Source organism: Cyprinodon tularosa, unplaced genomic scaffold (genome assembly GCF_016077235.1).
Source record: "Cyprinodon tularosa strain WSP-4 unplaced genomic scaffold, ASM1607723v1 ctg123, whole genome shotgun sequence".
Classification (NCBI taxonomy): Eukaryota; Metazoa; Chordata; class Actinopteri; order Cyprinodontiformes; family Cyprinodontidae; genus Cyprinodon; species Cyprinodon tularosa.
In genome coordinates this window covers 1190552-1334730 of record NW_024038037.1, presented here as the reverse complement: position 1 = coordinate 1334730, position 144179 = coordinate 1190552, and the positions used below count along the sequence as shown (strand labels likewise).

The 144179-nt window shown below is 40.4% G+C and overlaps 4 protein-coding genes and 2 long non-coding RNA genes across 7 annotated transcripts; 5 read left to right on the top strand and 1 right to left on the bottom strand.

Moving 5' to 3' along the window:
* The first annotated feature begins 10417 nt into the window (after positions 1-10417).
* LOC119777379 lies at positions 10418-11831 on the top strand. Its single transcript, XR_005279908.1, has 4 exons — positions 10418-10455; positions 11392-11436; positions 11603-11638; positions 11784-11831. It is a non-coding gene; the product is annotated as an uncharacterized LOC119777379 (long non-coding RNA).
* Positions 11832-16180: 4349 nt separating this feature from the next.
* Positions 16181-23951, top strand: LOC119777386 (paramyosin-like). Its single transcript, XM_038276241.1, has 15 exons — positions 16181-16426; positions 16508-16555; positions 16719-16754; positions 16937-16984; positions 17054-17101; positions 17351-17395; positions 17548-17595; positions 18503-18550; positions 20148-20195; positions 20372-20419; positions 21356-21403; positions 21577-21624; positions 23378-23425; positions 23562-23609; positions 23894-23951. The coding sequence occupies exons 1-15, from the start codon at positions 16242-16244 to the stop codon at positions 23949-23951; spliced, it is 852 nt and encodes a 283-aa protein (XP_038132169.1). The 5' UTR covers positions 16181-16241.
* A 5331-nt stretch (positions 23952-29282) lies between these two features.
* Positions 29283-50579, top strand: LOC119777378. Its single transcript, XM_038276236.1, has 10 exons — positions 29283-29324; positions 29491-29538; positions 29630-29677; positions 49061-49129; positions 49244-49291; positions 49467-49514; positions 49590-49770; positions 49860-49961; positions 50036-50113; positions 50188-50579. Exons 5-10 carry the CDS (start codon positions 49254-49256, stop codon positions 50383-50385), a joined length of 645 nt encoding a protein of 214 aa, XP_038132164.1. The 5' UTR covers positions 29283-29324; positions 29491-29538; positions 29630-29677; positions 49061-49129; positions 49244-49253; the 3' UTR covers positions 50386-50579.
* Positions 34726-36053, top strand: LOC119777380. The gene is made up of 3 exons (XR_005279909.1): positions 34726-34751; positions 35216-35297; positions 35883-36053. It is a non-coding gene; the product is annotated as an uncharacterized LOC119777380 (long non-coding RNA).
* A 21005-nt stretch (positions 50580-71584) lies between the features above and the next one.
* LOC119777385 (heat shock 70 kDa protein 12A-like) lies at positions 71585-83889 on the bottom strand. Its single transcript, XM_038276240.1, has 8 exons — positions 83537-83889; positions 81460-81564; positions 78133-78459; positions 77243-77612; positions 75175-75445; positions 74931-75102; positions 73249-73362; positions 71585-73046 (listed from the first exon to the last, which is right to left on the bottom strand). The coding sequence occupies exons 1-8, from the start codon at positions 83673-83675 to the stop codon at positions 72415-72417; spliced, it is 2130 nt and encodes a 709-aa protein (XP_038132168.1). The 5' UTR covers positions 83676-83889; the 3' UTR covers positions 71585-72414.
* Positions 83890-108404: 24515 nt separating this feature from the next.
* mylkb (myosin light chain kinase b) lies at positions 108405-139365 on the top strand. Of its 2 annotated transcripts, XM_038276231.1 has the most exons (19): positions 108408-109493; positions 115043-115159; positions 116866-116925; positions 125221-125268; positions 125429-125556; positions 125623-125779; positions 127565-127755; positions 127825-127936; positions 129602-129640; positions 129724-129808; positions 129884-130087; positions 131607-131824; positions 131904-132027; positions 132104-132256; positions 132369-132492; positions 132568-132658; positions 133695-133823; positions 134104-134216; positions 138355-139365. In XM_038276231.1, the coding sequence occupies exons 1-19, from the start codon at positions 109046-109048 to the stop codon at positions 138478-138480; spliced, it is 2667 nt and encodes an 888-aa protein (XP_038132159.1). In that variant the 5' UTR covers positions 108408-109045; the 3' UTR covers positions 138481-139365. The 2 variants fall into 2 exon arrangements, with proteins under 2 accessions (XP_038132160.1, XP_038132159.1); XM_038276232.1 differs by lacking the exon at positions 129602-129640 and having other exon boundaries at positions 108405-109493.
* Positions 139366-144179: the final 4814 nt, after the last annotated feature.

Here is a 144179-nt window from a genome sequence, read left to right as displayed (position 1 = left end):
AAATGATCTAATATGTGCATTCGGCAAGCAGGATTTTCATCTTTATCATCCGATCCACGGCGCCGCTTACCGGGCGCAGCCATCTTGGTTTACATTCCGACCTCATCACTACCGTCATGGCGTAGTAATCGCGATGCGCTGATTGGGCAGAACGTATCTGGGATGCTAACAGTCACATCATTTGCATATGGCGGCTGGAAAATTAGTTCACACTTCACGCTCGAATTGTTTAAATACTGCAGGATTTCTGTGTGTGGAAACTTAATGTAAGCTTGCTGGTGTGATATATTTTCAGACTATATAAACAGATTTTATTACCCAGAATACTGGAACGGGATGGCATGATAGAAAAGCTAGCTATGGCCTATTTGGGCTCTGATGCGGTTTCTCTGATTGGATTATTAGCCAGAGCTAGTAGCTGATCCTTGGAGTAAACAATAAGCTCATGTTTGTCTCTGAAACACAAAGATATTGACAGGAGCTGCCAGTTTATGCTGTGATTAAAAAAACAACTAAAATAAAAATCTGTGACTAATGAACTAATGAATAAAATGATGAAATACATCAAATAATATCAGGAAATAGCTCTTTCTAACATAATGCAGAAAGAAACTTAACAGTTTTTCAATTAATTTAAAACTTAGAAGTTTTCAACTTCTGCATTTGTTTTGTTATTCTGTTATTTCTGTGGTGCATTGATGCTCAGTTGATGTCTGTTTCTAATGTACTGATAGATCATGACAGGCTGATTTCAAAGGTCTCATCCTAACATGGAGCCATGCATTAATTCAGTGAACAGCTGATCCATCATCATCACTAATGATTGTAGAAGCAGCCAGCATGTCTACAAGCTGGATTTATTCACCTGTGGTCTTTGAGGATTGAAACACATGATTCAATATTTGGAAAACCTGACTAAAAATATCAGGAAATATAGTTTTATTAAAGTCTTATTGGACTTCTATTAATTATTATCTATTAATTATTGAGAGCAACAACTAAGTTTCACAGATAAGAGTGAAGAAGTTTCTATGTATAATGATAACATAGAAACAATAAATGGGGTCATAAGACTCAATACTTCTACCAATATAGTGTGTGTACATATACTCCAAAGTAACTGACCTCTGACATCCAGCTGGACCTCAGTCAGTGTTTCTTCTGTCTCATCAATCATGCTGCAGATGTAGACGCCGCTGTCAGAAGGTTGAGCTTCTTTCAGAGTCAGGCTGAAGTCCTGAGTGTGCAGAGCATCAGGTCTCATTGATGTTCGTCCTCTGAACTGCTGATTTTGTTCCCACAGGTCGTCTCCTTCCCTCCGTTTATGGACCGTAGTGGGATTGAGATCAGAGCGGCTCCATTTCACAGTGACAACATCTAGTAATTGTTTTTCATAGTAACAGGGCAGCAGAACAGATGGAGCTCCTTCCCAAACCTCCACATATTCAGACAGAGAATCCTGAGAGGCTGGAAGGACAAATAAACAAAATACTTTTTAAATCTACTTATTAAAATCAATTCATTGAAATCAAAGATATGTAATATTAATCACTAAATAATCCAACAACCTCACAGTTCTCTGGTTTCTGTTAATCTTTTAATGTGACCTTTGAACTCTACCTGTTAGCTAACTCTAACAGATCGTTTTCCTTCCATCTCAGCAAACTGCAGGTATAGCTGTAGAGTTAATATCTTAACTATTAGATGTTGTTTGGAGGATTTCTTCAGTCAATCTAAATCTCTTCCTTCTGGATAAAGTTTATAGTTGAGTATCTCAGATCATCCTGAACTGTTTCTATAGTTTAGCTTCTTCAGGCCTGGTTGCTACAGGGCATCCTAACCATGTTTTCTCTCTGGTAATAACCTGACAAACAGGCACCTTTAATGCAACTTTACTCTGATTGGACTAGAATCCCTTTCTAGGGGCCTCAGGTTAGGCTGAACTAATAATCCTCTATTTAACTAAATGCTGGTTAACACACCAAGGTTTGTCCTTCTGTCTGTCTGTCTGTCTGTCTGTCTAACCAATCAACAGCTGATCTCACTTGAAGCTGATGTAATGTAGAACAACAAGGGTGGGAGGGGGAGAGAAGGGAGGGGAAGTTTGTTTTAGCCTTGAGGAAAAATGATGGATGATTCAACATCTACATCCCCTCTGGCATCAAACCAACTGGTTAATTGGTGCTTTATAGACTGTATCTACCTTCAGCTCCTGGTATCAGATGAACGTCTTATAATGTAAAATAAATGATGCAGTTCTTGGAAAATACATTTATTCTGGTTCTTTAAGAGTGAGAATTACTTTAGTGTCTTAAATCTCTAATGAATAAATGGATTAGGGTTACTGAGTGTAATCTGCTTTTCTTTTTCAACACATTACTTTGATTTATCGTCTGACTACCATCATCCAGCAACACCCCCCATAGTTCACCCATAGAAACCATAGATGGATAAAGATGCATTTAAAGTTTTCTAAAGACAAAGACCAGCGGTACGTCTGCTGATGTTGGATGAAAGTTTTCTGCCTCCACTGTAAATAAACGCCTCTTATCTCATTGGGAAACAGTCTGAACAGCTTCTCAGGTCAATTAATGATATTATTGGTCACAGTTTGCTGAGGTCTGGATTTTACTTTGACTCCAAAGGTTTTGAAGCTTCTGTAAGGAAGTCATGTCTGTAAATATGCAGCTAATACCAAGATACTCTTTAATTTCCACTCTTCTTTCACGATAAAATGAAGGAAGAATTTTCTGATTAAAAATAAGGTTCTGTGTTTTATAGCACTGCTGAACAGATAAATGAATCCAGTTATGATGTTACTGAGAAAAAGAGAAAAAAGAACATCATCAGATTGAACCTAAGCTTGGAGAGAGGAAGATGATCTTACCGTAAAGGAGGAAGAAAAACGCAGCAAACAGCTTCATCTTCTTCTGTCTATAAACACCAAATCCTAACAGAAAGATTTCTCTACTAAAACTGTTTCTCCAGACAAACTGAAAGTAACTAAAGTTTCCCTCTGCTGTTGATCTGAGGTTCCTGGTTAAACCAGTTTTTATTGTTCCTGGTTGGATCAGAGCTGCTGGTGGAATGTAGAACAAACCAAGTCTGAACAAGTTATGATGGATAAAATGATGAGATCTACTAATGAAAATCTATGTTCATCACAGACTTTTAGCTCTATAGATGAAATGATTTGAGCTGAATTAAACTGACTTCCTGCTTCAGCTGCATTAAGCTTCCAGCTCCTGATATCCAGATATATTTAACTTTCTATGATGATGAAGGATTCAGACATTAATACTTAATTACATCAGTCTGACCCTAGTTTGAGAACAAGGGGGGCTAATATCTCTGCTGGGTTTACTGGTCCCATCATGGTCCACTGTGGGATCTCATGGAGCACAATCAGCATGAGGAGAATCCACCAATAAACTGATTCAACTGATAATTGTTTGATAAGGATCCATCTGACATCTGCAGCAATTAGTTTATCTGCTGTATCACCACTGGATCAGTTTATTTCAACCTGAAATCTATTATAGATTTTCTAACAAAACTGGATGAATGTGTTAGAAAGAAAGAAATCAGAACAGGATCAGGCAAGAAAAGCTGTAACAGAATAATTATTCGACATTAAAGGCCTTAAAATGAGTGAAGATAAAAACAAGATGGCTGCAGAGTTTGGGGTCTGTAGGTGTTTCCTGCTGTTATACAGGCTGATTGTTTTTCTACAGGGAAAACTTAAAGTTCAGGAGAAAATGATCAGTTTGATGATTCTCCTTCATCACTGTTCAGTTAAACTTATTTTCCCCTCAGGTTAGTTTCTGGGTTGTTTCACTCTGAGTTCTCTGGAAACAGAAAGAATAATAAGAAAGTGGATCAGCAGGTCCAACCCGCCCACATCCTCCCATGTTTCTCAGCTTTGCCAAACTATGACCTTAAATCACCTCTTAGATGTCATCAAATAGAAAGGCAAGTTTCTAGAATAAGATTTTATTCAAATCTGTGAAATAAGAGACAAACTGCTGCTGCTAACAGGATGAGATTCTTTCTACACTGAAAGCTGCTGTAGAAAGTTCAGGCTCTGCACATCAACTCAGAGGAGTTCAGGTTATTGTTGATCAGTTTGAGGCTTTTTCACAGAGACTTTCTGCTCTAAAACTGATTCAGTTCTGATTAATAAGCAGTTAGTTGGTGGATGCTACGTTCACACCAAAAGCAGCAGAGGCAGCAGGAGCAGCTAGTTTACATGCAAAGTCAATGGTTGATGCGCGTCAAGATGCAGCAAAACTTCCCACAGCCCGTTTGAGCAGCTGAAGCAGCCAGTGTTGCCAACTCAGTGACTTTGTCGCTATATGTAGCGACTTTTCAGACCCCTGCAGCGACTCTTTTTCTAAAAAGCGACTAGCGACAAACTTAGCGACTTTCCTGGTGTCTGCTGTGGTGCACCTCCCCGTCCGAACCCCGTTCTCCCGCTTCCGCAGCACTCCCTCTGAGCGCTGGAGTCAGAGCCACAGCATGTTTACCCTCAGCTTCCAGACCGCAAATGAACCGTGCGCATGTGCAGGGATTGACGGCGCAGGTTGATCATGCTGAAGTCAGCTCCCTCAGTTGCTGAACCTGCCATAGAGAGCCTTGACCAACACGACGAGGACCCACTCTTTCTGTGAGCAGGCAAGCACAGCCTGTGTGTGTGGAGGGAAATCTTATTAGTTTGAAAAAACAAAACAATAATTACTATTATTTGCTCACATTGTCATTGATTCTTTGTAGCCTTTTTTTGTTCCATTTAGATTGTTAATTGTTGTTGTTCAAAATGTTGATGTTTTACCATGATTTTTAAGCTCCTTAGTGGACCACAAGGGGAAAAGAAAAAGTAAAGAAAAAGTGGAAAAAATATATATATTATGCAAATTAGGCAATGATGTCATTCAGCGACTTCTAGCGACTTACAGCACAGCCAATAGCTACTTTCCTCACAGAGGAGTTGGCAACATTGGAAGCAGCTCGTCGCGCCACATCAACCAATCAGAGAAGCTGATCTGGGAGCTGGCAGGGAGTCAGACACAGCACTGCTGATGCAGAGCGCTATGATCACTCCTCTGAAACAGTTTATTAACGCCTAAATTAACTTCAAATGTAGAAACCTGCCGGCAGAATATGTTGGCTTTTATTATCCTGCTGCCTGCAGTTTGTAGCACAGACCTGAAAAACGCTAACATCTACTTCCAGCCGCCACCAACAGGAGGGGAAAACCCCCAAGAGGCGAGCGGGCCTGAGGCAGCTGCTGCTGGGGATTCCCAGTGACAGCGCAGCGCCGGTATGTGGGGGTCTGAGCGGCTCCCACAGAGAAATAATCTTTGAAGGCAGGATGGTAATCTGGATGAACTGACTGCACAGACCATGTTTTCAGGAGGACTTTCTCACTTCAACATAGATTCTAACTACTTTCTACCCGCTGATCACAGCTAATATAGCTGCCATTGTTCCAGGCAGAGAAAGGATTGGGTAGCCCCGCCCACCGCGCACCAGACCCACTTTACCACCGTGCAGCTGGAGCAGCAGAGATGCTTCAGCCGCGCGTCAGAACTAAACTGGTACAGCATAAAAAATGAAGCAGCACGCACGTTTTAGTTGTGAACGTAGCAAAACAGTGGCTAGCTTCCAGCCATGGCGTCCTGCATGAGCATTGGGGGGTCGATGCGTTCGTGTGTCAGGGTACGCACACTGGGGAGGGACAAGCAGACGACCATGATTGACATGTCAGGAACCAATAGTGGACAACAGACCGTGTTTTGTGATTGGAGGACGTTTTTCATATATTTCTCACTGTAGCGGGGACCATTTATTTTAGTTCACTTCCAGACCTTCTATTTCACTGCTTGCTAAGGGACTGTGGGGAGATCTTAAAGCCACAAGGTAAAATGCACCAGGAAAGATCTCCTACTGCACCTTTAATGAACTCTAAACGTATCCATTTCTCTTACCTTATAAAAGTGATTTCTGAGGGATTTCAGTGGCCTCTTCTCTGTGGCTGTCAATCTTCTTCTTCTTTATGGAATTTTTTGACGGTTGGCACGCAGCGAAATGGTGCATTACTGCCACCAACTGGTATGGAGTGTGGATCAGAATGGCTACTAATTTATACTAAACAAACAAGTCACAATCAAATTAACAAAACAAGATCAACAAAACCAAAATAAGATTCAGATCCTCTCAATTACATTTATTAATCTGAGACAATGAAAAACAATTACATAACACTTATCTCTTGAGTTTTTTCTAAGCATTTCTATTAAATCAAATTGTATTCTCTCCATTTTTAGATTTTGAACCATTTTCCTTTCTCTTTCATACTTCATACAGTGTACCATAACGTGTTCAACTCTCTCTTGTTGCCCACAGTATTCACATCCATTGTTATCTTTACCTATTTTGAATAAAGTACTATTTAATCCTGTGTGCCCAAATCTAAGTCTTGATATAATCGTTTCTTCTCTTCTGTTCCTTCCTGCACATCTCATTTCTCCCGCTCTCCTCTGAATCATGTAAAACCATCGTCCTTTCCTCACTTCCTCTCATTGCTTTTGCCACCTTTCCTTCATCTTCTCTTTAATAACTGACACATCCATATCTTTTCTTGTAGCTTCCTTTGCAGCCTTATCTGCCATTTCATTTCCTTTAACTCCCATATGTGCTGGTACCCATAAAAATATGACTGTAAAGCCCATTATTTGAATTCTAAATAATGTTTGCTGGATTTCTATCAAAATATCTGCTCTGCTATCTGAGTGACTTCTCTGTAAACTAATTATTGAAGAAGATGAATGTGAACAAATAATCCCTCTATTTCCTCTACCCATTGCACTGCAAACAGAATTGCTAGCATTTCTCCTGTGTATACTGAGATATTATCACTGGTCCTCTTTCCTACTGTTATATGCAACTCTGGAACAATAAAAGATACTCCTATCTTATTAACTAAACTTTTTGCATCTGTATAGATCTGAATGAAACTATAGTAACTATTAATATATTCCTGTATTGTATTTGAATTCAAAATAAACCCCCTGACCTTGTTTTTCTTTTCTAATAGTGTCAGATCTACTTTAGCTTCAGGTAGAATCCCAGGTGATATTGCTGGCAGTGGTTCTGTTGGACTGAACTTTAAATCAGTTCATTCTAACTCCATTGCTTTCTGTTTAACTGTCCACTCAAAGCTTTTTTTCTCCCTCTTCTCCATTTCCCAACAAGATGTTAAAGTGCTTTGTGCAGAATGATCTTCACTATGACGCTGTAAATTAGCCCAATAGGTCAGAGATAACTGAATTCTTCTCCACTCAAATGGCAGTTCTCCCATTTCTACCTGTAATGCTGCCGTTGGAGTTGTGGCTGTCGGTCCAACTGCAGCGAGTCTTTTAGTTGAGTGGAGCAGCTGCAGCTGATTGGCTGTCAGACATCAAACATGAAGCTCATAGAACAGGTCCAACTCCACCAGGAAATAATCCTTGGCTGGAGGCCCAGTTACCTTCGGCCCTGCAGGAAATATCTGCTGAGATCATTAGATTTAGAGATTTATTTAGAATAAGATGAATACACGAAATAAACTACAGGCTTATATCTTATTTTATAAAATAATATAATAGTCGAGTTTTAAAGGAGCTAAAATTTCAAACCAAAAATGACTCTTAGCAGGTTTAAAGAGGACAGAAGGAGGGTTGGACCCCCAGGGGCCGTGTCCCCCACACTGAGAGAGCGGCTCCAGGAACCAGAACTAACTTTTCTGTTCCAGCCAAGAAACCTTCTAAGAACATCGATCCAGAACCTTCCAGGCCTCCAGAGGAACCGAGCTAGCATCGTGAATAATTTAGTGTCAGAAAGAGTTTAGATTCTGAATGTTTAGAGGAAAAGATGAATGATCCAGATCTGGGGTCAGTTTGGTCGCCATCATTATCCAGTTTCAAAGCTACATGATCATTACAGCTGATAATATTCAGTGATTCTCCACCAGAGCAGCTGCTGGAATCCTGAGAACGTAGAAAACAGCAGAGTAGAAGTCCAGCTGCTTTCTTCTGATCTCAGGATTTTAACGTCCTGATGACTGAGAATCCACAGCAGCATTTAGCAACAAGGAGCTGTGGCTCCATCTGGAAGATGAACTTCAAGGTTTTTGTTCTTTAGTGCAGAATAATGTTGAAATGAACAATAATAAATGATTCCTAAATGCTGCTACTCTCAGTGATCAGACTTCCTCTCTGCTTGATGCATCAGCTAATCAGGAAATAGATCAGCTGATATAGAGGAGGAGTGATGTTGATGGTTCCATCTTTAACTGAAAATGATCTCAGCTGGGGGTGGGGGGGCATTAAGGTTGTTGGTTTGGATCCCAACCAGGCCTTTCTGCTTGTATCAATGATCAGTTTCTCACTGAATACAAAATGGCCTCCGATGAGTAATAAACTGTAGATTTGATGACTTGTTTAAATGAAGAAAGAGGGACATCTTGTGATCGTTGGAAAAATGACAAATGGCCGATGCAAACAACTCCCTCTGCCAATTAGAGCTGAACAGATGATGCATAGCAACAAATATTCATCTCATGTAGAAGATCTCTTTCATTCATTGCTTTATAACCTTCATATGTTTTAGAACTTTTTTGTAACACTGAGAAGTTTGAGTTTTATTAATGACTGGATGATTTCAAGCTCTGATCTATAGCTGGATCTGTTGCCTTGTTTCAGATCTCTCTGGTTCTCGTCTTCCTGGTACGGTGCCAAAGCCTGCCTCTGCCATGAATCAGTCACACATTCCTGAAACTAGTCAGGTTAGTCCTGGTGGCAAAAAGTGAAGAGATAGTGAACAGTAATCAGAGTACGCTGTGTTTCCTACATGCCGATGCAGCCGGATGGTTCCAACCAGAAATATCACTATGGGGGCCTGGTAAGGGACACCATCGTCCACTAGATTATTAGTTTTAATTAATGGATGAAAGTTTTAGTGATTTATAGCTGTTGGATAGAAGTTTAACAGTTTAACAAATCTAAATCAGTCCTGTGTGATTCTCAGTGTGAGAATCACCACGGCGTCCTCTGAGTGTGGGACTCTATAACACGCCAGTGTCAGGTTAAGGGTTCAAATGTTCACTGTAAATCAATGCAGCACCATTTGAACAAATGATTTCAGTAAAATCATGTTTTGTTCAGTTGGTTTACAAACTCAGAGGGAGGACTCTGTCTTTTTTATTTTTCTCCATGTTCATAAATGTTTAAAGAGTTTTAGATAAATCTGGATTTTAGAATGAGACATTAAAACCTGATCAGCAGAACATCAGAACTACAAGGTTGATCCATTTGAACAACAGCGACCTCTGCTGGTCACATGGAGCTAAAGTTAAACATGGATTTGAACGCTGAGGCTCCATTTCTCTGAAACTGGTCAAACTGGTTCAGACAAACGGAGAACTGGAGTCTGTCCCTGCAGCACTGGGAGGGCATCAGATCTTTAATCATGGTCTGCAGCTGCACCAATATGGTGGACATACTAACCATGTGATACTATGCATCAGAATATGGTAGCTTGGTAAACTTCCTGCCACACGTCACAGTTATGGAAGAAAAGCAAAAAGGTGCAGATGTTTGACTGATTTGAAGCCATTCTGGATTAAAAAGCATTCCATCTATCCTGAGATTCAAAGCTTAATCCCACTTCATTGCTCCCTCAGCCACCAGCTCTGTGTGCTGATAGTGTGTCTGGATCTGCTAGTCGGCTAAGATTGTCTGTCTTTAGGCGTCAGTGGCTGCAGACAGTCCACAGCTCCATTATTCTTCCAGCAGCAGCAGACGGTTGCTTGTTGTTGAATTTGCAGCAATTTCTCCTACTGAGCCTGAATGTAGCGACAGAGAGGATCCATTAAACTTTAGTGCAGATAAAGGACAAACTCCACATTAAACATGGTGCCCCAGAGCTTTAATTAATCAGTAAAATAGATTATAATCCTATGATTGGAGAGGAAACAGAGGACTGTGGATGAAATATGTCATTTTCTTCTCAGATTATATTTGAGTTCTTAGAAATGGTCTCATGGTCTTCATCTTTTCCACTACAGCTGTTCAGGAGGAGAACCAGAGGAGGATCCATCAGTCCATCAAAGGTGCTGTACCTAAAAATGAAAAACATTGAAACATTTGTGATTTTATTGTCATAAATATCTGAAAACACAAAGTCCCAGATTAATGAGGAATTATCCTTTCTGTGACTTTGCCTCCTGGTGGAACGTGGAGCAGCTTTTATCTGTTTGAATAAGAAACCAAACCTGAAGGGATGATAAAAGTTCAACAACTGAAACATTTTCTAACTTTACTGAATAAAATGTTTTATTTCTGATTTTCTTTTTTAATGCTGCTTTATTTTCTGAATCAGCCTCAATGAACGAGCGGATGAACTTCGTCAGACCAGGTCAGTGTTTGACTGGATCCATCTTTCTATGACCTGCTAAACCTGCTGATCAATAAATAACCTCATTAGAGAAATAAAATAGAAAAGTTAGACATGAAACCAAACTTTGAAAACTTCAGATTTACAGTTTAAAATTTTTTATGATAATTTGATCCAGTTAGATTATTTTTCTCAGATTCTCCAGAAATGATCTAGAACAGAAAAAATAATTTAGAATCAGTTGGTTGAGTTAATGTTTATAAAACAAGCTGATATTTAACATATAGAAAGGCAAGAATATTTTATAGCATATTTCAATAGAAGAAAACTGATAAAGTGCTGAACAGATAAAAACATCACAGGAAAACAAAGGAAATTAAAGTTGCATAGAGGTAATGAAATATTTATGATAATAAATAATTCAAGAGAAAACAAATGAATAATAAAATGAAATAGAGTTGAACTTAAACTATGTTTAGCTAGCACAGTCAAAGGCTAAACTAATTAGTTTTTAATCTGGGTTTAAAGCTCTACAGGGTTTCATGTTTTTACAGTTTTCCTCCAGTTTATGATCAGTGGAGCTGAAGAACTAAAAGCTGCTGCTCCATGTTTGGTTCTGGTTCTGATCCGGTTGACCTGAGTGACGTTCTTTAGATGATAGAAGGTCGTCTTTGTTCCTGTTTCTCTGAGCCTCTGGAGGTTCAGGTCTGAGTCCATCGCTGCACCCAGATTTAGAGCCTGATTGGTCAATTAGCTGAGCTGTCCAATAAGTTTTACTTCAGTGTTTTCTTTAGACATTCAGTCATTTCACTGCAGACTCTGTTAAGGGTATTGAACTGGGTTTTTTTTCAATCTCATTCTATGTATAATTTTCAAAAATATAAACATTATTTTCTCAAATTTAAACTCCAAGCTTTACTGAGAAACAACTAAGGATGTTTTTTCTTTATTCTGCAGGGCGGTAGTAGAGCAGAAAGAGGAGCTGATCTCTGTCACTAAACGGTACTGTTCACACAACCAGCTGACAGACCACATGTCAGGTCAAAGAATGTCTTATTTTATCCTAAAGCTCATATATTGGTCACATAGAGACTATGAAAGACATTTAAGGTATTTATGGCACAATCTGTGTTGTGAAGGATTTCAATCAGATCTGTTTTTATTCCAGCCTAAATGAAACCCAAGATGAACTCAACAAGGCCCGGTCAGTGTTTCTCTGGAACTGATTCTTTATATGAAATCATCTAAAAATGTCATTAAACTATAAAATGTTATACAGGAATAGATGCAAACCTTTTTAATGTGAGGATCCAACAGTTTCTGAGTTTCAACTCCTGTTCTGTTTCCAGATCATCTCTACAGCAGAAGGACAAAGAACTGACCTCAGTCACTAAACGGTACCGTTCACTCAACAAGCTGACAGACTAATTATGCTTCAAAGCTTTTTGTTTTAAAGATGAATAACAGATTTCTGGTTCTGTTGACACAGAAACTATTAAAGGTAATTTGCTTTAAAGTGTTTTTAATCTGTTGTCTTTTTAAACCAGCCTGACGGAGACACAGGATGAACTCCACCAGGCCAGGTTGGTGTTTAAACAGACCTGTTTCTTTTTTATTTCTCATTGTGTCCTGTCTGTTAGCGTAGCACTCAGAGATGTTTATGTGGGGGCAGAAACCCCCATACCAGAGAAATGGCTTCAACAGATACCTGGACAAACATCAGAGACCTCAGTCCAGAAATGAGCAGCTCTATGAACAGCTATGATACTCAGAGGAACCCTCAAACTCCCAGGGCTCTGCTAGAGGACCTGAGCTCAGTTTTTTTGTTCGTACACCATATCACCAAAAGTATCTGCTCACCGATCCAAATGACTGGAATCAGGTGTTCCATCGCTTCATGGCCACAGGTGTATAAAATCATTAGTGAGAGAATGCATCACACTCAGGAATTCAGTGGATTCCAGCATGGAGCTTTGATAGGAGGCCACAAGTGCAACAAATCCAGACGGGAAATTTCCTCAGTGCTAAATATTCCACAGTCAGCTGTAACATCAGAAAATGGAAACTGTTTGGAAACGGAAGCAACTCAGCCATGAAGAAACTGGCCAGGTTGGTGTTTAAACAGAAACTTCCAATTTTCACCACTGTTCGGCGGGAGGTAACCTTTCCTCTGATCGTGGCTTGCTTGGTCTCGCAATGAATCCTGGGTAAACCAAGGATACCGAGGATACATCGGACCCATCCTTCAAATCGGGCAAAAAGAAGGACGCATTTTAAGGCCGCATAACGAGGACTCTTGGAATCCGACCAGGCCTCGGCGCCGCATTATGACGTAATCGTCCTTCGAATCTGGCCTTCTAAGGACGCGTCCTAGGATTTTGAACGGAGCAACTGAGAAATTTTATGTACAAAATCATTTAGCCCCCTTGAGTCAATACTTTGTAGCGCCACCTTTTACGGTGATTACAGCTGCAGGTCACTTGGGGTTTGTCTCTATCAATTTAGAACATTGAGACACTTAAACTTTATTATTTATGGATCTCTTTTAGAAACGGCTTTCTTCCATAAAGGCCAGATGTGTGCAGTATATGACTGATTGCTGCTGTATGGACAGATTCTCCCACCTCAGCTGTAGATCTCTGCAGTTCATCCAGAGGATCGTGAGCCTCTTGGCTGCATCTCTGATCAGTCTTCTCCTTGTTAGAGGGACGGCCGGGTCTTAGTAGATCTGCAGTGGTCTGATTAGGGCTGCAACTAACGATTATTTCAAAAATCGATGAATCGGCCCATTATTTTTTTTAGATTAATCAATGAATCGGACAAAAAATATTTTTTATATTAACCTCTTTATTCCAAAATAAACATTTTAGACAGAACAAACAAGCACACAGGTACAGGTTGCTCATTAACTGTACTGGTGCTATATGAAAAATAAATGTTTGTGTTAAAACTACGCAAACTTACATGAGAAATGTAGCTGTACATCCACAAAATATAGGCTACTTTGTTTCATAAAGCGCAAAAAAAAAAAACATTTTTGTTTTTAAAAGCCCCTAAGGGGTTCAAACAATAGGCCCCCCCATTTCAACAAATGAGGTTTTTTAGACTAGAAGAGTTCTGCCTTTTAAGACAGGAAAGTATAGCAGTTAAAGTTGCTACTTGAGAAAATACTGAACCATAGAGATAAAAATAGCCTGTGATTCAAATTATAAATTGTATTTGGAATAAAAATGAGAGAACTAGGGGTGCTAAAAAACACATCCTCCAAAGACAGATATTTACATGGGAATGTGGCAGATAATTAATTGACATATTACTGATCTTGCTGGATTTTATTCTGCTTTACTTCCATAAATTGCAGGATCTTCTTTACTTTATCTTTGCCAGAAGATTTAAACTTTAAAAGCCTTGCCCTCATAATTTACAAGTTTATTTATAAAGAAAATATAAACGCTGCTTAAGCTAATTCAAATGAAATTAAAAGTAAAATAAGTAGCCAACCTTATCCCTGTCTGTAACCTACTAACACGGTAAGGAAAGCATCAGATGAGCGACCTGAGAAACTAACGTTACGTTTCCCCACTTTAAAACCAAACAAACATGGCCGCTCACCCTGCTGATCAGCTCTCTTCACTGCCATCGAAGGCTCCAGCGTGTTTTCTTTTCAGGTGCTGCGTCATAACAGTGGTGCTTCCGCGCCATGTTCATTTGTTTTTACAAAAGTTGCATGTTACGACTTTTTTTCACTTTACAAAGCGCAGGCTATTTTAATTACTGTGATCAATTTGCGCCTCAGTTGCAGTCTGGACGGGGTTGGGATGGGGGAGGCGCCCCACGGCAGCAGCTGCCGCTGGAGGAACGATACATGCTTTCACGTAAGAGTCTCCAAAAGCCGACAGTGACACCGTAAAAAGTCGCCAGATTTGTCGCTAGTCGCTTTTTTGAAAAATAGTCGCTGGAGGGGTCTGAAAAGTCGCTAAATATAGCGACAAAGTCGCTGAGTTGGCAACACTGCACCTGCAGCGCTGCCGTATGTTTTTTTTCTTCCCCCGTTTCAGTCAAGTGGATGTGATGACGACGGCGGCGGATGACGCATTAATCGCGCGACACAACTAATCGATGATGAAATTCGTTGCCAACGCTTTTAAAAGTCGATTTTTATCGATTTTATCGATTCGTTGTTGCAGCCCTAGGTCTGATACTCCTTCCATTTCAGTATCATGGTTTGCACAGCGCTCCTTGGGATGTTTAAAGACATTTTGGACAATTCCAAGCTCCCAACTTTAAGGAAACAGTTTGGATCTGGACTCTTCCTCTTCCAGCATGACTGTGAACCAGAACACAAAGCTAGGTCCATAAAGACATGGATGTCTGGTGAGGATGAACCTGACTAGCTTAGAGTCCTGACCTCAACCCCCGACCTTTGGGAAATGCATTTCTAGAAGAATGGTCAAACATTCCCATAAACACTCCTAAACATGTGGACAGCCTTCCTAGAAGAGCTGAAGCTGTTTTAGCTACAAAGGGGGGCCTGACTTCAATTAACTGATCAGACAATGTTTTAATGAGGAGGAGAATAAAAGTCTAAAGTTTGTCTGGAATAATTTTAAACCATTTTTAATGTGAGGATCCAACAGTTTCTGAGTTTCAACTCCTGTTCTGTTTCCAGATCATTTCTACAGCAGAAGGACAAAGAACTGACCTCAGTCACTAAACGGTGCCGTTCACTCAACAAGCTGACAGACTAATTATGTTTCCAAAAAAGTCTTAATGATGAATAACAGATTTCTGGTTCTGTTTTTGCAAGTTTTTTTTTTCTCCAGAATATTCCCTTTAAAGGCTTTTTAATCCGTTTTCTTTCTAATCCAGCCTGACTGAGACCCAGGATAAACTCCATCAGGCCAGGTTGGTGTTTAAACCGATCCGTCTTTTAATGTCAGTCAATCTGATCACATTTGGACTGTTCTGAAAATTAAGGCTTTAGCTTTTCACTTTTTAACCAAATGTAGACGTTGTTTGGACATAAATCATGTCGTCTTTTCAACCAATTTACTTTACTAATGTCTTTCATTCCTTCTTTCATTTGTGAATGAGACTCATTTCAATTTGCCTTAGGATGTATTTTAATGTTCTTTTTTAAACCTGTCTCCTTTGATCTGCTATATGTATCTCTGTGTGAACCCTGGTTCATTTTAAAGTGCTTTACAGATAAAGATGCTATGGTAAAATAACTTTAAGATTTTCTATTCAGCTCTTTCTAGAAAGAAGAAATAAGCTGATGGTTTTATTCCCAGCAGCCAGAATTTAGCCTGATTTAAGATTAAATCTATTCTGATCTGAGTTTTCTATCCAGGTTTTCCTGCTGATGTGGAGAATAAGAGACGATATCAGTGATCTGACAGCAAAGTGTTTAGTTTGCTCAATTTTATAACAAACTGTTTAAAGGTCTGTATTCTAAAATACATTTTCTGTAGTTTGTCCTTAAATAGAAAAATAACTTTAGAAAGATTCCAGCAGTTCTGCTCATTTTCATGAAAAACTTCAAATTTGTCTTTCAGAAAAAAAACATAGATATTTTGGTACAAACAGATGGAGAACCGACAAAGGACATTTTTATTTATTTCTCAACGCTTTATAATGAACCAGGTTTTAAAGGTGATTAATGTCGGTAAAATCAGGAAGGCGTTATGGGAACGCATCATGTAGCTTTTTAAGGCACCACTGAAACAAACACTGACAGGAGAAATAGAAGCGACTCTTTCCTCCACAGTTAAAGTCTAGTTTTAAAGATTAGTTCCATCAGATTCATGATGGGTTCAGAACTCGAACGTATTAAATCTGTAGAGTGGAGACCTTTTAATCCACCCAGAGAACCTGGGTTAAACGTACGCAGATGTTTGAGTCGGATCCAAATGGTTCTAATTCAAAGTATTTTGATTCACAGAAAGGCTGAACCCAAGATTTCATACGGAAATGAATTCTATCAGATGAGGTATGTATGGGAAATGGATCCAACTCTTATTTTTAAATCAAAGAAAATACATAAAACAACATTTCCTTTGTTGTGCTGCAGATGTGATTTAATAAAAAAAGAGGAAGAAGTGAACATCCTTAAAGAAAGGTGAAGTTTAAACAAGTTTCTCATCAGATCAATGCTCTGAGCTCAGCAGCAGCTAGCAGGTCCTGTTGGTTGTATTATAAAAGGAAAATGATCAGAAAGTGTTTTTATTCCTGATGTGTTGATGTTCGAAATGTTAAAGGTTTTATAATTTTATTTTTAATAGATTGAAGTCTCATGAAAAGGATCTTAAGCAGGCAGTGTAAGTATGTTCATTAATGAAGCACAAGAATTGAACTTTAATTATCAGACTGTACAGATACAAGCAGTGCAGTTTATCCAATGTGAACTACTGCTGATTAAAATTTACTTAAAGGTAAAAAACATGGTTTTATAAGATAAAGGTCCCATTTTTCTGTCTCTTCCTTTATTCCAACCCTCCAGTTCAGTGATAACAGAGAAGGACATAGAGCTGACCTCACTCAGACAAAGGTATCCTTCACATTCCACCATAAAACCCAGAAGATTTTAGTTTCTTACTGCATAATCTGCTTTTAACAGAGCGGATGCTGCCAATGTTTTCCACGCCAATGAAATTCATCATGTAAGGTGAGTATTTTTCAGTCTGATTTTCATGGAGCATCAGTCTGAAGATCATTTTAATGGTTACAGGTTGTGGAAGATAAAGACTCTGGTTTATAATCAATGAGAATAAGAAAATGAAACAAACTGGCTCTATCTGATATTAAAGCTTTATAATGAAACCAAATGGATTCACCTAAAAGTGAGAAACAGTTATTTCTCACTTTCAATCTCAATACTTAGAGATTTATGATTAGTTTTCATTTTCCTCTTCAGATCTACTCTCAGAGAGAAAGACGACCTGGAATCAGCCAATCAGAGGTATGAAAGAAATCACTTCATTAGAATGGTGTTAATAGGGATAAAACCATTGATCATGAATAAAATGACTATAAATGAATCTCTAATCTGAGAAAATACTTTCCTGGTTAGATTAATATGGAATGTTAATATAGAATGTTGTTATTTAACAGGCTAACTGCATCAAAAGCAGCTCTGGAAGAAGATCTGAATAAACTGAAGTAATTAGTGAATCCTCTGTTTGAAGAAGACATCAGTTTGATTCTGTCAGGTTTCTGTTTCTGTCATGTTTTTCCTAACCCTAACCCTAGTTTTTATGGTTTAATTCTTTGTTTATTGTGTTCTTTGTTGTTTTTTCTCAGTTACTGTCCTAGTCTTGGTTCTTTTATATTTTCTTTTTAGTGTTCAGTTTTACTTTACTCCTTGTTTTCTAGTTTTAGTGGTTTTATGTTTATCTTGCTGTGTTCTCTGCTTTATTCTTAGTTACTGTTTCAGTCTTGGTTCTGTTATGTTTTTCTTTTCAGTTTTACTTTGCTCCATGTTTTATATTGTTAGTGGTTTGATTCTTATTTTGTTGTGTTTTCTGGTTATCTTCAGCTTTCTAGGTATTTTATTTGTTCCTCTCTGCTGCCCTCTTGTGTTCTCCTTTTTCCCTAGCTCTTTTCCTCTCCTGCTCTGTGCTCACCTGATCCCAATCTGCTCATTAGTCTTCTCTTTGTCTCAGTCTCCTTTAAATGCTCTCCCTCTTCAGTTCTTGTTTGCTGGGTCCTTGTCTAACTTTGTCTCTCTTGCTCCAACTTTGTCTCTCTGAGCCTTCCTCCTTGAGTTTTGATTCCCCTGATGTCTCCATAGTTTTCTGGTTTGTTTTCTGCTTATTTTTTCATGTTTTTAATTTTGAATTTTTGGACTCTTGGTTTTTTGTTTGTTTTAGACTTTTAGACTGTTTTCTCAACTCCTCATTAAATCAACTATAAATTCACCTCTTCCTGCCTGCCTCTGCTTTTGGGTCCTCAATCCACAAACAAATCCTGACAGATTCGGATATTGAGTCAAGATCAATGACCTCATGATTAATCTGGATTATGCTGACCTTGATATTTTATTCTGTGCTTAATATCTTCTCTTAAGATCTGCTCTCAGGGAAAAAGACAAGGAAGTGAAATCCCTTCATCAGAGGTATTGCTTACACCACAGCAGCACATTATAGCTAACATTATAATTCCGGGTGTCCAGATTAAATACTTTATGGTAACAATCCTCAGTGGAAAATCATGAATTATCTGTAAGGCTATCAACCATAATTTAGGATTATTTGATCCTATATTTTTTTTCAAACTGATGGAGCTAAAACAAAGTTTAAGACGCAACTAAACTGCAATAAGCTACCGAGGCACCGTCATTTGTTCAGGAAGCTTTTGGATGCCATCAGAGTGAACTACTGGAATAGAAATTCTTTCAGTCAATCTACGTCATGAGCTCCAGTTAAATATCACTATTCTGAGTCTCTTTTTATTTATGAGTTCTGGAATTTTACTCCTAAATCTGTAGGATAGTTTTTATTCTGGTATTTTTAAGAAACAGAGAAATCACATGAAAATGAGCTTCATTATATCAGTTAAGTTTATGTGTTTGTTTACATACATGTCATAAACTCAGCTGACAGGAACACAGAGAAAACAGTGCTGGGAACATTACTTTGAAAAACCAATAAACTAGTTATTTCCCCAACAAAGTATTGTTTGCATTAGAAATGCTTCTAACCGACAGCAAAGTTTTTATTGATAATGAGTAAAGCACAGGAAGGTTTAGCCTTTGACTCCAGAGCGTTTTCTTCAGTAATGCAGAATCAGTGGCTCTGCTTTCAGTCTGTTTAAGGCTGAACATCTGCAAACGCTGAGGCTCCTCAGCCAGTCGGCCTCACCTGCAGCTATCTCACCCTGCAGGAATCATTCTCCCTGCTGCACACAGTAGGAGTTTCTTTGACTGAAGGAGTTGAAGTAACACCTTGTGTCAGATTGCAAGAAATGTAACATCATTACTAACATGTTAAAAAATAATTTATTCAATGACTCTTTTAATGAAAAACTAACACAGTTACTTAGGCCCTTATTATGTAACTTTCTTTTTTCCAGTCTTTTATTGTAATTCCACTGTCAGAAGTACAGAGCAACAAAATTAACTCTGCATTTAACCCATCCCCTTGGGGAGCAGTGGGCTGCCATTGTGGGGCGCCTGGGGAGCAGTGTGGAGATAAGGGTCTTGCTCAGGGACCCAGAGTGGCAGTCCGTGGGGTGGGGCTTTAACTCAGAACCACTAGGCTGCCACTAAAGACAATATAACGCCACTACTCCCAACACTGCTAGAGAGTCAGCCAGTCAGGTATAACATAAAGCATTGATGGCTTTCGCAGAAGAAGAGAGTCACACAAAGTCATCAGGCTTCATAGTGAGAATCGACCTGTTGATGTTAGAACAGAGCCTTTCTAAGAACATGAGTGACTTGAATTTAAAGCTAAGAGGAGCAAGGAAATCTGAATGGATAAAGGAGTAGGTGTCCTCTGCTAGGCTAATTAATAGACCACTGCAGCCGTTTTACTGAACTTAATCTCAATGTTCCGTTTATTATTAAAATTGGTTAGAAAATGTCCTATAATGAAACCTTAAAAAACTGCACTAAGGGAATTAACTTTACAGCAATATGTTATACGGATCACATCAGGTTATGCTAAAGCTGCAATCTGAAGGTAACTTTTTATCTGTTTTATTTCAATCAGACTGGATGAGATAAAGACTTCGTATGAAAATGAGCTCCAGCAGATGAGGTAATTTTCTCTGTTTACTTGAGACAATAACTGAAACATCTGGTCCCAGACTGGAGAAACTTCCATGATGTTTACATCAGGATGATAAAACGTTTCACTAAGTTGCAGAACCTTTGCATTTATCACACTCCCTCTGAAAATAGAGTTTAGTTTATTCTGCTTCATTTTCCCCCCAGATTTGATCTCAGAAACAAAGAAGAAGAACTGAAGTCAGTCAATCAAAGGTGTTGATCCCACAGCCTGAAAGAACAGATTACAGTTTAAATTTGGTTGTTAATCTGGGATTATAATCTAAATCTGTTATAATTATATATATATATATAAAATTCTGGTATCTTTACAACAGGCTGAATGAAACAGAGAAATCACATAAAAATGAGCTCCATCAAAAGAGGTCAGTATTTTACAGCTGATTATTTTATCACTCAGTCAGAATAATTACTGAAATGTTGCTTTGATTGGTGCCTGACTGCTGCAAACACACAGCAAATGATCAAATGAACACAAAAAAACAAGCAAGCTGTATAAATATAAATGACAAAATAAACTAAACACATAAAAATAGATTGAACAGAAAAAAGTTTCAAGAGAAAATGTTACGAAAATCCCAAGAGAAAGTGAAGAAGAGCTGCAAAGTTCATCCACAGTGAGGAACAGAGAGCTGAGTCTGATGGAGCCAGATCCTCAGTGAGACGTTAACAGGATGCTAAGAATATAGTTGGTGGGAACAAAACAGCTTCATTTTTCTTTATGTTTTTAAACCCTTGGTCATTATGTTTTACAGCAACATCATAGATAAATATGCTGACTCTCCCTTTTGGTCTGTTGCTCTTCAGTTTGCAGCCTTTTTCAGTTTGCTGCTAATTTTTGTAGTTTTTCTTTTGCTTCTATTTTCTGTTTTTGCAGCATTTAGTTTTTATTTGTTGTTGCTTTAGTTTATTTTGTGTTTTAATATTTGCATCATTAAGGCGTTTGTAGTGCATTTCACCATTTGGATCTCATTAGCATCTGTTAGCTAATGTGGCTTGGCTAACCTTCATCCAATTTGCACAAATCAGTAAGAAATCTTGAACCAAAGTAGAAGTTGGTCAGCGTCACCATGATGAGCTTGGAGGACCTCAATGATCCAGGGTTCATTTCTTTTCTTCTTTCCGCTGCAGATCTGCCTTTAAACAAAAGGAAGAACATCTAGAATCAGTTAATAAAAGGTATTGTTCACACAGCAAGCTAACAGAACGTGTCTCAGCTCTTGATGTTATGAATCAACAACAAACAGTTTTCCTAGTTAGTTGTTATATAAAAGGTTCAATCCATTGAAGGTCCTCTGATGTTCCTGCAGAATCTGTTGTAAAGGAAATAATCTGTTCTATCTTTAACTCAGACTGACTGAAGCAAAGACTTCTCTAGAAAATGAGCTCCATCAAATCAGGTCAGTATTTTTTACAGTCAGTTTTCCAATGATCCAGTCACTAAATAATTACTGACATGTGGAGGATCTTTGTTTGGTAGACAAAAGGTTCAAAGTCTCAGAAAAATAGACCACAAGCAGCAAAGAGCTTCAAACATCCATCCATCTTTTTCCACTGATCCATCAGGGTCACTGTGGGGCTGCTGCCTTTCTCCTGTAGTCTGTGGGTCAAAGATGGGGTCAAACTTGGACTGGTCACCAGTCTATTGGAGGGCAGAGATATACAACATTCACACCTAAGGGCAATTTAGAGACAACAATTAACCTAACAGTCGTTATTAGACTGTGGGGGGAAGCCAGAGTACCCAGAGAGAACCCATTGATGCACAGGGAGAACATGCTAACTCCATGCTGAAAGACCCTGAGCCGGGAATCAAACTCAGGACTTTTTCTCTGCATGGCTACAAAGTGCTCTGCTGTGCAGCTTACTGCAAACACATGAATGATGAAAACTCCAGAACACATAAAGAAGAAAAATAAATGCAACCGAAAAATGCTGCAAAGAGAAAAAAATTAGAGCAGCAGAAAATAGCTGTGGTGAAAAATACTTGGTAGCCTTTAAAATCCCATAACTGATGCAACTCTGCCTGTGAAACCAATCACTGACACACAGCTCAACAACTCATCTAGCAAACAAACAAAGAATAAACCCTCCTGCAGCCCTTCCTGGATCTCTCTGTGCTCCAGGCCACAAGCTTAAAACACAGAAAATCTTCTATCTTCTGACAACGAAAGGTTTGGGATCAAGCTTGGAAAGTTCAGTTTAGGCAACTGGAGGTGAAGTTTTCTAGATGACGTTTCTTCTCTCATCCAAGCTTACTAGAAAACGTCACCTCTAGTTGCCTAACCTGAACTTTCCAAGCTTGACCAGGACCTGGATGACTGAGAATCTTCACAGATATGTTTGGGATCGATCTTTATTCTAAAGGCTCTTCTCCTCAACTGCAAGAGAAAGAGGCAGGAACATCTGCCAACTTCATTGAAAACTTTTATATTTCAATGACAAAAGATCTTTTAAAGAAATATGGTTTCTGTCTTAATAAGTCTACACTGTAACAACCCAGTATTCAAGGCAAGACAGACAGTGGGATAATTCATAAGCATTCAAAAACAGATCTGTTGTTGCAGGCGCTAGGGCTTCTATCACCCTGAGAGGAAACACAGGTTAGCGAACGCGATAATCTGACAGAGGGTGATAATCCCTGTGAGTCACTAACCTTCTTCTCTGGACAGAGAAGCAGGCAGGATCCAGCCGTAGGGCTGCCAACAAGATGCGCCGGGCGCTGCCCAGAGTGTCCCAGGTGCTGCACCCCTGGACAACATGCAGGAGTCAGAAGCCAGGTCAGGCAAACAGATCAGATGGTAACAGGCAGGCTGAGTGGTTGAGAGGTCGAACCGGTCGGGATCTGGTAATCAGAAACAATAAGGCAGGCTAAAAACACTCTCACCACTGGCTGGAGAGAACAAGATGATCTGTCCTGATAACTGGATGCAGGCGCCTTAAATAGAGGCAGGAGCAGGTGGATCAGATGAGCAGAAATGAGAAACCAGGCAGAGTTGGACAGGTGAATAAAATTAATAATTAAGCCAGTCATCAGTGCCAAGATCATGACATAAACACCAGCAGCATTTCTGTAATCAAAGCAAACTGCACATTTACCACATTCCCTTTGAAAACAGTTTGATTAATTTATCTTAATTTTCCCCTCTATAGATCTGATCTCAGAAACAAAGAAGAAGAATTGAAATCAGTCAATCAAAGGTATTGATCCCATAATCTAAAAGAGCAGATTACAGTTTAAATATTGTTATTCTGAGTGTTTCTGTTCAGTTATCAATTCTGGGATTTTATTCCTAAATCTGTTATAAATAGTTTAATTCTGGTATTTTTACCACAGACTGAGAGAAACAGAGAAATCACATGAAAATGAGCTTCATGGCATCACGTAAGTTTATCTCTTTGTTTTTTTTCTACATGTTTTCTATTCAAGATGTAGCTGATGGGTACATTGTTGAACCTTGAGGGTAAAATCTAACCTAGAAATAATCTAGTGGGACGAGAAGTAATGTATACTAAGTTTAAACATTTATTAATGAGGAAGATGTGAATAGATGGAGCTCAGGTTGTGCAAAGGGATCAATCTGAAGGCTACTGGAGACTGGAAGGTGGATTAATGTTTGGTTTGAACATAACTGGTTATTTTAATTCAATTCCTTTCTATCTTTACAGATCTGATCTCAAACAAAAAGAAAAAGAAATGAAATCATCTGCTAAAAGGTATTTCTGATAGAACTCATTACTGTTCTATATGATGTATTTCTAAGGTAACAAGTTCACACAATGGTGCAGGAGGCTGACTGAGGTTCATAATATAAGAGATGTTGTTATTTTTACTGCAGGACACATGTTCTGATCACATTTCACAGATCAGGCTTTAAACAGACTGATTGAAACAAATACTGAATGTTTGGTTGAACTTTAAGTGACCAATCAGAAACACATCAGTTCTTCTACTTTGCTCTGAAAGTCATTCAGAAACTGGTTAAAATCTGAGTCTAATATTGTTTCAGTAAAGATTGACTAACATATTAGACGTCATATTTGTTTTATTTCTGTTTTCAGAGTTTGGTGGCTTTATTAACGTGAAGGAAGAAGTTAAATATTTTACATATTTATTGATTTTACTCTAGAATCTAACAATAAAATCTATGTATTACATTTGAACCCAGACTGGCTGAAACAAGAACTTCTTATGAAAATGAGCTGCAGAAGATGAGGTTTGTGTTCTTTGGTTTTTAAACTCAATCAGACTCAATCAAACATTTACTTCTCAAACTGCACATTTACCACATTCCCTTTGAAAACAGACTGTTTTAGTTGTTTAGAAATAAACAAAATGTTGAAATAAGTTCATATGCATTATTTCTGTTAAGGCTGTTAAGGCTGTTATGGCGCTGCTGGTCCAAAACAGGGTGACTATTGCTTAAACTATTGCTTAGACTATTGCTTAGACTATTGCTTAGACTATTGCGAACTCTCTAAGACGAAAATAAATTGAGAAGCTGTTTCGAACTATATTTGTTTGTTTGTTTTGTTGTTTCTTACGTAAAATATGGAAAGAAACCACATTAAAATAAAAAAAAGGCCAAATATAAAGTCTTAGTTATGAGATAGAAAGTTTGAAAGTTGAATATCTCATATAATTATGACTTTGAAACTCATAATTTTGACTTTCTATTTGGCATTTTTTATTTTCATGTGGCAGAAACGGGCTTCCATATTCCCTTAAATTATCCACTTGGACACAACAGTGTTTCTGTTTATCTGTCAGTTCTGGGATTTTACTCCTAAATCTGTCATGAATGATTTTATTCTGGTATTTTTACCACAGACTGAGAGAAACAGAGAAATCTCATGAAAATGAGCTTCATCACATGAGGTCAGTATTTCACTGTTTATTTTCTTCTGTCTCATTTCTGTTCTTCCATGATGTAGATTTTGCTGCATTTTTGTTACAACTGTTTATTTTTTCTGTATTTTTGTGTCTCTGTATTTTCATCATTAAATTTTTTGCAGTTATTTAGCAGTTTGAGACACATTAGCAGCTGTTAGCTGACATAGCTAACAGTCCTTTAATGATCCAGGCCTGGTTTCACAGGATCATCTTAGTGTTGGACTTTTTCCAGAGAGATCTTGTCTGTTTTGTGCTCATAGAGTCACTCTGACATGATTTAGATGATCTGGGTTGAGGTCATCATGCAATCAACCAAAGCACTCTGTAACTTTAGAGTCACATTAATAATTCATCATATTTATTACTTCTCTAAAGTCAAAGTTTACATTTTATACATTTTCTTCTTCACTCTGCAGATCTGAGCTGAAACAACAGAAGGATGAACTGGAATCAGTTAATAAAAGGTATTTTTCACACAACAAGCTAACAGAACATGTTTGAGCTCCAAATGTTATAAAGCTCAGTGTAAAAGTTCACCAAACAGTTTGCTTAGTTCATCTGACTTTGATTTTATCTAAATGTTAATAAAATTCCATAGATTATTTAATTTATTCTTGGTTAATTTCTGTAAATGAACCTAAAGACTAAAAGAGTCTCTATGTTTCTATGTTAACGGTAAGTTTTTAGGATAAAATAACAGATTATTAGTAAGATTCAAACATCAAAGAGACTTAATGATCAAAGGCGAGTTAGATTTCACTGAATGCTTTGATCAGCTTTTTATTGGGATTATTAATCTATTCTAATATTTAATCCCTGTTTGTCTTTCTACCAGTTTTACAGACATGAAGAAGAAGCTGATAGAGACGCAGTACGTATTATTCTGTTTACCTTTTAAGGATTAAAATACTGAAACAATATTAAAACAGTTTAACAGAACAAAGCTGCAGCCTGAGAGTCACTAATCATGTCCTGTAGGGGGCGCTCTACTGGAAAATGACTTAGTGCTGCTTTAAGATTAGTGAATATTTTAGCCCAAATAATATGAAGCATTTTCCCTCAACAGAACCGCTCTGAGCAGAAAGCAACAAGAACTGACTTCCTTCAAAGACAGGTGCTGAAGAATAGAAACATTTATCATTGAATTAAAATTCATTAAATCCTTTTTTAGTTGGTGAAAACCTGAAGGTGACTGGTCTGATTCTGATCACAGAATGGCCCAACAGCTGGTTGTTCCCAGAGACACAGAAACTGAGAACCTACTGAAGCAGAAACTGGAAGAAGCAAAGTAAGATTTCCTGATTTATGGAACCGATGGAGAAATTCTGATGGATTTCCATATTTTTACATCATTTCACTCATTTGCTTCCTTTAAGGACTTATTTTCACTGGGATGTAGGAAAAAAACACTGAACATAAATGTTACAGATTAGACCAGAATAAAATGTAGGTCTCAGTAACTGCTGGTTGTTTGGGTTTAAAGTCATCTTTTTAATTAACCAGCATGTTTCCTGTAACCAGAAATATTCCCAACCTCTTAAAGTGGTCCATCCAGGGTCTCAACAATAATCTGATAGAGATCCAATTTAATCTGAGGATTACATGTCTGCTGAAACTGCTGCAGCTTGTTAGATGTGGTTTGATGAAGAGACGCTGTGATGATGTTTGATGCTCAGAGAGCTTTTGTTGGGAAGGTCTGAGCAGGAAATCAGGGATGCAGTCGTCATTAAAATGTTTCAGATGTTTGAAATAATCTCTCAGAGGCTGAGATTATGGATTTGAAATAACATCTGAGACTTTGACACACAGATCTGCTCTGAGGTGGAAAGATGAAGAACTGAAGTCAGTCAGTCAAAGGTACTGATCACACTAAATGGTTTATTTCTATTGATTTAATGAAGCTAGGAATGAATTTGATAGGATTTGGATTTAAAGGAATGTTTTAGTTTGGTTTATTGGGAAGTGATACAGAACTATAATTGGAAAATGATTCTGTGAATAAATCTGATCAAATGATTTCCAGGCTGATCACAACAAAGACGTCTCTGGAAGAAGAACTTCATCAAGTCAGGTCAGTGAGCTTCTCCTGATTGTTCTGATCAGAGTGTGACGGCTGAGAAATAATCTGAGTTTAAAGTCAGATTACCTTCTAATCTCAACAGATCTGCTTTAAGACAAAAAGAGGAAGAACTGAAATCCGTCACTCAGAGGTATTTGTTTGAAATAAGTTATAGTTTCTCTGCGTCACTGAGGCTCCATGCTGATGGTTAGATTGACAAACATGCAGCGGTGGACGAAGTACTCGGTAGTAGTACTTTAGTAAAAGTATTAATACTCAGAAAAAAATCTGACTCAACTAAAAGATGAAAAGTAAAAAAGTTACTCGGTCAAACATCAAGTTAAAGTTTTTAAGTATTGACTTTGAGGATATTTAAAAGTTCAAAAATGAATGGGGTAGAACTTGAATCCACAGGGAGAATCTGCCATCTCCATGCAGAAAAACCCTGGAAATGAACCCAGGACCTTTTAGCTGCAGGGCAGCGGTGCTACAAACTGCTCCACTCTGCTGCCCGTTGCAAACACAATAATGATCACAATGCAAAACACATAAACGCAAAAAACAAGAACAGAAAAAAGCTGCCAAAAAAAAAAACAGAGAAGTAGAAAATAGCACTGATGGAAAAATACTTGGTAGCCTCTAAAAAAGCAATAAAGGACAAAGTTACTCTGATAGGTTGGTGCTGATAACGGGGACAGTCTGTACTCTGATTGGTTGAGATGCTTCATGCATTATTTAGATTTTCCTGGACTCCCTGCTAATAATCCAGGACAGATAGTGTCCTAGAAGAGACACATTTTCCCACAGACTGACTTGTGAGGCAGCGTGCAGCCCTTCTAGCTGTGTGCTCAGGTTTAAAATCTAATGGATTTATAGTTCAGGTCTCTTTTATATTTTGTCCCCAAAAACAATTAATGATCTGTACCAGTAATGTGGTTCTGATATCCCAGAAAGTATCCTGAGGTCGGCCACTGACAGAAGAGCGGCCGACCTCTGACAGCCTCATCATGCTTTAGATGGACGACATCAGAAGCATTGAAGGAGATTTTCATCCCAACATTTTGTACCTTTTTACTGTGGAGATAAATTTGATACTTCTGATGATTAATAAATGATTGAAAGTAAGGCTGCAACTAACGATTATTTTACAAATCTGTTGATTATTTTTTTACTGATTCGATTAATAATGGGATAGCCAAAGGTTCCTTGAAAAAGACTTTTTAAATGAAATTAAACCAGGTGAAACAAAAAATGTCCATTTAAGGAGTTCTGGATAGAGCATATTGACAGATGAAAAAGTTATTTTACATTAAACACTAAACATTTAGTTTTTTATAATGTTGGTTAGTTAATGATTATTTCAATAAACAATTTATAACGATTAATTGTTTCATCCCACGTTGAAACAAGCATGTGATGCAGCATCTGCCAACATCAATGACAACTTTTATATTTTGAGGAAAGAGATCCTTTAAATAAAGATGGTTTCTGTCTTAATAAATAACAGCAAACAGTTCTGCTTTTCACCAGCATTATTATTCTTAACAGACGTATCAAGTAACAAAGTACAAATACCTTGTTACCTTACTAAAGTAGATTTATTTCTATCTATACTTTACTAGAGTAATTAACTTTTAGGAAACTTTTTACTTCTACTCCTTACATTTTCAAAATAGACTTTTATCATCCAGAATTGTAGAAAAATGTTCCTTTAATAGTTTAGTGCAGTAAAGCTTCCGTCCTTAACATTCTTTCCTGCATTACTTTTATACTTTAATTAGTTTAAAGACAATTATATACAATTCATCCTCTAACCTCTACAAAAGTGTTTTTAAACAGTAGGATTTATACTTCTACTTGAGTAATAAACATTAATACTTTTAATACATCTTATTCTTAATCTGAACACATCCAGAAGGAAACCAAATATTAATCCTGATTCACTAAAGATGAGGATATGAAAGAGAGAGCTTTTGGTGGGAAGGTCTGAGCAGGAAATCAGGGATGCAGTCGTCATTAAAATGTTTCCGATGTTTGAAATAATCTCTCAGAGGCTGAGATTATTGATCTGAAATAACATCTGAGACTTTGACACACAGATCTGCTCTGAGGTGGAAAGATGAAGAACTGAAGTCAGTCAGTCAAAGGTACTGATCACACTAAATGGTTTATTTCTATTGATTTAATGAAGCTAGGAATGAATTTGATAGGATTTGGATTTAAAGGAATGTTTTAGTTTGGTTTATTGGGAAGTGATACAGAACTATAATTGGAAAATGATTCTGTGAATAAATCTGATCAAATGATTTCCAGGCTGATCACAACAAAGACGTCTCTGGAAGAAGAACTTCATCAAGTCAGGTCAGTGAGCTTCTCCTGATTGTTCTGATCAGAGTCTGAGGGCTGAGAAATAATCTGAGTTTAAAGTCAGATTACCTTCTAATCTCAACAGATCTGCTTTAAGACAAAAAGAGGAAGAACTGAAATCCGTCACTCAGAGGTATTTGTTTGAAATAAGTTATAGTTTCTCTGCGTCACTGAGGCTCCATGCTGATGGTTAGATTGACAAACATGCAGCGGTGGACGAAGTACTCGGTAGTAGTACTTTAGTAAAAGTATTAATACTCAGAAAAAAATCTGACTCAACTAAAAGATGAAAAGTAAAAAAGTTACTCGGTCAAACATCAAGTTAAAGTATTGAAGTATTGACTTTGAGGATATTTAAAAGTTCAAAAATTAAAATTACATTTTCTAATATTAGAACATTTCTGTAAAAAAAACTGAAAAGTAAAAAAGTTACTCAGTCAAACATCAAGTTAAAGTATTGTTGTACTCTCTTTTGAAAATATTTAAGTATTCAAGAATAAAAGTTACATTTTCTAATTTCCGAACATTTCTGTATAATTTTTAGGGTAATTTTAAAGAACCTGTAACTTTTAGAAACCACCTGATGAATTGATGCGTAGAACCACCTGATATAGATCCTAGAACACCTGGAAAGAACTTCAACATAAAAATGCCATAAAAAAATGTAAAAGTTATTTTGATTATTATTTCTTATTTGAAAACAAACCAAATAAAAAACAGTAGAGTATTGATTCTCCTCTTTCTTTCACTAGAGAATAAAGGTTTAAGGTTGAATCTATTAGAAACTTTAACTCTGCTTTGAGACTCATCCTACTGAACAACTTGGCCTCATGGCAACAACTAACGCCTTAATAAAATGATAAACTACTAATAAAATCTGCTCTGAGTTTCTCATATTTATGGAACGTCATTAAATCTGTAAATCAGTGGCGTCCAGATTCGGTTCTAAAGGCTGCTATCCGCCATGATGGAATTACATGTCAATAAAGAAAAACAGCAACAGAGGATTAAAAAGCTGAGCTGAGTAACTAGCAGCTTCCTCCAAATGTAGTGGAGTTAAAGTTATAAATATGCCCTCAAAAAATTACTCAAGTAAAGATACTTAAAAAGTACTTAAGTAAATGTACTTAGTTACTTTTCACCACAGCAGAAACATCAGCAGCAGGTTATGATTTAATCCTCAATCTTATTTTAATGCTTTGATCTGTTTTACCTCAGATTTATTAAAACAAAGACTTCTGATGAATATTTATTTATTTACTGAATTTTCATTAAAGGAATAGTACACCCAAAACATGATTAGCCTTCATTTTCTACTCACCCCCATGCTGAACAACACTCTGGAGTACTTTTTTGATATCTCAAATGCATCTGGAGATCTGGGAGGCTTCTTGCTGTCTGCTGACATTCAAATAATGGAGGTCTATGGCGCCCGAGACAGAGAGGTCCATAAAAGTCCACAAAAACGTGTCAATATTCCTCCATAATGCTCGTCCAATGTAATCCAAGTGTCCTGAGTGGGTAGCGTCCAGAATTTACTCGAAACTAAGTCATTTAGAACGTTTTAGAGCCTAAACAGTAGTGTATAGGATTTCCTAATAGCGCCCCCATGCGCGCTCACGATTCTACGGAAACCGCGGCAGACCAAACCGGAAGAAAGTGCGCATTCAGCGTCTGCTCTGACGATAATGCAAGCGTAGAAGAAGAAGTTCCGCTTTTTGGACATTGACAGCCGCATCAGAGGGGCGTCCTGACAGGAGCGGCTGGAGGAGAAAAACCGGTGGAAGGCCGGAAAGATTGCATGTGGATGGTCGTTTGGTGCATGGCGCGTGTTTTGAAGCTGCTTATGGAGAAATGTCTTGGGCCGTGAGTAGTGAGGAAACAGGAAGCGATTCTTGTGGGATGGAAGAGGGAAATAGTGACAATGAAGGTTGGAAGATAGCAACATCAAAAAATGAGAAAAAGCGGAAAAAACAGAGATCAGTTCAAGGGGAATCTAGTTCAGAACAATCCAGTGATGATCATTCCATACATTCCACAGCACAACAAAATGAATTCAAAGTCATATTCAAAGTCGTTAATCAGGCAGACTCTTTTACAAATTGGAATCCGGTTCACTTAACAAAAACCATCAATAAACTTGTCGGAGAAGTCAGAGGTGCCAGAATTCTGTACAGTGGAGACCTGCTAATTATCTGCAGAGACAGCGCCCAGCAAGGCAAAGCAATACGGATCAACAAAATTGACGGGATAAGAGTTCAGTGCAGCTTAATGGAGAACAAAAAGTTCAGCAGGGGAGTCATTGGAGGAGTTCCTCTAAAAATTTCTGAAAAAGAGATTCTGGAAAACATAAGAGGTGCAAAAGTAAAAGAAGTAAAACGGTTAAAAACAACAAGAAACGGAGAAAGATCTGACAGTTTATCTGTGCTAATTAAATTCGAAGAAGAGCAATTACCAAGCAAAGTATTCATCGGTTACATAAGCTATAATGTCAAAATCTACAATCCTCCACCATTGAGATGTTTCAAATGCCAAAAATTCGGTCACATTGCAGCAGTTTGTAAAGGGAAACAGAGGTGTGGAAGGTGTGCAGGAGAACATGAGTACGGAAAATGTGGAAAAGAAGCTAAAATAAAATGCTGTAATTGTGGTGGAGAACATACTGCTGCCTATCGCGGCTGTGAAGCAAGCAAAAGGTCTGAGGAAATTAAAAAAATGAAATTTGAGCTCGGAATAACCTACGCTGAAGCTGCAAAAAGGATCCCATCTCAGTCAGAAAAACCCAAACCTACAGTTCAACACACAGCAAATTCCAAACCTCTAGAGAAATCTCTAAAAATTGATGAAGACTCACTTATTGTTAAAAAGACAAATTTTGTTCTTTTCATGGTAGAAGTTATTAATTGTACTGCACAGACAACAAAAAAAACGGAAAAAATCAAAATAATAGTGAAGGCTGCAGAAAAATATCTGGACATTAAAGATTTGAACTGGGAGATGGTTGGAAGTATGATGGGAGGACCGATGGGACCATCAGAAACTGGCAGAGTTAAGATGACCTAGAGTAAATTAAAATTATATGGGCAAATGTGATTTAGTATTATGTTGGTTTAAGTTACACAGGTTTTTTTTTTTTTTTTTTTTTTTTTTTTTTTTTTTTTTTTTTTTTTTTTTTTTTTTTTTTTTTGGGGGGGTGAATCGTTTCCTGTTTTCTTGCTTTACTCCATATCAGTTGGTGGCGGTAATGCACAATTCACAAGTCTGCCAACCGCCATAAAATCCCATAAGAAGAAGAAGAAGAAGTTCCGGTCACACCCCTTTGGCATGTGGATGGTCGTTTGGTGCATGGCGCGTGTTTTGAAGCTGCTTATGGAGAAATGTCTTGGGCCGTGAGTAGTGAGGAAACAGGAAGCGATTCTTGTGGGATGGAAGAGGGAAATAGTGACAATGAAGGTTGGAAGATAGCAACATCAAAAAATGAGAAAAAGCGGAAAAAACAGAGATCAGTTCAAGGGGAATCTAGTTCAGAACAATCCAGTGATGATCATTCCATACATTCCACAGCACAACAAAATGAATTCAAAGTCATATTCAAAGTCGTTAATCAGGCAGACTCTTTTACAAATTGGAATCCGGTTCACTTAACAAAAACCATCAATAAACTTGTCGGAGAAGTCAGAGGTGCCAGAATTCTGTACAGTGGAGACCTGCTAATTAACTGCAGAGACAGCGCCCAGCAAGGCAAAGCAATACGGATCAACAAAATTGACGGGATAAGAGTTCAGTGCAGCCTAATGGAGAACAAAAAGATCAGCAGGGGAGTCATTGGAGGAGTTCCTCTAAAAATTTCTGAAAAAGAGATTCTGGAAAACATAAGCGGTGCAAAAGTAAAAGAAGTAAAACGGTTAAAAACAACAAGAAACGGAGAAAGATCTGACAGTTTATCAGTGCTAATTAAATTTGAGGAAGAGCAATTACCAAGCAAAGTATTCATCGGTTACATAAGCTATAATGTCAAAATCTACAATCCTCCACCATTGAGATGTTTCAAATGCCAAAAATTCGGTCACATTGCAGCAGTTTGTAAAGGGAAACAGAGGTGTGGAAGGTGTGCAGGAGAACATGAGTACGGAAAATGTGGAAAAGAAGCTAAAATAAAATGCTGTAATTGTGGTGGAGAACATACTGCTGCCTATCGCGGCTGTGAAGCAAGCAAAAGGTCTGAGGAAATTAAAAAAATGAAATTTGAGCTCGGAATAACCTACGCTGAAGCTGCAAAAAGGATCCCATCTCAGTCAGAAAAACCCAAACCTACAGTTCAACACACGGCAAATTCCAAACCTCTAGAGAATCAAAAAATTGATGAAGACTCACTTATTGTTAAAAAGACAAATTTTGTTCTTTTCATGGTAGAAGTAATTAATTGTACTGCACAGACAACAAAAAAAACGGAAAAAATCAAAATAATAGTGAAGGCTGCAGAAAAATATCTGGACATTAAAGATTTGAACTGGGAGATGGTTGGAAGTATGATGGGAGGACCGATGGGACCATCAGAAACTGGCAGAGTTAAGATGACCTAGAGTAAATTAAAAATTATATGGGCAAATGTGATTTAGTATTATGTTGGTTTAAGTTACACAGGTTTTTTTTTTTTTTTTTTTTTTTTTTTTTTTTTTTTTTTTTTTTTTTTGGGGGGGGGGGGGGGGGTGAATCGTTTTCTGTTTTCTTGCTTTACTCCATATCAGTTGGTGGCGGTAATGCACAATTCACAAGTCTGCCAACCGCCATAAAACCCCATAAGAAGAAGAAGAAGAAGAAGTTCCGCTTTTCACCTGTTTATTTTCTGCCCTGAGCCAGGTGAGCACGAGGTCAGTCTCTCTCAGAGTTTGAAAAAGTTGTTGATTAGTGATTTTAGTCGTGAAATTAAGAAGATGGTTCGAGTGTGTTCCTATCCTGGATGCTTCAATCAGATGAAGCGGCAGTGTGGAATAACCCATTCCGTAACTTTCCACAAATTACCTCTTCGGGACCCTGAAAGGCTAAAACTGTGGCTAATAGCTCTACGAAAAGATCTAAGGACAGCTAACGTGGATTCTCTCCGTGTCTGTAGTGAACACTTTTCAGCGGATGATTTCCGAACCTGTAAAGGAAGAGCTTTATTAAAGAGTACAGCTGTGTCGATGGTGTCACAACTAAGGACAGAGGTATGTACTTTATAAACCATTTATGTAACTTACACGTTTGTATATGATCTGTATTTTTACCGGTACTTTTTTAAAAAACGTTAAAATGTTAAAACACGCTAATATTACTTGAGTAAAAATGTTAACTTCCACATCAATTTGGACAATCATGGAATTTTTTACAAGTCATGTTATTTTAGTTGCTTTGTTATCATACGGATTTTTTTTACACTGTATGTATGTACAACCCACCTATTGACAAACACCCGCTCCACAGCTCAGTGTGACATTATATTAATTTTGTGATCAATCAATGTGATCATTGATGGCCTGCAAGTTGTTAGTGTTTAGGAGTTAATAAAAAATAAAAATCTGGATGATAATAACTCAACTTTTAGCACCCAGAGAAATACTAATGTGATCCATGATTTAAAATACATAAATAAATAAATAAATAAATAATATTTATCTTTTTGTCTTTACAGCCCAGGCTTCTCCGCAAAATACAACACCTACAGCTTCATGGAGGACACAACAAATGAAATAATCCTTTTTCAGTTAGTGCAGGTAAGGGAAATTATTATTTCATATTTCATATTACAACATAATATGAGAACAATTGTCAATTGTGTGTTTACAAATTGACTGCACAAAGATACATATGCATATATTTTGTAGTTTTATTTGGATTTTGGTCATTCTAATTGGCAAATAATAATTGTGAAGCGGAAGACTGTGATCTATGTATATGTTTTTTTTTTTAGAGGGTGGGATTGAATTTGGTTTTGTACTTAATCCCACTCGTTTTCGTTCTTCAATTTGATAAATGTAGCCTACATTATTTTTTAAATTTCTATATTTATCTATTTTCAGTTTTCTTTTTTTATTGTATCTTTTTTTTTATATTATTATTATCTATTGTATTTATTATCAATTTTGGTGCATTTATTATATTGTTTTTCTTCCTTTTTTTTGGGGTAATGTTTCTCATTTTCATCATGTGCGGAATGAAATTAAAGAAGTAAATAAATGTATGTGTAATATGTGGAACATATTACAAAATTAATGTTGCTATCGGATTATGACAAGCACTGTCCCATCAAAGATGTATGAAAATGATTTTAAACATTAAATTTTTGTTTTGTGGTACAGGTGACAGAGGCATCCAGCTCTGCTGCCATGGAGCCAGTGGGGTTCAGGAGAGGACTTGATTATCTCCTTGAGTAAGGTCTTGAAGTGGAGGTGGTAACCACTGACCGATCACCATCTATACGAAAAATTATGCGCGAAGAGTATCCGGAAATCCACCATGAGTTTGACATCTGGCATTGTTGCGGCTACTCTTGCATCAAAAAAGTTTCCAAAAAAATCAAAAATTGCCAGAGTAGTCTTAGGAGGAGGTTTTTCGACTCACAAAACAAAAAGCACTCGTGGAGAATTTTCTTGTTTCAAAATAAGGGTGTTTTCTTTACTAATAAAAAATAACAGAAATATTCTCAGAGTTGACTAACAAAAATTCAAATATAAAGTTAAGTGATGTGTGTGAAAAAAACTGTTGCACTCCTCACTCCTTCAAACAAACAATCAGCTCCACCTCATCAGCTGCTTCTACTTGTTAATCTCAGCAGGAGGCGGACTGACAAGGAGGAGGGTCAAAGCAAAACAAATACATAAACAAATAAACAATAACTCTACCATTCACATAACCTTAGCTCTTTAACATTAATAATTTTGCAAAAGATAAATGAATCTAATTCTTAATAGGCTCCAACATCCCGGCCCCTAATTGTTAGCCTTAGCAAAATAACAATTACAAAAATAATATTCACAGGAGCCTAACATCTAGCAAAAACATTACATAAACTTAATTCTTTTGTCCATAAATGTTACCTAGAGCTTCTCAACATTTCTAATGCTTAAAGCAGTCCATAGAAAGTCTTATTTCATCCAGCTGCCTCCATTAAAAGACAGAGCTTATCTATTGGTCGCTGGATGACTTTGGCTTTGGTTTTAACCAAAACGCTTCTAACAAAACCTTTGGCATCTGGAAAAATCCTTATCACACGACCCATTGTCCATGCGCTCCTTGGTGCTGAGTTATCCACAATAACAACCAGATCTCCAGGGCTGAAGTTCCTCCTTTTGCTGTTCCACTTGCTTCGTTCTTGCATAAGTGGAAGATACTCCCTTGTCCAACGTCTCCAGAAAAGATCTGCAAGATACTGTGATTGTCTCCATCTTCTTCTTGAATATTGATCTGTTTTCTCAAAGACTCCTGGTGGTAAGGTTGCTTTTCCTTTCAGCTGGAGTAAATGGTTTGGTGTTAGTGGTTCTAAATCATTAGGGTCATTCGACACTGAAGTTATTGGCCTGTCATTTAGGATGGCTTCCACTTCACATAGTGCTGTTGACAGGGTTTCATCATCCAGTGTTTGTTCCTTAAGGACAGATGTGAGGGTCTTCTTGATTAGACGTATTAGTCTTTCCCAGACTCCACCATGGTGAGCCCCAAAAGGTGGGTTAAAAATCCATTTTATTCCCTCTACTAAAAGGGTCTTTTGGATTTTCTGATGATTTAGCTCTTTTAATGCTTCTTGTAATTCCTTTTGTGCTCCCACAAAGTTTGTCCCACAGTCTGTTCTGATGCTCATCACTGATCCTCTTCTGCAGATGAATCTGCGTATAGCATTTATGCATGAATCTGTTGTTAAGAAGTTTGCCATCTCTAGGTGGACAGCTCGACTCACCAGACAGGTGAATATGACGCCCCATCGTTTCACCTGAGCTCGTCCCCTTTTTACTTCAATAGGACCAAAGTAGTCAATGCCAACATGACTGAAAGGAGGTAGGTCTGGAAATAAACGGTCCTCAGGAAGGTCTGACATCTTCTGTTCACCAGGTTTTGCCTGCATGCGTCTACAGAATACACAGCTCTTGATGATTTTTCTGGCTAAGGAGTTTGCATGAGGGAGCCAGAATTTCTGCCTTAGCTTGGAGAGCATGTGGCTCCTTCCTGAATGTCCAACTTGGTGATGAATTTGTTGTAGGATGAGGTTAGATAAATGTGAACCTTTAGGTAGAATGATCGGGTTTTTCTGGTGGAATGGCATTGCGCTTTTGTTTATCCTACCACCAACTCTCAAGATGCCACCATCGAGCATCGGATCCAGTTTGAGGATGGTACTTCTTGAACTGAGAGGTTTGCCTTGTTCCAAGCAAGTAAATTCACAGTGAAAGTGGCGTTTTTGTTCAAAACAAATGATTGCTTTCTCTGCATTCTGCATGTCCTCCACTGATAAGTATTGCGTCTCGTGTTGATTTTCCAACTTTTTCATCACTTCTGAAGACAGGTGAGTTTGACTTTTTCTTTGCTGGCTTAGCAGTAGAAGATGTCTTTTAACCTTTAATACCCAGGCTACAGACTTCTGAAGTCGGTTCCATGATGAATGATACTTTATCATCTTGCATATTGGATGTTGATCCTCCATTATCACACTGTTAACTGTGATCTCCTTTCTCACTTCTGGATCGTTCGCTGGTATTTCTTTCAGACCTTCTGTGTGTTTCGGCCATGTTCCTTTTTCTCTGCTGAGATATTCAGGACCAGTCAGCCATTTTGATCTTAAGAAAGATTCTACATATAGCCCTCTTGATGCGTCGTCGGCTGGGTTGACTTTTGAACTTATGTATCTCCACTGGCTGGTGTGGGAGAGGTCATGGATTACAGCAATCCTGTTGGATACAAAAGTGTGAAATCTTTTAGTTTGATTGTGAATATATTTCAAGACAGAGGTACTATCTGTCCAGAAAGTTGAATCAGAAAGTGGTAAATGCAGCTCCTTCTTTAGCATTCGATCCACCTTAACAGCCAATGTTGCTGCTGTTAGTTCCAGTCTGGGTATGGTCATCTGCTTTAGAGGTGCCACTCTAGCTTTTCCAAATATAAAGCAGATATGGATTTGACCTTGGTGATTTGTTAATCTGAGGTAGCTTACTGTACCATAGCCTGACTCACTTGCATCACAAAAGTGATGCAGTTCAGCAGTTTCCACGGGATCAAAGTTTTCAGGCTTCATGCATCTTGCAACTTGAAAGTCATGTAGCAGATTTAACTCCTTGAGCCATCTTTGCCAAGGCTTTGCAAATTCCTGGGGAATGACATTATCCCATCCATACTTGGATTTGCAGAGTTCCTGAAGTAACTGTTTGGCTTTCAAGATGAAAGGAGAAAGGAATCCTAATGGGTCGTATACTGAACTCACTGTGGAGAGTATACCTCTTCTGGTAGCAGGTCGACTCCTGATGGTGACTTTAAAGCTGAAGGTATCACTGAGAGTATCCCAGTGGAGTCCAAGTGCAGACTCAACTGTTATTTGTTCTTTCAGCTTTTCTTTATCCAGATCTAGTTCCTTGAATGCTCCAGCTCTGTGATGTTCAGGGATGCTTGCCAGCACTTCATTGCTGTTGCTGACCCATTTTGTTAATGTAAAACCTCCCTCACTGCAAATTTTGGTGAGATCTGTGACAAGCTTCATTGCCTGGTTCACTGTTGCCACTGATCGGAGGCAATCATCTACATAAAAGTTACTTTTAATGGTTTTGATAATTTCATCAGAATAATGTTTCTGGTTGTCAGCAGCAGTTTGACGCAGAGCAAAATTAGCAACGCTTGGGGATGATACAGAGCCAAAGAGGTGAACTTTCATCCTGTAAACCTCAAGAGGTTTGTTAATGTTACCTTCTGGCCACCACAGAAACCTCAGCAAATCTCTGTCATTTTCATCAACAAAGACTTGATAAAACATTGCTTCAATGTCTGCCATTACTGCAATGGGTTCTTGGCGAAACCTTAACAATACCCCAATAAGGGTGTTTGTTAAATCAGGGCCTTGGAGGAGCTCCTTGTTCAGAGAGGTTCCTTGAAATGAGGATGTACAGTCAAACACCACCCTCAGTTTGTGCTTTCGCTTATGGTAAACACCATGATGTGGAATGTACCAGACATGTCCATCCTTCCTGCAAAGTTGCTCAAATGGAACCTTTTCTGCATAGCCCTTTTTCAAAATGTCCTCCATGAAGGATGTGTATTCTTCTGTGTACAACTTATCCTTCTTAAATTTTTTCATAAGGTGCAGTGTGCGTTCCTTAACCATTTTATAGTTATCAGGCATAACTTTATCTTTGTTTCTAAAAGGAAGTGGTAGGTGGTAGTGTCCATCTTTCATATACAATGAGCCAGAAGCAATCTCCATAAAACGCTTATCCTCAACAGACATCTCATTTTTCTCTTCATACAGGTTCTCAGAGAAATCCTGGTTATATTGTCTGATGAGCGTATCCTTCAATTCAGTAACAGAAATTCTGTTACTGGACACTGCAATAGGCCCATCATATTCTGTGGTACTATCAACACCAAGTGGTCCAGTTACCACCCATCCAAGTACCGTTTCCACTGCATACGGTCCATTATCATGACTGTTTATTATTTTCCATGGCTCTAATGCTCGAGGAACATCAGTTCCAATGAGGAGTTCAATGTCTGCCTCGATTTTCTTTAAAGGGACACTCCTGAGATGAGGCCACATCTCCAGGTCAGCTTGTGTGATGATGTTTTCTTTTGAGACAGGTATTTTATCCTGTGTGTAAACTTTCGGCAGGTCCAAGTATGTGCAGCCATCAATACCTCCCACCTCTAGTCCTCTAACCTCGTAGGTTCCTGCAGGCTTTTCCTGTCCCATTGTTCGCAGAAGTATCTCTGTTTTGCGTCCTTTCAAATTTAGCCGGTTCATCAATCTTTCAGTACAAAACGTTGCCGTGCTGCCTGGGTCAAGGAAAGCATAGGTTTGAATATATTTGTCCCCTTTTGCCACCTTAACACGGACAGGCACAATGGCTAGTGCACAATCTTTCCCGGCCCGGTTTACATCACCTGCTGAAACAAGAGCACTACTTATGGGAGTTTCTTCAATCTCCGTTTGACTGTCCTGCTTTGAAACGTTTACACTTTTAATATGGAGTACTGTTGGATGTTTCATTCGACAAACTTGGCATGTTAGTCTCCTCTTACAATTTTTGCTTAAATGACCTTTAAGTAGGCAACCAAAGCAATATCCGTGACTTCTCAAAAATTCAACTTTACAATCATGCCACTCTGCTTTAAAACGCAGACAGTCAGCTAAGTTGTGTTTTCCCGGGCAGAATCCACAGTGAGAGATATTGGCAATGGGTGTGGATTCTGGAGGTGGTGGAGACAAAACGGATTGCTTTATAGCGCATCCTGTTTTCTCTGTAACTATTGATGTTGCAAAGCTACTGTTCTTACCTCTCATTGATTTTAGTTCACCTTTGCCTCTTGGGAATGTTTTTTTGGTTGTTGTTTGGTCTTGAAGGTCTCCAAACAAAGGATCCAAAAGCATGTTAGCATGGTTTTCCACAAACTTGACAAGATCTTTAAATCTGACTCTCCTGCCAGTTTTCTGTTGTATTTCATAAGCTGTGGTTCGCCATCTTTCTCGCAGTTTGTAAGGTAGTTTGGATGCTAACAGCCTTAAGTTTGATGGGATTTCAAGTTCCTCTAAGTACTGTAAATCTTGCATTGCATTACAACATCCTCTCAAATACATTGCATATGCATACAGCATCTTTCCATCCTCAGCTTTAATTGCTGGCCAGTTCAAGGCTTTATCCAAATAAGCTCCAGAAACTTTCATCTCATTTCCAAAATGTTCCTTTAATAGTTGTTTAGCTTCCCTGTAGCCTTTACTTCCTTCCATATGTAAGCAACTGCGAACTAAATCTCTTGGCAAACCAGATGTAAATTGTTCTAGATAATACAGTCTGTCTTTATTATTTTTAGTCTTGTCTTCGATTAATTGTTCAAATGCATGAATAAAAGACTGGTATTCTAATGGGTTACCATCAAACACAGAAATATTTCTTGGAGGTAACAAAGACAGATTTTGCTGGCTGACAATGAGTTCTGCTATGTCATTTTGTCTTTGAATAACAACATTCAAATTTTCATTATCAGCAGTAACAGCCACCTCTGGGTAATCTTGTGCAGTTTCAGATGCGTTATGATCATAAATTGCAGCTTCAGTTTCACTTTCAGTGGGATTCCTATTTTGGGGTTTATTCTCTGCTGTCCTTAATCTACTGGGAGACGATTTACATCTCTCCAAAATGGTCCGTTGAAGTGGAGTCTTTGGTATAGCACCTAAATGCATAAATTCCACATTGCCCTCTATCGAATGTGGTTCTTGATGAGAGCTATAATATTCATTCATGCCGTCACCTAAAGACGGTTCCTGGTCCACCTCAACACTTTGCAAGGTCTTTATTTTAGCATTTGATGCTGCAAGATCAGCTTCTAGCTCAATTTGCTCCATCTTTAACTTTAATTTTGCTTCCTCCATTTGTAAAGCATGTTTTTCTTTCAAGGCAGCAACTCGTGCCAGTGCAGCAGCCTGTTCTGCTTTGGCCTTTTTTAACTCTGAAGAGACTGAGGAAGATCTGGATGTGGAAGAAGATGACTTTGATTTCTTTGATACATTAGATATGCTGTCTGATGGTTTGATTGTTGATTGTACAATGTCTTTTTTCCATGTTTCGACATCTTTCAAAAAATAGTTTAAGTTAGTTATTCGAGGCTCAAACCAGTCATTATAATCATTTTCCTTTTCGTCCTCTGATAAGAGCTCTTGAACCAACCTATGAGCATTTTTAAACTCATCCACGGCTTCCTTAAATGCTTGTACTAAATCATTGACTTCATGAATATTTCCTGCATCCGTCATCAAAGCCTTTATTTCATTAATCTTTCTAGTGCAGGCTCCCAATCTGCCTCTGCGCGAAAGGACGCGCTCTTTTAACATGTTCTCAGACGCAGGCGTGGATTTAGGGTCCAACATTGTTAATGACCACACCGATCTTTTCACTTTCAAGTAAGTTCATCAATAAGCATCCTTCTTTGAAATCAACAGCTTTGCTTTCTGTAGTTATCGATCATTCTTTGTAGCGCAGCGGCGCCTTCATTCATAAACTCAGTCAGCTGATTGTACTCACGGCCCGCTGGCTGCTTTCTTTGCGCATCAGAGCGTGATCGGCTGGCAGCTCCCGACTTTAGGCTCTTCTTCAAGTCATCAGTGAAGTTTTTTCACTTGTTGCGGCTACTCTTGCATCAAAAAAGTTTCCAAAAAAATCAAAAATTGCCAGAGTAGTCTTAGGAGGAGGTTTTTCGACTCACAAAACAAAAAGCACTCGTGGAGAATTTTCTTGTTTCAAAATAAGGGTGTTTTCTTTACTAATAAAAAATAACAGAAATATTCTCAGAGTTGACTAACAAAAATTCAAATATAAAGTTAAGTGATGTGTGTGAAAAAAACTGTTGCACTCCTCACTCCTTCAAACAAACAATCAGCTCCACCTCATCAGCTGCTTCTACTTGTTAATCTCAGCAGGAGGCGGACTGACAAGGAGGAGGGTCAAAGCAAAACAAATACATAAACAAATAAACAATAACTCTACCATTCACATAACCTTAGCTCTTTAACATTAATAATTTTGCAAAAGATAAATGAATCTAATTCTTAATAGGCTCCAACAGGCATGTTGTCAAGGGTAAGCTGACAAATTGTAATTTGTAAATGTACAATGGTAAAGGAATTACTATAATGAGGAAAATGTTTTTACAATATACTTTGGATAGCCCTTGTACAGCCACATAAACTTTTACATAATTTACCCCTCCCTTGCCAAAGCGCTGGCACCTGCCTAGGTTATACACAGCCCCATTGTGATCCCACACTCCTCTATTACCTGCTCCCACCTTGTACTTCATACCCACCAAGACTATGTTGACGTCACCCATGTGCAGAAGTGCAGTCTGTTGGGACTGTACATCTCCAATCACCTACACTCTCTGAGCCCTGAGCTCCCCATTGTCGTTAAAATTAAATTAAATGAAAAATACTTTATTTATCCCAGAAGGTAAATTAAATATTTTAAAAAGCTAACACTCCTTTCTTTTTTTCGAAACAACAAAGCAATATTGTCTCTAACACCTGGTTCCCTTGATCCTTCCCAAACTCTTTGATCCACCTGTATGAACAACATGTCCTGTCTAACGTTTAGTGCCACCTCAGTGACGTTGCCACCATACACCTGGTGGATACATTTCTTGTACTCCCCAACCAGACTATTTTATAAAGGAATAAGTTTCTTGGATGAGAGACAAAACATCTTCTACTCACACGTTTACTCCAGTTGCCATATTTTATGCTTGCTTGAGACTCATTGACGATTGTTCTGTTTTTGGTAGGGCTCATGAAAAAATTGCTGTCAGCATCCAACAAAAAGGACAACCTGCAACCATGGATAAAATCCATCTGCAATCACTTGTGGTACGCCTGTTCCACTTGTGGAGGTGACCCTGATGTGAGTAACATCACATTCTTCACATTTAGGCAACATAAAGTTATGATAATAATAACTGATCATGCATCATGTCATGCTTCTTTTTGTTTTCTTTTTCTTTTGTTTTCTTTTGTTTTTACTATGGACCTCTTTTGTGTCTGAAATAAAGATTGATTGATTGATTGATATTATGTTTTCTCAGGGAAGCTTGAAGTATTCCATGCATCTATGCTGAAATACACAGAGAAGAGACTGCACTTCCACTACTCAACAATGAAAGCTCGCACCCAGCTTGCCGTTATGGACCACAATGAAAATGTTCAGCGTGAACAGGCCTACACCAACACAGGTAACAAGAAAGTATCTTCAAAACAAAAAAACCTAACCTTGTGCGCTGTGCTCAGTGTCATATACTCATTTATGTCCTCAAAATGAGCTGTATTGAAAAAACAGCAAACATTACATTTAACCTTCAATGGGAACCGCACCTGTTTAGTGAGCTGCTGCACTAAGATCTGCATAACAAATATGGTACTTTATGGTCCTAATTCTCACCACCACAAAATTACAAGTACCAGATTCCTAATTATTTGGATACAATTTCTTGGTTCCTTTTTTGAAACCTAAAACCGAAACTTTTTGAATGCTTTATAATAGCTATGTTATTTCATTAATGTTTCCTCTGTCTTACATTTTCTTCTTTGTTTTTTAGGACAAGCACGGTTCAATGTGGTTTACCCAAAACAAACAAAAGAATGGGTCGCCAAAAAGATCTATGTTCCAACAACACAAACATTCCGGCAAAATCTGGTGGTGCAAGTTGTGCGGAGACGCCTGGAGCCCAACATCAAGATCAAAGACCCCCAGTCATATGTTTCTATCCCTCCCATACCAGAAAACATTGCTCAGAAACCAAAACCTGCCAAAGAGGAAGCCATACAAAAACGTACTTCCCGATACAGCAGTTAGTCTGAGTGGTGCAGTATTTTTACTCTTGCCTTTTTATATTTGTACTTATGCAAATAAAAAGTCTAGCTGGTGGCATGTAATTTTATCTTTTTTTTTTTTCAAAATTCTGGGATACAGAGTCTGATAAGGGGTTTACTTAATATAGTTATGACATGACATTTTTAAATAAAATGGCATGTGTCTGTGGTTGGTTTGTCTGCATTTCACACTTAGGTCTAGAATAAATATTTAATCAAAGGAACAGAGTTACATCTTTCTTACCATCCAAAGTCATTTTGTTTATTTCCAAAACAACACAATAGTACAGGAAAGGTTACAGTTATCGGCTACATAAATTCTGAAATGTTATCTATAATGAGGCAGTATAGGTTTGTGATTTGGGAAAAAATATGAAATATAATGAAGTAGTACAAATTAATATGGAAGAGTCTCTTAGGATTTGTTTATAGTCTTTACAACTGTTCAAAAGCTGCCTCTGCCTCCTTGAAACCAGTATACACTCCATCTGGTGAAGGGTAGCTGGGATGGATGCTTGTAACAATACAGGCTGGTAAAACTCTTCTGCTGTCCTTGCCAAGTCTCTCGCCTTTCAGAATCCACTCGAGTACCACACGGTAGGCCACCAACCTGTACTGACTGGGGGAGGGGGGGGGGGGGGGGGGGGGGTAAAATGGAGCCATTATTTTAGCAATACAAGTGAAAAAGAAAGCATCTCATCCAGGACACAAGCTGGGTAAGATGCTGAGTAAACAGACTTTAGTACTAGCATCACATACAAAAAACTGCACAGTGAGTACCATTAACATTATGTATCTATATATATATGATATATATATATATATATATATATATATATATATCATATATATATATATATATCATATATATATATATGATATATATATCTATATATATATCATATATATATATATATATATGATATATATATATATATATCATATATATATATATATATGATATATATATATATATATCATATATATATATGATATATATATATATATATCATATATATATATGATATATATATATATATATGATATATATATATATATATCATATATATATATATATGATATATATATATATATCATATATATATATATATCATATATATATATATATCATATATATATCATATATATATATGATATATATAATAATATTATTAGCAAGGCATAGGCCTGTTGCACAAAACTTACTCTGCAGAGAGCGTGTTGTTTGGTCCTGCGGGTCTTGGCCTCTTTTTCCAATTGATTTTGGGCACATGGAAAAACATCTCCAGAACGCCACGGGTCAGTAATGGTGGATAATCCGTGTTTTGGGTGACACAAAGTCTTTGGCTAGTGCTCTCGGTCTCATCAGTGGAGATATTTAGATCCTCCAGTGGTGGCATCAATAAGTCCCAGTCCACACAGCAAATGCTCTCCTCTTCTGTTGGCATTGCTTGACAATTTCCACATTTACACCACGTTTCTGACGCTCTACGTCTGTAGCACAACGGTGTTTGCGGCTCAGCTTGAGCTGCGGCTGCCTCATCCATGTCTCTAAGTTCGTCATCTGTGTATTCTGGTTCATAGAGAAAAGGCTCGGCAAAGAACTCCTGCTTTTCCTCAACACTGAAGTCCTCAGACATTTTTCTTTCGTTGTTTCTTTCTTTGCACAGGTAAACAGCACATTTCTTCTTCTACGCTTGCATTATCGGCAGAGCAGACGCTGAATGCGCTCTTTCTTCCGGTTTGGTCTGCCGGCTTCCGTAGAATCGTGAGCGCGCATGGGGGCGCTATTAGGAAATCCTATACACTACTGTTTAGGCTCTAAAACGTTCTAAATGACTTCGTTTCGAGTAAATTCTGGATGCTACCCACTCAGGACACTTGGATTACATTGGACGAGCAGTATGGAGGAATATTGACACGTTTTTGTGGACTTTTATGGACCTTTCTGTCTCGGGCGCCATAGACCTCCATTATTTGAATTTCAGCAGACAGCAAGAAGCCTCTCAGATCTCCAGATGCATTTGAGATATCAAAAAAGTACTCCAGAGTGTTGTTCAGCATGGGGGGTGAGTAGAAAATGAAGGCTAATTATGTTTTGGGTGTACTATTCCTTTAAAGGATGAAGGTTTTCTCATATTGAGAAAATTATTTAGTTCAGAGTAAATTCTGCCTCCTGGTCCAGGAGATCATTTCCTCCATGTTTTAATGAAGCGCGTCTTCAGCTGCTTCAGAACTGAGCTGCTGTTTGCTAACAGGAAGCAGACGGCGTGAAAACATCTCACTGATTTCATTTCCTTCAACCACTTCCTGTTTGCTTTAGGATTGTTTTTCTTTTAGTTTTTAAATGTCTAAATGTTCTGGCATCTCTTTGTCTCCAAAAGCTTCTATAGACACATTTCCCATAATGCATCTCAGAGATGCATTATGAGAGAATTTTTATTTATATGTTAAACATTTGCAGAACATCGATGTAAGAACTTCAGCAGGTTTGTAGTTTAATTTCATGTAATTTCTATAATAGAACAGCAGCAGAATTCAGTGTCTGTAGAGAAGCAGGAAGAGAGAAACAGAAACTTCCTGCTGCTGCAGAGACTGAGGCTCTTTACCCACAGAAACTAGAACAAGCAGAGTAAGTCACTTTATTCATTCTAGAAAACATAAACCAGATCAGGTTTATCAGCTTCCCTGAGAAACATCTGGAATAACTGAACTGAGAGTTGATCGATATTAATCCAAAAATAATAAGAAGTATTTCTTTAATTTCTGTGTTATTTTTCTCTCCTTCAGATCGGCTCTTAAACAAAGAGAGGAGGAAATAAAATCCCTCAATCTGAGGTACTCAGGATTTCACTCAGATATAAACCCAAACTTTAGCTTTTATACTCAGTCTGATCAGATGTTAACTTTATGTCAGTAACTAACAGCTGCCTGGAAGATTCATTCACTTTAGTCATATAGAGCCAATATACAACACGTCATCTCAAAGGACTTTATAGAGTCAATTCAACCAGATCATGCAGTCAGATCAGTAATAAAGGTTTCTGTCTATGGAAAACCTGCTAATTGCATTTACTCATTGACTTTGCACTGGTTACCACTAGTAAACCTGTAGACTGAGAGTGAAGTACTCTGTTAGGAACATAAGGAACAATCAGATCTCTGATATCAGATGGAGCTTGGTTATTTAAGGCTTTATATGTGAGAAGGAGGATTTTAAATTCATCAGCATAATGTTAGGAAACTAGAGAGAAAATGACGCTCTACATGCCTACAGGAATCCTGCCTAGTCTGGAAAATAGTTTACTGCTGTATAAGACGACCCTTTGTAAAGCAGAGCAGCATATTTCCCCTCATTAATAGAGGAGAATAAGAATAATCCCAGATATCTTTTTAATCCAGTTGCCAAACTCACCCAGAGCCATAGCTCTGTTGAACCGTCCATTCCACCTGCTCTTAGCAGCAATGATTTTATGGGATTCTTTATGAATAAGATTGATGTTATTAAAATAAGATAATTAGCACTCCTCTATCTATGATTGGTTTATCTCTGGAAGGTGAGGCAGCATCTGAGGTAGAATCTGAACTGGTTTAAACTGCTTTGATCAGTTGAACTTTCAGAGTTAGTAAAACTATTATAAGAGGAAGATCTTAGCAGATATTTAAATCATTAATCTGTGAATCAGTCTGGATTTAGTTTGGCTGTTAATGAGTTCATCCAGCTGATAGAATCCTGTTAGAGAAGCTGGGAATGAGGCTCAGAGAATAATAGTCTCTGTTATTAGATGCGTATAAACTGGATGCTTTAAGGCCCTTCAGATAACATCTGTTGTAAACTGGCCCCATAGAAATAAACTGAGTAGATTAATTCTACTTCTAGTTCTCTAGTTCTACCTTCATATCAGTGATGACTTGTTTTCTGAATTCAAGGCTTCAGGAAGCTTCAGATTTAAGGTCCAGCTCCCAGCGATGTAAACAAGGATGTGAACACAAAGAAAGGTCTGTTTTATGGATCTATCATAGAAATACCAACAATGACCAGAAAATTATAATTTTTATTACTTTGATTTTTGGTGATGAGTCACTATTTAGAGAATCATTATTTTTATACAGTTTGACTGAGATGGAGACGTTTTACAAGAAGAAGCTCAGTGAGGCCCGGTGAGTCATTTTCTAATGTTATTTACTGGCTGTAACCAGTTAACAGCTTCATTAAACCGACTGGTTTCTATCTGCAGGTCTGCATCTGACTGCTAATATCAGCCCACTGTGTTATCATCACATCTAAACAGGAACTGTAAGGTTTTCATCAAAGCTTCCTTTTTTTCCTCCTCAGATCTGCTGCAGCTAAAAAAGAGAAAGAACTAAAATCGGTCAAAGACAGGTACCGACCCGAGAGCTGAGGCATCAGGTTTACTGAGCCGCTGCAGAATTAACCAAACCTTCAACCCTTTGACAGACTGGCAGAACAGGTGGCCATCTCTCTGAAAACAGGAAACACTGAGAGCATGAACAACCCGGTCAGTAAAACCAGACTGACTGAGATGTATGACAACCTGAAGCTGCTGCAGTGGCCTAAAACCAAAGATCAGCTGAAGTCCAGGAACGTGGGCCCAAAGGAGGCCAAGGATCTGATCCAGGTGGAGTAAAGCTGCTCTCTGGAGGTTTACCTTCTGTGCTTCATGTCACCCAGGCTCTGCTTTGACTGATGATAGACTGATCTCTGTAGAAAACCTTTGGAGCAGCGTCAGAGGAAATGAAGAGAAAGAAGCAGCAGATAGAGGAGATGTTCCAGCAGATGGAGTCCAGCAGTGGAAGGACTCCTCAGAAGGTTCTGGACTCTTCAACCAATGTCTCTGCTACATCATTAAGTATGATCTAAGCTTCATGGTTCCTGTGTTCCAGGTTAAAGAGTTCAGACAGCTGACGGTTCAGAACCTGCAGATGGCGCTGTTCCACAGCAGCAAAGAAGATCTTCTGAAGGTTTGATTGATAGATGTTTGATTTGTAGCCCTGATGGAAGAATCCATGTGTAACTTTGGACATTTCCTCCTCAGGCTGGTTTCCCTGGACATGGAGGTCCAAACTCAGAGGAGGTGGAGGCGGATCTGAGATCTCTGACCTCTGAGTGCTTCTGGTTGGGATGTTTGATGGCTCTGAACAATCCTCCTCTTCAGCCTGACTGGAAGAACCACGTTCCTGGGTTCGACTCCTGGGATGTTTTTCCTCGAGACATTAAGCCTTCAGTGGAGTAGAGGAAGCAGAGTAAAACAGATTCTGATGTCACTTCCTGTTTATTTATCAACCATGTGAATCTATGGCCCAGTTCTGGTTGGTTTCCTTTAGTTTTCTTTGTATCTCATGAATGATGAGAGAAAATAAAATGTTGATGATGTCACAGAAGCCTGGAGTTCCTGCAGGGAAACATGGCTGCTGCTGTTTGTCCACATTTCCTGTTTTTCTTTCTTCTCTCTGAGATAAAGTCCAACATAGACCTTCAGAAAAAATCAGTCATTCTGACCTTCAGGTGGTTCTTCTGCAGGAAGGTTTAGTTCCATTTCCTTTAATGAAAGCAAACCAGATGATGTTGATTAAGATCATTTTCCCTCATAAACCGACTGAGGCTGTTTTCCTCCAGTTTATCACTGCACTGGAAAAATGATCTAGAAATAAAATAAGATAATCCTTTATTTGTCCCACAGTGGGGAAATTGCAGCGTTGCATCACAGTACAGTAGGAAAAAAGAAGAATACAAAGTATAAAAAATATTTAAAGATATATAAAAAAATATATACATTAAGTACACTATATTGCCAAAAGTATTTGCTCACCTGCCTTGACTCACATATGAGCTTAAGTGACATCCCGTTCCTAATCCATAGGGTTCAATATGACGTCGGTCCACCCTTTGCAGCTAGAACAGCTTCAACTCTTCTGGGAAGGCTGTCCACAAGGTTTAGGAGTGTGTTTATGGGAATTTTTGACCATTCTTCCAGAAGCGCATTTGTGAGGTCGCACACTGATGTTGGACGAGAAGGCCTGGCTCTCAGTCTCCGCTCTAATTCATCCCAAAGGTGTTCTATCGGGTTGAGGTCAGGACTCTGTGCAGGCCAGTCAAGTTCATCCACACCAGACTCTGTCATCCATGTCTTTATGGACCTTGCTTTGTGCACTGGTGCACAGTCATGTTGGAAGAGGAAGGGGCCAGCTCCAAACTGTTCCCACAAAGTTGGGAGCATGGAATTGTCCAAAATGTCTTGGTATGCTGAAGCATTCAGAGTTCCTTTCACTGGAACTAAGGGGCCAAGCCCAGCTCCTGAAAAACAACCCCACACCATAATCCCCCCTCCACCAAACTTTACACTTGGCACAATGCAGTCAGACAAGTACCGTTCTCCTGGCAACCGCCAAACCCAGACCCGTCCATCAGATTGCCAGATGGAGAAGCGCGATTCGTCACTCCAGAGAACGCGTCTCCACTGCTCTAGAGTCCAGTGGCGGCGTGCTTTACACCACCGCATCCGACGCTTTGCATTGCACTTGGTGATGTATGGCTTGGATGCAGCTGCTCGACCATGGAAACCCATTCCATGAAGCTCTCTGCGCACTGTTCTTGAGCTAATCTGAAGGCCACATGAAGTTTGGAGGTCTGTAGTGATTGACTCTGCAGAAAGTTGGCGACCTCTTCGCACTATGCGCGTCAGCATCCGCTGACCCCGCTCCGTCAGTTTACGTGGCCTACCACTTCGTGGCTGAGTTGCTGTCGTTCCCAAACACTTCCATTTTCTTATAATACAGCTGACAGTTGACTGTGGAATATTTAGGAGCGAGGAAATTTCACGACTGGATTTGTTGCACAGGTGGCATCCTATCACAGTTCCACGCTGGAATTCACTGAGCTCCTGAGAGCGACCCATTCTTTCACAAATGTTTGTAAAAACAGTCTGCATGCCTAGGTGCTTGAATTTATACACCTGTGGCCATGGAAGTGATTGGAACACCTGATTCCAATAATTTGGATGGGTGAGCAAATACTTTTGGCAATATAGTGTATATACAGACAGACAAGGCAACACTGGTATAAAGTGACAACAGTAAAGTTCTGTGCAAATGATTGATTGTATTAAATTATTGCAGATTTAAATAGGTATGAGTGAAGTATACAATAGATATGCAATAATAACAGGTAAAGTGACGGTGGACATATGGTTGATACGGAGCTAGCATTGTTGGTTGTACAGTCTGACAGCAGCAGGAAGAAAGGATCTGCGGAATATCTCCTTTATACAGCGAGGGTTTATCAGTCTTTCACTGAAGCTGCTCTCCAGAGCAGAGAGAGTGTCCTTCAGGGGGTGGTCCTCATGGTCCATCATAGACATGAGTTTGGACAGGGCCCTCCTGTCCCCCACCTGCTGTACAGAGGACAGCCCAGGACTGAGCTGGACCTCTTGATGATCTTGTCTAGTTTTTTCCTGTCCCTCTCCGTGATGCTGTCGCCCCACGAGGCCACACTGTACAGGATGGCTGATGCCACCACAGAGTCGTAGAAGGTCTTCAGGAGTGGCCCTCTCACCCCAAAAGACCTGAGCTTCCTCAAGAGGTAGAGCCGGCTCTGGCCCTTCCTGTACAGAGCCTCCGTGTTGTGAGTCCAGTCCAGTTTGTATTTGAGATGAACACCCAGGTACTTGTAAGTGTCCACCCTCTCAATGTCCTTTCCCTGGATGTTCACTGGGGGAGGGACGGTGGGACGGCGTCTGAAGTCCACCACCATCTCCTTGGTCTTTCCCGCATTTATGAGGAGGTGGTTCAGCTGACACCAGTCCACAAAGTCCTGAATAAGTCCTCTGTACTCCGCGTCGTCATCATCTGTGATGAGGCCAATGAGGGCGGAGTCATCGGAGAACTTCTGCAGGACGCAGCTGTCCGTGTTGTGTCTGAAGTCTGCAGTGTAGAGGGTGAAAAGGAAGGGCGCTAAGACCGTTCCCTGGGGGGCCCCCACACTACAGGTCCTGATGTCAGACACACAGTCTCTCGTCCTCACAAACTGGGGCCTGTTTGTGAGATAGTCCAGGATCCAGTCGGCCAGGTCACAGTCCACTCCTGCAGTCTCCAGCTTGTTTCTCAGGAGTCTCGGCTGGATGGTGTTGAAGGCGCTGGAGAAGTCAAAGAAGAGAATCCTCACAGCGCTGCTGGCCCTCTCCAGGTGGGACAGAGAGCGATGCAGGATGGAGATGATGGCGTCCTCCACACCAATGCCAGGTCGGTAAGCAAACTGCATGGGGTCCATAGCAGAGCTTACTGTGGTGCGGAGGTGACTGAGGACGAGCCGCTCCATGGTCTTCATCAGATGAGACGTGAGGGCCACTGGTCTGAAGCTGTTGAGGTCACTGGCGTGCAGTGTTTTTGGCACAGGAACCACACATGAGGTCTTCCACAGTGCAGGGACGACACTTTGCTCCAGACTCAGGTTGAAGACTCGATGTATGACTCCACACAGCTTATCTGCACAGGACTTGAGGAGGCGCGGGCTGATGTTGTCTGGTCCTGCTGCCTTCATCTGTCTAAGGCGCCTGAGTTGCTCTCTAACCTGGTCTTTTGTGAGAGAGATGGAGGATGATTCCCCGGACGAGGTGTGGGGAGGAGGTAGGTGAGAGGTGGGGGTGGTGGGCTCAGGCACAGGCTGCTGAGCAGGGGGAGTGTTGGGGGGATGTGGTGGTGTCGCCTCAAATCTCAGGAAGTGTGAGTTGAGGTCATTGGCTCTCTGTATATTGCCCTCTGACTGTGTCCTGGGGGGGTTGAAGCCAGACACAGTCTTCATTGCATTCCACACCTTTGGAGCTGTTGTTCTATCTGCTTCTTGTAGGCAGCTTGGGCCCTCCTGATATTTCTCCTCAGCTTCCTCTGTGCCTCCTTCAGAGCCTGTTTGCTCCCTGACCTAAAGGCTCTCTTCTTCTCCTTCAGCAGAACCTTTATGTCCCGGTTGATCCACGGCTTGTTGTTAGGAAAACACTGTACCGTTTGAGTGGGTACAATGTTTTCGTAGCAGAAGTTGATGTAGTCCGTGATACACTCTGTCATGGAGTTGATGTCCTGTCCGTGGGGGTCACAGAGTTCACTCCACACAGTAGTGCTAAAGCAGTCTCTGAGGGCCTCCTCGCTTTCTGCAGTCCACCTCCTCAACACACGGGGCTCCATAGGCTGCCTGTGCACCAGCGGGACATAGACTGGCCTTAGGTGTATGATGTTATGGTCTGATCTGCCCAAAGGTGGAAGAGCAGATGCAGTGTAGGCATAGGTGGATTAATGACCGGGCCTACCGGGCCCAGGCCCAGGGGGCCAGAGGCCCCAAGGGGCCAGGCCAACTTGGCCCCGCGGCCGCGACCCAAGCAAAACTACTTTTGCAAAAATAATAATCTTAGGCCCCAAGGGGCCAGGCCAACTTGGTCCCGCGGCCACGATCCAAAGAGGGTAAGAGGCCCCAAGGGGCCATGATCCATAGAGGGTAAGAGGCCCCAAGGGGCCAGGTCAACTTGGCCCCGCGGCCACGACCCACAGAGGGCCTGAGGTCCTAAGGGGTCAGGCCAACTTGGCCCCGCGGCCATGATCCATAGAGGGTAAGAGGCCCCAAGGGGTCAGGCCAACATGGCCCTGCGGCCATGATCCATAGAGGGTAAGAGGCCCCAAGGGGTCAGGCCAACATGGCCCCGCGGCCACGATCCATAGACGGTCAGAGGCCCCAAGGGGCCAGGCCAACTTGGCCCCGCGGCCACGATCCATAGAGGGTCAGAGGCCCCAGGGGGCCAGGTCAACTTGGCCCGGCGGCCACGATCCATAGACGGTCAGAGGCCCCAAGGGGCCAGGCCAACTTGGCCCCGCGGCCACGACCCACAGAAGGCCAGAGGCCCCAAAGGGCCAGGCCAACTTGGCCCCATGGCCGCAAGCCACAGAAGGCCAGAGGCCCCAAGGGGCCAGGTCAACTTGGCCCCGCGGCCACGACCCACAGAGGGCCTGAGGTCCTAAGGGGTCAGGCCAACTTGGCCCCACGGCCATGATCCATAGAGGGCCAGAGGCCCCGAGGGGTCAGGCCAACTTGGCCCCGATCCATAGAGGGTCAGAGGCCCCAAGGGGCCAGGCCAACTTGGCCCCGCGGCCACGACCCACAGAGGCCCCAAGGGGCCAGGCAAAATTGGCCCCGCGGCCATGATCCACAGAGGGCCAGAGGCTCTCAATCATTATTATCAAAGCTAATTCTCAAATTGGATGGATCACACAACCTCACTCACATATTCTTTATCAATTATTAAAGGTTGTTTCTGAATTTTGATCACAGAACTTAATGCAAATATTCTTGATTGATTGACAAAGCTCATTCTCAAATTTTGATTACACAACCTTACTCTGACAAATTATCATTATCAAAAAGCTCTATCTCGAATTTGGATCACAGAATCTCACTCAAGTATTCTTAGCTGTGCCCCTCCCCCATCGAGTCTTTCATAAACCGGTCTGTTCTTTTAGAATCTCCTCATTTGGTATTTTGAACTCGTGAGAGACTGCTCAAAATTTGGTTTCCTTTCCCTCAGTTCAGACTCAGAGATAATTTGAAATCATTCAACAAGAAGTTTAACGCGCGCACACACACACACACACACTTGAGTTGAGCATTACTTGGAAATTCTTATATTTTCCATTTTGCTGTTACTATCAGCATCTTCCCATTTTGTCCTTTTCTTTCGAAAAAGTTTACAGTCTGACATTTGTCACTGCTGTCAGTTAATAACTTTTTGGTCTTTGACCCATTTTGTCATTTTCTCGATTCGATCGTCACTGACCACTCTCTCCTGTCTGGCAGACATCGTTGCTGCCATCATAGCTAGCAAGCTGCCTGCAGATAGCAACATTTTGGTGTCCTTTGTGAAAATATTTAGATAGAAGAAAAAAGTGCACAAAGTTGTACAATTATTATCTTTTCTAAATATTTGTTTCACTGTCAGTGTGATTGACCGACTTTGCCGCTAGATTTCGTGTCTTTTGGCCATACCTGGCTAGCGACTAAAAACATCATTTAGCGACTTTTTGGTTGTGAAGATAAGTGGTAAAAGCAGATCTGCCTGTTGGTCTTCCCACATTTTGCCATTTGGTACTTTGCACTCTTGTTGGTCACTCCAAGGCATTTGTCCCTGCCTTCAGCTAGTCACTTGGCTCTTTTGGAATATATTTCACTGTAATTGGCTCTCTCTCTCTTTCTCCTCAGTACAAATCAGTCTGTTCCCTTGCCATTTAGACATTTTCTTGATTCGATCATCACTGACCACTCTGCTCTCCTGCTGTCTATCAGACGAATCAGTTGATTCTCTGCTCTCAATTGTCTATGCTAGTAAGCTGTTATTCTCTGCTTTGGAGTGTTGATGCTGGGTTGCTAGTTTTCTAAATCACCTCACACACTTGAAGGAAGCAGCACCGATCATAAACACACAAACAAACTCACACACACACACACACACACACACACATAGTTGGTTTATCTGTTGTGATAGGCAAAGAGCCAATGTGCAAAGAAAGAAGGGAAATATGGATCATAAACGTTTAAGTGGAGGAGCTAGAAAAAAAATTCAGCAAGAAAAGAAAAAAAAGGAATCAGTTTTACTTGAGAGTGTTCCAAATATCTCCAGCTTCTTCAGTACAAAGACATCTGCTGAAAGAAATTCTATAAATGCTACTGCAAATTCAGCTAAGGTTAGCAATGCACCTGAGCTAGCATGTAGCTCCCAAGATCCTGAGACCACTACAAGTGTAGACACTGAACCAAATGCTTCTGATGCTTATGATTCAACCAATTCAGCAGTAGCCAGTTGCTCGGATGAATGTGAGGTCACTGCACCTCTGGACAGCATAGAAAATGAGCTGAATCTTTCTTCAACACCATCTACAGTGACAACTCTACCTAGTGATCCTGCTAAATGGGCTGAGACCCTCACTGAGTCAATGAAGGAAGTTCTTATTCAAAGAGGTGCAAAATCATTTCACAACCGCCACAGCCATTATCCAGCTTCTGTGAGGAACAGTGGGCTAGGAGGCAAAACCCGATGCCTAAACAATGAACATTTTACTTCACACTTGCCCAATGGACGACGAGTACAAAGAGAGTGGCTGATGTACTCTCCCTCTACTGGTAATGTTTACTGCTTTGAATGCAAACTGTTTTCCCCAAAAACGCATTCTTTTGTGACAGGCTATTGTGATTGGAAACACTCAGAAAGATTTGGTGAACATGAGCGAAGTGCTGAGCACATAACCTGCATGCAAGCAGTCTTGAACCGCGCCAAAGGTGCCACAGTTGATGCAGACCTGTTCAAACTGTTTCAGGCAGAGAGCAGCTATTGGAGGCAGGTGTTACAAAGAGTTGTTGCAGTCATTAAATTCCTTGCAGAAAGGGGCCTTGCATTTAGGGGTAAAAATGAATCATTAGGGTCTCCTCTCAATGGGAACTACCTTGGTATTCTGGAGGTCCTGGCTGAATTTGATCCCTTTCTAAAGGATCACATCAGAAAGTTTGGGCAGATGGGTCGAGGTAATACCTCATATCTGTCCTCCACCATTTGTGAGGAATTCATTGAATTGATGGGTGCAAAAACCAAACAGGCTATAGCAGATGAACTGCAAGCAAGCAAATACTACTCTATCATTGTGGATTCAACCCCAGATTTATCTCATGTGGACCAATTGATTATTGATTATTTGATTATTATTGATTATTCATATTCCGTTTTGTTAGCAAAGAGGGCAGTGTTGTTGAACGCTTTGTGGGTTTTGAGCCCATTACTAGCCATACAGGTGAAAGTTTGGCTAACTGTGTCATGTCTGTGTTGGAAAATCTAGGGTTAGAGCTGTCAAATTGCAGGGGGCAGGCTTATGATAATGCCAGCAACATGTCAGGGAGGTATAATGGGTTGCAGGCTCACTTAAAGAAAAGCAACCCATTAATACACTATATTCCATGTGCAGCTCACTCTTTGAATTTGGTGGGAGTCAACAGCATTGACAGATGTGGAAATGAAGTCTCTAAGTATTTTGACTTGATTCAGTCTATTTACAACTTCACAACTGCATCCACACACCGATGGGACAGGGTATTTGGCAATTCCAACATAGATCTCACACTTAAAGCTTTATCCAACACGCGTTGGAGTTGCCGTGCAGAATCTACCAAAGCACTGTGGCAGAACTACAGTAAAATAAAAGCAGCACTACAGGTTATTTCCACTGATGACACAGAGAAACGAGACACACGAACTGAAGCTGACAGTCTAGTGCGGAAGCTGGATTCACTTGAGATGGCCTTCATGGCAGGCTTTTGGGACACTGTTCTGTCCAGATTTCAGGCCACAAGCCTGCAACTTCAAAAAGCAGACATGGACCTTGGTACAGCAGTTAGATTGCTGGAATCTCTGCGCACCTTTGTTCTCTCCCAAAGAGATCTATTTGATCATTTTGAGCAGAAAGCCTTAAACATGTTGGGTGGCACCCCATCTTACAGGGCTAAACGGACGAGGAAACGTAAAAAGTTTGCTGATGAATCAGCATCCCCAGATGTTGTGCTTGAGGGAAGGCAACTGTTTCAAACAGAGACATTTATTGCCTCTATTGATCAACTGAGTTCAAGCCTTAATCACCGTCTGGAGGCCTACAAACATCTGAACAATTTGTTCAGTGTCCTTTTCTCTTTGGATACAGAGTCCAATGCTTCAGTCCTTCACAAGGCCAAGATTCTCACTGAATCATACCCATCTGACCTCAATGAAAGTCTTGGACAGGAGCTTATACAGTTCAAATCTTTTATACAGCTCAACAACACTGATGAGGAGAGGACCCCTTCAGGACTGCTCAAAACAATAATACATTTTGGACTACAGCCTACGTTTCCTAATACATACATTGCGCTACAGATTTTTCTCACTCTACCGGTCAGTAACTGTGAGGGAGAACGCTCATTCTCTCTTTTGTCAAGAGTAAAAAATGAGCTGCGCACAAGAATGACTCAGAAAAGATTAAATGCGTTATCTCTAATGGCAATTGAGAGTGAGCTGACAAGAGAGTTGGACTTCAATGATGTGGTGGATGATTTTGCAAAATTGAAAGCACGAAAGAAACCCCTTGCTTAAAGGTGCACTGTGTAAGATTTTTAGGTTATTTCCAGAATTCACCCATTCACTAATGTTAGGCTACCTGTTTTCATGAATACTTACCACCACCATAAAATTCTAAGTATCCATTATGACTTGGAGAATTGCACTCTCGCCATTTCTGGGAAGTGTCACCTCGATTGTGAAGATAGGATTGACTTTAGGCAGAAGCTTGGTGCTTTCTCTGGCAAACTGAACCTCAAGCTTCATTCTCTGCAGCTTTGCATTCTTGTGTAGACTTTCATCCACAAGGAACTTTTCAACTTCCCCACTATCGTGAAGGGGCCATAAAAAGATTTCAGTGTGTCCAGCATCTCTAGTCTCTTACTCTCCTTTCTTTGAGCCATCTCTTGTTTCTCATCTGCCCTACTCTCGAATTTTGCCTTCATGAATTTACTCCAGTTGAGTTCAACCTCCCTTTTTGCTTGTGCTGCTGCCTTGAAACCTCTGAAGCTCCTGGCACTTCTGTAAAATTATTGACCTATTGACTGCGTTCAGTGTGCCCAACTTCTTCAGTTTGTAGTCCACCTTGCCACATTGTCTCTTCATCCCAATGTTGTGCACAGGGGTGCCATCAATGTTACTAGCCTGTTCACTGACAGGGTCCATTGGGAAGGTCTCCTCATCCATCTTCTGCCTGGCCAGGACAGTCTTCAGATGGGGCAGCATGAGATCTGTCAGCTGCTTCACTTCATCCAAGTATTCGGCAGCCACGTCTGACACTGAGTTCAGGACATGTCCAGTGCCTGTCCAGCCACTATAGCATTCTTGGAAATGGGCTATCTTGACCTGCATGCAGCCCTTGTACCATGAACTGGCCTACACCTTTCTTTGTGGTGCTCTCCGATGCATGTTATCATTTTACCTTTCTCCTTCTCCTCAAGCTTAACCACAAATAGATACAGACTTTGAGCCTCAATTTGCTGCACAGCTGCTGTTATGCCAAAGTGTTTTCCTAAGATATTATTTTATTTTTAATGATAGAAGGGAGGAAAAGGGGGCAAAAATCATGTCCGATTTAGTTTTTTGGGTGGGGTGGGGGGTTTATTTCATGATAGCTACCAACTTCCAATACATAATATCTCTCAAATGACCCAATGCACCATCACTGAAGTGGGCATAATCATTTTCCAAAATGTTTATTTTTAGGCCATTTATCCCCTCCCCCTGTGTCTGTGTGAAACCTGTGCTTGTCAGTGTGGTATACCTAATATTGTGTGTGCAGTATGTGCACTCTTCTGTACAGGACAGTGTGCATGTCTGTTCACAGTATACAGTATTTCTTGCATAGTGCGTGCGTGTGTGTGCGCCCGCACGCGCGGGGGGTTGAGGGGCCAAGACCATGTCAGGCCCAGGGGGCCAAAATTTCTTAATCCGCCCCTGCTGATAAGAAGAGAGAAACGTAAAATATATTTTTAGAAATTAACTCATAAATGTCAGTTTTACTCTCTAGAGTGTGTACCTATAAGCAAAACAAATTATATAAACTACATTTCCCTATCTACTGTCATTCATTTGTGGATTTCCACAGACAGACTCCTACCGTCTCTGTTCTGGGGGCACTGATCAGACAGCCCCACATTTGCATAGAATCTGTCAATCATGTACTATTGCTAGGTGAATTTAATGGCCAATCAGCGTCTCAGAACTTTATGGTCTTGGGGCTCTGAAAATACTGCGCTTTAACAGGCTTCTGAACCCAAGCGCAGGTGCAGAAAATTAGAGGGACGATGGCGAACGTAACGAGCGAGATGCAGCTTCCACCAAATTCGGTGAGATCCTTATTTATCTACCCGTTTGCCAGAAGAACATCCCTGTTGTAGGGTATGAAAATTTCCTGTCATGGTTATTGTGATTGCGGCGAATCCACCTCGTCGCTTAAAACTTTGCGTGCCACACACACATTCCTGTTATACTGTGCTTGTGAGGACCAATTCACTCGCGCTGAGCCCAGTAGCTCCATTAACTTAAAACACACAAGCTGTTCCTGGTTACCTGCTGGCGTATTGAGGGTGCACACTTAATATTTCAGTGGGGTTAGCCGTGTGTGTGTGGGGGGGGGTGTGTGTGTGGGTGCTACGGGGACTTGTCATCTTCAGTCTGGCGGCGTCTTTGCTGGGTTCAAACCCAGTTTGGTGTAATTGAATAAGTCAATGAATCTGTGTAAAAGAATTAGGTTGGAAAAATTATTTGTTTTTGTACATCAATTGTTTGTGGAGGTAATATATGGACAAAACTGATTTATGAGAAGAAATCAGAAATAAGAGCCTGAGGGGAGGGGCTTAAACTATTTAATGAGGGCTGTGGGAAGAAGAGCGGCCATTTCTGTTTTCTGTTTCTTTGTTACATTGCTGGTAACTGGAGGGAGGCTGAGCCCCAGAGGATCTTGTACATGTTTAGTTTCTTTTGCACCCTGTTTGGAGTTTTTGAGCACAATAAATCACCAACACCGGTAACCTGACTGAGCCTGGATTCTTGGAGGCCAAAGAACCCCGTCACAGTGACCCAAATCATCACTGTTACTGTTATTATATAGTAAATTAAATCATTACTGTTAAATTTTATGTATTGTGCAATTGTTTATTTGAATTCTTATTCCGGATTAGTTGGAGACATACACTAGGCTATATCAGCCCCACCAAAAATATTTTTCACCAGCCGCCACTGGTTGAAAGTATTGGAAAGAAAAGAGTGGAAAGTAAAAGAGTGTTGGGAGAAAAGAAAGGATCCCGAGGAGTTATTTACGGAATTCCGGTTGGTGAAGATTTGGAGAGATTAAAGCATAACATCCATAATGTTGAAGTCAGTGATATAAAGAGATTGAAGAAAACAGTTAACAATGAGAGAGTTGACAGCTTATCTGTGCTTCTGGGATTTTCTACTCCAGAAGTCCCGGAGAGAGTTAAAGTGGGTTTCTTGTGTTATCCAGTCAGGCCTTATGTTCCACCTCCACTTCGGTGTTACAAGTGTCAGAGATATGGTCACATTGCTGCAGTGTGCAGGGGCAAACAGAGATGTTTAAAATGTGGAGGGGAGCACAAAATACAAGAATGTGGTGAAAATACTCAGGATAAATGCTGTAATTGTGGTGGAGAGCACAGGGCAACATATGGAGGGTGTGAATTTAGGAAGAAAGCGATTGAGGTTCAAAAAGTGAAAACAACAAACAACCCAAGTTATGCTGAGGCATTAAAGAAGGTTCAGGAAAAGCAAAAGAAAACTGTGGGTAACATACAAGTATTAAGACGAGAACCAGAGCAGCATGCCAGGGTGTATAACCCTGTTGAGTTTGACAAACTAGTTTTGTTTATGGCTTTTGTTATTAACTGCACGGACCAGGACAAACATAAAACTGAAAAAATCTAAATCATTGTTAAAGGAGCTGAGAAATTCTTAGGGATGAGGAATATTTCGTGGGAACAAGTTAAACAAAAACTTGAGGCAGATGGCAATAAGCCAAAGTAAGAGTGATATAAGAATCGATATGAGTAAAACAGAAGTTAAAAGCATTATTAAAAGAAAGATCCGAGAAGATTGAATGAAACAATAGAACACGTAATATATCAGAATAGAGGAAAAGATAATAACTAGACTACGGTTGGGACATACAGGACTTAATTCAACGTTACGATTAATGGGAAAACATGAAACAGGAAGATGTGATGAATGTGGGGAAAATGAAACAATAGAACACGTAATGTATACCTGTAGGAGGTTTCAAAGATAAAGAACGCAATTGATAAGGAGTATGACAAAGGAAAAAGAAAAGTATTGTCTAACAAATATTTTAAGGAAAAGTATTTATGATTCAAGTTATAGAATTATGTTTCGTTATTTATTGGCTACAGGTTTAGTGAAAAGAATTTAGGTTTTTTTTGAGCATGTCTGTCCTGATCCACACTCCTTACTGGTTGGTGTCAGTAATGCACCACTTAGTTGTTTGCCAACCGCCATTAAAAACAAAAAGAAGAAGAAGAAGAAGACCTGGCTGCTAGCTGCTCCTCCATCCTGGGCCTGCACTACCTGGCTGCTAGCCGCTCCTTCATCCTGGGCCTGCACTACCTGGCTGCTAGCTGCTCCTCCATCCTGGGCCTGCACTATCTGGCTGCTAGCCGCTCCTCCATCCTGGGCCTGCACTATCTGGCTGCTAGCCGCTCCTCCATCCTGGGCCTGCACTACCTGGCTGCTAGCTGCTCCTCCATCCTGGGCCTGCACTACCTGGCTGCTAGCTGCTCCTCCATCCTGGGCCTGCACTGCCTGGCTGCTAGCTGCTCCTCCATTCTGGGCCTGCACTGCCTGCACTACCTGGCTGCTAGCTGCTCCTCCATTCTGGGCCTGCACTGCCTGCACTACCTGGCTGCTAGCTGCTCCTTCATATTGGGCCTGCACTACCTGGCTGCTAGCCGCTCCTCCATCCTGGGCCTGCACTGCTTGGCCACTAGCTGCTCCTCCATTCTGGGCCTGCACTGCCTGCACTACCTGGCTGCTAGCTGCTCCTCCATTCTGGGCCTGCACTGCCTGCACTACCTGGCTGCTAGCTGCTCCTCCATTCTGGGCCTGCACTGCCTGCACTACCTGGCTGCTAGCTGCTCCTCCATTCTGGGCCTGCACTGCCTGCACTACCTGGCTGCTAGCTGCTCCTCCATTCTGGGCCTGCACTGCCTGCACTACCTGGCTGCTAGCTGCTCCTCCATTCTGGGCCTGCACTGCCTGCACTACCTGGCTGCTAGCTGCTCCTCCATTCTGGGCCTGCACTGCCTGCACTACCTGGCCACTAGCTGCTCCTCCATTCTGGGCCTGCACTGCCTGCACTACCTGGCTGCTAGCTGCTCCTCCATTCTGGGCCTGCACTGCCTGCACTACCTGGCCACTAGCTGCTCCTCCATTCTGGGCCTGCACTGCCTGCACTACCTGGCTGCTAGCTGCTCCTCCATTCTGGGCCTGCACTGCCTGCACTACCTGGCTGCTAGCTGCTCCTCCATCCTGGGCCTGCACTACCTGGCTGCTAGCTGCTCCTCCATTCTGGACCTGCACTGCTTGGCCACTAGCTGCTCCTCCATCCTGGGCCTGCACTGCTACACTACCTGGCTGCTAGCCGCTCGTTCATCCTGGGCCTGCACTACCTGGCTGCTAGCTGCTCCTTCATCCTGGGCCTGCACCACCTGGCTGCTAGCTGCTCCTTCATACTGGGCCTGCACTACCTGGCTGCTAGCCGCTCCTCCATCCTGGGCCTGCACTGCCTGCACTACCTGGCTGCTAGCTGCTCCTCCATTCTGGACCTGCACTGCTGGCCACTAGCTGCTCCTTCATCCTGGGCCTGCACTACCTGGCTGCTAGCCGCTCCTCCATCCTGGGCCTTCACTGCCTGCACTACCTGGCTGCTAGCTGCTCCTCCATTCTGGACCTGCACTGCTTGGCTACTAGCTGCTCCTCCATCCTGGGCCTGCACTGCCTGCACTACCTGGCTGCTAGCCGCTCCTCCATCCTGGGCCTTCACTGCCTGCACTACCTGGCTGCTAGCCGCTCCTCCATCCTGGGCCTGCACTGCCTGCACTACCTGGCTGCTAGCTGCTCCTCCATCCTGGGCCTTCACTGCCTGCACTACCTGGCTGCTAGCCGCTCCTCCATCCTGGGCCTGCACTGCCTGCACTACCTGGCTGCTAGCTGCTCCTCCATTCTGGACCTGCACTGCTTGGCTACTAGCTGCTCCTCCATCCTGGGCCTGCACTGCCTGCACTACCTGGCTGATAGCTGCTCCTCCATTCTGGGCCTGCACTGCCTGCACTACCTGGCTGCTAGCTGCTCCTCCATTCTGGACCTGCACTGCTTGGCCACTAGCTGCTCCTCCATCCTGGGCCTGCACTGCTACACTACCTGGCTGCTAGCCGCTCCTTCATCCTGGGCCTGCACTACCTGGCTGCTAGCCGCTCCTTCATCCTGGGCCTGCACTACCTGGCTGCTAGCCGCTCCTTCATTCTGGACCTGCACTACCTGGCTGCTAGCCGTTCCTTCATCCTGGGCCTGCACTACCTGGCTGCTAGCTGCTCCTCCATCCTGGGCCTGCATTGCTTGGCTACTAGCTGCTCCTCCAATCCTGCACTTGATCTGCTAGCAAACTGCATTTTTCACCATACTAAACACGCTGCTTCTAACTGGTATGACATATCATTTAAACATGCATTTTTCAGGTGTATCATTGTGCTTTTTGCTCATTTGCTGTTTTCACAATAATCACAAAAATGTTGGACAGAAACTGAATGCTCATATTTCTGAACAAATCCAGGTTGATGTGACATATGTTCATAACAAATCAACTGCTCCAATGTTCAGAATACCAGTTTCAAAATGTAAAGATATGTTTGTCTCAAAACGTTTGGTCATTAATCAACTTCTTAGCCTATCAATCTTGCATGATTATTTTTCACTGAATGAAACCTCTATTATGTTACTTTCGATTGAAGCCTCGTCCAAAAATGTTAAATCTTATACTTTAGGAAAACAAAGGCGATTAATTCTTATGCTGCTTTTAATGTCTGGAAACATACAGCCAAACCCTGGCCCAGAGGCTCAGACTCCATCTGACTTTAAGTCCTTATCTGGCCTCAAAATTATTAATCTCAATGTCCGAAGTCTATTGCCTAAAATTGATCAAGCACAGATTTGGGTAAAATCAACAAAAGCTGATATAGTGGTTATCTCAGAAACCTGGCTAACAAAATCTATATCTGACAATGATGTTTGCATAAATGGCTTTCAAATGTATCGTGTTGACAGAGCATCTAAAGGTGGTGGGGTTGCCATCTATATAAACTCATCCTTCAATGTAAAATTACTTCAGGCTGAATCTCTCTGTAAACAATTTGAACTGTTAGCACTTAACATTGAAATCTCTAAAGGTTTGCATGTAAATGTTGTAGGATGCTATAGGCCACCTTCAGCCACCCAAAATGCACTTCAATCACTAAAGGATTTCCTGCTTAAGCTTGACTCAATTGAGACTATGCTAATTGGAGATCTGAACTGGGACTGGCTTAGTCCAAATTCAGAAGATTTTAAATCCCTGTGTGATAATTTCAACCTAACACAATTAATAGAGTCCCCCACTCGCCCAAACAACAAGAATCCCTCAAAGTCCACACTGATAGATTTGATATTAACAAATGCTCCACAAAAATATTCCTCCACTGGGGTTTTTTGCAATGATCTCAGTGACCACTGTCTTGTAGCCACTGTTAGAAACACCAAAATGGACAAGAAGAAACCACGTATTATAATAAAAAGAGATTTAAAACATTTCAATGAACAAGCCTTCTACCATGACCTTTGTAAGTGCCAATGGGAGAGAATTGACCTAATTCCTGATGTTGAAACAGCTTGGTCATTTTTCTATGAGTGTTTTATGGCTGTTGTTAATAAAAATCAGAATTAAAGGAAGAGATAACCATTGGTTCACACCAGAATTGGCTAATGCTTTACACGAGAGAAACTTGGCATGGACAAAGGCAAGGAAAACCCATCTTAAACGCGACTGGGATATTTTCAGAAAATTGAGAAATAAAAGTACCTCTCAAACAAAAAAATCAAAGTCCGAATTCTACTTATCAACCACAACTGAAAGTCTCAATGACCCTAAAAAGTTTTGGAAAACAATTAAAACTTTGACTGTTGAAAATAACTCACAGACTTTGCCAAATTTAAATGTTCATAACTCAACAAATATCTATGATAAAGTCGAAATGTTAAATTGTTTTAATCAACACTTTATATCCTCCAAACCCTCTAACATGTCAACCACGCCTATAACAACACCTGCACCAGTTTCTGATGTGTCAAAATTCAGTTTTCAGCCTTTTACGTTGTGTCAAGTCTATAATGCATTGAAATCATTAGATGCTCGAAAATCTCAAGGACCTGACCTAATTGATTCCTACTTTTTAAAAATATCAGCAGATTACATAGCTCAACCCTTGACTTACATTTTTAACTTAAGTCTAAGCACTATGCAAATTCCCAAAATTTGGAAGTCTGCTTTTGTCACTACTATTCAAAGGTGGCGATTCAGCAATCTTAAATAGCTATCGGCCTATATCAAAGCTCTGCATCCTATCAAAGGTTTTAGAATCTTTAATCAATGAACAGTTGAAAGAATATCTGTACTCTGAACGATATCTTGGCATCTCTTGAAAATAAACAGCATTGTGCTGCACTCTTCATTGATTATCAAAAGCGTTTGACACTGTCAACCACAATTTACTTGAAGAGAGATTGACCAATATTGGACTCTCTAAACAAGCTGTTGGATGGTTCAATAATTATCTGACTGATCGATCCCAATGTGTCAAATCACATAAAATTTGTTCTGGTACATTGTCACTAACTAAAGGAGTGCCCCAAGGCTCCATTTTTGGGCCTCTACTATTTACTATCTATGTGAACAATGTTGGCCAGGATCTTATAGACACTAACTACCATTTTTATGCTGATGACATGTTTTTTTACAGTTTTGGAAAAAACCCTAGTGCGTGTCTCTTTACTTTACAAATTGCTTTTAATTTGGTTCAGCACAGGCTTTTAAAACTAGATCTTTCTTTAAATTCAAATAAAACTAAAATGATGTTATTTTCAAAAACAAAGACAAAATAGCAAAATAGCGATCCTCTTATCACCTTGGATGGGTCAGAGATAGAAAGGGTTCAATCTTTTAAATATTTAGAAATTTTAATTGATAGTCTAAATTTTAAACCTCATGTCGAACAATTGATCAAGAAACTCAGACTGAAAATTGGCTTCTTCTTTAGGAATAGGCTTTGTTTCTCTTTTAATTCGAAGAAGAGACTGGTAGCTGGAACGTTTTTACCCATTCTGGACTATGGTGACCCAATCTATATCAATGCCCAGATCAAGTTCTAAAATGTTAGACTCAGTTTACCATGCCTCCGTACGCTTTATCACAAATTGTAAGCCTCGCACACACCACTGTGAACTTTACATACGTGCGGGCTGGCCAGCATTAGAGACTCGTAGACTCACTCACTGGTATATGATCATTTATAAGGGTATTCTGCGTCTTCTCCCCTCATACCTCTGTGAGTACATTCAACCAAGAGTGGCTGGACTGTATTCTCTACGTTCTCAAGAGTCTTTGCTTCTGTCTGTACCTAGTGTCCGCACTGAAGCTGGAAAGACAGCTTTTCAATGCTCTGCTCCCACAGCATGGAACAATCCTCAGAAAGACTGGAAGTTGAAGGATTTGATTCCAATCGGACATTTTAAACAATTGCTCAAAGGTTTGGAAATGAGATCTATGGTTTGTAACTGTTTTATGAATTTCTAATTATAGATAGATGTAATTCTAAACAGTAATATAATTTGTAATGTATTCTTTTGCCGCTGTCTTGGCCAGGACTCCCTTGAAAAAGAGATTCTTAATCTCAATGGGACTTTTCCTGGTTAAATAAAGGAATAAAAAAAAAATAAATAAATAAATAAAAAATAATAATAAGGTGATTGAAGCACCGCTAGCTGCATTAGCTAACCTGCTAAGGTTTAATTCTTGCTAACCAAACCCCACTGCTGCATCACAGCAACATAGAATAGATCAGCAACCATTGCTGCCATGCTGATCATAAACCACAACCTTGCTGCAGAAAATGGCTGCATGATCTAAACAGAGAATAAAATGTGGAGTCAACTGCATCCCTGCAAGACCCTGAAAAGAAGCTGGAGTGAAGGGGGTCAGAGGAGGTTCAGGAGCAACAAGTTACTCTGAATGAAGAACAGAAAACAGACAAAGATGTTTTTTCTTCATGGCTTCAGCAGGAGGAGATCCTGAGTTTCTTCATTTCAACTGTTCTGGTGAAAAGATCAACATTAAAACCAGAGTTTGAGTTTTATTTGGTTTTTGCCTCATTTCCATCTCCACCAAGGAGCCGATCAGAGACCAACCAAGGATCTGACAAGTTCAACAGACTTTAGAGATAAACTCTGATGGTTCAGACAGAACTGGAGCTCTGATCCTCAAAGAAGAGCAACAAGATTCAAAGATCAAGCTCAGGTTCATGTGGAGATTTTCTGTCCTGAAAACTTCCCATCATGCAGCAGGTTTTAATCAGAGCAGATTCCTTCCTGTCAGTCAACCGTTTCACAAATATCCTTCACAGCTCCTCGTTCCAACATCCAGCCTGAGAGATTCACTCAGAAACCAAACGTTTGCGTCACAGAGAGCAGCTTCAGAGTCAGAGATCAGGTGGAAACCTTTAGATGATGAAGCTGCTGGTTGAAACACGAGGTCTGACTTTAAACAGCTTCAGGAAGCTGATCTCACTCCACTTTGATCCGGTTCTGGATCATCAGCTCGGCTCTGATGACGTTCAGGTAAAAATAGCTCCTGGATGATCTGAGCTCAGTCTGGGAAAAACCTCTGATGTTTTCTAGAAGCTGCAGGAAGTCAGGAATGAACCTTTAAAGGTTGAACAGCTGCTTCACTGAGGTTCTGCAGCAGAAATCAAGAAGTTCACTGATAATTCTCCATCATGTGAGACTGAAGCTGATCTCAGCTCTGAACTCTGCAGGAGTTTCATCTGACTGATGATGCTTCATCTGAATTTCTCTGCTGCTGCCAGAAGAAAACAGGAAAACTGAAACAAACATTTAGTTTCATCATCAAACATCAGGAGAACATGCAGCAGAAAGTCCATCAGACCTGAGATCATCTGCAGCTTGTTTTCACACATGAAGATGCTGAAGATGAAGCAGCTCTGGCTCCGCCCCCCTCAGAGCTTGGAATGAAAAGTAGTTAAAGATCCAGTAGTGATGTGATGAGCCGAGGCTTGGAGGCGTGTTTCTGCAAAGCGCCTATGGAGGCTTGCTTCATTTAGGACGTCCGAAGCCTCACTACCCCCCCATACCATGTGACCGCTTCAGGAAGTGGTTACGCTCGCCTGGAACTTCAACAGGCATTTAAATAGTATCAAGTCAAGATGATGGAGTTTGGAGGAGAGCTGCGGTCAGTTGGATAGAGTTTGGATAGATTCTAAGAATAGATTGGTTGGAAAAACAACCAATCTAGTTGGTTAAAACTAGTTTGAAACTGAGCAATTCTCTGGTTACAGTTGTATTATTAGTATTTAGTACTATTGCTTTCTAAGAAATATTTACTATTGCATGTGAGGTCAGCTTTAAGACTTCAGTCCACTAGCTGTTGGTTGAAGACCTGGTTTCAGCTTTTCAAAGTTCCTGTACTTCCTAACCAGGATTTTGGCCAAAGTGATTGTTTTGGTTTGCCCTTTAACCCATATAGATTGGTTAAAAACAAATTAGATTGGTTGGTTTAACCAAAACATTGGTTGGACACATAACTTCCAACCAGATGAAAACCAGAAACCCTGGAAAAAAGATAATGTTTGAATAAAATGACTAACGCTTTTCATTTTGCTCATCATTGCCTGATTTTATCGTCTACTTGAGCTTTTTTCACTAAAACTACAGAAAAACTGTCTACTTTAAAAGATTAAGACATTTTACGCACACAAAAAAACGAACAAAACATTTTATTATACAAAACAATCATGAACAATTTCAAAGGAACTTAAATCGTTGAAGCAATTTGGTCAAATGGTTCAATGCGGCTTCATCTCACCATCACTAGTTTGTGATGAAGCATCAGAGGAACCTGATAAACCTGCAGCAGGAGGAGAACTTCAGTCCTCTGAGCAGCTCCTGTTCTTCACTCCTCCTCCTCCTCCTCCTCCTCCTCCTCCTCCTCCTCAGAGGATGATGAAGGTCTCTGTTCAGGATGAACTGTTCTCTTGTTGAAGGGCGCCCTCTAGTGGTTGATGGCAGCACTGCTTTATCTACCAGAGGAGTTAAAAAGCTTCACAGCTGCATGTTGACTCTGAGCTTCCAGGTAGAGCCCTGCACTCTGCGGGACACAACGCAAAGCGGTGCGGCGCGGGACAAATATTGAAGCTCATTGCGGTGATAAGCGGCAGTCCCGCGAACTAAAAACCTGTTTTAAAATGTAAAATAAAGTCATAAATGATCGGTCTATGTCTATCATATATATACATCTGCAATGTGCACAACTGCAGCTCGTGCCACCTAACGCGCGTCACGCACTATGCGGTGAAGAATCAGCCAGTAATGTCCTCAGCGAAGCACTGCGGGTTTAATTCCTCAAACTAATGAAACCAATTGCCTTGAGCAGTAGAGGAATGAGGAATCATGCGGGAACTGCGGGAGGGAGCGGGGCTGGAAATCTGTCCCGCCAGGCCTCTACTTCCAGGATCAAACCTCACAATCCAAGGACCAGAACCAGGAAGTGAAGAAGGTCCATCAGAACCAAACAAGCAGAAACACAAGGTCCAACATTTTAAAACAGAAGATAGAAAAATAAATCCAGAGATGCAGAAAGGAGGCAGGAAGATGGAGGAGAAATAAAGAGATTTAACAACTGAAACAGAAACTTAGAAAAGTAAAACCATGAACTAAAGAACATGGAACCAAACAAACCCAAAGATGGAGACGAAGCCGACTGAGCAGAACCAGCAGAACCTGAAGAACCAAAGGAGAATAAATACTGAGGAGAACTGATCAGTGGAACCAGAACCAGATCAGAACAATTAGCAGAGGAACCATCTGAGATAGAAACCAGAGGAACCAAACAGAAGAAATGGAAGAACCACGACTAAACACAGAGACCAGAACCTCAGAAACAGGAAACCAGAACCAGAACCAACAGGAGAAACTCAGAACCAGAGAAAACAGGAAGTAAAGTGAACCCAGAACAGGAAGAGTCCAACTGACCCAAATCAAACAGGAAACGACCGATAAGAACCTCAGAACCTAAAGACGACTCTAAATACCAGAACCTAAATGGACCCAACAGAACCAACAAAGTCCAACACGTGATTCTGATACCTAGAAGTTCATCAGAGGAAAAGTCTGGACCTCAGCAGGACCAGATCAGAACCACCGGATCAGAACCACTGGGTCAGAACTTTATTAGTAGCTGATGGTCATTTGGTCTCCAGGAATAAACTTCCCCCTCAGCTCCTTCCTGACAGACTGATCCCAGAAAGATCCCAGTCAGAGAAAAAGACGTCATGAAAAACATCTGAAGCAGGCTGGACCTTTTCTCTGAGGCAGAACCAACTTTGGGTTTCTTCCCAGCTCTACAGCTCCTTTCAGGACGGCTTCCCGGGGTCTAAGAGGACACAGAACTTTATACTTAGATCCAAACTGATCAGTGATGTTCTGACGTAGAATCTGGCTCTCAGCTAAGCCCCCCACTAACACAATACAACCAATGTTGGAATATTTGGCTGATATTTCCCAGATCTTCCAGGTGATGGTCTGCAGACTCCGATCATAGAAAGACCTCAGAGTGTCTCTGGAGATCCTGATGCGTCCATCATCCCAGGAAGCTCCTCCCACTGAATCAAAGAACCTTTCAATGTTTTTCTCTTTCTCAGCCTGTTTTCTCAGGTTCTCTGGGCAGCAGATCTGAACATCTTCATCCACATGTTTGACACGGAGAAAATCATCCATCATTTCCTGAACCTCATTGGGGAAGTTTGCTTCATGTTCTTCCCACAATTTATAAGAGAATATTTTACTGAGGAACTTTTTGAATTTATCGTCCACATCTCGTCCTCCCAGATATCCACCATCATGATGCAGCTTCTTCAGAGCTCCTCCTTCCAGAACTTCATAAACAGCGAAGTGAGAATAATCTTTGAACAAACAGGAAGAGAATGAAAGAGAATAAAGAATAAATGTGAGAAAACAGCTTATTGTTCATTAAACTCACATTCAGCAAACATTCATCTCAAAGTTTCCATCAACAAACATTTCTTGGTTCTCTTGATGTTTGAACACAAAGATTTTTCAAACTCGTCTCTCAATAAACATTGAAGAACCGTGATGAACAGTTACCTCCACAGTCCACAACAAGGTACCGTCCTCCTCCTCTGGGTCGGGTCTCCAGCAGGACTGTGGTTTCTTCTGGTTCTGGTCCAAAGTGAACTGCTACCTGACCTCCTGGTGGATCTGTAGAAACACAGAAACCTCACTGAGCTCAACTATGAAACAGCTTCAATGTTTCTGCAGGTAGATTCAGGCTGTTGGAGGTTTTTAGGCCCATTGGGTCGGTTCCCTTATCAGCGTCTCTGCCTCCACAGGATGTGATGCTGGAAATGTGTGGAGAAGAAGTTTCCAGATCAGTGGTGACCCTGGGTCACAGCAGCTCCCTCAGACCATCTCAGAAGGCCACCAAAGCTAGAAAAATGGACAGAGAGTCTTTTCTGTCCGAGTGACGCGTCTCTGACTGATATCTGAGTAGAACCCGTGATGAAGGCGTCTGGATTCACAGGAAGTGATGTCACGTCTGGTCAGGAAGTGACCAAAGTGGGCGTGTCCAAATGAAAGCTGGTTTCCAGGTCATGGTTGAACTAAAGAGCAATCAGGCTTGGTTCCTCTGAACTCTGGTGGCTGCCTCAGTGATTAGAGTCGCTGATAAAGCAGCTGAACATCGACTAGATGAAGCTAAATGTTGTTATCTGGAGACTTTATTGATCCTCCACCTTCAGGATAGATTGATTTCATCTGGCTGTTCAACGCCTCAGATGGAGACTCTGACATGTTGGATCACCATGGTTACAGATCCACTGGGATTGAGGCCAAAGGTCATTTCACAGTCAGGGTTAAACTGAGCTGAGTTCTGAGACACATCTGAAGTCAGGAACATTTTCAGGATTTTCATCCTAAATGATTGAAAGCAAACAAGCTGAAAGGTTGAAATGTTGCTGAAAAGCAGAAGCAGGAGAGTTCAGGGTGAGGTTTTCATCCAAGCAGCTCCTGCCTGTGAATCCTCAGCGCTCTGAGAGGCTGACGCTCCCAGGAGAGGTGGACATGGTCACGGTGTGACGCTCTATAGAGCTGCACATAGAAGCTACAGCAGCTGGAGGAGGGGAAGGATGGAGCTGCTTTCTGCTGCTGCTTCTGCTAGAAAATCAACCTGGAAAGATGGAAATCCAGACTGTCTGGAAAAAAGACTAATGGCTGAAATCTGACTTTAAGATTTGAAGCTTTTTCTCCTTAAAAATCAGCGACTCAATCAGATAAATCCTTCTGATGGATTAAATTCATAAAGAGCAACAGAAGCAGGAAGATGAAACAGTTGAAGAAAAATAAAGAAGGAAAAAGAAAATAGAAATCTTCTAGAAACCAGAGTGGGCCGAACCTCCTCCTCAGTGATTTAAAGGTTTATTCCCAGAAAAAGCTTTTCCAGGTTGGAACAACCAGTTCTGAGGTTCTGATTGGTTTTCCTCATTGGGTCGGGTCGGTTCTGATGCTTTATTTATCTGATTCTATTCATCAATGAAACGATTCTTTGCTTTTACTCAGGTTATCTTTGACTGTTGCTTTATGGTGGGAAACATTTCAGAACAAAGATGGAACAAATACTTCAACATTTCCACACTAGTTCTCTGGATCAGTAGGACCGGTCCAAACGGATCAGCTAAAGGATCCATTGACATGTTGAACTGGTCCTATAATCCAGAGCAGAACCTGCTAGATGCTGAATGTTGCTCTGACTTTATGGATCCACACAGTACCAGTACAGCTGGTAGCAGCATCTGTTGGTCCTGGAGGTCGATCCGCTGAGTCTCTGCTGTGGTTCTGTTGGATGGAACCATCAGATGGAGGCTTCAGACACCAGGCCAGAGCTGCTTCTGGTTCCAGAACCAACATCAGTCTGAATCTAGTTTCTTCTGTTACAAGACCAGCCTGGAAGAGAAATAAAGTCTGATTCTTCTGAACATCTCAGAGCTGCTGTCCTCTTTAGAAACATGATGTTACCTGAACTGCAGCTTCCATCAGGAGCTCTTTAGACCCATCAGGCCAGTCAGCAGGAACAGTCAGCACCCAGGTGAAGTCAGAGGCTCTGAACTCTCCACCTTCTGGAGGAACTTTGATGGTTTTCAGAGCATCGTCCTTCAGGAACCTCAGAACCTCTCTAACAACCTCCAGAAGCGTCATTTTCTCCTTCTTGTTGGCTGCTGGGAGTCTGTCTGACCAGTATCTCTGTGAAAAGGTTTGATTTAGTTGATTGGATCCAAACAGGTTGGTTCATCAGATCTACTGATGCTGAACTACTGTAGACTTAAAGTCAGTCCAAACAGAAACTGATCTTTTTTCTGAATGATGGATTTAAAGATGAACAAACTGGTTTTACTGGTTTGAAAACTAAACCCTGCTGGATTCTGGGTTTATTTCCTTTGGTTTTAAATCCATCAGTAAATTGTTGGAGATGTTTTCTGCTTCAATGATCAATTTATTCATGAAGCTCATCTGCAAAGGAAGTTCCTGCTTTTCAAAGTTTTCTAAACAGGTTAAAGAAACTCAGAGCAAAGAAGTGGGTCTGCAGCAAAGACTGGAAAGTTTCTGCTCTGAGCTCCTCTGATAGGAAGAGGCAGAACATCCCATCATTTAGATGATCCAGCAGGTTGAAGGTGATCTAATCAGCTCTTCCTGGTCCATTAATGGGATCTGTCCTGATTTAATGAACCAATGAAACGACTCAGACTCCATCTAGAGGAATCCTTTCTGTAGAGCAAATGTAGCAGCAGCTTCTTCATGCCTGGAACACCAAGACAGGACACATGGAAAACCAATGGATCCAGATGTAGAAGCAGTGAGCAGAACATCTGGACCACCTCTGGTTTCTCCTTTAGAGGCTGGACTTCCAGCAGCAGCTGAGATGTTGACCTCAGGGCTCTGAGCAGAACATCAGGATCCAATAAATCACTGAGTTCTGCTGGTTGGTTCTGGAGAACCTTTGATGCTCCTTAGATCCCAACATGGACCAAAGGATGATGTCAGTTAGATGCAGAGAGGAGAAGGAAACATGGAGGATGGATCATTTCTGACCTGATCTGGAGAGTTTATCAGCAGCCAGACCATAATAGCTGCACAGGAAGCGTCACCATGACAACCAGATGAGGAGGAAATGATCTTCCTCCTCCAAGTTCTTCCTGATCCTGAGCTTTGCTCTTAGAGCTGCTCTCTAAACCACTTTGAAATGAGACAAACTGAAGGACAGAGAAATCCTCCAGGAGTTATCCAGATGATTTTAGTTCTCATCTTCAGAAACATCTTCAATCAGCAGAGATCAAACATCAACAACTTCTAGTTCCTAGTTCTATGTTTCTGTGGACCAATGGGAACATTTCAATCATGTGAACCAAAGTGTAAAAACTTCAGCAGTTCAACAGGATGACTCCTGGTCCAGAAGCTCAGATGAATCCAACCTGTTTAAAATCCTCATTTAGTCACAGAGCGCCACCTGTCTGTCAGCAGATCCAGAAATAGATCAGATAGAGCTTTTCCTCATCATTGATTGATTGGATATTTAGAGATTAAAATGATTGATCCAGCTGTTCTCCAGATGTTTGATCTTTTTAATATAGATGAGGTGTTTAAGGAGCTGCTGTAGAGACTGGATGTTTGGAGAAGAACTGAAAACGGATCAGAACTGTTCATTTCACAGGATTGTTGATCTGAATTATTTCCAATGTAATAAACTCATTAAAGATTCTGTTCTAATGACAGAAAAACCCAGAATGATTGACAGGATGTGAATTCAGAGCAAACTGCATCTAAAACGTGTCGACTGGATGATTTCACATCAGAACCACATGTTCTCATGTGGATCCAGATCAGATCTGATTGTCTGTGTTTAGAAGAGAGATGAACTCACTGAGAAAACTAAACAATCCTTTGACTGAAAAACTTTGACTTTATTCCTTTTCAGCAGCAGAAAAATCTGCTTTTCTTCTTTGATTTAAGATCAATTATTTTCCTGCTTCTTTATCTTTAGGGTTAAAAACTCTGATCGGATCAGAACCTGGAACCAGATCAAGTTAACGACCAACTGACCTTTATTTCATTATTTAAACTGAACTGAAGAAGATGATGATGAAGATCTATCTGCAGATCTTTACTTTTACTCACTGGGTTCCAGAGATACCACTTGATGTCATCATAGAAATAATGTTTCTCAGTTTCTTCTCCTCTCATTTTGCTGTACGCTGTTTTAGCTTCAGAACCAAACTTCAGGAATTTTCCATCTTCATCCAACAGGATGCAGGTTGGAGTCTTTGGGCGGTCCAGTCCAAGTCCTTCATCCCATCTCTTTAACTGGGCCTCACCTCCTTCCTGTCTGGGTTTGACATTGAAGGCGTAGCCGCTGTATCCATGACCAACGTCTATGGCTATGATGAAAGAATCAGCTCCAGCTGGTTGGAACAGAGAAGAAAGTTAGAATGTGAACAAAGAGCCGTTAGAGACGTTTTACTAGAACAAGTTCTCATTGAAATCAGAGCAGAAACATTTAGAGAAGTTTATAATCTGAACCCTGAGATAGAAAAACTAAAGTGAAACATTAAAGTTCAGTCATTTCATCTTTGATTTTCCTCAGATTCTTCTGCTCCTCCTGCCTGTGATGGACTGGTGACCTGTCCAGTCTGGACCCAACCTCTGAGCCAATAGTTAGAGGAACCAGCCTGAATGGATGGAAGGATGGATCCTGGTGCTACTAGATATTTCATAGAATAACCAGCAAATAGATCTAGTTTCAGAGCATCTATGATCAACAACGTTTCTATTTGAATCCTTTCTTTAGTCTAAAGATCATATTTCTGTAACATGTTTCCTCTTTCTAACCTTCAGATTAATGACTCAGAATAAAGACCAACTCTACTGGTTTGATGAAGATATTATCATGGAGAAAATGTGGCCTAGATCTATTATACTGACCTTTGACCTCAAGCTGAACTTGTTTCCTAGTCAGAAGGTTTCCTGAGGCATCACAGACGGTGCAGGTGTAGATGTCTGAGTCTCTGACTGTCGGGTTCTTCAGGGTCAAACTGAAGTCTCCAGATTTTAGTTTTTTCTTCATCTCTGTTCTGCCTTTATAATACCAGTGTTGGTCTGTAGACCAGATCCTGGATCTCCTGGAACTCGTGTAGATCTCCATCTCCTCACTGTTCCTCCATGTTACTGTGACATCATCAGGCAGACGGACTGCAGTTTTAAAGGGCAGCAGAACAGACTCCTCTCCTGAATCCACCTCCACCCTGTAGACTGAGAACAAACACAGAGGAGATGATGATGATGATGATGATGATGATGATGATGATGATGATGATGATGATGATCCTCCATCAGAAGCAGCTGCTCATCATGTGTAGCTCAGGATTCAGTGAGCAGAAATAAGCAGAATGGACGCTGACAGAACATTCATGGATCTAAAGCTCCTTTCAACCACAGAAGAAGAGACTCACTATCCTCCACATTGGGTGTTTCTCATTATGCGTTCTTGAGCGTTCTCGTGTGCTCGTGTGCTCGTGTGCTCGTGTACTCGTGCCTCAGCCCGAGTACCGTTCCAATTCTCGAGAACGCCAGATCGAGAACGCACCAAATCCCCAGATGTTGTTCTCGCCCCGCCCTCTTTATCGAGCATGCATCAGAGCAGACTTTTGCGTTCTTCAGACTGACCGCTTCCCCAGAATGCCCCGCGGCCGCAGCTTGATTCGAGACAGCGCTCACAGTGGTAAGTTAAACATTCCCTTTTCTGCTGCTGTTGTTCTTCAAAAGTACGTTTTGAAATCGTTTGAGGCGATAACATTATACATTTAAGCCTCCCTGTGTGGCCTGTTTACAGAGTTAGGGCAAAATTTTTTAAAAAAAGTCCGACGTTGAGCGGACCAGAGTGACCAGCAGACCTCCGAGGGTAACCGCAGCCAGGGCTAAATTTACCCCGTCTGTAGTGCACTTCTCTCGGTCTAGTTATGTGTGAACTACCACTCGTTCTGATGGCGGTTTTTGCGGTTCGGTAATTTTTTTTAATGTTTTTTAAGCTTTAGAAATAAAAAATATTGTTTTCAAAATGTTTTGTGTAGGGAATAAATATTGCGTAAAAATTCAAAAAATATCCACTGGACTTGGTTTTCAAGATTTGAAGACGTTTCGCCACCTCTCCAGGAAGCTTGGGCGGTCCAGTCCAAGCTTGAATTTTTACGCAATGACTATGACCTGGATGACTGAGAACCTTCATCAGCATAGGGAATAAATAGTTTTGACTGTTAAAGAAATGCTAAAGAACGTTGCATGTGATGACGTCACGAGTACGCTTCTGTTCCAATACACATACGTGCTTGCGTGCTCGCGTTCTCGTCAAGTCTGATCTTCCTGCGTTCTCGCCAAGAACAGACTTCACGAGAACGCGAGTACGTACTCGCGTTCTCGTGAATTGAGAAACGCCCATTATTATTCACACACAGAAATCCCTCCAAGCTTTGGACTCTTTAACCAACAGATGACAAACCACAGGACTGCTGCCTCCTAGTGGACAGGAGTGGAAAGCAGCTGACTGATCAATCCAAGCAGGAAGTGTTTTCAATGACTTCCTGTCATCAGCCTGGAACCTGGGATGGATCAGTGTTTAGTGATGAGAGCAGACAGCAGTAATATTCAGCAGGACGTCAGAAACTCTGAATAACTCTGGAGCTGGAATATCACAGAGCTTCTCCTTTTATTAAACTCACTCTTCATCAGCCTTCAAAGGCTTCAGCTTCACCTTTAGGGAGATTCAACCATCAAAGTCTCACTTTCTACTTTTAGTCATTATTTCATCTTTATTTGATTTGATGCTCATCAGGAATTAATTTCATTTCTCAGCTGGAATAAAACTGCTATAGAAAAGCTTATTGGTCTGCAGCTGATTGGCTGTGAAGGTTAACCAATCAGAAGTTAGGATTTATGATGCAGACAGAAAAGTTTAAACTATTTAATGATGTGATGTAGACAGGAAATAAAGTTATGAGAAATATTCATGTTTGCCTTTAGAAGGTCAGAGATTTATATTTTAATTAGAGTTCTATATTAAAAAGTAACTTTATTTGGAATAAATTCAGATTTCATAATATAAAATAATTTATGTTTTCATTTCATATTTTATATTTCTAATTTTACGTTGTTTTATTTTTAGCTCCAACAGCAGGAATATTGTCCTAAAAGTCCATAAAGACTGAATGAATGAGATGGAGGGAGAAGGAAGGGAACAGGAGACTAAGGGAGGAGAGGAAAGGAGGAAGACTTTAGTCCATCAGGGAAGCTGGTTGCAGATGATGGAAGATGGATGGAGCTAAATGGAGGACAATCCTGGAAGGAAACCTGATGGAGGCTGAAAAAGAGCTGAGACTGGAGCAGAGCTTCACCTTCCAGCAGAACAACCAGCATAAAACATGAAGCCAGAGATACAATGGATGGTTGGATCCCAGCATGTTAATGTGTTAGAATGGCCTAGTCAAAGTCTAGATCTAAAGCAGCTGTTTCCAGCCTCTGTCCATCTAATGGGACTGAACTGGTGCTTTATGGCAGAGAAGAGCAGAAAGATTGAAATGTTCAAAGCTGGTAGAGACACGTCTCCATCAGACTGACTGGTTTAAAACCAGAGAAAGATGCTTCTAGAAAATATTGACTCTAAGAGGCTGAATACTAATTCATTCACACTTTCTAGAATTTTACTGTTTTCATTTAGAAATCTACTATGAATTTCATCCACTTGACAACAATCCTCTACTTCATGTTGTTTTGCCTGAAATCCCATTGAAATGTTTTTATATTTATAAAGTAATCAAACAGCAGAAATCAAAGGGGTGTGAAAACTTTAGCGAGGCTCTACATCCCTCTGGCTTTGAAAAAGCTGAGGTTAAAGTGGAGAGTGTTGCTGGGAGGAGGGATGCTCTGCTTTCTTTTCTATCAGTTATCTTCAAGCCAAGCTGGATGAATGGAGGCTGGATGGAAAACTCCAGAACTTTCCACTAGAAACTGGGACGTCATTTGGATCCTGATCCAAACACTAAATCCATCCAGGTTCATGTGGTTCACTTCCTGACCGTAGAAACAGGGAATCCAGACCATAATAGTACAGGGAGGACTATGAAACCATGGCAACCCTGAAGCTTCCTTCAGCTTCCTGTATCGGGTCATGGTTCACCATCAGAAGCATCTTTGGAAGGAAAACTCCAGAACCTCAGCAGGTTAGACATCAGCATCGATACGACTGGAAAAGGAACTTACCTGATATGAAATAATGACGGAAATAAAACAAAAGGCCGGAAACAGCAAGAAGAACCAGCAGAACCAGGAGAACCAGCAGAACTTTGGACCAGGTGGGAAATATTTCTATAGAAAAACAGAAAGAGCAGTTAGATCTCAGACATGAATCCTGATTGATTTTAGTCTAAAATGCAAAAGTTCTCAGGATCATCTTAACATTTCTCAGAGTTTCTAGAATCCAATCAGCTTTGAACATGAAGGTTCTGATCTTCTGAAGGTCTGCGTGTCTTAAAACATGTTTGTAGATGCAGAGCAGATCCTGACAGCAGGTTCTATGTGATTTAGGTTTATAATTCAGCAGACAGCGTGTTCAAACCTTTCTTTGTGTTTTTGCCTTCAGCAATGTTCAGATCAGGTTCTAATGACCAAACTAGTTCATGGGGAGGATCTGCAGATTTAAACATTTACTAAGTGTGAAGAGATTTTCCAGATCTGAAACTTAACTGCAGACACAGGTTTGCGTTGTTTTTCAGCGTTTCTATAAAGTCAGGAGCAAACAGAGAATAAAAATATCTGCAGTCATTGTTTCTAAAAGGGAGACGTTGAAACAAAGACAGAGGATGGAGAGAAACTCTGTGCAAGGAAACTGTAGGAAATAACAAAAGTGAAATAATAATAATTAATGAAAAGATAATTTACAAAAATCTATTTCTCATCACTGCAGGGATTTTCTTTCTTCCTTAAATTCAACAAAGCATGAAGCAAACATTTTTACATTTCCACATGGAGTCTGTGTGCGGGAGACCTTTTTTTGTATTTAATTTTGACAATTTAAATGTGTTATTTTCAAAATGTTATTATTTCTCCTTTTGTTCGTAGCACTTAGAGATAGCCCAAATATGTAGAGTGTTCTATAAATATTATTAAATTTATAATAATAATCATCATCATCATTATTAGCTACCAGATGTCACTGATTCACGTTTTCCAGCCCAAAGAATGTTCTTAAACCGCCTGGATATACGAAATCTCACCCAATTTGAACCAAAGTATATTGATCTCTTAGGCCAAAAATCTAAAGAAAAACATTTTTTACCCATAGACAGCCATCCTGAACTGCCAGATTGCACCGCCAGATGCACCGCAACATATTATGTATTAATATTCAAACATAAATTTGCCAAATATAAGAGGAACATTGTAGTTTGGTTTAAAGACAGCATTTTGGTTTTATTATAATTTAGTTTGTTGAAAGGATTTTACAGTTTGAAGAAATAGAAAATTACACCATATGCAAACCATCACAAGGATGAGCATGAAGGGAGCTCTATAGATACTGCATGGATCATTCAGGGAGTTAACATGGGATTACTTGTTGAGCTCCTTGAGTTATTTACTGTCACAGATAGGAGCTTCAGCCGGAGAGGAAGTGTTGGGGCCGCTATGATCTAAGGAGGGCCGGCCCTCCCAAGCTGAAATTAGGACCCGCCCACCGGGCAAATGCCCGCTATCACGGATTACCAGTCTTTGGTTTCTATGGTTTCTTTGTTAGCCTGTAAAACCAAATGTCCCCCTTTCTCAAGGGGTGAACTGGTTTGTCTGGTGCTTTTTTTCTAAACCAAAACAAGACTGCTTTTGGTCCACTCTATAAAGCCTTGAACTCAACCCTATTTTTGATGTTTTGAATTGAAAAATCTTCCTGAATGGGAATCGAAGCGTATTCAATCTTGGAAACAAAGTCCAGTGGATTGTTTTTTTTAACTTTTTAGGAATAACTATGAGCTGGATGACAGAATCCTCACCAGCATTTGCTGATTTTCTGCAGTTTGTCTTGGTCCATTAAATAACATGCTGCTGTTATTTCATTTTTTTTTTGTAAAAATGTCCTGTTTATTGAATGTTTTATTCTCCAAATACAGAGTATTATATTGTAAAACAAGGGGCACATTGTGTGACCACTTCTACTGTAACCTTTGCTGCTGTAAACACAACAATTGCCCATTGTGGGACAATACTGGGATTTTCCATTCTATTTTATTTTTTTCTATACTATATTGATAGTTAAATCCAGAAAAAGATCTACCCCAAGGTAACTGACCTCTGACATAAAGCTGAACATCTGACAGCAGTTCTTCTGTCTTATCAATCATGCTGCAGATGTAGACGCCGCTGTCAGAAGGTTGAGGTTCTTTCAGAGTCAGGCTGAAGTCCTGAGAGTCTAGAGCATCAGGTCTCATTGATGTTCGTCCTCTGAACTGCTGATTTTGTTCCTGTAGGTCGTCTCCTTCTCTCCGTTTATGGACAGAACTGGGATTGAGATCAAAGCGGCTCCATTTCACTGTAGCAATCTCTTCTAATACTTTGCTGTAGTGACAGGGAAGCAGAACAGATGGAGCTCCTTCCTGAACTTCGACTTTTACAGTCAAAGAATCTTTAGAAGCTGAAAGGACAAATAAATAATGTTCAGTTTGTTAGAATGATTTCTTTTAAAGACTTTTCATCTTTTCAACACCTAGTAGTCATCTAATCTATCTGGTTTACTGTACATTTCTCTACATTTCTATTTAGTTTTTAGCATTGAAATGAAAACAAAGTGACTGAATCCAGATAAAGGGTTATGTTTAGGATTTCTGTAAAATATAAGTAGCCTTTAACTTTACTTAACTGTTAAATAATACTGTTAATTAACTCCAGCAGATCTAATTTCCCCCTCTGCATACTGGAGGTGTTGCAGTAATGTTGATTAATATCAAGATTAAAACAAACCCAGTAAGAGGCAGCAGCCAATCAGCAGCTGCTCTCACTATGGTTTCATGTTACAAAGAACAAGGTCACACCCTATAGTTAACTGGTACTTTATATAAACGGATTAAAATGTAATAAAACTCAATATCCAAATGTAAAGTTCTTCCTCTATAGAATAATGGATGCAGATCTTGCAATTATAGTTTTTTGTGGACATTTAATAACAAAGATTCCTAGAAATCACTGCTGTCTGATGTTGACCTTGATGTTTTATACCTTTAAACACATTAAGAACAAGTAGTTGAGAAATAAGGATATTAATAATATTTGCACCTTACTGATAAAAAGGTTTTCTAAAGACTAAAACCAGTGAGAAAGCTGATAATGAGGGAAGCAGAAAAACAGCCAAAAGAAGAACTATTGTTTCAGTGAGAAAAAATTATCAAGTACAGATTAGAAGTTTTGGGCAGAGGTTTTCTTCTTCACTTTAAATAAATACTTTTATCTAATTGGAAAGTAGTTTTTCTAAATCTCAGGTAAACTAACAATGCCATTATTTGTCACAGAATCCAGAGGCCTGAGTTTCACTTCCATTGGCTGTGAAGCTTCACTAAAGATGAATGTAAAATGCAGCAACCTAAAAGATACTCAGCTGTAGAGATAATTGTCATGTTACCGAATTAAAAGAAAAAGCAACATCAGCTGATTGAAACTAAGCTTGGGGAGAGGAAGATGATCTTACCACAGAAGAGGAAGAAAAACACAGCAAACAGCTTCATCTTCTTAAATCTACAAACACCAAATCCTTATGAAATGTTTTCTTCGCGTTTCTCCACACAAACAGAGTTTTAGCTCTATAGATTAAATTATTTCAAAGTAAATAAATGGATTTCCTACTTTAACTGCATGATGCTTCCAGCTCCTGGTATCCATTTATATATATTTCCTATTATGTGGGATGAATGATGCAAATAGTAACAAATACATTAATTTACTCTGATAACTGCTGGGTTTACTGGATCCTTTCTGGTCTATTATGTCCATTCTGGGATCTTATAGAGCAGAGCCAGAACAAACAGAGTCAACAAATAACGAATAAACTGACAGCTGCAGGGATTGATCCGTTACTGTTCTTCAGGAGGATTTTATTGAAAAATAAAGTTACTTATAGGTTTCATTACACTGCAGAGGATGAAGTTGTTATAAGCTTGATGGAGGTCAAAAAGCAGAGAAATGTATTTAAAGCTTCAGCTTGTAATAATTACAGAAACTTAATGGCAGAAATGTCACATATTATCCAAAAGTATGCTTTTTATTATCATCCAACAACTGAAAGTCTCAATCTTTATGTTTGTGTTGCCTTAGAATTTGCTATAATTTCATAGGAGTCTATTTCCATTTCTGGAGACATTTCTGTTCTAGCTAGTTATAGACCTATATAGAATCCTACACAGACTAATAAAATATTTTATAAAACTATTTATCAAATTGTCTTTGCTAAAGAAAAACTCTGTAACTAATCCACCAATATCATGACTGAAATACAGAGACACTAAAAGAACTTTGGTTTTAATAGATAGAAAATTAGAAAACTCTTCTCACCAAAATGGAAGCTAACATAAAACCAGCCGGTAGACGAAGGACTACAGGCTGCTAAAGATATAATCTGCTTGAAAGCCGGCCAGAGCTCTCTACAAGCATGCCTTGCTACGCTACTCCTGAAATCACCCATTAAACCACCTCCCATGTGCTCTTTATTCACTCTGTAGTGGTTTGCTGAACTCCACCCTATTGAAAGCAGTGGTTCGCTTAAGGACCATCAAGTCAGTGGAATAATATAAACCATGAGAATGTAATTTTTATTTATTTAGTAAAATATATAAAATCCATATAGTGCTTTTAGCAGTACAGTTTAACTGCTTTTAAATATGTAACAGCATTGAGTATTGATCTGGATTGGATATGTCATATAACCTGGAAGCTAAATCAGTCATTTTCCCTAAAATCATCCGAAGTGGTAGAGCTGAAGTGATTAACAAAAATTAGGTAAAGTGTAAAAATCAGCCATACTGGTGGCTCTATAGGAGGCGGAGCTTTTAGCTCCTTCAAGGAGGGGAAGATAAATGTAAAATATTCCTCTCTCTCCTCTTTAAAGAAAATATACGTAATATGCTTGTTATAAAGAAAAATTGACAGAGACAAAATATTCACACTTTGTTTCATCAATTAAAACGTTCGTATAAATTGATGTTTATCAAACAAGAGAACAAAGAGAATTTTCTTTGATTTTTAGCTAAAAGATGGAAAAAAAAAACATTTCATTGAAGTTCATAAGGTTACGGTCTTAAGTTATTTATTTAGAAAAACCTTTATCTGAATTTTTTATTGTTTTGAAACTAAGAGAATCTCAGAAACTGATATAGTGTTCATTTTCTGGATCCTAAAAAACATTTGATCTATTATTTATCATGACAGATATCCATCAATTGATTGATATTGATTATATGAACATGTTATTTGTTTCATAAATATGTTCTGCTGTTGCTGTGAAACAGAGCGGTCTCGGTTTGCATCAAGCATCTGTAGTATCTAGCGTCGCTGCTTTATTTATCAAGTAACTTTCCAGTAGTGACGTTATTATTTATATAAAGTAGCGACGTAGCGTCCACAAACGCTATAAAAGCCAGAGCATAATTTTCTATTTTTGAAACAACAATCGGAGTTATTTGCTGGACATTCACGCATGAGCCTCTATTCTGCCTCTCCTGTCTGTATCTACGAAACATGCGCATGCGCACTGTAGTGGAACTCAATGAATGACACACACAGACACCCACAGAGCCACGCACACAGGATGGAGACAGGAGCAGAGCGCCTTATCTTCAGAGATTTTGAAACTTGTTGAATCCTCTGATAAAAAGTATGTGTTCAAATTTCGGTTCTTGGCCATAGAGAGCTCATGTGGCCAAGACTAGCCATTTGTTTTACATAGCCAAACACTCATTAAAACAGTCAACTGCAGTCAATATTTTGAAATAAAAATGAGAAAAATATATCAGCTTTAACTTTATTGGCACCTTTAATTTCCAGATAGTTCAATCTGATGAGTGCCACTAAGATACTGTCATTAGAGAGCAGTAGCCAAACTTAGATATTGTATTTTCATTGCCTATTTTACCAGACAGGATGTTTACATATATCTGTTTTAAGGCTTATTTGCAGAGATAACATTTTTTTAGGTATGGAGGAACAGCTCTACCATATATAAAAATAAATACATAAATAAATACATGCTCAATAAATAAAAAAGTATTAAATTAATTACCCCCCAAAATACAATGAATAAATATGTAGGTAGAAATTAAATTATACAGTGAGGCATAAATGTATATATATCTCTTAATTAGCTTCTTTATTTTTTCACCTTTTTTGTAAACAGTTTCATTTGTTACTTGAATCGACTGTTTAATTGAGGTCTGAAGAAGTTTTCTCTAAGGGAGACCCTAAAGAAATAAGATGCCTTTTGTAGGGTTTTGTTTTCCCTAGAGACGTCCATTGAATGCAAACTCATCGCCATGTCTCCATGTGTAGAACGCTACACAGTACCTTTCATTTGGTTCTAATAACAGCAGGTTGTTTATTTTTTTGTCTATTAGTAAATACTTTAGTTTATTTTAATATGCTGATCATAAAGCAATGTTTACACTGTGTTATGTCATTGGCTGATCTTTAATAAATGTTTTAACCAGTGTGTCAGACTCATTTTGAATTGACATTAGCTTGGTACAACGTTAAGTAGCTTCTGATGTAGTTAAGCTACATTAGTGTAACTTAGCTTGCTATAATTCTTTAGGTGGTAGCTTTGGTGTAGTGAAGCTTAATTTATTGTTGAGTAACTGATAGCTTAGCTCACTACACTGGACAAGTAGCTTGCCCAACACTGCAATTCAGTACAAAGACAATGCAAAGTGGTTTACATGATTAAAATACTATAGGAAAATAAAACAGAATCAGAGCAAGTAGGAAAAGAATAAGAAAATAAATAAATAAATAAAAAAATGCAGACTCCAACAATGACGTCTTTACCAACTTCTGTCAACCCTGTTGACTTTATAGGTCCCAGACCTATTTATTTCAAATACATTGTTGTTTTTTCAAACCACAAGAGCCCTGACCTTGACACGATATGGTACCCAATAGAATTTACATTTTATTCTGAGTAAAACTGTATCTTAGTTTAATCTTTAACTTTATATATTCAACATATTGTTCAGAAAAACAAAAGAGTTTTGTTGAAGTAAGATGTTTTCCATTGACACTGACTTTAATTAAATCATTGAACCTAATATTTAAAATATATTTGAATAATAATGCTTTGGTCTAAACGCATAAAACTGTCCTGGTCCAGTCAATCAAGCAACACTGGTTAATTCCACATTATCCATACATTAGATCAATAAATCTCCAGTTACTGGAACACAAAATATTTAATTGGACTCAAAAATCCATTAACTAATTTCATTTCACAGGCTAAATGTGCATCTTGTGATATTGTCAGCTGGGTAATAATTACGTTGGTGGTGTCTATATTATTTATTTAAAAAAAAAAGTATGGCTTATCAAGTCAATCAAGTTGGGGAGAATTTTCTAGACGATGTCTCGTCACTAAAAGATAAATTAAGCGGCAGCATTCTCTTCACAGTCTATCGGCTTATCTTCTCCGTTGAGGTTGAGATATATTGATCCCCTCGCAGACTCTCAATTTTTTATCTTTTAAACTAAATCATGGATCATTTTCAAGCCTTGTTGAATCGTTGCAAATTTTCTTGGACAGTTCACCATGTTTACTGTCATTTAATGACCCAGTAGGAAGCTTATGTGTCTGCTGCGCCTGTTGTCTGGTTGGTGATTATGTAGCTCACTGCATTCATTAATCTCTGCTTCTAGTTTCAGATCATCATCAACTGCATGTCTCAGCCTCAGCACAGTCACAGTTTCTATCTGAATCTGTTTCAAGCTAGACGCGTTTCATCGCAGTGGGCGCCCTACGGCACCCTTCATCCATCGTAACAAGTGCTTTATGGCATTTCCTTCTCATCACTGCAGGTGTTATGATGCCCTCTATCACCGCAGCAGGCGTTATCGTGCCCTTTTCCCATTGTTGCTGGTGCTCATGGCGCCCTCCATCAATCGCGGTGGGGCTTATGGTGCCCCTCTTTCCATTGCTACAGGTACTCACGGCACCTTTTCTATTGCTCCAGGTGCTATGGCGCTTTCTATTGCTTTGAGCTTTATGACGTGCCCTTTTTCTATCACTACAAGCACTTATGGTGCCCTCCATCAATCCCTGCATGCGCGTCATGGTGCATTATATCTGTCGCGGCAGAAGTTTTCTGGCACCCTACAGGCGTGCATTTGGCCTCCATTCAGCACTGCATGCGATTATGGCGCTCTCATCATCGCAGCGGGCGCTTTATGGCACCTTTCACCTTTCACGGAGAGTGCTTTATAAAACCTGACTGTTCTAGCTTCTCACTCTGATCTCTTCCTTCACAGTCCTTAAGCTTCCTCTGTCCAGGTTGTCTGTCGGCTTATCTCTGATCTGTACCTCGTTTAGAACCCACTCTCCTCTCTATTCTGTGAACTCCTCCAGTCCTGGAAACCTCTCTTTCCAGTGGTCCGGTATCACAACTGCGTTATCAGTTTTTAAATCTAGTTTTGGAAGGAGGAACCTCTTGTCCCTCCGACTCTAAGTTTCTCCCTGATCCTGCCTGAATCTGTAAAACCCTGTTTTCGCTATATGTACCCTTGCTGGGGCAAACATGTGTTCCCCATGCTATCTGTGCATACTTTTTGATTTCTTGCATGGTGAGGTTTTTGGTTCGACAGTACATGGTGACCTCAAATCTTATGCTTTCATGAAGATTGTGGTGGAACAGATATTTAAGCGTGTGGTCTTTCTCCAACCCAGAAGCGCTGCGCCCATGAAAATCTAAATAAAAAAAACATTGTGGAGCCCAGGTCAGTGTGCCCCGAATATTCCTCTCTCAGTGCCTGACAAACAGAGAAATAGTGGTCTCGAACAGAAGGCTGCAGGCTCTCTATGAACACATGCACAATTCTAGAAGTTTTCCAGATTAACTTGTAACTTCTCTCGAACAGAGGGATTGGGTCGCCGTCAATAGTGGATTCAGTGTTATCGGGGTCAAAACGCTCAATGTCTTGGGCGAGGGATTCAAGTTGCCCCATTCACAATCACTGTTCTGGGATTGGAGCTGGGCCATCTGAATCATCATCTGATAGCTCTAGCCAGCTACTCTCGTGTTAGGATGATAACCTCTGCTCTAACCTCCTAGAAGGCATCTGAGACCGTTCATGGTACACTGGTGGAGCTGTTGCTCCATAGCCTCTAGGCCATGGCCAGGCTCAGTGCGGTAATGCTCACCAGTGTCCCATGGTTGGCTGTTTCACTGCGTTTGTGGTAAAGGTGTGTCATAGCAGATTGTGCTTTGAGTTAGGTCGGACATTATTGTTGCTCTATGAAAAGGACATTGCATGCCAGCCAGATCTGGCATCATCTGTGGTTTGAAACTGCTCTGCTGGTGGAACTAAATACTGCACTACCAAACCTTCCCTGCTTCCTCACGTTAGCTCTCAGCACTGTGGTTGCCTGAGGAGGAGCTCCCCTGGCACGCCTTCTGTCAAACCTCGCTGAAACAAGAATGGTTTCACCTTCTTCCTCTTCTGACCCTTCATTTTTTGACCCTTCATTCTCAGACCCTTCATTCTGTGAGCAAGGAGTCCAGGACGTTTGAGGTCACTCTCATTCTCCTCTTTTGCACTTCTTGCTCTCTCTTCAGCATTATGCATGGTTCAGCTTCTAGTTGTAATTTTCTCTGATAAAACAACGCAAGTGGACCAAACACATTTGTGTGTGAGATCCCCCTTTCATATGATGAAAGGGAGTGTGTGGGGGGGGGGGGGTAGCTTGTAACAATTGATGGCTGGCCCTTGACCACATGGTCACACAGTTAAAGCTAGGCGATATAAACTCTATAAACTAACCTCAAAGAAGAGAAAGAAGAAAGAAGGATAGAAAGCAGAGGAGAAAGATTGACATCACACTGTTTAACCTATTAAACCAAGTTCTTATAACCTCCACAGATCAAACTTTAGATTAGATCAAGGTTTTAATCTAACTCCCTGTTTCTTGCCTGAAGCGCAGCACCTCATTAAAGCATCAAATGAGAAGTGGAAGGGTTTTACTTTGAGATGACTTGCTGTGTCTGTGAATTTTAGATCAGTCTGATGCTACAGCAGAGGAACTTGATGGAATTTTAAGGCATTTCAAGAAGGTTACTTACAGGCTGTCAAAGCAAATGCGTCACCTTGCAGACATACCGTAATAGGCGGCACAGGTCCTCAGAAGGGGGGGAAATCCACACACAGCGATCAGCCTCGGAGACTCCATTTGTCACCCAACTCAGCGGGCACTAAACACGATTACAATGCATTCGTGACTTTTGACACAGGAAACGAAAGCTACCTCCTGATAGTTTCTTCGCATTCCACGTGAAATGTTTCTCTCCTTACAGGTGGCAAACCCCAAGGAAAGAGACTGATTCAGTCTTGCACTCTGGATTTTAAACCCTGAATGACGTAGGGGTATTTCCTGCTAGGATTCCCAACTTCTTGTCAGCTGATAGGTTCATGCGTGAGCTGACTGTCCTTTTGGCTGGAAGTTTCCAGAACCAGTCTCTGTTTTCTTTGTAAAGGGTGGGTGGGGGGTTTCATATGGTTCATCAAATTGGTTTTGCTCCATTAGGTAAATATTTCCCAGCAGAGGCATTTCAGACCTCCAGAAAATATATCCAGCAAGATAAGAGTGATCACCTTCAGCAGCACTTCATATTAAGGGTATATTGGAGAATTTACACAAATTTTTGAAAAGACCCACCCTCTCCACCTTGCACCCATTCCCGGGAGGGAACGCCTTTTAAACGCGTGTGAAAGGCATGCACGAGCCCATTTCTCCTCGTGCATCGCTCATACAAGCCAATACTTTCCAAAAGAAGATTTGAAATTTTTCCACTATGTCAGACTTATCACCAGTATTATTACCATTTATTTTGATGATCCACCTGGAAAAAGAGCATTCTCCACTATACCTCTCACTTTCAAAGTAAAAATGAAATTGTGTAGAGCTTTTTTAAATGAAATATATTTTTGTTTACACTTTTATAAACAAAATGACAAAATAAATCTGTCTAAGTATTGCATCGATATCGATGATACTGAGCCTGTAATTACTCTGTAATGTATCGATTAAAATTTCCTAGTATTGCCCACCTCTAGCAGTGAGTAAACCATTCTGAGAATGGAAAAGGGCGGAAAAGTTCACTGGGTCTAAAAATGGTGAAAAGCTTAAAGCCAAATAAAACCTTCCTCCCCATCATGCTGAGACGCCGCTTGAGTTTTTTTTCTGTGAAAACGTGCTGAATATTGTCAGCAGTCATTTAGTGCCACAAACTGAAAGCACTTTAATATGCTTGGAATCACTTCTGTTAAAAAGAATAATATTAATAAAGATATTGTTTTAAGTTGATCTATATTGCTTTCTCTTTTCCTTTCTCTTTATAAATATTATTATGAGAGCAATGTTCTGAAGAGGTGTATCCAACTTACACAAAAGGTAAATTTAGCACAGTTTTTATTAGTCTTAGAAGTTTAAAGAGAAATTATACTATTTTGATTCACAGCAGACATAAAGGGCAAAGCTGAAAAAAAATTTTTCCCCCTTTCCACTCATTTAATGTAACCAAAGGTAACAGAGGTTGGGTGCAGCTAAATGCTTTTCCTGCAGCTTCTCGTCCTGGCTTCTTGGGCCCTCTTACACCTAACATTCGATCATTAGTAAAAAATCTTGGTGTAATATTTGTTGTCAGGTTGAAATTTGATCGCCAGGTTGGTTCGGTCGTAAAAAAAAACAAAAAAAAACAGCTTTTAACAGTTAAGAATTTTATCAAAAGTGAAAGGGTACCTGCCACACATAGATCTGGAGACTGTAATCCTTGATTTTGTTAATACAAGATTGGATTACTGCAACTCTTTATATGCTGGCTTGGACCGCTCACTTTTACACCGTTTGCAGTTGGTACTCCTTACTGGCACACATAAACGCAACCACATACTCACCCGTTCTAGCCTCGCTGCACTGGCTCTTTTTAGAATACATTTTAAAAGTTTATTGTTTGTTTTTAAAGCTCTTAATGGTCTAGCCCCCCAGTATCTGACTGAGCTCCTCCAAATCCATGCCCCGGCCAGAACACTGAGATCCTCTAATCATTTCTAATGGTCGTGCCTAAAACCAGACTTAAAACCAAAGGTGATCGTGCCTTTATGGCGCCGGGACTCTGGAATAACTTGCCTTGGCATATTTGATGGGCAGGCTCTGTTGAGGTTTTTAAATCCTCTCTAAAAGCACACTTCTTCTCCCTGGCTTTTTATCAAGTCTAAGTGGACATTTGGCAAAAAAAAAATCTTTTAAAAATTAAATTTTATTTAAATTGAAACATTTATCCTGTTATATTTTTATCTCAATTCTCTTTCCCGTGTCCCGCCACTTGGTGTGACATCATCGTATCTGTTGCTTTGAGACATCTGATTTGCTGTCGCATTTCACTGCGTAAGAAGTAGCTACAGCTACTTTGATGTTTAAGTAAAAGTTAGGAGATGATTGGTTAAAAAAATTAGAGATGCCACCGAAAAATATTTTTGTTAGACATACAGAGCTTTGTCAGCTAAAAATGCCAACAGGTTGTAAGTTAGTATTATAATACAAAAGAGCTTGAGAAAACAGTTTGTTGTTCTTTACTAGTTTGGCTTCTCAGAGGACCATGACTCCCAGTTACACATTAAAATGTTTTCTTATTGTACAGACAGAATCAGACTGAAATTTTGTTTCTGGCATCATTATATTAGTAAAGAGATCTTCTTAAATCTTTTTAAACAGCACAGAGAGAAGCAGGAAGAGCTGCAGATTTAAAGGTGAAACAGATTTACTAGGATATACAACATGCAACAAAATATATCACCAAGTTTACCAGAAAGTTTAAAAAAAAGAAATATGCTATATTTTTCTGGATGGATGGAATTAAAATTGTACTTCTAGGGATGCATGATATATCGATTTTTGCGTGGGAATCGGCTGTTATTTGTTTTTTGTTTTTTTAAAACATTAATGTTTTTGGGCCCCATATATAAATAATACACTAAAAGTCATCTCTCTAACTATCTATAAATATATATATATAAAAATAAATGTATATACAAAAATATAAATGTTAGTGTATTATGGTTCTCTTGTGTTATTTATTAATTGAAGGAAAACTTCAATTAATAAATATATGTTTGAGCTCATTTTTAGAAAATACAAAACCTAATGAAAGCGTTTGGGGGGAGTAACTGTAGGTCAATCAGCCCATCACCCCCCCCCACACACACACACACACACACACACACACTCCTTTTCAGAAATCAAACTCTGGTCACCGTTTTTAAAACTGTCTTAAAAAGTCTAACTTTTGAATCGTGTCTCTGGTAAATATGATAAAACACAGAGATTAACTTAGCAGGAACAGAACCAAGTTTTATTTCCACAACATGCTGTTAAATTTACTCTGCAATGAAATGCAGCAATTATTCCATATAGATCTCTAAACCCTGCAATTAAATATACTTTGTTGTATTACATATATCTTGATATTTTCTTATTAAAAGCAAGCTTCTACATTTAAACCATGGCTGAGTATTGATCAATTTACTGACTGCAAAGAAGAAGGAAAAAAAAGATTAACTAAATAGATTGCACCTTAGAAACAGGAGGATCTTACCACAAAGTAGGAACACAACCATAGCAAACAGCTCCATCCTCCCAACACTAATAGAAAGATTTATTTCCTATTTGTTGAATCTTTTTCACAAAATAAACCAAAGTCAACAAATATCCTACGGTTGTTGATCCAAGGTCAAAGAAATAAAAACTGTTATCTTTCAGGTTGTACTGCTTTACTTTCACTTTTACTGAGCAGGAAAGCATCCTGGAAAGCTTTTCAAAGTAAAAGTTTCTGTTATAGTGTGGATAGACATGCCCTTTGAAATTTGTGCAGGCCATAATGAAATGAAGATCATTTGTCAGATGTATACTTCGGGTTTTAAAGTGTTCTTAATGTGTGTCCTATAATAAATATGTCAACTAATGCAGGTGCAGATTTTGGAAGCTTACTCCCCCAAATTTTTGTTTGAATATTCCATGCAATAATATAAAGGATAAATATAAGTTTGAAGGATAGGTTTTCAATGTTACAATAACTTACAACTTAAAACTAGGTTTATGGGTGCAAGTTAAAAAGAAATATAAAGCTGTATATCAGTCCAGATGCTGATGTTCCTTCATTTCAACCACAGCCTCAGTTTCACATTATTTTCTGCATCTGAATGAGTTTCCATCCAGTCACTGAGAGCTGAGCATCAGTCTGTTGCTGCTGTCATATGTTGGACCACATGTTTGGATGATGTCAGATTGTTTTCCTCATTCATTGTGTTTTAACCTCACTCAGCAGCAGGAGTCCCACAGCATCAATGCATGAGGCTGAAGTGTCCAGCAGGTGGCAGCACACATGCAAAAACACAACAAAATCAGAAAGAGAGCAGTTAAAACTGAAGTTGCTGTTGCCATGTTCTTATTTTCTTTCTCTCTAAGGTTAGATAATCTCATTTTATTTGGGCTCCAGGCGACTTCCTGCTTCATCAAACAGAGTTTCTGCTGAGGAACAGGACAGACTGCAGGTTAGCTGAGCTGAACAACCATCCAGACATGATGAAGAGCAGCAGGACAGCAGAGAGGAAACCTGCTGAGAAAAACATTCAGAGATTAATCCTGATTTTAGCTTTCATTTATAGAAAACTGAAGTTATAAAAAAAATCCTGAATGGAAACATCAGAAATAGAGAAATGGATCAAACCTGCAGATTAAACTATCAGTAGAGTCTGGAATAAAACCTGATAAACTGCAGTTTGGATGTTTGAAAAGGTGCAAAAGATTAAAGAGGAAAAAATCAGAATAAACCAGGCTGGTTTAGCTTCAGAGAAAATGAGTCAAAATGAAAAAAAAAAAAAAAAAAAACCTGAGTAAACTTCGAAGTGAACTGTTAAATAAAAGGTCCGATTATAATTTAAGACTATCAAACTTGGATGTGATTTAGTCTTAAAAAGTTTCTGCAGTTTTATTTTAAAGCCGACAAATAAAAAAAGGAGTAAATCAGAGGGAGGCGTATTTTGGAGCTGGAACAAGGAGTCGTGTTTTACAGAGAGCTTCTGGTTCAGCGGTTGAACAGCTTCAGGACGAGAGCTGGAACCATATAAAGACAAAACACGCTGCTGCTGCTCAGAGCGCACACACTGCAGCACACTGAGAGCGTTTGGCCGACCCAACAAGGGCATTCAGAGTCTACTGTGGTTCAGAGCTGCACTCCATCATGCTGAGGGACTCCTCCACTGAATCAGTCACTCCTCCACCTGATCTCAGCCTCCTGAAGGCCACAGATTTACTCTGCTGTTTGCTCTGAGGCCTTTAAATAAATCTGCTTCAAACATCTGATTAAAGGTTAAAGCCTCCAGCTGTGGATCTCAGGCTTTAGGTTCTGTTCACACCAAGAAAACCTGCCGACTTTCTGATCCTAAAACACTGGGATCATATACTGGTTCAGGTAGATGTCTGTGATCAGAACTGGTTCTTCAGTCACATCTTGGTTCAAACTCTCACTCCCAGTTAAACAGCTCAGAACTAGATGGTTTCCTCCTCCAGTGCCCCCCCCATCATCCTGATAATAAAGGAAAGTTGGAGGCTTCAGTCGTCAAAGAAGGACCAAACCAGTTAGCATGGGTTGATTTTTCACTGAGAGTGATATTATTGGATTAATGGGATTATTAGGATTACCAAATCAGCTGGGATTAACCTGCCTTCACTCTTTTTCATTGATCTCAGTGGAAAAGATCATAAACATCCAACCTAAATTCACCCTGGATGTAGAGATGATCCACTTCTTCTCCTGCTGCTGGTTTCTAGGATGTTTAACATGAAGATGAGGATGATGATGATGAGGAGGATGATGATGAAGAAGATGATGAGGATGATAAAGATTATGATGATGATGTTGATGATAATGATGGTGATGATGATGAGGAGGAGGGTGATGAAGATGATCAGGATGATAAAGATGAAAAGGTCAGAACACCCTGGGCTGCCGATTACAATACAGACAATAAATGTTTCAGAGAATGAGAATTATTCTAAATTATCTCTGAAACTCTGTCCTGATACCTGCTAGGTTTCTCCCTGCTGATAAATATCTGTTTTTTTGTTCTGTCCAAAGTTTTCTTTCACTGCTTCTGGTAACATCCCGTGAAGCAGCAGGTCTCCTGTCTGTGATCCACAGCATTAGCAGTGAATGCCTCTGGTGCGTTTAAGGACGGCTCTGATATACAGGCAAATTAAGGATTAAAATTTTGCAGAGTCTAAAAAAATGCAGAAGATGAACGGCAGAGATAAGGAAAGATGGGGGGACATGTCCCACCTGTACTCTCTTCCATTACACGTGAATTATGTGGATAAACTGAACTTAATAGCAGCAGTCATGGACCCCAAATAAGGCCAATTAACAAATAAGTCCAAATACGGCAGATTTTAGCTCCTCCTTCCTGTTTCTTCTGTTTTCATTGGGTCAGCAGATAGATCTCTATCCAAGGAGGAAAAAGGTGTTCAGGTGAATCCAGACAGCCTTCAGCCTGAGGGACTTTATTATGGGATGGAAGCACATATGAATGATGCTCGTCACAGTCACTGCTGACACACTCATGTACTGACCTTCATTTATCTTTTCTCTGAGGAAGCCTTCTGTCTGACCTCAGATATCCATCGATCGTTCATTAAAGGAAAGAAGAAGAATCCTAATCTGAGCTGATCCTGGTCTAACTCCACCCTCACCATGAATCCAAATGTTCTGATGTGTTTTCATACCTTCTTGTTCTTTTCAATGTCTCCTTAGCTCTGGTTCCATCCCTGCAGCTTTAAAGCATGCTGTTGTGGCCCACGCAGTTCTCCTCTCTCGGCTGGCGGAGCACGTTGGTGTTCACGGTCCTGCAGTGGTTCATCCTACCTGAGTGATACAGTAGGAGCTTTGCTGTGATGGCCCATGGCTATTCCTCCTCCTCTGCCCCACTATCATCTGGGGTGCCACAGGGTTCCATCATTGGCCCGGTCCTGTTTTCACTTTACATGCTGCCACTTGCGTCCATTATTGCCAAACACAATTTATCATTCCACCTTTACGCTGATGATGTCCAGGTATATTTACTGGTGCTCCCTCACACTGCCACTGCTCTTGACTCTCTCTATAGCTGCCTCTTGGACATCAAACAATGGCTTGCACAGAATGTTCTCCTCCTAAATGAAAGAAAGTCAGACTTCATTATTTTTGGTTCCAAGGATGTCCCTCAGATTCAGTCCAGGGTCGGGGGTTGAGTCAGCAATGCCGTCAGGAACCTGATAGTTGTCTTTAACCGTGAACTGAACTTCAAACAAGTTCAAGTGCTGTTGTCAAAGCCAGCTTTTTCCTGCTGCGCCTTTTAACCATGGTGAAAGCCTTTCTCTCACACAAAGACTTGCAGAAGCCGACTGAGGTATTTATTAGTTATCTGTTCGACTATTGCAATGCTCTCTACTCTGGCCTCTCATAATTGTGACAATGGTAACAGTAAGTGCAGAATGCAGAAGCTCGTCTCCTCTCCATCAAGACACAGCTACATCACTCCCATCCTCTCCTCCCTGGACTGGCTCCTAGTCCATTTTCGGATAGATTTCAAAATTGTAATGCTTGTTTTAAAAGCCCTTCATAGTCTCGCTCCGTTATACTTAACTGAGATGTTGACAGTACAGCTTTGCCCCAGCAGAGATCTCCTGTCTGCCGATCAAATGTTTCTGGTGGTGCCCAGATCCAGGTATAAGCAGTGGGGTGATCGTTCCTTTAGGGTTACTGCACCTAAACTGTGGCACAGCCTACCTCTCAGTCTGCGGGTTTTCCCAGATCTGCCCCTTTTTAATTCCAGATTCGATCTTCTGTGAACACTTCGTCATGATGTATGGGTTGATCCAGAGAAGAGGGGACTGGTTGGAGAGTGGACAGGTAGACATTCGTTGGACCCGGAGGAGCAATGGAATTCCAGGAGAACTTGAACGGAACGTGTGGAGGATAATCCCTTGCTCAGTGTGACACTCAAACAATCCTTCCAGGGGAAGATGGCCAAACATCCAGCTTGCAGGATGGCTTCCTGTCAAAAGGCAAAGACAAAAACAAAGTTAGGCTCAGTGAAACAAAGACTCAGGTTAGACTCAGCTAATCTCAGCATGGTACCCAAAACTGGCAAACACTCTGGCGCCGAGGTAGTGACAGTCCACTGCTTAAGTACTCTTCCCGATAATGATCCAACGAGACGCAGGTGTGCAGGGAGGACCAACGAGGAAAGGGCGCCACCTGGTGGTGGAGGGAGAGACAAACACAAACAACAGTACCACACAAACTGGATTCCTGACACACTTTGGTCCTCCTGGTGTTGCTGTAGAGTGCTTTACAATTAAACTTTGATTGATTGATTGATTGACTGATTGATTGATTGATTGATTGATTGATTGATTGATTGATTGATTGATTGATTGATTGATTGATTGATTGATTGATTGATTGATTGATTTTTTAGTTTTCCCCTCATTTCTTCCTCTTCCTTCTTCCTCTCTGGGTTCTCCAACACCGGGTTGAACATCAGTCTCACTGCAGCTCTCTGACCTTCTCTACATAAACTCTGAGAACAAATATTTCTGATGCTTTTTTCTGAACATGGAACCAAAATTCTGATTAATGATTCTATTCTATTTTATTCTATTCTACTCCATTCTATTCTTTTTTAGTCTATGCTATTTTAGCTCAGAGCTCCCAGAGTGTTTTATAAGATGAACTTGATTCTAGATATCCATTTGATCTCATTTCCTGGTTTTAGCGTCTCTCTGCTATGAAGCCATCAGTTCTGGTTTGGTTCTCGTCACATTAGTTAGAACATAAGTTAATCGTCACGATAAGCTGATGTCTGTTTTTTCTCCTGCTGTCTGATTGCATCAGCTGGTTTCTAAAGGTTTTCTGGGCCTCACTGGTTGTTTATGAAGGACCAGGGAAGCTTGTTTATCAGTCGGCCAATTATTCATCATCATTTCAAACAGAAACTTTCATCACAGCTTTATAAGGAATCAGTGAGAGGGAGGAAAGTCGGAGCGAAGCAGGAAATCCCCAGCCAGACCAACGTCCACTCAGTGAAATATCAGCAGGTTCCCACAGACGGACCCACTCAGGAACCGCGTCTTGTCCATGTGTGGACACGGAAGTCTGACCTGAAGGACAAAGGAAATCACTTTTTATTTAATACCCAGATTATTTTCTAATTCTAATCAATCTAAAAGATGATGACCAGTTATTACTGAAGTTATGTTCCACTTCCTGTTTCCTCCTTAAAGCAGAAACATTTTTCATCTTCTTTATTCTGCTTTAGTTAAAGCTGGAAAACGTCTTGATTTATTAAAGCGTTGATGAATCCAGAGGAGAGCCAGAATTAGCCTGGAGCTTCTGCAGAAAGACCCAATAAAACCAAACCTCAAACAAGCAGCTGCTTCTCCTCATCTCACTGTTTTTAGAGTCATGATGAATCAACGGTTGGAAAAATCCATCTAGACTAATTTAAATAGAAAGGTTTTTATTTTTCTGCTGCAAATAAACATAAAAATTCATGTAGAAATGTGTGCATAAGGCCTCATACAGGCGTGGTTCTTCCTTTCTTTCACTCAGTCCTCTCTGGTATGTCTGATATGTACACAGAAGAAAAAACACTTCAGTACTAAAGTTCAGCCTTTCTCGTGTGCAGAATCATATTTTCTCCTATTTTCACACACACTCAGCAAACAGGCCATTAAAGTTGTGTTTCAGGTGTCGGAAGGAAAAGGAAATCCTTTCTCCTTCTAAGGAAAAGGCTGAGAGAGAGAGAGAGAGTCAGTGATGGTTTCAGACAATGACTCTCCTCCTCTGGTCTGAGAACATTCCCGCTTTAATGGGACGTCTGTGGAAGCTGCTGCTGCAGGATCAGAGATCTGATCTGGAATCAGCTGGACTTCAACCCTGCAGCAGCTGCAGAACCTCATCTGACCAAATGTTTGACAGAACAGAAACATCCACGTCTGTACATCTGATCAGTGATCAGGATCATGCTGCTGAGCACAGAGGTTAGCGCCCAGAGTTTATCCTGCAGCGTCCTATTAGTTAAACGCTGCAGCGGTGATATTACTGCTGAATGTTGTGATGATGTCACATAGTGATGCATTCAATGCTTTATGGAATCCAGCATTTATGAATTCAAGTTTAGAGCCTCTTCTTCCAGAACTTTGGATCATCAAGACAATCTAACATGAGCTGTTCTTCTGTCAATTTCTTATTATGTCATTTCTAGATCATTCCAGGATAGAAATAAACAATCTAGATTGTCTCCAATCATGAGTGAAAGAGAAATAAATCAGTGAAATGAAGGCAACCAGTTTAGAACATGCAAGCCTGTCTTGAGGACCACAGCTGGTCACTGGGATGCAGAGGAAACACAGAGGCATGCTGGGAAATATGGTGCTATTTTTTTCTGGTAAAAGTTTTCTGTCTGCTGCAGTCTCAGGGTTCAGAGGTCACATCAGTAGGTCAGCTCCTCATCTCATTGGCTGGCTGAGCGACCTGAGGGTGATGGACGGCAGCAGAGTGTCCATGACGGTGGAGCTGAGCGGTGTGTGTGTGTATGTGTGTGTGTGTGTGTGTGTATGTGTGTGTGTGTGTGTGTGTTTATTGTGGTATTTCCTGTCTGCTCTCTGGGGACGCGCTCCAGATGAGATGCAGACAGATTGACTGTAGTCCTGCTTCTTCGTTTCCGCTGTTTGTGTTTTCCTGGTTGAATGACAGAGATCTGCTCTGGCCTCATATGATCAGCGAATCTGTCTATAGGTTGAGGTTAGCTTCATGCTAGCTCAGCTATTCCAGCCCATGAAGTTCCCATCCAGAAATGTGTTTGTATCTGTGATGTTTTCCTCTGCAGACTGAAGCTCCGTCCCTCAGACCACTGCCCCCCCACTGCGTGCCTCTTACATAATGAGTTTCCACAGAGACTTGTCTCCATATAAGCTGTGTGAGGATCGGCCTGCAGCTCTCCTCTGTCGCTCAGCTTTACCAACATCCCATACATCAGGATCTCCTGTTTTTACTGCTGCTAGATTTATTCCCACCCACAGAAACCAGCTCACTGCTGCAGACCTGAGTTTGTCCCAGAAGGACAGAGATGTTTGGACGGATGAGTCCAAGTTTCAGCCTCTAAGGATACATCTGCTGTGATTGGCCAAAGATGGACAGAACCATCAGGTCTGTTTCCAGCGAAAGGCAGAGGAAACAGTGAAGCAAGGAAACCCAGAAAACATCCATATGCAGTGAAAGGATCTTTAATTGGGTTTAGGTTCCAGTTTAGTGACTCTAGAAACCAGTCGGTCTCTGTTGGTGTTTAAAATGGTAAAGGGTCCTACATTGCAGCCACAGCTGCCCTGGGGCTCACCGACACAAGCCAGGCTGCCGTACGCTGGGACCACTGACCACCATCAGTAGGCAATGCAGGTAAAGTGTGTTGCCCAAGGACACAACCACTGTGAAAGCAGGAGCCAGGGCTTGAAACGACAACCATAGTTGCAGGGCAAACTCCTTCAGCCGACACCGCTGTCAATTAGTTCAATCCCGTCCAGTCTGTCCTGATTGGTTGGTTTATTCCTCTGAGGAGATTTTTATCAGGATTTGTTGAAAAAAATTAAATCATTTTCTCTGATTTTTTCATTAAACGGTAAATAATTCTGAGGTGGGTCCAGTTCTCAGAGGGGAGGTTCTGACTAAGCTTTCTGGCCACACAGGTGAACACCCCCCCCCCCTTTGGTGGCTCCATGATGGACAGCAGGCCTCAGAGTCTGAGGACTTCCACCTCCTCAGGGAGGATCTCTAACATCATCTTAGATCAAGTTTTGAAAATAACAATCATTCATCATGAGTCGCTGCTCTTCTGGTCCATCTGCTCCTCAAACTGGACCAGGGGCCCAGAGGGGCCACATTTAGCAGATACACTCTGGACAATATAGGAGGTCAATTAAAGGTTTGAAGTTTGTCCCAACATGAAGCCTCTTCAGTCATCTCAGCTGGATTATATGCAGATGATATTCTAATGAGCAAACCGAACAAATTTATGGGTGTAGGAATTACTGATTTAAACTTTAACCACATGCAAAGCCATTTCCCAAGATCAGACACTCCTCTGCTGGGCGTAGTGGTGATGCAGGGGTTAACTGTTCGACCCACATACAGAAGCTTTGGTCCTTGACGCAGGACCAAAGCCTGGTGTCCCTTGCTGCGCGTCTTCTCCCTCTCTATAATCCCATTTCCTGTCTGACTACTTACAAAAATAAAAAAGTAAACAGCTGATTTAAAAAAATGATATCATAGCATGTTTATATAAGCACTTATATAATATTTTTGACTAAGAGTGAAAGCTGGAGTACCCAGAGATAACCCCCCCACACACAGGGAGAACATGCAAACTCTATAGAGAATGAACCAAGGTCTGGATTTAAAGCAGGACCTTCTTGCTGCACAGCAGACTGAACCACCATGTACCCCTAACTTTTCTACATTTTATAAGAAATAATTAAATTTTTTATGTTTTTAAAACACTTATAGATGGGTTACCAATGGGAAATGCTATATAAATACTGTTTGTTTATATAAATAGTATTATGTATTTGAAATATTTGTATAAATGTTACCTGCATGGCTTAGAACCTCTTCTTTATATAAAACTCTCAAAACGTATGTTAAGCACATTATCTGCTTATTTTAATGGGGCAGAAACAAACTGGTTTGTTGGAATCTTTGTAGATCAGCTGAAACACGCTTCCTTATTACACATGATAAAGTAATTTAACTTCCAGTTCAGGTCCCTTATTAGGAATCTTGGAAAATCAGGCTCTAAATGCAAACTAAATGCAAGAATGGACGAAGGTCTGGAATCAATGCAGGACCTTCTTGCTGCACAGCAGCAGTGCTACAGACTGAGCCCCCATGTACCACCTAACTTGTCTACATTTTATAAGAATGTTTTTTTAAGCACTTATAGTTGGGTTACCAATGGGAAATGCTCTAAAAACGCTTCCTTATTACACATGATAAAATAATTAAACTTCCTGTTCAGGTCCCTTATTAGGAATCTTGGAAGATCAAGCTTTAAATGTTTAGGTTTGTTTACAAGCATAAAAAAACAGTTTTTGAACAAATTGAGATGTGTTTAGATTAAGAAAAAAAAAATCATCTGAACAGTTGATGGGATTAAAAATGTGTAAAAATGCTGAATCCTCTGACCTGCATCCAGCCGCTCAGAGCAGAAATACGTCACGTTGATGGAGATGAAGATGCTCCACTGAGGTCAGTCTGCCTCTATTAGAATAACTTGATCCTGTCAATCATTTACATGCAGGATGATCAGATTGTTAATCCCAATAACCCCCCCCCCACACACACACACACACACACACACACACCCCCAGTTTACCTCCAATCCTGCAGAATCTACTCAGAATATTCTGACATGTTTACATTAAACACTTTTAGTTTGATTAGTCGTTTATTCTGATGACAGGGTGCCTTGTGGGTTTTTATTTTAGAGGAAAGTTTTCAAAGTTTTAGCTAAAAAAGTCTGAAACTCTACAATGTTTAAAATCTAAGACCCTGAAATCCAGCCTCTGACCTCTGAAGCGTCTCTGACGGCTGGATTATAATCCAGAGGCATCAGTAGGGGAGTTAATTGGCAAGAGTTGGAGATCAGATACTTTTATCACAGTAAATGTATCACAACATGATTTATCTTTGTATATCCCAAAAAAATAAAGAAAATTTATTGAGGTATTTATGATATTATAGGTCTGTAGATTAATACACCTTCTAAACAAAGAATACTGTAAAAACAAAAAACAAAAAACATTTCATTTATTTCTCAGAACAATGTCACTGCAGGTGTGACTTACTGACAAGTCTTTTCAATAAAAAATAAAACATTTTGTCACAACAGAAAGCATTTAAGTCCAAAATAAATACGCTGCAGCTTCTAGTTTCTGTTTGTCTACCTGCAGAACCTCAAGACAGCATCCAGCTCTAGTTCAGTGAACGCCGTCGCCTGTCAACATGTCCTGCTGTCCTCTGCCATCACCTGGGACCCGTTCCCCCAGTACACCTGGACAACAGCGGACCAGAACCGAGCTCTGAGGTCTGAAGGAGACTAGGACCTGCTGCAGAGGGAGGCTAACTGCTCATCAGGTCCAACAGCTAAACGTCTGCAGAGTCCAAAGTCTTCAGGAGAAGATGGAGAACATACTTTTGTTCTGCTTGTTTTTCAGACGGTTAAAAAGGATCGACTGGATCAGCTTGATGTGATGCAGAGACACACTGGAGGAGGAAGGAGAGCAGAAACTGAGCAAAGCTGCTGGAATAATCCTGAATGATGTAGAGTTCAGACCCCAGGATTAGAATAACCCCCCCCACCCTAAATCCATGCATCTATAATCTATCTGCCTCCATCGCTGCAGTCTGAGCCTCAGGGTCAGTCAGCAGAGGCTCAGTTCCAGCCTCAGTTTAAGGAGAAGCTGCTGGTTTCTGAGGAGAAAATGAGAAGTTTAAACTTTTTATCCAGCAGCTGGTTCTGATCCGTGTTTCCAGCCTGGATCAAACAGCATCGTCTCTCTGAAAGGGTTAACTCATCGCTCCCAGTTCACCAGCAGAGGTATTTCTAGAAGGTTCCAGAACCAGAGAGCAGAACCCAGGACAAATGTCAGGATCTAATTTAAGCTGCCAAAAATCTGCATCAACTGATAGAAACACAACATCAGCCAATCACAGAGCAGCTTCCTTCGTGACTCACTGACAGAAAAATGTTGGCTTCACTGTTTCTACAGCTGATGGTCGACCTGAACCAGGTTGAATATTAACTTATTATTAATAAGATGAAAAAAATAAGGGTTTAAATGCCATAAAATCTGTTTTAGTCGTCCCATTAATTCCAGCAGAGGTGTTAAATAAATCCAGATGAAGCTAACCCATTATATAGATTACAGGCATGTCTTGAAGACATAAAAACCTGAATGACTCTCAACTTTCTTCTTCTGAATGCAGACAAAACAAAAGTTATAGTCTTTGGGAAAAAAGTCTTTGAAAAAGAAGCTGATAAGTCAGACACTTCATATGGATGGGATTAAACTGATCTCAGATAATAAAGTAAAAAATCTTAGTGTTATTTTTGTCATTTAAATCCACATCAAAGAAGTTTCTAGAATATCAATTTAATTCAATTTAAATTTACATTTTGTTTATTTCTATAGCGCCAATTCACAAGACATGTCATCTCAAGGCACTTTACAGTTCACCAGATCATCCAGTCAAATTGATTCAAAGTTTTCTATGTAAGGAAAACTAGTTAATTGCATCGACTCATTGACTCTTCAGCAATCCCTCACACTAAGCATGCTTGTAGCGACAGCGGAGAGGAAAAACTCCCTTTTAACAGGAAGAAACCTCCAGCAGAACCAGGCTCAGTGTGAGCGGCCATCTGCTGAGGCCGACTGGGGTTCAAGGAGACAGAAGCAGAGATACAAGCAGCTGTAAAAGGCGGCCCCGGAGGAGAGTGCATCCAGTTAGTCACAGTTAGAGAAACAGGACTACACTGGAAAACAGGCCAAGCTCCAGCAACTTGAACTAACAGATTCTGCAGAGTGGGAGAATAGAGATAGAATGAAGCAGAATGATGAAAAAGGGGTCCGTATGTACTCCAGCAGTCTAAGCCTATAGCAGCATAACTTAAAACATCGTAATTCCATAGATGTCAGGAGTTTCTACCAAAGTCAGGAGGATTTTCTCTAAATATGATAAACCGGGGTATTTCAGCCCCAACGACGCACTCAGACAAACATGGAGCAGCACAGTAGAGCCAGTAACTCTGGGCAGGATCCAGCTGGACACTGACACCTCAACAAAAAAGGACAAACCTTTGGAGACCAAAAGGTTCAGGCTTTGGACAGAGAGGACAGATGGTTTGTTAAAAGAGAAGAATCATCACTGAGCAGAGGGGAAGGATTCCTGTTTCAGCTTCCAAGCTTCTACAGCTCTGCCCTGGAAGCCATTCATAAGAATTTACACAAGAACTCTGATCATGATTGAAAAGGCCAAACAAAACCCATAAAAACCAAAAGAGTCCAACAAGAACAAATGCTGGGTCTTTGATTTGATTCTTACTGATCAAATGTGCTGATGAGGATGGACCTCCAGGTGCTTAAAAACTTTAACTGCTGATTGCTCTCAGCTGACAGAACTGAGAAAGACTCCTGCATACTTCAAGTGTGGAAACATCTTCAGTAAAATTGAGCCAAAGTCTGGTTTCCTGCGGCTTCAGAATGTTTTGTTGTTGATTGAAAGAACTGGAGACCAGCGGCTTAGGAAACCAGAATCAGAAGGTAAAGAAAGGATTGAAATAGAAGGCTAAGAAGATGGTAGAGAGAGGTACAATTTGGAGACGGGGGTGCTGACTGAGAGATGGAAGGAGAAGCTGAACATGTTCAGGATTTTATTGGGAGGATTTTAGAAGTGAAAGAGATCAGGATGATCAGGTTTTCTGTCATCTTTTCTCTCTGGTTTCTATGAAAACTGTTAAATCTAAAGGATGCTGTTAAACTGGATCAGTCAGTTTTGGTTCATTGCATCAGAATAATTTCTCTGTATGATCCCACTTTGAGGAGATCATTCATCGATATATTTGTTGTAGATCCATTGGAGATGTTCTGGTTGGTCCAAACTGTCAGCTGGGCTTCTCTTTAGCAGCCACAGTCGGTTTCTTACGTTCACATTTCTGTTTTCATTCAGCCGCTCCGTTCCCAGCCCTCCCTCTGTTCCCATCAATCCGTCTGTTTCATGTCCAGCTATTCCCAAAGCTTCTCTAATCTGTGTGTATCAGCCCACCAATCAGAGCCAGTATTTCCTCTGCATGCATCCTCTGATCTGCCTGCGCTGCGAGGAACCATCTGCAGCTCCAAAACCAGCAGGAGGACAAAAGGAGGTGAAGAGGAGTCCCAGTCATGGAAGAGGCCTGATGAAGAAGTGTGTTCACATCAGTTCATTCATGCCCATAAGAGGAAAGCTGAGTCACCTGTGATGTAACAAACAGTTGGAGTTGAACTCCTCATCCTCCTTCTCCTGGCTGTTAGGGGGCGGGGCCTCTGTCCTGTTTATTCTCTCTTTCTCCATCTCTCTTCATGCTTGTTTCTCCAGAAACACAGCAGCAGGAGGAAGACCAGGAGGAGGATCAGCTGGAGCTGCCAGGCTGAGAGGAGGTGACAGAGGAGGAGGCGAAGGCAGCAGGGTCAGTCTGCAGAGGCAGGAGGCTGAGGAGGAGCAGAACCTGCAGGATCTGCAGCTCCTGCATCTAGAAGGTAGAAAAAGAAGTACTCAGGACTCCTCAAACGCTGCGTGGAAACCAGGGAGAGTTGAAAAGAGGAGCTGTAAAGAGGGAGGCTCAGCAGCTGGACTTTCAGTCGCTGCTGGGACGCCGAGCATTTCCAGGCAGCCAACCTAACGCTGATCTCAACGACCAGCAGGACCACAGCCGCCAGATGGATTTTAAGGCCAACCTTAAGGGCGTCAAAGGCAAGGTGGAGGAGAAGGTGAACTCCCCTCAAAAGGTTGACTTTAGGAGCGTGTTGGGGAAGAAGAGCCCCGCCGGCAGCAGTGGGAACAAACCCACAGAAACACCTTCCAAGAGCTCTGGAGACCTCCGCTCTGTCCTCAACAAGAAGAAGACCACCAGCCCTGAGAAGAACGGAGAGAGCGAGAAGGTGAACAACTGCGTGGATGGAGGGATTCACGACCAGAAGACTGGAGGAGGAGGAGGGGTAGCCCCGGAGTTCGTGGAGAAGCTGAAGGACGTGGCGGTGCTGGACGGTCAGCGGCTCCGGCTGGAGTGTCGCCTCTCCTCCACCACTGCTGCTGATGTCACCATCACCTGGACGCTGGACGGGAAGGTCATCAAACCGTCCAAGTTCATCGTCCTGGCCAACGAAGGTCAGACCCGCACACATACACACCCACACACACCATCAGACCTGAAGCTAGAAACCAACAGAGTGAAGGAGAGATTGTTTGTTTGCTGTTTGGTGGGAGCTGGAGGAGCAGCTGCTGCTGAAGCTCAAAGGATTCAGACTCTATTAATAGATCGCAGATGTGAAACAAAAGAGCGTAGAGATGCAGGATGTGATGTGAGACCACCAAGCATTGCTGCTATTTCAGATGGGAAAGATCACTTTACACACACAGCATTAACTGTTCTCCAGGCCTCCACCTCCGCCAGTCCTAGAGCTTTGCTGGGTTTACTGGTTTAACTGGGTCTGTTTACATCCAGAGCGACCCTGACAGACAATAAAGCTTAGCCTGAGGGAACCCCTCCTTGTCCCCCAAAATAAAACCCAAACTTCCACCTAAAAATAACAACAGCATCTTCCTGTTAATAAGGTGTTCTGGTCTGATACCAGCAGGGGGCGCTGCCAAAGATTCATTTAGCGGTTTAGAAAATCAATGTTTGTTATTGTCACGACCTGATCCGCACCGTTGGCATGATCCGTACCTTCAGCTCATTTGCGCAACAAGATATAAATCCGGGTCGCCCTCGGCTTTACATTGTAAAATAGACCTAAATTAAGTTTTTCCCTCCCTAAAAACATTAAGTGTACTAAACTATACTGTGTTGAAGTCGTAAAGAAGCAGCTGTTCCAACCGTTGCATTTCCGAATTCTCCTGAGTGGTGCCCGACTTTACACGAGTGAATAAAGTGAATGTGATTGGTCGTTTATCAAGGGGGCGGGATTGTTGTGGCGGAAGATTCACAAGTAAGTTGATTGTGGCCGGTTTGTCGGAAGCATCTTGCTAACCAGTTAGCAACTTAGTGCTAGCAGGCTCCCAATGGGAAATTCCATTGGGACCAAGTAGCACTAAATTGGTGACTTAGAAACGACGCTGTCAAGGAACGCTATGGACAGCGGAAACATGCAAGAGGAGGAGAGTTTAGTGTCGGAGGTCGTGGATGAGTCTCCTCCGTCATCCATTTTTTATTTAGAGGAGGAAAGCGGGGACGAAGATGTTGTGGAAGAGGACGCCAGGGCGGCAGAAGCTTGGTTTTGGTGTAGAAGGCTTCCAGCCGTACATGTTTGAGCCCTTGCCTCGCAACGCTGCCAGTTCTGTTAGCTCTACGCCTGCCGAAGACACAGACGTCCATCCCCGTGAACACTGGGACGCAACTCAATGGGAAAGGAAAGGATTCTGATTTCAACCGTTGCGTATATTAGCTGCGACATATGAATCAAGGTGCTATGACCGAAAAATTTTGACAGATGACCTTTGATATATGATTGGCTGAATTTAGGTGTTCAGGCTGACGTAGAACTAACTGGCCTGTATAAGATAACGGAAATTTAAAAAAACAACACAGATTTTGAGACATTTTCTAACTTTTGGGACAATATGGTCAGATAAAGAATACATTTATATACATGTTTAAGCCAGAATTATTTGACATTTAAATATGATTTTCCTACTTTAAAGGTTAATTATGTATATTCTGAGAACGCAAATGCATATAAATCCTTTCTGTTTTATCACTCATCTGTGCCGGAGATCCTACGCTACCTCCAGGAGCTAACATTTTTGTAGTGTTTTTGGGTTTTATGTTTTTGTTTCATGTTAACATTATAGTATATCTTGCATGATATAAAGAAGGAAACAACTAAAATGCCGACAAACATGGTTTAATCCTGTTTTGCCAGACTGCTCTGAGCATGTCCAAAGATGACGTCAGATAAACAGTTTAATAAAGAAAATGTAAAAACCCTCAAAATTGTCTCAGAAAAGTCATTAAAAAATTGTTTAAAGATGAGAATTAGCATTCTTTAGTGATTTAAGGAGAGAAATTAGTACTTTTAGTATCATGATTATATTATTAATGGTGACCTGGATGTATATCTGCATGGCGATGGGACGGATCGGGCTTCCTGTATGGATCGGGTAGTGACAGTTACAAATGATTATTCCAGCACCAGACCATGACGTCACTTTTAATGACCCACAGCGCCCCCTACCCACTATTGTTGGTACTGAAAACCAATAATAGAGCAAAATTCGAATTTTCAAACAAAACTATTTGCGAAAATAAGTATTTTTGAAAAATTATTAAAATTAAACTCTAGTTTGATTTGTAATAAAATATAAACTTATTTATTTACATTTTATACATGTGCAAAAACAATTATTAAGATTATCTTTATAAATTGTAGTATCCACGTAAAATAAATACTGCTAATATCAGCTTTATTTCATACAGACGCTCATAAACTCCTCCTCACTCGCATGTTTAGCTTGTTATATATGCAGATAGAGAACCCCGGGGCCCCAATATATCACACCTGAGTAATTGTTCCTTCTCTGCACAGGTAAGGTTTGATTTCCCCGTGCAGCCTCCCCCCTCCCCACGTGTGAACCTGTTTCTTTGCTCATGTCAACTTTCGTCACTTTTAAGGCTTTACCCACCAGAGGAAGCAACCAACCCTACAGCCAATCAGAATCCAGTATTTATCCTGACTGTGTTGCACTTGATGACTTTGCTTACCTACTTCCAACACATGAAGAGAAGCGGTTAGCCTGAAGTTCCTTTGCTAGAAGGAAGAAGAGTACAGCTTCAAGGGGAGGAATTTCCTGAAAATTAGCCAATCACTTGCCTTGTCTGCTGGGTAACGCCTTCAAAATGACAAAAGATGACATAAGTGCACAGAAACAGGTCCACACACAGCCTGAATGGCGAAAAAACGCATAAATGATGGAGATCTGTGGAGTAAAAGTGTTTATTTCATCAGATGATTCAAAGTTTCTTAAAGACAGAGCTAATCTGGATGGATTATGGTTGACAGACTGTCACACGGACCTGGTATAGTTACAGGTTTCTTCATGTTAATAAGGAGCTGTTTATCTCCACTGTCACCACCTGCTTTTCATGGGCTTCACAAAGTTAACTGGTTGGTTTCATTTGACTGACTGATTCTGATTCTATTCTAAATAGAAACAAACTTAACTGGAACCTAAATGTGACTCAATGATCCTTTGGTTGAATTCATGTTGAGTTTATCTAAATGTTTCAGCTTTTATTGAATCAGTTTATCGATCTGCAGAAGTAGAAACCTCCCATAAGCTTTCTGTAGATATATAGCAGACAGAATGTCTCACATGCATAGAGAACCTGCAGTCAGATACAGCAGAGATATGTCAGGATCTGCTGGATCATGTGTCCAGTAATCCTCCAGCCTGTTTTTCTAACCTTGAGGACAGTCGTGGTTCAGCCTGCAGGCGTCACTCTGAGGTGCTGCGTGTTGAAGGTCAGAGGTCACAGCAGCCTCAGACTGTGATGTGTTGTTGTTGTTATTTGCAGCAGTGAGTTGATATCAGCTTCAGAACCAATCAACCCTCCAGGTTTGTCCACAAGTTAAATTTACTCCATCTCTGACTGTTGCTGTGCTGGAATTAGTTCGGAATAAAAGCAGCAGTTTGTTGACGTCTACCACTGATTACTCTCTGAAATCTCTGATTCATAATTATTGATGTGTCATGATTTACCACCCAGCTTCTAAGAATGCAGAACCCTTTAGGAACAAATAATGAAGAAGAAGAACCTCCTGACTGAATAATGAACCAAATGATGATATCAATCTAAATCAGTTTCTCATTCAAATAAATCCAAACAGCTGATATTATTTCCAGCGTCTCTCAATTCATCAGTGAATCCAACTAAATTTCTCTAACCTGACTTTTCTCTGCTTCGTTCTCTCGTAGCTCAGTGCCGTCCACTTCAGGCTACCTGCTGCACATCAGAACATAAACAGCACCAGGCGTTAGATCCAGTGCAGCTCTGTCACCTGATCTTAGATCCATCCTTCCTGTTTCTCTCTGTGATGCTGCTGCTTTATTTCAGCCTCCTCTCTGTGTGGATCACTGAGCAGCAGAACATCTTAAAATGAAAGGTTGTGTCCTCAGCCTGGAGGTTTGGTTCTGACCGACTGCTGGGGGCTGGAGCTCCTTCAAAGTAAAGTTTCTATAAACTTTATTTTCTTTGCTTTTTAAAATGCCTTAATGACTAACCTCCAGGTTTTTCCTCATCCTCAGAATTAGACATTTAATTAATAATCATATATATATAGGCCAACATTGAGCTCTGATCAACATTACATTAAAGAATCGATTTAATTCCCTTCCAGGTGTGAAAACATCTGGATTCTGGTCTGTTTGTCTGTTTCTTAATGGTTTATTGGATGTTGATGGATTGAGTTTTATAATCTATAATAATCAGATAACGAAATATAATTTTTTTCTAATTATGATAGAATATTGTCATTATTTACAGAAAGCTTTGATTTTGAACAGTCAAAGGAAATAACAAACTTGATGGCCTCCATCTTTTTTTATCAGTGATTATTTTAATCAATTCAATTCCGAAATAGAATATAAAGCTTGGTTAGGCTTCTAATTATAAAATCTGTGATTAGCTTGTTGAAAACCTTTGAAAAATCAATTAAAATCTGTTATTATGAGGAGATTACCATTTTTTTCTGATGATTAATCTGATGTTTGAACATAAAATAGAGAAAATACTGAATGACAACATGAACCGAAAACATTTCAGGTCTTCTGTCTACGGTCATTTAATGCTGACTGACCAGCATGACTCAGCAGAAAATGTTTGTCTAACTTCTCTTCCTTATTACCTCGACTGGAAGCTTCTTCATACAGAAGCAACTCGCAGCATCGCTGAACCAGAAAGCTTTTATTTCATTTATTCCTGCTGGATATTTTAGTTCTGATCATTTTATCTGGTATTAATGTTAAGATTGAGCTGAAAGATCCAAACAATCTGACCATTTCTAAAATTCAGCCTAAATTCCAGCAAACATCTGATTAGCAGAACCATCAAACTGATGGAAGTTCATCTTCAGGTCCATAAGGACCCAGAACCAGGACTCCTGCTGGGTCTGACCGTCCTCTACTCAGAACCAACGCAGCTGCTGAGTCATCAGAACCACTTAGAGGTTTAAAGAGGCTGAACAAATAAAGGCTTTAATACGTCATCATGATAAATCTAATGTTTCCTTAAGACAGAATTAAACAATTTCTTTAAACAAGACAGGAATGATGAGCAGCTCTCAGGATGTCAGGGATTTTATTTTCAGTTTATAATCTGGGTTTAAATTCCTCTGTATACTTCATGCTTTTATTCTTTGAACCGTCATCTAGAATCCAGTCCTGGTGGAATCACTGGAAAACTGGAGGATCAATGAGAGAAATTATCATTTTATCAATGATGAGTTTAGCTTTTAGAGCTTTGAATCATGGATGGTTTCCACTCAGATAAAATCCAAAACTCTGAGACCTTCAGAGAGTCTCTAGAGCTGCTGATGACCTTCAGATCCACAGGTGGGACAGAGCAGTTGGGTCTGGATCAGGAGCTTCATCCTGTAAATCCACCACAGCTGCTGTTAGAAGGTGTCCAGGCTGATAAATGTGCTGTTTGTGTTTTTCAGGCGGCCTCTGCTCTCTGACCATCGACAAAGCTCTGCCTGAGGATGAAGGCCAGTATAAATGCAGAGCAGAGAGCTCAGCTGGCAGAGCAGAGTGTTCCTGCATGGTTCTAGTTGACGGTAAGAATCCAACATCTTCTCACTGCTTTAGTTTATAAAACGAGAAAAAAAGAAAGAAAAACGGCTGAATGCTGGAAAAACTGTAAATCAAATCTCAGTCTATATTTGCATTGATCACCATGTTTATATTTCATCACTGCTGCACTTTAAGAAATGAAAATGTCTTCAGAGTTATACTGAACAAAATGCTGTTTATTATACACCCTGTTTGTACAAAATGACTATAAAGTTTGTCTAAGTTTAAGTCTAGTTAGAGGTGAAGGAAGCTTTGATCAGATCACCTCCAGGTTTAACAGCAGAGTCCTTCCATCCAGGCCAGAGCTGAACTCCAGGGGTCAGATTTCTGTTCCTGCTTTGTTTTTTTATTCATCATTATCTCAGTATTAATTTATAAACAACAGACTCTGCTGCCAGAGGATAAATCTGAAGGCCACACGGACTAAACACTAAAGACCAAAACAGGATGAATGTTTGACTAAAATAGAGGAATAATCTGATCTGTTGATCCTGAAAAGCTGCAGGTTCTGGAATCAGAACAGTTCAGAAACTCCTTCATTAGTCTCCTTCCTGATTCCCAGGATTCCTCAGGAGCCTCCGTCTGTTTGGAGCTTCCTGTAATTACAACCAATGAACACACACAAACATTTTCTATCAAAGATCTCTAACGGTTACTGGAAACTGGGAACTGCTGACTGGAAACCAGCTGCTTCTGCTTCCTGGTCAGAGTTGGACTTCCAGTGCAACAGGAAGTGAAACATAAAACTCCCCATAATTAGCATCCCTTTATTAGCGGATGTTAAATAGTTATTGCTAAATCAGTTAAAGTTGCTTTGTGAACGATAATTTATGTTTGTTTTGGTTTTTCAGTAAAGTTAGATGATCAGAAGCAGATCAACTGATTATTCAGTGAAGCTCACAATAGTCTGTAAATCCAGGTCTAGTTGTGAATATTAATGTAAAGTTATTATTTTCCCATAAGTTTTCTCTCATGATGTTTAAATCAGATGATCTAATGAATCTCATGTTTTAGTTGGTATAAAATCAGGCCCTCTAGGCCAACTTCCTGCTGAGTACATCAGACCTCCTCTGCTCTTCATGTTAGGACTGAAAGATTTATGGTTTCCATGGCAACGCAGCTGCATCAGGTCATAGATCCCTCAGTGCAAAGCATAGATGTAGTGATGTAGATGTTCCCTTCCTCCTCCAACATAACTGTAGACCAAAGGTTGACATGGATAAGCTTCACTGTGCATGAGACTTTAACAAAAATGTGATCTATTATTGATGTATGTTAGCTTAGAAATAAAGTGATCAAATCATCTTTACTTTGTTATTTTTGTAAGATAATATGCATGTAAAGAATAGAGAGCAGATAATATTTCATCATATTGTTCATTAAGCTGGAACCATTTGATTAAAGACTCTGATATCAAGAAACATCAGATTCTGACAAAGTTTCAGACTTAAACCTCTGGTTCTGCTTCACCAGCTCTGAATGGATGAGCTGAAGCTAATTGTTGAAGTTCTGACCCATCCGAGTAGACGTACACCTCCTGCACTAACAGTGTCTGTTGATGTTAGGCCTGCAGCTGTTATTGCCTCATTCTGAGAGCTCTCCATCTCCAAGCCTCCCAGTATAAACTGACCCTGAGTGAAGCTGTTTGCTCTGTGCTGAAGGTCTCCTCTGTTTGTCGTTCCTCCTGCAGATCCACCAGAAAACTCCCCGACAGACAAGAAGTCGAAGAAGGCAGCTCCCACCTCTGAGAGTGAGTTTCCAAAATATGCAGCCACACCAGCCTCTTTCCTTTTGTCCCAATAAGGAGCTGCAGACTGGGATTACTGGTTCCCATACACAGACACACACAGAGCGGGACGTTTCTATTTTAGAGGCTCTCTGCGTTCGTTGGAGATGTCAGTTTGTAAATCACTGTCAGATTATTTTTCAGAACCGTCCTCTAAATATTAGGACCATGATTCCCTTCAGCTCTCAGTCTGACCTGATCCGCCATCTTTGGAGAAAATACGTGAGGACTGTTTCTAATAGGCTGCTTGATCAGAACAGTTACTGATGTTTGAAGACACTAAACTCAGAACTGATCCTGGGTTTAAACCTCTGATGGTTTCTGTTTGTCACGTCTGAAGCCACGCTGAGTCTCTCCATCGCACACCAAAGGTTCAGCATGTGTCACACATGCTGGTCGTGACTGCAGACGATGTTCTGTGTCTGCAGCCTCAGTGGAAAGTCGGCTCTTATCTCTATGATCTTCCTCTAAATCCTCGCCTGCATTCCTCAGTGTCAGATTCTCTGCTGCAGCTGGAACAAATGAGCAGATGAAAAAACACGACATTGTTTTCATTAGGAAAGCAGCCGATGCATAAACCCGACTGTACGGTCAATAAATCCTGATCCGTTTAACGAAGCTTCCCTCGTTAACGCAGCAGCTGGAGATCAGCTCACAGCTTCAGTGCTGCAAAAACTGAAACACCAAAAAATCCTTTAAATTAGTCTATTTGGAAACAGATGTTATCTGCCAATGGAATGATTATTTTGGCCCCTAAAATAAGATAAATATGCAAACAACGCTTGAAATAAGATAACGGAGGTATTTGTAGTTTTCTCTTTTCCTATTTTCAGTGCAGGAATCTGTTTTCAGTTAACTTACTGTTAGAGTGATCACTATCCTGTGTTTCAACCAGAAGGGTCATAAACTTTTATGACCTCCTGTAGGTCATGAGGCAGAATCACACGTTTGTGTGACTTCCATCCAGCCAGTTGGTCAATTCACACTATCTTGTTACCTGCATCCTCCCAGACAATCATTACTGGCTCTTCTGTTTTAGGCCCGCCTGTTTGATGTTGTAAACGGTTAATAAAAGGCATTGCTATGAAGGGATTGGTGTGAGAAGGTGATGGCTTTCCAGCCAGCGTTCTTCTCTCCACCCGGCACACGCTGACGTCACAAAACCCTGTCTCTGTGTTGATCATTTCCTTTTAATCTTTTAAACTCACATTTTTCTGGATTAAAACCCAACACTTACATGTTCAAAACAAATTAAATACAATAATTTAAAGAAAGTCTGACTTACTTTTAGTTCTGTGTTTGCAAAGAAGAAAGAAAAGAGCTGAAGATGGATGAACTTTACTGCCGAATCCCTTAAAACTTTGGTCAAAAGAGGGTTTGAAGCTGTGATTTGATGTTTTTAAATCATGTTTGGATAAATAGTTCAACAGAATAAATCCCTGTTTATTATTGAGCAGAGAAACAATCAGATCTCCGTCATTAAATTCATGTTCAGTAACATGTTCATGGAAAAAAAAAAATTTTAAACCTGCTGTCAGATTATTTACATCAGATTGTTTCACTGCTCATCTTCATTTGACCAAATTCCCCAAAATCTGAACAGACTGACAGGTTTCCTTCCTTCAGTCCTTTGCATGATGTTCAGGAGACAGAACCTCCACTTCCCTAAGCTAAAGACATCCTGACTGCCATTCCAGCTCAGCTGGTCTCTAATTCAAGTTTAGAATAAATCTGGAGAAACTTGCAACGCTGGAGCAGAAACCTGGAATAAACTTTAAGTTTTATCGGTTACACCACAAGCCTCCATCTGTTGGGGTTTCATTCATTCAGGAACTGAGCTGCATGAAGGGGATCATACTGCCCTGATAGTCCTGGTGGGAAAACCCACTCACATGGAACCTGACTGACAACAGGAAGTAGGCGGAAAGAACCTCATGTTCTGATCCAAACTTCAAGTCATCCTGATTCTGTCTAAGATGGTTCTAGGATCTGTTTGCTGCAGAACCTGGTGGTTTGGGTCAGGTTCTGCTTTAGTTTCTGGGGAAGGTTACTGCAGCTAAAAGCTGACCTGATGACCCCGCTTCTTAATGCGCCAGCATTAGGGGATCAGAGTGACGCTTCACTGAGTCCATTTAGGGTCTGCTGTTCCTCATGTTCTGGTTCTCCATCCTGGATCTGGACCTCTGGCTCTGCAGCAGCTGCTGAGGCTCAGCTGTTCTTGTGGAGCGCTAGGTTCCTCTCAGGTGGCCCGGTTCTAATCCCCATGAGGCGGTCTCTAATTTGTTGGAGCGGCTTCAGAACCAGAACACTGCAAAAAATGGAAATTAAAAAAAAAAATTTTTGCTTAAATTAAGTGCATTTTTTCTTGAATTGAGGAGCTAAATGAGACAGTCTGCCAATAGAACAAGACAATTTAACTTTAAAATAAGAAAAAAAAAACAATTGCATTGTCTTATTTTAAGTATTTATTATCTAATTATCTTACTTTAAGAGTAAAAATATTAATTCCATTGGCAAATCATCTTATTTAGCTACTCAAATTATGGGTAAATACACTTAATTTAAGATTTTTTTTTACCTATTTCTAGATGATGTTTGCAGTGAACACCTACTTCACTGGAAAATAATCGAAATCTAGATAGGTAATTTTTTTCTTACAATAGGTGCATTTGTTCTTGAATTGAGGAGGTAAAAGAGACACTTTGCCAATGGAACAAGAAAATGTACATTTAAAATAAGAAAACACAATTGCATTGTCTGATTTCAAGTGTATTTTATCTTATCTTATTTTAAGAGTAGAAATACTCATTCCATTGGCAAACTATCTCATTTACCTGCTTAAATTAAGGGTTAATACACTTAAGAAATTTTTACTTATATCTAGATCTTTTTCCAGAGTTTTTCTGAACCGGGTTCTACTGGGTTCTGTTCTCTACTTTAAACTGGATCCTTTCATCCTGACTGAACTGAGCCTCCATTGAATCGGTCTGACTTGGTTCTGTTCCTCCGTCCCTCTCAGACCCAGCAGAACCTTTAGCCTCCAGCTCTCACTCTATCAGCTAAATAACCGCCTGATCCGTGTTTCCTAAGGTTTCCTGTGGTGTTTATAAAATGGCCGACAGGGTTACATTCTTCTGCTCCTCAGAGCTGAACTCTTCTTCTGCAGTCCTTTTAAGGCAGTCCTCCGGCTGCTGTCCTGTTTACGATGTCCTGCTGAAAATGTTTGCCCTCAGTAAAAACCAGCTGATAGGTTTGAACATTTCAGCGGACATGAAGCAAGCAGAACATTTTTACTGTAACTCAAACATCCAGAGAAAAAAATGTTTGATTTGGATCAGAGGATTTTTTTAGGAACTGAATGAAGGATGAGGGAAACATTTCCTCCTCTCCTCCCTGAAGGTCTCAGCCGGCTGCAGAGTTTTCCCCTCAGATATGAGCTGACAGAGGAAGGATGGGGATGCGAGGGGGGGGGTTAAGGTGGAGGATGGGAACTCCTCTCGCTTGTTTCCATTTAAGGCCTTCTCTCTGTCTCCTCGCTCACGTCTCGTTTTACTCCGAGCTGCAGAGGAAAAGCCTGAAAGCGAAACAGCTTTCCTTTTATGAAGCTCATCTTGGTGGAGCTGCTGGTTCCCAGTTACCCAAACACCTAACAGACTGGAAATGAGGGATTCCTCAGGCTGAAATATTTCCTGGTTTTTAGGGCAGTGTGTCTCTTTGGCTTCAGGACTCAGAGCAGGTCTCAGTCGGTCCGGTTCTGATCGACAGTCTCTGCAGCAGCAGCTGCTTTATTTTTCCTGTTTCAGCTTCATTTAACAGTCAGGTTGATCCGTAGATGTTTCAGCTGCACAGGAACGTCGGCCATAGATATTTTCTCTGCACTGATGGAGGTTTTGATGCAGGCAGTGATCTGCTGAATGATAGAAGCTGAGCTTTGCTGCTCTGCTTTCATCAATCATTGATCTAACAGGAAGATTCGGGTTAGGAAAAGCTTCGACGCTCGATCAAAGGAGAAACTTCTGCTTTACGTCTAAATTTAGAAAGTACTTTCCTGTAGCGGAGTATTTCATTTACACAGGGACATCAGAAATCTAAAATAACCCCTGAAGTCAAACTCCCAACTTGGGGGAGTTGCTGCAAGTATAAACAGGGATAGCTTTACTTTATCTAATCCAATAAATAACTGGAGCTGAGATACTCTGTCATAATTACTGACATCTCCTTAGAGCCAAAAGGAGAGTGTTTTTTGTTTTTTTTAGAAGAAGGAAATTAGTTTACTGCCTCTTGCCAGCATTAATTTTAGAGTCCAATTTTCATTCCCTGCAGGAAAACTATGAGACCAGTTAAATTCTTCTTCTTGGACTTCCAGATGTTTATCATCTGTTTTATTGTCCTCTCCATCGTGCAGAAGGTGAGGAAGGATCTGTTCAGGAGGGTTAAAAGTTTTCTCTAGGCACATCTTCACTCTAGTCATCGGTGTTTGATGCAGTTTTTATCGAATATTTTGATTTAGTTTGTTTTTATTGCTGGATAAAGTGTTCAGGTAACTATAGGAGGCGTGTTAAATTCAACCAACCAGATACTTCCCTGTAACTCAAGTTATATTGTGACCCAAGCATTGAGTCGCAACTTTAATGTCCAAATAAAAAAACAGCTTATTGTTTTTAGGGCAACCGTAAGATAAAAAGAAGAAGAAAACAGGATTAAAATGAGAAAATGTTCCTGATGTGATTCAATTTGATTTATTCCTAGTCTGGAGGAAATTAAAACTCTGAAACCGTCTGGATAAAATCCAAGCATCAGATCCTCCAGTGGTTTACATTCAATGATAGAAACTTTAGTGGGAGCAGTTTGCTGAAAGAAAGAAAAATCCCACCTCTCTGTTCCAGTCGGACTCAGACTGGTTCTGACTGGAAACTTTAGCTTTGGAAAAGTTCTGAGAAAAAAGTTTTTTACCAAATGATCATTTTTAGTGTTTTTGTTTTTTGTTTGTTTTTTTTCTTGTATCTAAACGTTAAAAAAGTTCCTCCAGTTCTGAGGGACTTCTGGGGCGCAGTGGTTCAGGATTCTGGAGGATTTTCTGTCTCAGATCAGCTGCTTCCATTAAAACCAGTAATTAGGTGATCTGCTCATCAGGTGATCTTAGAAACTCTGATCCTTTCTGTTGATCTCAGGTTTAAAGGATCAACCAGACGATTTCCAGGAAACCTTTGGTTCTAGTTCTGTTTGTTTTCCATAAACACATTAATATATTTTTTTCATCTAACATATTTACAACCTGTTCTATGTCAATACTAACCATACATATTTCTATTTTATGGAAAACAGTTTAGTTAATTATTGTCAATAATCCTGCATCCAGCAGGGGATGATTTCACACAATTTGAAGGATTTTTTTATTTAATCCAGAGTTAAAAATGATTCCTCTTTTCTGCTTTGTTTGTTTGTTTTGTTTGTTTTATAGGCAGGAAAATATAAATCATTTATCTTTATGTCATCTGTTCTGTTAAAGAACATCTAATATTGTGATGTTTAGTTTCTGTAGTTTAAACCTGATTCTGCTTCTATTTCAATAATGAAATCCGATTAAAATAATGTGATTAAAACATAACAGAGTAAAATCAATTGGTCGGTTCTACAAACTCATCATTAACACACAGGAAAAACGATTTCTGTTAAAATGAGGATGATCGTGGATTATAATCCTCATCATCAATGACTGCGTTGCCTGGTTACAGTAATCCCAGATTAAGAACAGCAGCAAATATAAACGTTTCATTCATGGCTGCATCAATAACCTTGAATAAACAGCCTGAAATGCATCAACAAGGACGACATCTTCCTGGAAAAGGAAGTTTTCTGTTGCTTCGTCCTTCCAGCATGAAAACATAGTTTACCATATTAAGATGTTTGCTGGGCTTCTGTCACCTCAGGTTTAATTAAGGTGAAGATTCCAGCTGCCATCCTAGTTTGTAAAAGAGTTGAATTAGTGAGTCTGTGTGAAGTGGAGCATTTCTGAGGCTTCTGTTTTAGATCTGGATGTTTTCATCATGAGGACCCGCAGTAATTAGGATCTCTATTATAATACACAGAAAATCAGCAGAAACACGTATATAGAAAATCACCTCCAACATCAGATCTCCACTTCTTCTGCAGGATTAATAACTAACTGTACTTCCTGCATCAGAGGAACTATTAATAGGTTTTCCTTATAAGGTCGTCTGCGACGCTCCTCTGCAGTCTCACATTCTTGTTCTGCTGCTTCTCTGAAGGAGCCGGACTTTCTGTTCCAACATGGAAACTTCATTCCTGCACAAACAAACAAGCAGGAGAGGAACGATCACATACAGAGCAAATCAGCTCTTAATTTATCACAAAAAAAAAAAAAAAAAAAATACAAAACAGAAGAATCTTTATTTTTTACAACGAAAAACAGTAAAAAAAATAAACTCCCACAATGAAACCGGATCTTTATGGTTTATTTTAATCAGATTTTATTACTTTATTAGTGAATAAAGAGCTTAAAGAAGAACAAGGAATCCAGCAGATCAGGGAGAAAGCTGTGGTTCAGACTGAAACCATATCCAAAGTCTAGATCACCTCTTAAAGCTCCGGTCAACCCTTCATCTGGTGACTCCATCTACTGAGGCTGAAAGGCAGAGCAGGAGGTGCTTTAAAAGGTTGGTTATTATTATTAAATTAATGTAATTTAGCATTAAAATCATGCAGCAGGACAAACCAGATGCTTCTGAGTTATTATGAATCAAATTGACTTATTTTTAACATTTTGTAGCTCCACATCAGCACTAATTATAGCTGGGAAAAACCATCTCCATGGTGGAGTTAACTTAGCATCCTATAATGGAGATGGATGGAAACACTCATGATTGTTCTGGAACATCTAGTCTAAAATTGATTGAAGCATCATCCAGTTGAACCACAGGAGAGGGTAGTGATGCTGAGGGATATGGAGGCATCACAGCTTACAGGTCAGAACCACCTCAGGATGACGCTAATATGACTGCAGTGTGTTTAGGAATGAGCTCCATCTGAATCCATGGAAACTTAAACATCTGTCCAGAACAAAACAGCTGCTCCAGCTCTCAGTCTTTCTCCTGCATAAATCACTCCTGTTTTATACCTCAGACACTGAGCAGCGCTAGAGTCCTCTGAACAGCAGAGGTTTGCAGACGAAAACTATTTTAAAAATGAAAATTATTACATTGATCATCTGTATTAATGTTTTAGTCAGCAAAAAATTTTAGAAAATAGCAATATTGTGTCATCAACCCTTTAATGACAATAGCAGAAGAGAAGTTCATAGAAACAGTTAAAGTAGAAGCCAGAACAACATTAGAGCAACATTAGAAGCCATGTTGGGATACAGCGAACACATAGATGTCCTCACTCATTCAGAATGCCAGGCAGAAAGTTTAGGCGTAACGTTTAGACAGAGTTCTAGCAGCTAATCTGCAGAAACCTCTTCTATTATCTCATGTCTAAACAGTGAACTTTTTTTTTTTGGACTGAAATGGCGGCACCCAGACTGGGAAAAGCTTTGAAGGGAAGAAATTTCCTTCAGAGTTCGAAGAAAACAGCAATATTTCATTAAGCATTAGTGATGAAGATATTAATTTATCATACATTTGCCCATAGACACATAGATACAGAAATAATTTTGAGATTCAACAGGCTTTGATGAACAAATATGCCAACTAAAATGTGGATTGTTTTCAAAGATTTCAGTCTCAGGTTTTTTTTTTCTCAGAATCAATGTTTTCATGTGCAATTCAGCTAAACAGCTAAACCATGAATGACGTGAGTGCTAGAAGGGTCTGAAGATGTTCTATACAAAGTTTCATGTTTGTACAGTAAATAGCTTGGGAGAGGCATCCATTGGAAAAAAGGGTTTCTCAGCCACTGTCTCCCCTCACTATCCCTGGCTTAACCCCCTGTTCGATCTTGTGCAGAACAAATGCCCATAACTCTGGCATAATAAGTCGTATCGATGTCCTTCTTGCACCATTTAATTCGTAATGGATTGGGGAATGCAGCTTTATGGTTGTTTTTGTTCAAAAGGTTTTTGAAAAAAACACAGCACCCTGTTAAATGCTTAAAAAAGTATGATACAGGTAACTGATGAGAACCTGAGGATCAGGAGTGTTTGGAAGCAGAGTGACTTTAGATGAGGTTCTGGAAGGAGGTCTGCGCTGTGGGAGGATCCAGGTGTTTGAATGACGGCTCTGTTTGTGTTTCCATCAGGTGAAGCCAGGATAAAGAAGCCAACTCCAAAGACTCCTCCTAAACAAGGTGACGCACCTAATCACCTAAATCACCGTGAAGCTGATCAACACTGAAACGATCAATAATGTCAATGAAAGCCTGACTGATGCCTCTCTGCTTCCTTTTTTTTTTTTTGCCTCTCTGCTTCCTACTCAGCAGTAATCATTGTATTGGTGTCATTCTTTAGCTCTGCCGCCTCAAATCATGCAGTTCCCAGAAGACATGAAGATCCTTGCAGGAGAAAAGGTGGAGATCCTCTGCAAGTTCTCAGGAGCTCCGCCCCTCACCTGCACCTGGCTGAAGTTCAGGAAACCGGTGAGTGTCTGAGCAGCCGGTGGTCCAGCTTAGCCTGAAACCTTCTGACTGGTTTTTATGGTTCAGATCCAGGAAGGCTCCTCGGACATCTCCATAGAGAACAGCGACAGCAGCAGCAAGCTGACCATCAGCAGCGGGCAGCAGGAGCACTGCGGCTGCTACACCGTGGAGCTGAAGAACAGCTACGGCCTCCGACAGGCGGCGCTCAACCTCACCATCGTTGGTAAGAAACATCTGCTGCTCCTCTAAGAGGCTGAAACAAGCTCTGCTGGGAAACAAACTGATCAGCTCCTGAAACTTTACTAAACTATTATCCATCCATCCATTATCATGCTTGTAGTGGGGTCGCAAGGGTTGCTGGTGCCTATCTCCAGCTGTCAATGGGCGAGAGGCGGGGTAGATCCTGGACAGGTTGCCAGTCCATCAGAGGGCAACACAGAGACAAACAACCATTAACACACCCACACCTAAGGAGAATTTAGAGAAGCCAATTAACCTAACAGTCATGTGTTTGGACTGTGGGAGGAAGCCGGAGTACCTGGAGAGAACCCACACATGCTCAGGGAGAAAATGCAAACTCCATGCAGAAAGACCCCGAGCTGGGAATCGAACCCAGAACCTTCTTGCTGCAAGGCAGCAGTGCTACCCACTGCACAACATCACAAATGTTTCATTATCTCTGAAATTAACCGTAAAGATTATGATCAGTCAGATTTACAGCTGGTTCTGGTTCTAACGTCTAACACAGTGGTTCCCTAATGGTGTGCCGTGGCACACTGGTGTGCCGTGAGTCAAGTACGGGTGTGCCGTGGAATTTTGTGACAACCATGTATGGTCATTACAATATAATAACAGAAAAATAAAAAGCCTATACGGTCATATCACTACTTTGTTTGCATTCATTTTTACAAAACAGAGGCAAACTACATTAAAATAATGTAAAAAGAAAAAAAAAACTCAAGGAGAACTCCCTGACCACGGAGATGCGCAGGTAGGAATTATCATCCTGTGGCGCAAGGCTTTAGGGCACGATGGACATGTTCCCGCTGGCATCAGCTGCGCCGCAGGCAGCAAAGGAGCGCGCATTATATGCCGAACACCTTCAGAGCTTAAAAGACAGGTTTGAGCTCCACTTTCCACATGTTGCTGACGTTGAGGATTACGACTGGATCCGAGACCCATTCAACCAGGAATCTTCAACAGAAAAACTGACAATGAAAGAAAGAGAGGAGTGCGCAGAGCTCCGTGCGGACCGCACATTAAAACTCAAATTTAGTGAGCTCCCACTGGATGAGTTTTGGTTGGCTTCTGCATCAGAATACCCAAACATCTCACGCCACGCAATTGAGCAACTTCTTCTTTTCCCCACTACTTACCTGTGTGAGCTGGCGTTCTCTACTCTGGTTTACATGAAGAACAACAGGAGGTCACGGCGCTCTGTTGCGTGTGGCGCTCTCCTCAGTGCCACCAAGGATTAAAAAAATCTGTGCACACTGACAGGCACACGTGTCTCACTAATTTGTAAGCAGACACAATATTTACAACAGCAGACGTTTCAATGCTGATAAAAAAATGTTACATTTATTATTTGTAGTTCAGGACAATGGACAGTGCAGCTTCCTTGCATTGACAGTTCTTTGTGCTTAATTTCTGCTGAGTTTTCTTTGCTTCGTTTTTAATTTTGTGTACCATGATTTAAATAGGCGTGTGGCTGCTTTGATGAAGCCTATTTTGATGAACTTTCAAATAAAATTTTGGAATATTTTGTTAATAAATATTTCATGAGTAATATAGTTGTCTTGTCAAAATTTATTTTGAATCAGTACATAATTGTAACAAATATTTTGCTAAACACGATGGATGACACAGGTTTTAAATGCTCTTTAGCACAATAAGTGTGCCTTGAGATTTTTACTTGTCCTTTGGTATGCCTTGGGCACAAAAAGTTTGGGAACCACTGGTCTAACAAATGTGTGTCCCCCTGTCCGATCTTCTCCCTCCTCCTCAGATAAACCCGACCCCCCGGCCAAGGTCCCGGCAGCCTCAGACATCCGGCGCTCCAGCCTGACCCTGTCGTGGTACGGACCCACCTACGACGGGGGCAGCGCCGTGCAGACCTACCACCTGGAGATCTGGGACTCTGTGGAGCAGCAGTGGAAACAGCTGGTTTCCTGCAACAGCACCTCCTACAACGTCCAGGTGAGTTTACATCCAAACCCGAGACAGAACAGATTAGGATCCGATGTTTGAAACCGTTTCTGTCTCCAGAACCTTCTCCCAGAGCGACAGTACAAGTTCCGAGTCCGAGCTCAGAACATTTATGGGATTGGAGAGCCGAGTGCCGAGTCTGAAGCTGTGACAGTGGGACTGGTGGACGACGGTGAGAAAACTGGAACTGAACCAGTTCAGAGATCCATAACACAGTGGGTCTGATAAAAGGAGGTCCACTTCCTGTTTAAACAGGTGGCAGAAGCTCATGGAGGTAGATCAGCCTCCACTTTCACAAATACACATATGTGATCCACACATGCACAGGACAAGATCCACACATGCACAGCATGTATGTGGATTTTTTTGTGCTTGCATGAATTGTCCTGTGCATGTATAAATCACATATGTGTATTTGTGAAAATTAAGACTGATCTATCTCCATAGAAGCTCAGCCTAAAGAAAATAAACAGATCTAAGGTTCACTGATGTCGTTTATAAATTCAGAGGGAAATGCTTTCATTGGTCCAGCTGAAAGGTTCTGAAGAACCTGTAAAAAAGTTCTGAACATAACCATAGATCCGTCCACTCCAGAACCTTCAGGTGTTGGTAGATCATCAGATCCATCATCAGAGGAGTCCTGCTGTTTAAACCGCCCTCCTCCTGCTTCCTTAATCAGACCAAACGCCAAATTTCTCCCCAGAAACGCTCCAGAACCACAGATAATGAATCCAGGTTGGAAATAAACTCACAATAAAATCCTTTTCAAATAGTCCCCTAAAATAATGATATTAATTTTTAGAAGAAATAAAGAATAAAATAGACTTAGAAACTTGCACTTCCTTTTGTCATCTTTTCAGAAAAGACACAACAGCATAATGTCAGGATGGATACCAGAGTATAAAACAGGCAGTAAGCTGGTAATAAATACTACAAATACATCACTACCACTTTACAATAACTATCACCGTATAGATAGCCCATAACTAGTTTATAGATGTTTTTATTTCATACATAAAAATTTTGTAACTCATTCAAGTGTTTATAATGCAGTTAACATTTTATACCTGCTAAAAAAGACATTGCTATCTAAAATATATAATTAAACATCTTAGATTCATTATTTGGTTAAAAACCAGTCCGTTTTTTTCAATTAACACAACTATCTTAATCATTCTAACACATTTAAAGCCATTTAAATCTCCTGAATTAGTAAGAATTTTAAAGTTGACTCAAAGGCTCCACCTGCTGCCTGGATTCTTAGCATATTGGATTTAGATGATCCCTCTGTTAATTAGTTTTAAACCTTTACATTAACAACATATAACTTCTTCCTCTGAACAGATGAGACGAGTTTAAACTCCTCGTATGGTAAAAGAAAATATTTCTGTCCCTTTGAACAGTTTCTCCCTCAAAGCATCACAGGATGTTCTCTAACGAATCTGCTCTGGTTCTCTGAGAGCTAATCTTCACTTTTCTGGCCTCTAGGAGCTTCTCAGCTTATTATTTTATTTTATAATCTCAATTTATCACTGAGAAGATAGAAAAGCAGGATTTATCAGATTAAATTTGCTGGTTTATGAGCCTATAAATGAGTGATTGGTTTCTGCATAGTGAGGAATCCATACATGATGGAACAGATATTTGTTCTGAGTTTTTCCTGCTGCTATAGCAACTAAAAACCCTGGCTCCAGTGTGGCGACTCCTGAAAGGAGGGGCCCTCAGGGAATTAGATGTGATCCTGAAATCAGAACTTGCTCCTAAACCAGAACCAGGTCCAACTAACTGGACTAACACCACTAACTGCACTAACACTGCTGTTTGATTCCTCTAACAGACAACCAGGAGGAAGTGGAGGTAGAGGAGGATGATGAAGGTAGGAGCCTCAGCAGACTGATCATATGGCGTTCATCAGCCATGGCTGTCAGGATGACCTGGTTTCTCTGTGTTTCCACCCAGAAAAAGAACCAGAGTACAGAGACGTGATCATCAGAACCGACGTGAAGGTGAAGGAGTTGTACGACGTGGAGGAGCGGCTGGGAACGTAAGGCTCCGCCCATTCACCTCACTCCCAGGGGTCAGCCAGCACAGACTAAGACCTGCTCTGATTGTGTCTCAGGGGGAAGTTCGGTCAGGTCTTCAAGCTGGTGGAGAAATCCACCAAGAAGGTTTGGGCAGGAAAGTTTATCAAAGCGTACTCGGCCAAGGAGAAGGAGAACGTCCGGCAGGAGATCGGCATCATGAACAGCCTCCATCACCCCAAACTGGTGCAGTGTGTGGATGCCTTCGAGGGCAAGTCGGACATCGTCATGGTGCTGGAGATGTAGGTTCTCCCCCTGCAGGGTTACTGAGGTTATAAACATCTGAGCTGCTCTGCAAACACAAACAAGATGCTTTACAGAGGAAACCATTTCTGCTGAGCTATGAGAGGAATTCAGCTAAGATTAGAAACAAACTCCCTGAAACACTGATCCACTTCTTTAGTCATGGCTGCTGAACTCTGAGCTGATTTCCTGTTATTCGGAAGGACTTTCAGTTTTAACTTTGATAAATAAACTCTGGAGAGGAAGCAGCAAATATTTGCTGACATGATGCAAACTGGGCATCCAAACAGGAAGAGGAGTGTTTACCATCAGATCATCTTGGATCCACAGCTTCATTAAGGAGGCAGCAGCAAACGAAGGAACAAACAAACAGGAAACTAAAGCTCAGTTTAACCAGACAAAGTTTTAAATCTGAGACCTGAATTTAGAGGAATCCTTTTGTCTTTTAAATCTAAAACAGGAGCAGAATGATGAGTTTTATTTCTTAGAATGTAATTCATTAACAGACATTACAGGATTTGCTTTGGTGTCTTTAAATTACTGAAGCTTTTTATCCCTCCTTATTTTGCACCATAAACTAAAATAACCTTTACTCTGAATTTATGAGCTGGATCTGAACATATATATAACTGTTTATAGAAAGGAAAATTACACGCTGGTTTTAAAACTTTTGAGAAATCAGATTGTGGAAATTGTGGCATGCGTTTCATAAACACCCCTTTACTTTATTTCTACCAAATAAATAAATCCAGTCCAACAGAATAAATACATACTTTTTAGTAAAATAAATGCATACTCTATTTAGTAAATAGAGGAAGCACAGCAAACAGGGCAGGGGGAGAGCATTGACCAGGAAGGCAGACAGGAAGCTGAGGGTAACTCTGGAGGAGCTGCAATGAACAGCTCAGGTGGGAAGATCTAGGAACAGGAAAATCAATCATGGACTTCAAGGACTCAGGCTGTAGAGGAGAGGAACAATGAAGACACTTGAAAACAGTGAAATAAGATTAAATTAGATTAGATTAGATTAGATTAAGCTTTATTGATCTCACAGCGGAGAAATTCACTTGTTACATATTAGCATAGAAGTCAAAGAAGGTGCAAACAAGGAGGAAAAGGTGCATTAAGAATAAACAATAAACAATATATATATATATATACAGTATATCCAGGTATATACAGTATATCAAGGTAAATAAGGATTAAGGTGCAAGTGTACCTGTATCGCACACAAATAAAAAGTCCTGCCTGTGGTAGGAGACAAAAAAACATATGATTGGAGAGAAATTAATATTAAAACAAGTAAAACAGAGTTAATGTGGAAGCATGGTGGTGGCAGCATTATGCTGAAATGACAGGGAGGTTAGTCACAGTTTGTTTAAAAATGGTTAAATCTAAATAATGAATCACTTTTTAGTGGTAAAACAACCAAAAATGTTGTTGAAATGCGGGAAATCTTTCAGTGTTTTATTAAGGAAAACTGAGCCATGAAAAGGTTTTTATGTTCTCTGTCTGCAGGATCTCAGGCGGCGAGCTGTTTGAGCGAATCATCGATGAAGACTTTGAGCTGACAGAGAGGGAGGTGATTAAATACATGCTGCAGATCATCGGCGGCGTCAATTTCATCCACAAACAGGGGATCGTCCACCTGGACCTCAAACCCGAGAACATCATGTGTGTCAACAAGACCGGCAGCAAGATCAAACTTATCGACTTCGGCCTGGCCCGCCGGCTTGGTAGGAAAACTCTGGGACCAGTAAACTCTTCCCCAGTGGTCTCTGTCTGGACCTGACCTCTGGTTTTATCCGCCAACAGAAAACGCTGGAACTCTGAAGGTTCTGTTTGGGACTCCAGAGTTTGTGGCTCCTGAAGTGATCAACTATGAAGCCATCAGTTACCCCACAGACATGTGGAGCATAGGAGTCATCTGTTACATCCTGTGAGGATTCAGCTCTGTTGGACTGGGCCTGGCCTGCGGTGCCTTAGCTAAGATGTTTCCTCTGTTCCCCCCTCAGGCTCAGCGGTCTCTCTCCATTCATGGGCGACAACGACAACGAGACTCTGGCCAACGTCACCTCGGCCACCTGGGACTTTGAGGATGAGGCCTTTGATGAAATCTCTGAGAACGCCAAAGACTTCATCACCAACCTGCTAAAGAAGGACATGAAGTAATCATGATGTTCCCTCCAGAAACATCTCATCACCGCGACACATGGAGGAGATGTTGGTAGGATCTGCAGACTGCTGGATCTGTTCACAGTGTAACATTTCTCTACTCAGGGCTCGGCTGAGCTGTCCTCAGTGTTTTGAACACCCGTGGCTGAAACAGGACACCAACACCATGAAGACCACCAAGCTGTCCAAGGAGAGGATGAAGAAGTACATCCTGAGGAGAAAGTGGCAGGTAAATGACAGGAACTTGAAGGCAGAACACCCCGTAGAAACCATCGTAACGTCCACATCTCCTCCTCTGGGACAGAAAACTGGTCACGCCGTTCGAGCTATCGGCCGACTCTCCTCTATGGCCATGATGGCTGGCGTCAGTGCCAAGAAGGGCTCGCCCACCGAAGGTACCGAACCCAATCAAGCTGAGTCCCATCTTTACATTCAAATAAAGTTTTTTTTACATTCCACTTTGTTCCATCTGAATATTTGAAAAATGAGTAATTTCTTTCATTGTTGTAATGTTACCACCTGCCAATAGAGAGCACTCTTGTTCAGTGTTGCAGATGCCTGCTAGAGCAGAAACATGAATCATTCCAGAGACTGTTCCAGGATTATACACATTGTTAAATGGCGACAAGGATGTAGAATCAACTGTATGCTGTCTTGTTTATAAATACAACACTTAATAAAATCCTTAAGTTATTATATTAATAGCGCTCATTTAGCCAGGTTGCATGGAGGAGCAGTGGAACTTCTCTTCTGTGTTTGGAAGAGGATGTGGTGGGCATTAAACAAAATGTCTGTAAATAGGTAGAAAAAGAAACGCCAGCAGTTCACACAGAAGATGGAGAAGACTTTTACAACATAATAAACTTCATGGATCCAAATTCTAAATTTTTTTTGCGAAAAAACCAACACCAGAACTGCCTGTTTAAAAGCTCTGCTAACAGTGCTAAGACTCTCCTAGCACTGACTGATGGAATACACTGAAAACAGAGAGCTATATCTCGGTTAGCATCAACTTCATGGAAAGAACAACAAATGTGGGGTTTTACTTTAATTCTCGCATATCAACTAATTGTTAATTCATTGATAAGATCGATCACATTTAGATTCATTCAATAATCGAATAAATTGCATCACTAGTTCAGGTCAAATCATATATGGTATATTAATATATATCAATTCTATCAAACATAAGGGATCGGGATCATTGGCTGTAAAAGTGGAAACAAACCACTAGGTTTTAACTGGACCAGAACCAAGCTAAATATGAGCAGAGCGATTAGAAAATGCTCCTAAGGTTGCAGATCAGATCCACTATGGGCCTTCTAGTCTGATTTAAAGCTTCCTGTTTGCTGAATATTTTTAAATGTTGGAAAACTACGACCCGTCTGTCTTCGCCTCCCACTGACGGAATGTGTTCCTGTTTGTTTCCAGAGGATAATCAGTTCCTGGAGTGTTTGGAGTATGAACAGAAGACGGAGTGTAAACCCACCTTTACCTCCGTCATCAAAGATGTAGAGGTGGTGGAGGGCAGCGCTGCTCGCTTTGACTGCAAGATAGAAGGTAGAACCATCAGAACCGCTCCTTCAGTTCATTACTGGCTAATCCTGATGTTTACATCCACTAACCCGGTCTCCATCAAATCTAAAAATATGATCGTTCAGGAGGAGTTAGTGTGGAAACTGAGAAATAACAGATAAAATTCCATTATTTTAGACGAATTAACAGTAAAGAACATGTTCTCTTTTAAGGCATGAAGCTGCTGAGCTCCTTGAACAAACAGAAACCTTTTTCCTTTGAACTCTTCACTCACTGTGAACTAAACAGCTGTTTTGTGCTGCAGGATACCCTGACCCTGAGGTGGTTTGGTACAAAGATGACCAGCCAATCAAAGAGACCCGACACTTCCAGATCGACTACGATGAGGAAGGAAACTGCAGTCTGGTCATTTCAGAGGTCAGAGGCTGCAGCTTGCAGCTGAGTGGGATTAAAATGGGCTTAGAAATATATTGATCTTAGGTCCTGCTAATTCAGTACAGATCTCTTAAACCAATCTGCTGTCTGCGGTCAGGCAGATCTGCATCTCCTCCATACAGCAATAAAACATTGTCCAAACGGACAACTATCTAACAAATCAGACTATGATGCTGTAATCCAACTAAGGCAGAGAAATGGATGCAGAAATCAGTGCTAAGCTTCATCTCAGATAACTGTGCTAGAACAGACAACCATGAAAAACCATAACAACTGGCTGACCCCTATGAGGGATGTAAACTGCCTCCAGTGTCATCAGTAGGAAGAATGTTAGGGTAGTTAAGTTTCCCCAACTTTAACCTATAAAAAATGAAACAAAGAGTGTAGGATTTTTCCTGACCGTGCTTTGCAAAGGGGAGATAGGCAGAGTTGAAGAATCAATCTCTGCATCTCCGCTTGGCTCAACATTTGTCAGACTTTTTATTGAGCAGTCAAGGCATTTAGCAACTCCCAAGCACCAAAAACATCAACTGATTCTTCATCTAGTCACTCCTCAGTAAAATGGTTTTCCTGTTTCCTGTTACCTCTGAGATAAGACTGTTCTGCACTGTCAGGACAGTCTTTGGCCCAGTGTTTTTTTAAACCACAATTAAAACAACCTTCATCATATTTCTGGTTCGTCTGATATTTTCTATTCCAACCTCCTTGGCCTCTCTGTTGACCTCTAAATCTGCTACCACCCCATGGCTGGCCACCCCTACCACTGCCTCTATTTTCTCTCACAAACACTTCTAACTCATCTTGGTTAGTGTAAAACACTTCTCCTGTGCCTCCAGTTCCACTTCCCTTTTCCTTGGTAACTTCAGCTGCATGTCTAGCGTACTCCATTATCCTTACAACATCAGCTGTTCTGTGCTCTACCAAATGCTTTCTGATCTTTCTGAACTAATGTGTGCCTGAAACCCATTCATTAAACCATTTCTAAGCTGTGCCTGAAAGGTACTGTCCTTATCAGCATCATAAGGAGTGCTACTGTGAGCTCTGAATTCTTTTTCAAATCTAATTTTGTAATCATCCACATTTTCTCCTGATTTTTGTAATACAGTGGACAAATGGGCATAATCAGCCCTCTTTTTAAACTCAGTACGCATGGCATTGCAAACAGCAGCCCACTGAGGCTGTAAAGCTGTTATAACTGTTCCATTGAGATCTCCTGGGCCATAAGGAATAACTCCACCATTTTGATCCCAAGATGTTAGGGTTGTTAAGTTTCCCCAACTTTAACCTATGAAAAAATGAAACAAAGACAGTGTAAGATTTTTCCTGACAGTGCTTTGCAAAGGGGAGATAGGCAGAGTTGAAGAATCAATCTCTGCATCTCCGCTTGGCTCAACATTTGCCAGGCTTTTTATTGAGCAGTCAACACATTACAACAGCAGGCGTTAGTTTTGATTACGCAATCTCTTAGACATAGCATGAACTTTTAAGATAGGGAACTTGCCTGGTTTCAGTATACGCTTTACACAAAGTGTCAGGGTTATGAACTTTCACTTCTGTGCTTCTCAAATGAAAAACACGAAAGCATTCTTGCAAAACATTTGACCGTCTTATGACCTTCATACACTATTTCCAATGATGAGAGTGACATATAGAAAAACAAATGATTGAGAGCAATATAAAACATATAAATTAATAAAATGATAAAAACAACAGAAATCATAATAACTCCAAAACAAAATCATCCAGGCATGCCAGAATAGCTTGGGTAAAAATAGTAGGGCTATCCGCAAAGCCTTGGGGAAGTCTGGTATATGTAAACTTTCTACCCTCAAATGTGAAAACAAACCAATATTGAGAGTCAGGATGAATTGGTACTGAGAAAAAAAAAAATTACTCAAATCAATAACTGAAAAATACTTGTTTTCAGGGCTTAAAGTGTTTAACAGAGTGTGCGGATCAGGAACATTAGGGGCTCTGGTCTCTACAGCTTGCTTTACAGCTCGCAGGTCCTGAATCATTCTCCAATCTTTTTTATTAGCCTTTTGGACTGGAAAGATGGGAGTATTGCATGGGGAATCAGGGCATGGTCTGATTATTCCTGCCATGAGTAATTTCTTTACAACTGGTCTGATACCCTCCTGTGCTTCCTTCTTTAGAGGGTACTGTTTTATTCTGGGCTTCCATTGTGATTTTGGTTGAATGGTAACTGGAGAAATCGTTGTAATTAGACCTACGTCTGTTGGGCCTGTTGACCATAACTGCTTAGAAACATTTTGTAAATCCAGTTCCTCTCTTTCAGTTAGAAAAAGTTCAGTTTGTCACTCTAACTCATGTACTCTGGTCTGTGAGTCCACAACATACTTAAGCTCAAGTCTGCTTAGGCCAGTTGAAACCCTAAAGGACCAACCACAGTGATTTAGAGGTGTGTAGTCTGTAGCTGCGTCTGCTACTCGTAAATGAGGGCCACTGTCTTTCCACTGTGTTTCACTGGAACAGAAAAGTGATATATGTGGCAGCCATGGGAATCTGTACAAAGGTTGAAGCTCTGAAGGTAACAAAACAGTTGCAGCAGCCCCAAATGAGACTCCATCAGTGTATAAATATAGACAGCTAATTGGGACAACCTCCTTTCTCAAAAATTGCTGTGCATAGTCTGTGTCTGGACTCTGAGAAATATTCATAGTGACATGGAGTTGATTAAGGGGAATTTCATGTTCTGGCTTAGTGAGGGTTAGACAGAAATCATAATAACTCCAACAAAGAATGTGTCACCATTCAGATGCTAAAAGTTAAAAATGTTTGTGTCCAAAACTCCTCCAACTTTACCGTAGCTTCTAATATCAATCAGAGGAAATCCTCCCATCTTTATTAATCCCAGCCTATTGAAGGACGTCCGTGTTGAAGTTATCTTTTTACCTTTTAGGATTAGCTGCTTCTCACTGATTTAACAATCTGAAGTTTCATCTCACACTTCTAAATATAAAGTTGCATTTTTAAAGATACTTTCAGTTAATGAACAAACATTAGGTGACACTGACACTATATTTACACATTAATTAGTAAATATGGTGGTTCTCAGCCATCCAGGTCAGTCATTCCAAAAAAGTAAAAAAAAAATAAAAAATAAAATCCACTAGACTTTTTTCCAAGTTTGAAGATGCTTAGCTTATCTTCTTTTGAACTCACACCACCCTCTGGAAAACAAACTTTCTCTCATCAGGACCTTACAACACCAGGCCGAGCATTGCCTACTAAAACAGAAGGGAAGCACAAAGAACAGAAACACATCAATGATGCTCTCCCAACCTGTGGACACCTAAAGTGGCCGTTTGTCAAATCAGCAAGGAAATCCAAAAGACACGCAGCAGAAGATAACGTTGAGACGATTAAACGCAAAAACATCACCATCCCATTTGTTGCTGGAGTCTCTGAAAAACTCAAGAGGATTTTCTCCAAACACAAAATCCCAGAACATCAAACCAAACAGATCCTTAAACAGAGACTAGTGCATCCTGAAGACCAAACCCCAGACCTAAAATAATCAAGGGGTGGACCTATTTGTTTGGTTCAATCTGTATGTTTTCTAAGCCAACAGGACATTTTTGGTCCACTCTATGAAGTCTGGAACTCAATGCTATTTCTGACATTTTGAATTGAAAAAGCTTCCTGGATGGGAAGAGAAACGTCTTGAAACTTGGAAACAAAGTCCAATGGATTGTTTTTTAACATCTTTGGAATCACTTTGCAAAGTATCCAAAACCCTTTAACTCTTTCTATTACTTATTTATTTAAAAACTAAAAACCTCAGTTTTACACAACTTGATAATTATAACCCAGAGAAAAAATAAATCTTGGTTTTCTATTTTTACAAATTAAAATCTGAAACTTTTGTTGCTTCTCTGTAGCCCCACCAATCCCCCCATCCCCACCAAGTGTTGCCTTCAGCAGGTCAATAGATTCAACCTATTGGCTGATAAAGAACCTATTTCCATCAATATAAGATTTGTTTTGTTTGTTGTGTTGGTGGATCACCTGTAGTTCCTCTAAATCCATTCTAATAATGTGTCTTTAACCTGTTATGTTGAAGTGTTAATAATTTAACATCTGCTGAATCCTGCAGGTTTCAGGTGACGATGATGCCAAGTACATGGTGAAAGCTGTCAACAGTCTGGGCGAAGCAACGTGCACAGCTGACCTGCTGGTGGAGGTGATGGCTGAAGAGGAGGAGGAAGAGGAGGAGGAATGAAGATCCGTGTAGGACGAGTCAGGGGGCCGCTGATCCTCAGCCTGTCAGACCTGAGCAGGAGAAATTTTACCCACGGTGGTAGGGGGTGTTGAAGGTGCAGGTGGGCGGAGTTTCACTGAAGGTTTGATCCTGTTATCAGGCTGTGATATAAGAATCATCCGATGCATCAGGAAATTATCAGTTTCCCTCTAAAAACCAACATGATAAAGGATCAGGATACGGTTCGGTCTTTACCCACAATGCATTCTGAGACCCCTGGTGGATTTGCAAAGGGGAAAACATATTAATACAGTGTTAGCTAAAAAAAAAAGGTTTAGATAAACAGAAGTTAAGTAATGAATGATGGTTAACTGAACACAGCAATCATAATTTAATGATTCAGTCTATGAGCATTTAAAGCAGTAATGATGTTGGTCTGGAGGGTTCAAAGATTCAGGATAATTCAGCCATTAGTGAGATAAAACATCATGATGATGGAGTAACGATCTGCCGGAACCACCAACTGTTGGAAATTATATCAGAGCAAAATAGAAAATAATTTGACTTTAATGTCAGTAGAGTTTTCTTCTATTGTTTTAACAAATTGTCTCTGCTGTTAGCCTGACTCCATTAGAAATGTTATTTCTCATTAAATGAGGCTCCCTTTGGCAGAGAAATGCCTTCATGGATGGAGAAGCAGAGCTGGTTTTATGGACAGATGCTGAACAGATGACTGAAGAACAGGTGAACGCTGTTATTTAAATACATTCAATAGACTTTTTTTTTATCAACATTGCCTTTAGTGAATGATAGCAAACAACAGGATAAGATTTTAACCCAAACACTCAACTCTACTGCTCACATATTAATTTCCCTACAAATGTGGCTCCATTTCAGGAGAAAGAATTAAAACCAAACTTGGGCTCAGTATTAATTAAGCTGGACCAGTTTAGGATGGGGATCAGCATCATTCGCCCTTTATTAGATCTTTAGTACTTTTTTATTTCGAGCTTCTTTAACCATTGTTCAATGCACTGCAAAACTTGAAATATAAGTAAAAAAAAACTTTTTCAATAACTGCATTTTTCTTTAATTTTTGAATTTAATGATTTGCCGGTGGAATCAAAAGATTTACATTTTAAATTAGAAATAAACATCCCTATTATCTTACTGTAATGTAAATGAGGTTATTTTTAGGTTATTTTTAGATCAGGTTTTGTTTGCTCACATTTATGTTCACCTTTAAAACAAAATTCCTCCATGGTGCGACTTGTTTACGTACTCTGACCCTCTCTGATTAACCAGTCAATGCAGCTCCCTGTGTTAGACTCCGCCCACCTGATGGCCTGCCCACCTCTGTCTCCTGCGAGGTCGTGTCATTGGACTGACTCCCTGTGAAGAGCAGCTCCTCCACATTCCCACAGACTCTTCCTGTAGCTCAACTAACCGTAACAGTTCTGGGTTTGACATGTTTTCTCTCTCACATGGAGTCTGGAGGAAACGCCCAAAAGCTCTCGTATGATTGGTCCGTTTATGGAAGCTGCAGAAACCGATCTGCATCTTGAGATGAGGCCCATGAACACTTCTGCCGTGTCACTGAACTTTAACTCAGAATGTCACATTTTGTCCCAGTTTGATTTGAAAACTAAACACTGAACCATTTTCCAGTGTGTTTACCAACACATTAGATGTTACCCGGTTTGCCCTGCCTTAGAGCAAGGCAGCAGGCCTTCATTACGTCTGTGCCTTAAAGCTGCTCTGAGCCCAGACTGAACTCCAGGCTCCGCTCCGATCACTTTGTTCTTTATGCTTAACCGGAGCTGCTCCTCTTATTAGCTCGTTATCCTCACATCATGTTTCAGCTGCAGGTTTAGAAGCTTCAGTCACGTTTGGCCTTAAAGCATCGTCACTCTGAATCAGAGTGTCTCCGTCACACCTTGGGACCTTCTTCTCCTTCTGCTTCTTCTGTGGCCTTAGAAAGAGTTGAAGAATCAGGAAACTCTGTAGCCTCAGCCTGGATTCCCAGGCCGTTTCTCAGTATGTGTACTTGTGCGTCCTCGTGAAAGTCATCAACCTCAGTCCTACTACTGTTCCAGTTCACAAGAACAGCAGACCGAGAACGGACAAAGTCCCCACATGTTTTTCTGGCCCCTCCCTCTTTACCCAACAGAGATAGCAAAAGTACTCACTTTACGTACTTGAGTAAAAGTACAGATACTTGTGTTAAAAATACTCTGGTAAAAGTGGAAGTACTGATTAAACTTCTTTACTCAAGTAAAAGTAACAAAGTACAGGCTTGTAAATTTACTTAAAGTATAAAAGTAAAAGTAGAAACCACTTTTTTCATGCCGTTGCCTACATTTTAAATGGATGTCTGCCAATAGGACTAGATCTCCGTCGTGTTTATTTTCAATCATCTCGTCGTCCATGCTACTATGCTAACGCCACCGCCACCAAGCTGCAATGATTTGCCGCCAATGAATACCGCCGAATCTGTCGATTCATCTTGTAGTGGTGCGTCAAATGCAACGTAGATTCCCATCCAATTAGATTGAATTTGGTATTGATGACGTGAAAAATAATAACGGTAACTCCATTGAAATGATTCAAAACTAAAGTAACGAGCCAATTTTTTAAGTAGAAAGTACAGATATTTGTGTAAAAATGTAAGGACTAGAAGTAAAAAGTCGCCATAAAAATAAGTAGTAAAGTAAAGTAAAAATCTACTTGAGTACAGTAACAAAGTATTTGTACTTCGTTACTTCCCATCTCTGTTACCCAGCATGCATCAGAGCAGACTTGTCCATTCTCCAGAGTGACAGCTGTCCCAGCATGCCCTGCGGCAGCAGCAGCTTCCAGGTTAGCGCTCACAGAGCTCAGAGTATTAAGTTAAAAGTTCAGTTTTCTGTTGACATTGTTCAATAAAAGTACGTTTTAAGATCATTTGATATTATACTTTTAAGCATCTCTATATGGCCCATTTACTGATTTAGCGCGTAATTTAAAACAAAAATCCAAAGTTGAAAGGACCGAAGCAACAAGCGGACCTCCGAGGCTAACTGAAGCCAGGGCTAACGTTAGCCCGTCTGCAGCGGCCCTCTCTCTACATAGCCATCTATGAAGTAGACAGGTGAAACGCAGCTCCAGAGGAGCCGAGTGTCTGGTGATGTCATCAGTATGCTTCTGTTCCAATCAACCCATATTTATACTGCATGCTCCCGTTCTCCGAGTCCAGACTTTCCTGTGTTCTTCTCAAGAACATACTTGGCGAGAACACGAGTCCATACTCGCGTTCTTGTGAATTGAGAAACGGCCCGAGTTTGCAGACCAGTTCCTGACTCCAAACATTACAGGGTCCCTCTGTGTCGCCAGAAACTCTGATTAAATGTCACATTCCAGCTGTTTGTGTTTGAACTTTTTCCGGATTTTCTGATTTTTTTAAAATCAGACACCAAAGATGTTTTTATGTTCTGCTCACTCACGGGTTTGTTAGTGTGTGTGTGTGGGTGTGTGTTGGTGTTTCCTCTGCAGTTTTCAACCATCCCGTTTGTGTGTTTGAATGTTTATTGTTATTTAAAGCACAGATTTTTAATGACATGATCATTCTTCCAGAAGGTGTTGCAGCACTTTCTGTCCCCGCCTATTAAAGCAGAGGTGGACTCACATTTTGTTCTTTTGTTGTTGTTGTTTTTTTTATTAGATGTATGTAGATTTAATTACTTTAATTTTTATAAAGATATACCAGTTTGATGAACTGTATGAGAACACTACAACTGTAGGTACTCACAGATACCAAATAAATTTTATCACTAAATAAACCTGCGATCTGTGGTGTGTTTGTTTTTAATCGGAATTAATTTTTTAAAAATTATTATGGATTCCATTAAAGATCCTGGTAGAGCCTCTTTTTCAGTCCATATAAGAGCATCATGAATATTTTATCCTGTAATTTTACTATTTGGCCTAAAACTCATTCTTATTTTGAACAGGAAGAGTTGAATACAAACAGGAAAGGACTGAGAACTCATCCCTGAGGAACTCCAAATCTGATTAACATTGGTTTAAACCAGTGGTCTCCAACCCTGGTCCTCAAGATCTACTGTCCTACAGATTTTAGATGCATCCCTGCTTCAACAGAGCTTAATTAAATGAATGGCTTGAAAAGGAAATCAATCATTCAGCTGTGTTGAAGCAGGGATGCATCTAAAATCTTTAGGACAGTAGATCTTGAGGACCAGGGTTGGAGACCACTGGTTTAAACGGTTTACAGCTAAACCACATTTATCTCTGGCTTCTTTTTGGACAGTAAACACGCAAACATACATTTGACTGTTTAGATTACAGGCGTAACTTTCTGAAGGACTGGTGTGGACATGTCCCCACCAATAATTTCCTTTTTTTTTTTCCTTTTTCACTACATTTACTTTAGCCAAAGGTAACAGAGGTTGGATGAAGCTATCTGGGTTCAGAGTCTTTTCAGTCAGTGTTTTTTTTCCTCTCTCGCGCTGCTCCCATGTCCCGCCTTTCGGTGTAGCATCATCCGATCTGTCGCTTTGAGACATCTGATTCATGGTCACATTTCACTGCGTACAGAGTAGCTACATAGTTGGAGGAGAAACACACAGCAGCAGTCAGTGAATTTAAGCAGCAGTTACCTTAATATACGCTTAAGTAAAAGAAAGGAGACAGGTTGGTTGAAAAAATTAAGATGCCACTGAAAAATCAGTTAGTTAGACATACGGAGCATTTCAGCTAAAAATGGCAACAGATTATAAGTTTATACAAGTTAGTATTATAATTCAAGAAGCTTGTGTTCTTCTTTACTATTTAAAAATAACTTGGCTTCTCAGGGGACCATGATGACTCCAGTTATAGGTTAAAACGAACGTTTTTATATTGTAAAGACAGAATCAGACTGCAGAGCTTCTCCATGTCGTCAAATGTTGTTTCTGGCATCATTATATCAGTAAATAGGTTGATTAATCTTTTTAAACAGAGCAAGGAGAAGTAGGGAGAGCTGCACATTTAAAGGAGAAACAGATTTACTGATTTAATATATCTCCAAGTTCACCAGAAAGTTTACGAAAAAAATATATGCTACATTTAAAATGCAGCATATCCATATTTTTTTTAGGATGGATGGAATTGAAATTGTACTTCTAAGGATCCATGCTTTATCAATTTTGGCATCAGAATCCACTGTTGTTCATAATTTTTTTATACATTAATGTTTTTGGGCCCTATATATATATAAAATGCATTAAAAGGCATCTCTCTAACTACATATAAATCTAAATATCAGTGTATTATGGTTCTCTTGTGTTCTCAACAATAGGAAAGCATTCAGTAAATCTGTTTGAGCTCTTTTTTTTTTATATTGAAAAACTTAATGAAGGCATTCGGGTGGAACAACTGTAGGTCCATCAGCCCCCACCCTTAGATCGCCCCCACCCTTAAAGCGCTCCCACCAACTTTGATCACAAAGTTACCCCCTTGGTTTACATCATGGCTACATGAGCTCATTGAACTAATCTGACAGAAACATTCATCAGTTTGAAGTAATAAACTTTTAGCTGCAGTCATGTTGAGCAACAACAAGCTGTTTATGAGAGGAAGTGTGTGTTTGTTGACAGACAGCAGCTGGTCAGTGTGTGTCGGCCTTAATGAACTCACCTGAGAGCCGCCCGTTAGTGTCTGTTAGGACCAGCGTCTCGTTAAGT

Excerpts from the sequence above, each read along its gene's own strand:
- mylkb (XM_038276231.1), top strand. The coding sequence starts at position 109,046 with ATGGATTTTAAGGCCAACCTTAAGGGCGTCAAAGGCAAGGTGGAGGAG. Across the intron at positions 125,780-127,564 it reads GCTCAACCTCACCATCGTTG|ATAAACCCGACCCCCCGGCC; the intron begins GTAAGAAACATC and ends CCTCCTCCTCAG. Across the intron at positions 127,756-127,824 it reads GCACCTCCTACAACGTCCAG|AACCTTCTCCCAGAGCGACA; the intron begins GTGAGTTTACAT and ends TTCTGTCTCCAG.
- LOC119777386 (XM_038276241.1), top strand. The coding sequence starts at position 16,242 with ATGATGGGTTCAGAACTCGAACGTATTAAATCTGTAGAGTGGAGACCT. Across the intron at positions 21,625-23,377 it reads AATGAGCTCCATCAAATCAG|ATCTGATCTCAGAAACAAAG; the intron begins GTCAGTATTTTT and ends TCCCCTCTATAG. Across the intron at positions 23,426-23,561 it reads TTGAAATCAGTCAATCAAAG|ACTGAGAGAAACAGAGAAAT; the intron begins GTATTGATCCCA and ends TTTTTACCACAG.
- LOC119777385 (XM_038276240.1), bottom strand. The coding sequence starts at position 83,675 with ATGAGACCTGATGCTCTAGACTCTCAGGACTTCAGCCTGACTCTGAAA. Across the intron at positions 81,565-83,536 it reads TGTTCAGCTTTATGTCAGAG|AAATATTTCCCACCTGGTCC; the intron begins GTCAGTTACCTT and ends GTTTTTCTATAG. Across the intron at positions 73,047-73,248 it reads CCTTGTTGTGGACTGTGGAG|ATTATTCTCACTTCGCTGTT; the intron begins GTAACTGTTCAT and ends GTTTGTTCAAAG.
- LOC119777378 (XM_038276236.1), top strand. The coding sequence starts at position 49,254 with ATGGAGACGTTTTACAAGAAGAAGCTCAGTGAGGCCCG. Across the intron at positions 49,292-49,466 it reads AAGAAGCTCAGTGAGGCCCG|ATCTGCTGCAGCTAAAAAAG; the intron begins GTGAGTCATTTT and ends TTTCCTCCTCAG. Across the intron at positions 49,962-50,035 it reads GTGGAAGGACTCCTCAGAAG|GTTAAAGAGTTCAGACAGCT; the intron begins GTTCTGGACTCT and ends CCTGTGTTCCAG.